Here is a 137,113-nt window from a genome sequence, read left to right on the forward strand (position 1 = left end):
GATGCTCCCACTTCCACTTAGGAATTGGAAGTGGTTGTAACAGCCCAGAAGGTTTCTGTCGTTCTGCTTTCACCTGCTGACAAATCAAGCACTTCCTGACATACTCTGCTATCTCCTTCTTCATGAAAGGCCACCAGTAGTGTTCTCTCAAGGTATGATACATTTTAGTGCTCCCAGGGTGCATTGCAAAGGCTGAGCTATGGGCCTCCTCGAGAATTTCCCTCTTTATAGCTTCATCATTAGGAACATACAACCTGTTACCCACCATCAGAGCTCCATCATTCCTTACTGAACAATTCGTTCTATCACCGCTTTCTACTTCTGCTCGTAGGGTGCAAATCAAAGGATCCTGTGCTTGAGCGGCGAGTATTCGTTCCACCAGCACTGGTCTCACCTGGAGAGTAGCTAGCAATGCTCCCTGCTCATCCACTTCCAGCTCAACTCTGAGCTTCCTCAGTTCAATCATCAACGGTACATATCTCCCTCGGAGATAAGCTACTGAGCCAAAAGATTTCCTGCTGAGTGCATCAGCTACAACATTAGCTCTCCCCGGATGGTGCTCAATGGTACAATCATAATCCTTGATCAACTCTAACCATCTCCTCTGCCTTAGATTTAGCTCCTTCTGAGTGAATAAATACTTCAAGCTCTTATGATCTGTAAAAATCTGACATGTGGCCTGTACAGGTAGTGCCTCCAAATTTTCAAAGCAAACACCACTGCTGCGCAACTCCAAATCATGAACAGGGTAATTCATCTCATGCTTCTTTAGCTGTCTGGATGCATAAGCGATCACCCGACCATGCTGCATCAGTACACATCCCAGTCCCTGTTGGGAGGCATCACTGTAGATGACAAAGTTGCCACTATCATCTGGAAGCGTCAACACTGGAGCAGTGGTTAACCTGGTTTTGAGCTCGTTAAAGCTCTTCTCGTATTCATCTGACCATTCAAATTTAACTCCTTTTCTTGTCAAACGAGTGAGAAGCGCCGCTATAGTAGAAAAACCTTCCACAAAGACGATAATACCCGGCTAACCCAAGAAAACTCCGTACCTCAGTAACGCTGGCTGGTTGTGGCCAATTCACTACTGCCTCAATCTTCTGGGGATCAACATAGACACCTTCTGCAGAAATGACATGCCCCAAGAAATTAACTCTGTCCGGCCAGAATTGGCACTTACTGAATTTAGCAAACAATTTCTTCCTCCTCAGAGTCTTCAGCACCAGTTCCAAATGTTTCATATGCGCCTTCTGACTTTTGGAATACACTAGAATATCGTCTATGAATACGATCACAAAGCGATCCAAATAACGTCGGAACACTCTGTTCATCAGATCCATAAACGTGGCTGGTGCATTTGTCAATCCAAATGGCATTACCAAGAACTCATAGTGCCCATACCTCGTTCGGAAAGCTGTCTTAGGCACATCTTCTTCTTTAATCCGCAACTGATGGTACCTAGATCTCAAATCAATCTTGGAAAATACCTTAGCACCCCTCAGCTGATCAAATAAATCATCAATACGGGGCAACGGATACTTGTTCCGCACCGTGACTTTATTTAGCTGTCTGTAGTCAATACATAGTCTCATGGTACCATCCTTCTTCTTCACAAACAGCATTAGAGCACCCCATCAGGAAAAACTAGGTCGGATGAATCCCTTGTCTACTAACTCCTGCAACTGCACCTTCAATTCCTTTAATTCTGCTGGTGCCATCCTATAGGGTGCTTGAGATATAGGGCTCGTTCCTGGAATGAGCTCAATAGTGAACTCGATCTCCCGGTGAGGAGGTAACCCAGGAAGATCATCAGGAAACACATCTGGAAATTCCCGGACTATTGGAATATCTTCCAACTTTAACTCCTGATTCCTGGTATCAATTACGTGGGCTAGATATCCTGAGCATGCTTTTCTGAGCAATCTCTTTGCCGTCATCGCTGAAATGAGGCAAGATGGGAGCACTCTACGCTCACCATAAAATGTCACTTCAGGTCGTCCAGGACTACGAAATACAACTTCCTTCCTGAAGCAATCCAATAAGGCATGATGCTTGGCTAGCCAATCCATGCCCAAAATAACATCCAAGCCCACCATTTCCAACGGAATCAAATCTGCTTCTAGACATACATCTCCTACTAAAACTGCACTATTGCGATACACCGTGCCTACATGAAAGATCTCTCATGTAGGTACAGAGATCGCTAATTCATCCCGTAGGGCTGAAAGTCTGACATCACCATTGTGGGTGAAACTAGGTGTAACAAATGAGTGCGTAGCCCCAGGGTCAATCAAAACTCTAGCAGGAGTTCCAAAAACTAATAAAATACCTGTAACTACGTCTGGTGACGCCTGTGCCTGCTGCTGGGACATTTGGTATACTCTGCCTGTGGCTCTAGCACGTCCACCTCATCCTTGCTACTGACTGCTACCTCTGCTGGCCACATTGGTCTGGGCCCCACCACTGGACGAGGCTCCTCTAAACTGCGATCTGCCCTGAGTGCCTACCCCTCTAGGCGATGCAACAGTCGCTTCTCCACCCTGAAGCAATACCGGGCACTCTTTCAAGAAATGTCCAGGCTGATCACAATGAAAACATCCTGTGGTACCCTGTCGGCAAGTCCCGGTATGATATCTACCACACTCATTACACTGCGAGCTCCTCATCCTGCCAACTGCTGAGGGTGGCGTCTCCCAGAACCTCTAACTGCACTGCCCACAGAATGGCTCCCAGAACTACCACTCTGATTGGAGCCTCCACTCGAACTAACTCCAGGTCGATAACCTCCATAACTGCGGCCACTGGATGACCCAGAACTGTAACTACTCCTCTTGGATGATCCTTGATTGGGACCACCCATATCAAACTGTCTCCTCCGAGGTTCACCTCGGGCTCTTACCATCATCTGGCTACTCTCCATCAGCAAAGCGGACATCACCAAATTCCCAAAATTAGTCAGCCGCTGACTAATCACAATGTCTCTGATGGAGGCCTTCAATCCTCTAGTGAACAGCTGACACTTCTTACTTTCATCTTCAACGAGTGGAATACAGTATTTGGACAATTCATTGAACTTTTTCTCGTACTCCAACACTGTCATCGTCCCCTGTTCCAACTACAGGAATTCCTCCATCTTCAGGTTCTGATAGGCCTGTGGGTAATACTGGCTGTCAAAAGCAGCCCGGAAGACTGGCCACGTGATGGCTGACGGATCCCGATATCTCCTTCTAACCGACTCCCACAAGTGTCTGGCATTTCTGATCAAAAAGAAAGTGGCCAAAATTACCTTGCGATCCTGTGGAACGGCCATCACTTCCATGATCCGCTCCATCCTCTCTATCAACTCTTCGACCACTGCTGGGTCGCCATCACCATCAAAATCTGTGGCCCCAATTCTCTTTGCCTGATCAGCATATGCCAGGGACGGGTTTCTAGACTGCCCTGTCCTGGATAGGGCCTGAGTCAACAACTCTAAAGTTTGCTGGAAATTGGGATCTCCTATCATAGTAGGCATGAGAGGTGCGGCCCTGATGGGCCTCTGACAAACGACTGCTCAACCGGTTCCTGTACCGGTTCAGGAATAGGAAAGTCTTCTGGCTCGGGAGAGGGATTCTGTCCCCTCATTCGGGACGACTGTCTAGTCCCCCTACGGAAGCCACCACGTTTAGGGCCCATACTCAACTGTCACAGAAAACAGGTGTTCAGTAACACTAGAAAGCACGAGTGTAGAGTCTACAAGAAGTTAAACCTAATGCTCTGATACCAAGTTGACAGGACCCGATCCTAATTCCACTTTGGAATTCGGGCCGGACCCTGTACGTGTCCGACACCTGGCGAATGTCGGCCACAAAAGACCTTTTTACCCTTCCGATTACACACTACGATTTAAAACTTCCCTAGACTCCTACCGAAAATTCGACAAAGTCTCTCCTGTAATTTATCCAAACCCAAAAATTTTCACCTATTAAACAAGCAATAATATTCACACCAACTGTTCTGGTTTTCATTCTAACCATATATCAGAGCAGTTACTAGCTATTTACAAGAATTTAAGTATTTTACAACAACATCCTACATTTTGTAGGTGGCGCAGGAGTTAGAAGAAGGCCTGGTGGTGGATTCTTGTACACTTCTACTGCTTGGGGCGCAAAACATAGGAAGATGTGAGTGGACAAAAATAACGTTCTCAAAACAATTTGTAAAAATAGTAACCCCCGTTGTAAAAATAAATAGATACATAAATCTGAAGTTCGACCGTATTCAAATACAAGCATTCATATAAACATATATACATATATACGTATCTATGCAGATGTACAACATGCACGAATGTCGAGAAAACTTGCATACAATGACTGAAAGCAATAATTACATAAAAGCACTGAAACTCCTTTAAAACTACCACCTAGGTGTACCCCTGTAAATCCGTCAACTCCCCTGGCAGGTTTCGGCGACACACAGTCTATCCGAGCCGCAAACTGGCAGGATTCAGGGGACTATAGTCAGCCTGATCCGCTGGCAGGTCTCGGTGACACAAAGTCAACTCGAGCCGCTCTGGCAGGATTCAGGGGACCGTAGTCAGCCTGATCCGCAATCCTAGCAGGTCTCGGTGACACGAGGTTAACTCAAGCCGCAAATCCTGGCAGGTCTCGGGACACCAAGTCAATCCGGGCCGCAAATCCTGGCAGGTCTCGGGACACCAAGTCAATCCGAGCCGCAAATTCTGGCAGGTCTCGGCGACACACAGTCAATCTGAGCCGCAAATCCTGGCACTCACGGTCCGAGCGTCCCCGAAACTCGTGAGGCAAATGTCAAGTGCACTGACAAAACTGAGAATAAACTGGATGTCCGTAGACATCGGTCTAACTGCGGGTAATCACCATAACTGGGTACATGGTGGTCTTAAAATAAACTATTTTTAGAAAAGTCTGATAATTAACTGTAATTTGATAAGTCTGAGCTAAGCTGCTATTTCTGTAATATAAATCTCAAAATCTGCTGTTTATCACTTTTTAGCATGTTCAACTAAGCAGCATAGAAATAAAGATATTTTACGGCACAAATCATGCTCGGAAAACATTCAATAAAATTTATTCAAGATCAAATAATGAAATTCATTTATAAAAATCATTTATAAAAGAAAAGTCCACTCACTTTTGGTCCGAGCTAGCTGGACCTCTTGAAGGTCCCTCCTGTGGTTCAGTCTGGCCCCTGGTGCCTGATTAACCATGAATATTAAATTAATAAAACTGCTCAAAAAGTATTAAATTAAAAATCCTGACCCCCGGCTCCTAAAAATGCGTGCACTCATTTTAAAGTTAATCTTATGCCCACTTAGCATTTCAGACATTTAAAACGGTCTTAAAAGATCTGAAGCTTTACTAAGCGATAAACTGCCAGGCCGGTCGATCCGGAACCCCATGGGGTCCACGATCTCCGATGGCCGATTTGGGATTCACTAGAGGTTCCTCACAGAGAAATACCCATATCCTGCGAGTTTGGCCCGAATTGGACGGTCCGATGGGCCACAATCGCGTTATCGCTTAAATTCCAAACCCTAGCCCCAGGGTTCGCGATTTCGGAGTATCCGAAACTCCGATTCGCGATCCGTTGAATCCTACACGATCCTAAAATCATGTAGAATGACATGTCTGAAATTGAGTGCGATCCAACGGCTCGACGGTACTGCACCTGGGAATCGCACAATATGGAAAATTCGTTCGGGGCTCAAACGGAATCCAAATCGAGATCTGCGAAATCCTACGCGCTCGTGACAACACGAGGATCGCAAAATACACAGAGTCACTAACTACCCTCACCCACGCGCCGCCACATGCGCCGGCAGCTTGGGTGTCCAAAGCAATAACGGCTCGTCGGAAAAACTCAAAACCAAGGCTCCAAACTCCTATCCTAGGTAAAAAAAACCCCATTTGGAGTCACTTTTGTTCTTGGACATACCCCAAAAAGTGGCCGGAAACGGCCGATCACGGAGGCCGAAACTCGGTCGATTTTCAAGTTGAAAATCGAGTGATCTACGGCTAAAATCGATGAAAACCTATCCAACCATCAACTAGAGCATGAAAAATAGATGAGAATCCATACCTTACTCGAAAGATTTGGTTGAGAATTGAGGGAGAACGAGGGGTCTGAAATTCGGGTAAAAACCGATCGGTTTTCACCTGTTTCCGGCAAACTCCGGGCGGCCCAAGTGTGGAGACCGGTCGGGATGGGACGGCGGGGGCCAGACAGTTCCAACAGTACCGGTGCCGTAGGTCGGCGTGGTCCGTGGCGGTGGCTGTGGTGACGGGAAGGGAAGGGGGAGGCGCGGGAGGAGAGAGAGAGAGGAGAGAGAAAGCTGAGGGGAAGAGAGAGAGGAAAGGGATAAAAATCTGACTTTTGTCCAAATTACCGTTTTGCCTTTCATGGTATTTTGACCGTATTTTCTTCGTTACAACTCCGATTCGAGTCCACTCCATGTCTACGGACTCGTTTCGTCGTGCTCTACGCAACGGCGTAAGTGGAATTGCCAAATTCCTTCTCTGTCAAAAAGTCAACTTTTTCCCAATTAAATATGGTGAGGGCAAAATCGTCTTTCTTCTAGAATAAATTAATACTTAATTTAGGATATTTTGTTTTGGGTTATTACACAAACAGTCTCTCAATGTATCCCTATGTGATTGTTCAAGGAGTCTCTCAATGGTAGATTGGCCTTAATAATTTGACTTCAAGCCAGTGAGGTACATGCATATTAAGTAGAGACAATGATGAACGTCTCACAGACCACTTGACTTCCTGTCAAATTTTCTTTAATACAATGATTACTTTTTTTAACCAAATTTTAAAGCCACCCTTTTTCTTCTTTTCTTTTCTCCACTGTCATTGCTACTCTTTCAAATAATCTCTTTATTGTCACACCTCGCCTCTACATTTTGTGAATGATAATTTATCGTTCAAATTTTCTTAGTGAGTATGTTTTATTTGATTGTTTGCTATGATCGATAATGAGTAGATAGTTAATGAAACATAAAAATAATGGAGTTTAGGAATTTTGTATCAAGTAAAAAATTAGTTTGATTGTGACCCTAACGAAAAATATATTTCAATTAATATCTGAGGTGCCCCTTTTATGAAAATTTTCTAATTCCGTCACTGTTTAATTTAAGTGATTACGAAACAGCTTGATGTTGGCATACTCAAAAATTACTTTGAAATTTAATCAAGAGTGTTGCTAAACGAACCCTAAAATTAACTGAGTACACCCTATAATCTAAGTACACCATAATATTTAAATTAAAATATAAAATTAACTAAGCACACCTCATTTAATTATCAAAAATACCCCTATACACTATCACACAACACCAAACCTAATGCCTCCTCTGCAGCTGGAGATGATGTTGTTGAAGATATTACAACCATTGTAAGTTGTTTTGGATTTGTTTTTTGATCTCTAGTTATTACTGGATGAATTTAAAATTAACCTACTACCCTTTGAAATTTCTACATAGACAACCAATGCTCATACTGGTCATCTAAATCTGTTCTGTAGGTCCCTATTTTTAATTACTCTTCCTTCTTCCTTTTTGTAGTTCCAGAACCAAATAATAAATAGAAAAATAGAAAAAAGAAACCAAGAGAATGTCCTAAGTTTGAAGGACTCAACCTTCATCCAATAAATTATTTATTTATTTTTCCTCTTCGTATGAATCATCCACTGCCCCTTAAAGAACCTATAGGAGTGGAGCATGTATCCGCTAGAGTGTTATCTACCACCAGTGACTAAGAACTGTATCAAACAAACTTCTTGGCATTCCCTTGCGTTTGATTAGGGTTGAATATGGTGAATATGATGTACTTATTAAAATAATTTGTTTTACAATTCAATATATCTATTTTGGTCATTTTATATTAGGATAAATTAGTAATTCAATAAATAATTTGATAGTATGGTTTACTCAGTTAATTTTAAAGTTCGTTTAGCAGCACTCTTTAATTAAAAGTAAAAAGACTAGTAATAGTGGAATCTATGAAGCTTGACTTCAAGTCAATGTCAACGCATTCTTTTGTAAAGTTGTAACCAAGTAAGCAAAGACAGCTCATTTTCCATTTCCAAAAGTATCTGTTTTTTTTCCCTTCATCCTCTCCTTTAATTCGTGCTTTTGAACGTTATTTATATCTAATAATAATAAAGCAACTTTTTTGAAAATTTTCGGTAGATTCGTGACTAAATTAAAGGGATTGTGAGTGTTTTAATACTTTATTTACTTGGTAGTTAGAACCAGCTTTAAGACTTTGAATGGCTAGCTTTGGAAGACTTTGAAGACGATAAACTTCTCTTCACCTTCTTGGCTTCTTCTCTTTGATTCCCTTACTCTTTTTTTCGATTCTTTTTTTTTTTTTTTTTTTCCTTCCCTTTTTTATACTTTCTCTAGTTACAACCACGTTTTTCTTGAGTTGTGCGTCTATAAAAGGAGTTTATAATTTCTCCACCCTTAATTGTGTGAGAGCCATAATTAAGCATACATAATTAGAAAACAAAATTGCAATGGGAATGGAATCGTGGCGGTCGAAGTTCATTTCTCTACGTTGTTTTATTTTTCTGTCACTCATTGCTACTCACTGTTTTTTATTTGTGCAGACCCGGACACTTGGCCAGGTTGATGAGTGCTCAGCCTTGCTGCAGTTCAAGGAAAGCTTTGCAATTAACAAGTCTGTTTCTGCAGATCCTCTTGCTTATCCGAAGGTTTCATTTTGGACGCGAGAAGGAGATGGGAATCGGAGTAATTGTTGTTCATGGGATGGTGTTGAGTGTGATGAAGACTTTGGCCATGTTGTCGGCCTTGATCTCCGTAGCAGCTGTCTCTACGGTTCTATCAATTCCAGCAACACTCTCTTCCGCCTTGTTCACTTGCAGTGGCTTGACCTCTCAGATAATCACTTCAATTTCTCTCAAATACCATCAAGATTTGGTCATGATCTTTCGAGTCTAACATATCTCAACCTTTCACATTCCTTATTCTCTGGCCAAATTCCATCAGAAATTTCAAAGTTATCGAAGCTGTCTACCCTTGATCTGTCTTTCAATTCTCAGAAAGTTGATGATGATAGTTTCCCTTTGAAACTGACCAAGGGCAACATGAGAAGCCTGGTTCAGAACTTGACCACCATAAAACAACTTCATCTTAATTGGGTAGAGATGTACTCCACTGTGCCTGATATCTTGGTCAATGCATCTTCTCTTACATCTCTCCAACTTGACATTTGTGGGTTGTATGGGGAATTCCCAATTGGCATCTTCCACCTACCAAACTTAGAGGTTCTTGATGTGAATGGTAACTCAAACCTTACCGGTTATTTCCCTAACTTTAACAGGAGCAATGTTTTCAAGAAATTGAATGTCGGGGCCACAAATTTCTCTGGTATGCTGCCTGCTTCTATGGGAAACCTTCATTCCTTAAATTTTTTGGACATCTCTTTGTGTCATTTTTACCCCCTTATTCCATCTTCACTCGGAAACCTTACCCAGCTCAACTACCTTGACATGGGTGGATTTTATGACGTTCCAAATAATAATTCCACAGGCCAATTATTTTCTGAATATTCCTTGTCTTGGATAGCAAGTTTAACCAACCTCTACAGTTTGTCCCTTTGGGCCAACAAATTCAGGGGGAAATTCCCAAGTTTTGTGGCCAACCTCACGCAACTTTCATTACTAGAATTGGGTGGTAACGAAATAACTGGTCAAATTCCATCTTGGCTTATGAATTTGACCCAGTTAACTACTCTATACCTCGGGGGTAACAATTTGAGCGGAGCAATTCCTAGGTCACTCTTCCAGCTCCAAAATCTGGAAATTCTTGACCTTTCCTCTAATAGCTTGAGTGGACAAGTTGAGTTTGATCAGTTTTCCCAGCCCAAAAAGTTAAAGGATCTTCTATTAGCATACAACAAGTTATCTCTGCAGATCATAACCAATTTGAGTGCTACTGTTCCACAGCTTGAACTTCTAGATTTGACGTCATGCAACTTAACAGAGTTTCCAGAATTTTTAAAATATCAATCCAAATTGCGCTTCTTACAACTTGGCGACAACAACATTCAAGGGCAAATACCAAAATGGGTGTGGAATGCAACTAGAGAAACTTTGTTGTTTCTCGAGCTCTCTTCCAACTTCTTAACGGGATTTGACCAAAATCCAATCAATCTTCCATGGCAGAATCTATATCATTTAGATCTCCGGACCAATATGTTACAAGGATCACTGCCAATTCCACCACAATCAATCATAAACTATATGGTCGGCAGCAATCATTACAGTGGAGAAATTTCGCCCTCGTTCTGCAACTTGAATAATTTGCACATTCTTGATTTGTCCAACAACAGCCTGAGTGGCATGCTTCCACAATGTTTGGGGAACTCCAGTGCTCTTGAAATATTGATGCTGATGAACAATTCATTTCATGGCAGTATTCCTCAAATATGTCCAGTCGCAAATAGTTTGAAAATGGTTGATTTGAGTTACAATCAGTTACAGGGAAAAGTACCAAGATCAATGGCCAATTGCACTCGATTAGAGTTTCTTAACCTTGGAAACAATCATATGCGTGACATCTTCCCATCTTGGTTAGGGGCACTTCCAGCACTACAGTTTCTCAGTTTGAGGTCTAATGGATTTCATGGCATGATTGGGAAGTATGCAACTAACCATGACTTCCCAAAGTTGTGCATCATTGATTTATCTGACAATGGTTTTTCAGGTGTGTTGCCCTCTAACTACTTAGAGAACTGGAATTCCATGAAATCTGTTGACGAGAGCCAGCAAACTTATTTTCAAGTCATTTCGACAGCAGACAACAACTCAGCTAAATATTCGTATGGCTTTGCTTATCCATACTCAATCACGACTTTCGCAAAAGGTGTTGAGTTGAAATTTATATGGACTCCTTATCTTCTTAGATTTATAGATTTCTCAAGTAATAGATTTGAAGGAGAGATTCCAGCAGGTGTCATTGGGAATCTAAGAGGCCTTCTTTTCCTTAACCTTTCCAACAACGCTCTCACTGGTCTCATCCCATCATCTTTATGGAACTTGACGGCTCTTGAATCGTTGGATCTCTCCCGAAACCAGCTCTCAGGAAGGATCCCCGGTAATTTGGCACAACTCACTTTCCTTGAATATTTCAATGTATCCTATAACCATCTTTGGGGTCCTATACCACTTGGCCAACAATTTGGTACATTCCTAGAAGATTCATACCAAGGAAACTCAGGTCTGTGTGGAAAGCCTTTGTCAAAGAAATGTGATAGCTCAATATTGCTACCACCATCAATCTTTGAAGAAGATGAAGATTCCGGGTTTCAAATTGCACTAGATTGGTATGTGGTTCTGCCAGGAGTTGTTACTGGTCTAATAGTTGGAGTGGTTGCGGGGAACTTTTGGACAAGCAAGAATCATGAATGGTTTTTAGAGAAATTTAGCAGGAAGAGGCAGCCAAGAGGCACACGGGGGAGGAGAGGACACAGAAACTAAGTACTTATTTTAAATCCATGTTTATCTTGAAGCTGCTGGTGTTGTTTGTTTGAATTCTTGTATGGGGTCTGGTGCATTCTGTTTTATTACAATAAGGGTGGTGGTGTAATTTGCTTGTATTAATTTGTGGTGCTGTAAGTTGCTTGTATGAATTTGTACAACAATGTTTGTAATATGTTTCTGTACGTTTTCGACTAGCTACGAACCACATTTCATGTTTCCTGTTTGCTTAGTTTCTTTGATTTCCTGTATTGTTGTTCTTAATGAATTTGTACAACAATGTTTGTAATATTTGGATGCTTAATGCTTGCTTTGCAGCCAGTATATGTTGCTACTATCAACTTCTAGTAGGTGATTTGCCAACTCTCTTGAGGTTCTTCTCTGCCTTCTCTGTTCTTCTCTTGATTCTTGTTAAGAAAGACACATGATTTTAAAAATGTTGAACCCAAAATTTTACTTGCATTGCTGCCTTGATTTACTTGTTTACCACCAGAAGATTTTTGGCTGTATCTTGTAATCACTTTGTAAGATGAATTAGGAAATTCCCTTCCATAAATGCCCCATGAAAACTTTTGAATGACCAACAAACCCTCAATATATCCCATGGCAAGAACAAGGCCACAAAGAAAACCTACAAGCATTTGTGGCTAAATTTCCCAAACAGGTGAAGCCATAGATTCCACAGTGGTTCACTTGTAGCTAAGAGAGCAGTTAGGCTACTATGTCAACTCTGGCTGTAATTTTCATTGTTTGTTTTCCAAGTCTTTTTCTGTTTACCTTTTCTCTGCTGCTTGTTTGTTTGGATCACATTGTTTCCAAGTTCTCAACCCTATCCCTATGTGATTGTTCAAAGTCTCTCAATGAATGCTTAGTTTATTCTTCTTGACTTTCCTAACCCCAAAAGAATATCATATTAAAAAGCAAAAAATAAAATGTGTGTGTGTGTGTGTGAGAGAGAGAGAGAGAGAGAGAGAGAGAGAGAGAGAGAGAGCAACTTTTCAAGAAAACCCAGAACATGATAAACTCTTTTGGGCCATAGATCTGAGTGCCAATGTGCTGATTTGAATCAGATGGTAGGAGGAAATTCTATGTAATAATAATATACATGTTGACCTATTTATGTGGCACATACTTTACGACAACATAATTCAACAAATGACAGTCTTCAGGGAAGTGAGTGAAATTGTGAAAATTTTCATGTGCTGTTCACAGGTTTGATGTGCTTGTAGTTTTGCAATTATCAAATTCTTTGCACTGCAAGCAAAGAATAGAAAACAGTGATTTCTCATTCAAATGCGTCCAACAAACAAGTCCAAGACAATACAAAACAACTCCCCATGACACTCGGCTCTAAATGCATGCAGGGGTGTGGGGTAGATACAGCCATCCATCCTTGTGTCTTTATAAAATCTAATGTCAAATCTCTCTCTGTATTTTATTGATATTGTTTTGTTATATGCTTTCTGTCTAAAAGGACTTGGGGGTTTCCTTTCTGAGCCAAATTCCAACCCCATGAAGACAAACAGATGGTTGCTGCCTCATCATCATCTAAAAAGTCTTCTATTGCTGTGGCTGGTATCCAATGCCAGTGCCACATTTATTTTCTTGAAGAGGAAACTGGAGAAACACAGCCTCCTATGTGATATGTGACTTTTTGGTGTTCCTTGGAAGAAGGAAGAAGAGGTAGAAAGATGAAACACATATGTATATGACTAAATATCTCTATTCGGGAGATTCACTATTATACCCAACATAGAAGTTCAAATTATTAAAAAAAAAACACACTCAAAACTCATTTACAACATAACAAAAAGACTCTTAACTTCTTTTAAATTACAAAACAGCCATTAATTTCTTAAAAGAAATCCAACCCAAAAACTCATAAAAAAATCCAAAACACTCAATAGGGCATTAAAGTAATTTAATAATCAAAATTAAATTTAATAGGGCCAACTATCTCTTTTTGGGTTTTTAGGTATCTTTATATAAATTAAATGGTGTATGGTTTATTTATAGTTTTAGTGCTAAGAAGGAGTATATGAGTAAATATCTCTATTCCTTAATCTGATGCAGCATATGGTTTCTTTTACATTTTCAATTAAAATCCACAATTAATTAGGCAAATTATTAGCTGAGGAATGAACGTATTAGAGCTCAATATAGTGATAGTGGGAATTTTATTTATACTTTTCTACTACAGAATTGAGATTTCAGAAATTTGAGTTCTTGGATCAATTGGAGGGTTGCTATCAACTTTTGACCTACTGAACCACCTAGCCTGGTCTCAATCATATCCGTTGAACAAAGAACATGGAACTGGAGAAAGGGACAAGAAGAGACACTAACCTTGATGAAGGCAGAGGATGAAGAAAATGGTGGCCAACGAGCTCTGACTCTGCTTCATTAAGACACTGCAGCAATTGCGATCTCAGATTTGCAGGCAACCAGCGTTGTACATGGTCATTGTATCCCAGGTGGAGCCGAAGAAGCAGCAGCAACGAAGAAAAAAATTGAGTCTCTACTCTACGTTTCAATTTGAAGCAGCATCTAATTCTGCTTTAAAGTTGGCTGACTGATCTATAAGATTTGCGAGAGGACACGAGACGATTTGGATAGTTAGTCTTAATTCACTTATTTTCTTCAAAAATAAAATGATTTACTTTAAAATAATTGTGTTTAATTGATGACTTTATATATCAACTTTTAACTCAAGTAGCACTAGATATGATATTGGGGTTAATGGTTTTATTAGTCTCTGAATTTATATTAGATTTGCATTTGAATATCTCAATTTCCAAAATGGTTTCGTGGTCCTTTAATTTTAGTTTCGTTAGAGCATCTCCAAGAGATATGTCAAATACCAAACATCAAATTTAAATTTGATGACTAATGTGACAATTTGATATCTTATATAACTTTACACTCTACCCGATATGTAAAATTAAATTATTATTTTATTACATTTTAGTGTTGATTTATTTTTAATTAAACAGAAAAGAAAATAAAAAATAAAAAAATATTCATTTGACATCTTGCTTTTGTAATGTCAAAAATAACATCTCAACCTTCAGCCTTCATTTCACATCAGCTTTGACACATAGTGATGTGAGATGTTATTTTTAGCCGTTAAATGTCTATGTGGCACTTTTGACACATCAATTGGAGATGCTCTCAGGACAAATGGTCTTATCGTCAATTTTGTTAACCTTTTTGTTAAGTGCAAGGGTAAAATAGTATTTTTGCATCAAAATTTATTAAAAAATTAAAATTAAAATTAAACTCTCTCTCTCTCTTTCTCTCTCTCCCCCTCTCTATGATTTCTACTTCCCCAAACTTGATTTTTCTTTTTCTATTTTTTAGTTTTTTATTGATTTTCTTTTATTATTATTTTAAAGATGATTTTAGGGCAAAATGGTATTTTTATATTAAATTCAAAAAAATTGTCCCTTCCCCCTCTCCCACCACTTGGTCACCTGTTCGAATCCCAGGAAAAGTGTTTGTGTTTTTGTTTTTGGTCGGTAAAGGATAGTTCATTCAAAAAACGCCACAGCGGGGCAATTAAGCTTTACTAAACTAAAGGAGAAATTTTATATATATATACACACACACTAAAGCTCAATCCAACTAAACACTGTTCCTAAGCACAGTATAATGACGGAAATGCCCCTCATTTTACTGTTGTTTTACGTTTTGTTTTCTCTTCATAACAGTAAATTGACAAAACTGCCCTCAACTAAACATCTTCCTCTGTTCCCTTTTTGCCCCTTCCCCTCCGCTGCGAACGTTTCGTTCGCTCAGAGAAGGCGTCCATTTTCAGTTCATTTCGAACCAGCTAGTTGGGGGGCAGCCATGGAAGATCCGCATTCATTGTTAGACATGCGTGGGGGGGCGTCGATTTTCGTTTGGGAGGTGCGCTGCAAATCCAGCCGCACTTTTAGTCTTTGTCTCACAGATTTGTGGTTGGGAGATTTCTCATCGTTTCTACAGCCTTCGACTCAGACGTCTTCCATCTTTCTTGCTTGCGAGTTTTTGCATCCTTTGTCTTCAGGTATGCATACCGTCAACTTTTTAACAGATCTTTTGGTCTTCATTTCATGAATTTGTTTGTTGGCTGGGAGATTTTTCGTCCTTTGTAGAGCGTGGGTGTGAGCCATGTTCTATTTTAGGGTATTTTTTATTTATTTTTTACGAATTTGGGTTCATTTATTTGGTTAATTTGACTTCAGGTTCTTGGGTAATCCATAATGCTATATAAGAGGAGATGAGGTATTTATATTTCACAACATATTGGGTTCTATCAGGAAGGGATTGAATCTCACATATTAGCTCAGGTATTTCCATCGTTATTATTATTAATTTTTTTAATCAATTGTCGTTTCAATGACTTTGCTCTCTTGGAGAAATTTTAGAAATGGAAATCATTCCCAATTTCAGTTTTGGTTGCCGATAAAACACTGGAAAGCAAAGACCAAGCGTGCTTTTAAAAAAAAAAAAAAAAATTCCTTTTTTTATCTGCTTTTGGTTGCTGTATCCTAAATATGGAGAAAAAAATTAATGATAAAACTCAAGGGAAAAAGAAGTGAAGATTAATCAGGTTTCGACAAAATAGAAAATGGGAATGATTAACCAGCAACCATACTGATAAAGTGCCATCTTCCCTTCTTTGTGTACTCTCTAAGTTCTGCTCGCGTCAATTTTTTCACCCTATGCTCTGAGACATAGCTATGTGGCTTAAACTTTGGTTTCTGTATATGAAAAATATAGTTCTTGACTGCGAAGCTTTTCTGCATATGTCACAGATTCTTAAATTCGATCCTAAATTCCTTATGTTCAACTAGAAAGAAAGGTTTCCTTTTATCTTCTTGAAATAATTCATGTTTTAAAACCCATTTATCTAGATTGACTCTCAAGCATATGGCGTCTGGGGAAACATATGGTTTACTTTGTCAGTTCGATATGCTTGGTACATAAGTTCTGAAAATTGTATGGCCTGATTGAGCAGGCATGCTGTAGAGTTCTTGCTTGAATGTGTATGGTTTGTCCTTTAAAATTACAATTGAACATAATATCCTAGATATTAGGATTGCCGCAGGCTTATGTAGATCACAGTCTGTGCAACGATTCAATCCTGAGTGAGAGAGTGGTTTTGTGATTTTGATTGTTTATGGTGACTTTTGATTAATGTTCACTTGAGTTGTCAAGACAAAGGGAATGTAAATCTAGATCAACGCTTACAGAAAATTAAAGTTATATATTGAAGTTTTTGGTTTATAGAATTAGAGAGGCTGAGAAAATAGAAATCATGCTACAGTATACCTGGAATGAAGATTTTTGCTGCCTCCTTCAAGGAACCTAAATCTGTTGTCTTTGGCCTGTCCAAGTCAGCATATATTAGATAAACTGTACATTAGTATTTATCAAGCAGTTTAGAAAGTGTCACCTTATAAACAGGGCCAAATCCTCCCTCTCCCATTTTATTCGCTACATTGAAGTTGTTTGTTGCAGCTAAAACTCTTTTTAAATTGAAGAGTGGTAGTTCTGCATCATTCTTCGCAGCTTCAGCTCTTTCTTTACTTATAGTCTCACTCATACAGCCTACTGTGCTTCCTGTTTCATTCTTATTATTAGAGCATTGGTTGTTTGGAACACTAGAATATATGTTTGTGTGAGTGAGAAAGAGAAAAAGAAAGAGAAGGGTGGTAGCACTATACCTTCCATTCCCAAGTATTTCTTCCATATGAAGAATTTGTTGGCTGGGAGATTTTTTGTCAAGAGACGTTCTTTCTTTTAGTGGTTTGATGTTGATTCGACAGTTGAAGGCTCTGAAAGCAAGTTAATATATAGAGTGACAGTAATTATAAATAGATGGATCATGGATCTTGGTGCAATTTTCTCTGTTTTTTGGGTTATTTTTTATGCTGTTTTGATTCATGGGTTGGTTTTTATGTATTTTGTTTTTAGAAGTTGGACTTTTTGGAATTTGATATTGATATGGGAATTGAAAGCTTCAGTTCAGGATAATGCTTTTCAGTGTGTGTGTTTTTTTAATATGTCAGTCAGAGACTTGAATCTTATCTGCATAATATTTCTCCTCCTTTCTGTTTCTTTTGGATTAAACCTGAAAAAAAAAAAAAAAAAACAAGTGTCCAATGCAATGCAATTGAGACTCTACTTAATGAAATTGTTCTCTGGCTTTTCCTTATCTGAAAAATGCCAATTTTCCATGGAAACAAAGGAAATTAGGATATTATATAGAAACAAAAGAAATTGTTGTGTTATGTATTGCAATACATTTAGTGAAAAAACTTTTTTTTAATAAATGTTTTTTTTTTTCTTTTTCCAATTCATAGTGGAAATAACTTTAAAGTGGGAAAAGATCATCAATTTTTAACAATGAGGATGAGATTTTTTTTAAAAAAAAGGTTGGCTACATATCAAAACACTGTTAAAGATGTAGCACATGTGGCACTAATTACACAAATTGTGTAATGATCTATTGTTGTTAATATTTGCTTTCTTATTTTATTTTTTGTTTTTCTGTTCATGTTTTTTTATACTAATTTTATGTAATATTTACTGATTTGGTGATGTCATGTTAGAGATGTTCAAAGTTTGAGCACTACCTCCAATATTTGAATTCTAATTCTGAATTTTAATTATTCTCTCTTTCTAAGTTTGAACACTACCTCTATTATCTGGAACAAATTGGCAAAACACAAAACACATTTCAATTGAGATAAAATTTGACCATGCAGAGAGCTTCTTTGTCTGAGGTTTGGAGGTGTAAGAGGAGTTGGGGTTGCACTAATTTTTGTTTGTGGTATCATGGAGTCACACAGTCATTTAATGTTATTGATTACATCTGTTTTGCTTGGTTAGGCTATAGAAGCTCTGTTTAATTAGTTTTTGGATATTGTGTTGTTTGAAAATTCTTATTCTATAGTTGTGCTATTGTTGGTGTGTGTCCATTTTGCTTCATTAGGCTATAGATGTAATTAAGAAATAATAGTTAATTCATGAATGTTTTTTCCCTTCCCAACTATTGATCTGTTGGTCGAAGTTTGACTCTGATTTTTGCTTTGGATTTTGATGATGGCTGATATTCTTTTTTTTTCTATCTCTGTTTGTTTTTGTTTTCTAGGACTTTTCTTTTGTTTTAGAAGTGGACTAACAAAGTTCAGGCATCTCATATAAAAACACTGCAAAGAACAACATATTTGGACAGTTTTGGGACTAGAAAATCATAAACTGCAATTCTTTTGATTTTTTCTTGCTTTTTCTCTTCTTTCTTAATCATGTTTTGTTTTGATGTTTTGTAGGTGTTGTTTTTCTGCTTTAGATAGTGCTGTTTGGTGATTGTTTTTGGTTATGTTAAGCAAGAGGTGTGTTTCTATGTTGAAATTTCAATTTATTGTTTTCGGTTTTGTGAATAGAGCATAGTAATTAGCTAATGGCATCAATTGACAATTGGTTGGGATAAATTTGAACTAATTGCTATGGTTGTACAGCTGTAAATGAAGTCAAGTAATTCTTATGTGGTTTGAACTAATGACAAGCTGTTTCAACGTATCCTATAACCATCTTTGGGGTCCTATACCACTTGGCGAACAATTTGGTACATTCCTAGAAGTTTCATACTAGGGAAACTCAGGTCTTTTTTTGAAGCCTTTGTCAAAGAAATGTGATAGCTCAATATCGCTACCGCCATCAATCTTTGAAGAAGATGAAGATTCCGGGTTTCAAATTGCACTAGATTGGTATGTGGTTCTGCCAGGAGCTTTTAGTGGTTGCTGGGAACTTCTGGACAAGCAAGAATCATGAATGGTTTTTAGAGAAATTTAGCAGAAAGAGGCAGCCAAGAGTCACACGGGGAAGGAAAGGACACAGAAACTAGGTACTTATTTTAAATCTATGTTTATCTTGCAGCTGCAGCTGCTGTTGTTTAGAATAATTGTATGGGGTCTGGTGCATTCTGTTTTATTACAATAAGGGTGGTGGTGTGTATTTTGCTTGTATTAATTTGTGGTGCTGTAAGTTGCTTGTATTAATTTTTACAACAAGTAAGCAAAGATAAAAGACAGCTCATTTTTCATTTCCAAAAGTATCTGTTTTTTTTTTCACTAACCTAAAAAAATAACATGGAAATAAAAGAGAGGAGGAGGGAAATGCCCTCCTCTCCTCAGCAACACATTTGGGTTCACAAATTATGTTCAAAGCGATCATGTTCGATTACGTCACTACTTTTAATAATTATAGTTTGACAGCAATGTTTGTGGTTACATGCAAAAGACTCTGTGGAACAATGCTTCCAGCAAAATAAATATCAAACCTGCAGACGACTTGACTTTAAAAGTCTTGAAGTGATTGATTTGGCTTCATCACCGATCATCAAGCATCCCCATTTTCCTTGGTTATTTTGCATGAGCTGTGTCTATAAAAGGAGCTTATAATTTCTCCACCCTTAATTGTGTGAATTATGTCACTACTTTTAATAATTATAGTTTGACAGCAATGTTTGTGTTTACATGCAAAAGACTCTGTGGATCAATACTTCCAGCAAATAAATGTCAAACCTGCAGACGACTTGACTTTATTTTATTTTTTTTCCTTCCCTTTTTTATACTTTCTCTAGTTACAACCACGTTTTTCTTGAGTTGTGCGTCTATAAAAGGAGTTTATAATTTCTCCACCCTTAATTGTGTGAGAGCCATAATTAAGCATACATAATTAGAAAACAAAATTGCAATGGGAATGGAATCGTGGCGGTCGAAGTTCATTTCTCTACGTGATTGATTTGGCTTCATCACCGCTCATCAAGCATCCCCATTTTCCTTGGTTATTTTGCATGAGCTGTGTCTATAAAAGGAGCTTATAATTTCTCCACCCTTAATTGTGTGAGAGCCATAATTAAGCATACATAATCAGAAAACAAAGCTTCGATGGGAATGGAATCGTGGTGGTCGAAGTTTATTTCTGTATGTAGTTTTATTTTGCTATTACTCAATGCCACTCACTGTTTTTCACCTGTACAGAGTCAGGCACTTGGCCAGGTTGATGAGTGCTCAGCCTTGCTGCAGTTCAAGGAAAGCTTTGCAATTAAGAAGTCTGTTTCTGCGGATCCTCTTGCTTATCCGAAGGTTTCATTTTGGACGCGAGAAGGAGATGGGAATCGGAGTAATTGTTGTTCATGGGATGGTGTTGAGTGTGATGAAGACTTTGGCCATGTTGTCGGCCTTGATCTCCGTAGCAGCTGTCTCTACGGTTCTATCAATTCCAGCAACACTCTCTTCCGCCTTGTTCACTTGCAGTGGCTTGACCTCTCAGATAATCACTTCAATTTCTCTCAAATACCATCAAGATTTGGTCATGATCTTTCGAGTCTAACATATCTCAACCTTTCACATTCCTTATTCTCTGGCCAAATTCCATCAGAAATTTCAAAGTTATCGAAGCTGTCTACCCTTGATCTGTCTTTCAATTCTCAGAAAGTTGATGATGATAGTTTCCCTTTGAAACTGACCAAGGGCAACATGAGAAGCCTGGTTCAGAACTTGACCACCATAAAACAACTTCATCTTAATTGGGTAGAGATGTACTCCACTGTGCCTGATATCTTGGTCAATGCATCTTCTCTTACATCTCTCCAACTTGACATTTGTGGGTTGTATGGGGAATTCCCAATTGGCATCTTCCACCTACCAAACTTAGAGGTTCTTGATGTGAATGGTAACTCAAACCTTACCGGTTATTTCCCTAACTTTAACAGGAGCAATGTTTTCAAGAAATTGGTTGTTGGGTTCACAAATTTTTCTGGTATGCTGCCTGCTTCTATGGGAAACCTTCATTCCTTAAATTTTTTGGACATCTCTTGGTGTCATTTTTACCCCCTTATTCCATCTTCACTCGGAAACCTTACCCAGCTCAACGACCTTGACATGAATTCATTTAATGACATTCCAAATAATAATTCCACAGGCCAATTAGTTTCTGAATATTCCTTGTCTTGGATAGCAAGTTTAACCAACCTCTACAGTTTGTCCCTTTGGGCCACCAAATTCAGGGGAAAATTCCCAAGTTTTGTGGCCAACCTCACGCAACTTTCATTACTAGAATTGGGTGGTAACGAAATAACTGGTCAAATCCCATCTTGGCTTATGAATTTGACCCAGTTAACTACTCTAAACCTCGGGGGTAACAATTTGAGCGGAGCAATTCCTAGGTCACTCTTCCAGCTCCAAAATCTTGAAATTCTTGACCTTTCCTCTAATAGCTTGAGTGGACAAGTTGAGTTTGATCAGTTTTCCCAGCCCAAAAAGTTAAAGAATCTTCGATTAGCATACAACAAGTTATCTCTGCAGATCATAACCAATTTGAGTGCTACTGTTCCACAGCTTGAATCTCTAGATTTGACGTCATGCAACTTAACAGAGTTTCCAGAATTTTTAAAATATCAATCCGAATTGCGCTTCTTACGACTTAGCGACAACAACATTCAAGGGCAAATACCAAAATGGGTGTGGAATGCAACTAGAGAAACTTTGTTGTTTCTCAAGCTCTCTTCCAACTTCTTAACGGGATTTGACCAAAATCCAATCAATCTTCCATGGCAGAATCTATATCATTTAGATCTCCGGACCAATATGTTACAAGGATCACTGCCAATTCCACCACAATCAATCATAAACTACATGGTCGGCAGCAATTATTACAGTGGAGAAATTTCGCCCTCGTTCTGCAACTTGAATCATTTGCACATTCTTGATTTGTCCAACAACAGCCTGAGTGGCATGCTTCCACAATGTTTGGGGAACTCCAGTGCTCTTGAAATATTGATGCTGATGAACAATTCATTTCATGGCAGTATTCCTCAAATATGTCCAGTCGCAAATAGTTTGAAAATGGTTGATTTGAGTTACAATCAGTTACAGGGAAAAGTACCAAGATCAATGGCCAATTGCACTCGATTAGAGTTTCTTAACCTTGGAAACAATCATATGCGTGACATCTTCCCATCTTGGTTAGGGGCACTTCCAGCACTACAGTTTCTCAGTTTGAGGTCTAATGGATTTCATGGCATGATTGGGAAGTATGCAACTAACCATGACTTCCCAAAGTTGTGCATCATTGATTTATCTGACAATGGTTTTTCAGGTGTGTTGCCCTCTAACTACTTAGAGAACTGGAATTCCATGAAATCTGTTGACGAGAGCCAGCAAACTTATTTTCAAGTCATTTCGACAGCAGACAACAACTCAGCTAAATATTCGTATGGCTTTGCTTATCCATACTCAATCACGACTTTCGCAAAAGGTGTTGAGTTGAAATTTATATGGACTCCTTATCTTCTTAGATTTATAGATTTCTCAAGTAATAGATTTGAAGGAGAGATTCCAGCAGGTGTCATTGGGAATCTAAGAGGCCTTCTTTTCCTTAACCTTTCCAACAACGCTCTCACTGGTCTCATCCCATCATCTTTATGGAACTTGACGGCTCTTGAATCGTTGGATCTCTCCCGAAACCAGCTCTCAGGAAGGATCCCCGGTAATTTGGCACAACTCACTTTCCTTGAATATTTCAATGTATCCTATAACCATCTTTGGGGTCCTATACCACTTGGCCAACAATTTGGTACATTCCTAGAAGATTCATACCAAGGAAACTCAGGTCTGTGTGGAAAGCCTTTGTCAAAGAAATGTGATAGCTCAATATTGCTACCACCATCAATCTTTGAAGAAGATGAAGATTCCGGGTTTCAAATTGCACTAGATTGGTATGTGGTTCTGCCAGGAGTTGTTAGTGGTCTAATAGTTGGAGTGGTTGCGGGGAACTTTTGGACAAGCAAGAATCATGAATGGTTTTTAGAGAAATTTAGCAGGAAGAGGCAGCCAAGAGGCACACGGGGGAGGAGAGGACACAGAAACTAAGTACTTATTTTAAATCCATGTTTATCTTGAAGCTGCTGCTGTTGTTTGTTTGAATTCTTGTATGGGCTCTGGTGCATTCTGTTTTATTACAATAAGGGTGGTGGTGTAATTTGCTTGTATTAATTTGTGGTGCTGTAAGTTGCTTGTATGAATTTGTACAACAATGTTTGTAATATGTTTCTGTACGTTTTCGACTAGCTACGAACCACATTTCATGTTTCCTGTTTGCTTAGTTTCTTTGATTTCCTGTATTGTTGTTCTTAATGAATTTGTACAACAATGTTTGTAATATTTGGATGCTTAATGCTTGCTTTGCAGCCAGTATATGTTGCTACTATCAACTTCTAGTAGGTGATTTGCCAACTCTCTTGAGGTTCTTCTCTGCCTTCTCTGTTCTTCTCTTGATTCTTGTTAAGAAAGACACATGATTTTAAAAATGTTGAACCCAAAATTTTACTTGCATTGCTGCCTTGATTTACTTGTTTACCACCAGAAGATTTTTGGCTGTATCTTGTAATCACTTTGTAAGATGAATTAGGAAATTCCCTTCCATAAATGCCCCATGAAAACTTTTGAATGACCAACAAACCCTCAATATATCCCATGGCAAGAACAAGGCCACAAAGAAAACCTACAAGCATTTGTGGCTAAATTTCCCAAACAGGTGAAGCCATAGATTCCACAGTGGTTCACTTGTAGCTAAGAGAGCAGTTAGGCTACTATGTCAACTCTGGCTGTAATTTTCATTGTTTGTTTTCCAAGTCTTTTTCTGTTTACCTTTTCTCTGCTGCTTGTTTGTTTGGATCACATTGTTTCCAAGTTCTCAACCCTATCCCTATGTGATTGTTCAAAGTCTCTCAATGAATGCTTAGTTTATTCTTCTTGACTTTCCTAACCCCAAAAGAATATCATATTAAAAAGCAAAAAATAAAATGTGTGTGTGTGTGTGTGAGAGAGAGAGAGAGAGAGAGAGAGCAACTTTTCAAGAAAACCCAGAACATGATAAACTCTTTTGGGCCATAGATCTGAGTGCCAATGTGCTGATTTGAATCAGATGGTAGGAGGAAATTCTATGTAATAATAATATACATGTTGACCTATTTATGTGGCACATACTTTACAACAACACAATTCAACAAATGACAGTCTTCAGGGAAGTGAGTGAAATTGTGAAAAACGTCATGTGCTGTTCACAGGTTTGATGTGCTTGTAGTTTTGCAATTATCAAATTCTTTGCACTGCAAGCAAAGAATAGAAAACAGTGCTTTCTCATTCAAATGCGTCCAACAAACAAGTCCAAGACAATACAAAACAACTCCCCATGACACTCGGCTCTAAATGCATGCAGGGTTGTGGGGTAGATACAGCCATCCATCCTTGTGTCTTTATAAAATCTAATGTCAAATCTCGCTCTGTATTTTATTGATATTGTTTTGTTATATGCTTTCTGTCTAAAAGGACTTGGGGGTTTCCTTTCTGAGCCAAATTCCAACCCCATGAAGACAAACAGATGGTTGCTGCCTCATCATCATCTAAAAAGTCTTCTATTGCTGTGGCTGGTATCCAATGCCAGTGCCACATTTATTTTCTTGAAGAGGAAACTGGGGAAACACAGCCTCCTATGTGATATGTGACTTTTTGGTGTTCCTTGGAAGAAGAAGAAGAGGTAGAAAGATGAAACTCATATTCTGAATCTGATGCAGCATATGGTTTCTTTTACCTTTTCAATTGAAATCCACAATTAATTAAGCAAATTATTAGCTGAAAAATGAACCTATTAGAGTTGAACATAGTGAAAGTGGATTGTTTTGATGACAACCATGAAAAAAAAATGCTAGCGTCAATCGTGTGTAAGTCCATGACAGATGGGTTGCGAAATTCTAAAGAGGGTCCTCCTCCTTTTAAAATTGAAATATGAACACACACCCTACAGCTACAGGACCCCACTACTCTATCTACTAGGTCCACCCCTAAGCTTAATAGTAACCATAGACGTGCAGACCAATATCGAGGCACGGCTCAATTCTGTAGATTGGCCAAACTTATTTCCCAACGGCCTTAAAACCAAAGTCTTGAAGAATTCACTGCTACACTACACACACAATAACAAATATAAAAACAACAAAAACAACAAACAACAAATCTACTTGACCCCAAAAAACAATATTTAAAAGCAGGAAAAGGGGAAAAAGCAAAACATTCAGCATTGGTTCCAGTTATTTGTGCCTTGGAACTTTTCCTTTGGCCCCTTCTCTCTTCCTTCGATACCCACCACACAATCACATCACACACACTTCTACGTACCCCTTCCATTCCATCCCTCTCCAACTCTAAACTCTCACCAAAACTTCATTTTTCTTTTGTTTAATTAGTAAAACTCTCGTATTTTTTGTTACATATAATAAAAATCAAATGTTAATCACATATAAACTTGTTTTGGAATGACAAATTAGAAGTGCGAATAACGTTTTCTTTATAAAAATCATCGATCAATTAATTAAGTAAAAGTGAGGAATTAGTTGGTGCAATTTACAGTATCCACTCATATACTGAAACTATCAGCTAAATAATCAGATAATCATATACTGTAAATTGGTATCTAATACCAACTTGTTTATCCTAAGGTTCTTAACCAAAAATCAAAAGAAAACACACACACACTCTCTCTCTCATGCACAAGTCAAAACCCCTTAACGGCTAAACCAAATCCTCTCCCCCCCCCCAAACTTTATAACTACAAAACACTCTCATCTCACATTTTCATGCACAAGTCTATATAAATATATATACACCCATGAGTCTCTCTCCACTATCTTTACTCTCTCCCCCTCCCCTCCTCTCTCTCTAGTGCAAGTGTTTTGAGCTGTAGTTAGCATGTCATACCTCAGTCACTCCGTCAAAAACACCATGCCTCATGAGAAGACACCATCTTCAGAAGACAAAGAGAAAAGGCCGAAGTTCTTCATCAACGACCACATTGACATCCTCGTCGAGATCCTCAAACGCCTCGACGGGCCCTCCCTCGGAGTCGCCGCCTGCGTCTGCCGCCTCTGGTCCACCCTCGCCCGCAACGACTCCCTCTGGGAACACCTCTGCTTCCGCCACGTGTCCTCCCCTCCCCCCTCCTCCGTCCGCCCCGTCGTCGTCGCCCTCGGCGGCTACAAGCGCCTCTACAGGGTCTGCGTCCGCCCCGTCCTGAGTCGACTCAGCGACTCGGACCTGGTCAGGCGAGTCTGGACTCGAGACGAGGTCCAGCTCTCGCTCTCCTTGTTCTGCGTCGACTACTACGAGCGAAGCGGCAGGCTCGGCGGCGGTGGCGGTGGCGGTGGCGGTGGCGGCGGTGGTGGAGGGGATGCATCCGCATCGTCCCTCATGTTCCTCTGCAACACCGTGAACGTCTGATTCGTTGACTTTTTCGCTGTTTTGACTGTAGTGGGTCCTGATGAGGGTTGATAGTACTGGTATTACTTTAGTGATTTAGTATACATATCAATTTTTATTTAGAAAAAAATAAATAATTTTTTAATATTTTATTTATTATTATTGGGTATTTAAATAGTTGTCACTTGATTTATTTAGGAGGTGGGAAAAAATGTGAGATGGTAGTTACCTAATTCCTATGCTTAATTATTATAGTAAAATTGTTGTAATTTTCTTCTTAGGAATTGGTATATTTTGTTTATTTATTAATTTAATTTTAAAATACATTTTGGAAGTCAGAATCTTTGGCTTTAGGCTAAGTAGGCCTTGACAATGAAGGTGGGTAGTGCCAAAGCTGAGTGGATTCTCTTTTCCTTTTGTTTCTATATACAAAGAGATTCCAATACAAGCCCATTTCTCTTTTTTCAATTAAAAAATATAAAAAATGGTTAAGACTAATCATTCGTGCACTCGACGTCCTCTGTTTAAATTTTCCTTCTTCAATATCGCTTGTAAAAAAAACACTCATAAATATGCGAAAATAATTGCTTTTTCGTGTTTTTTTTTTTTTTTTTTTTTGGTTGGTTCCACTAGTAGCCTGCTTATTTTGAATCCAGTTGATCAGTCCTTTTTTTATGCTAATTTATTAAATATTAAAAACATGTCAATATCTATAGCCCAGTATAAGCAAAGCCAGTTGGGCATACAATAGAAGATTTAAAAAAAAAGATAGAAAAAATTAAATATATATATATATATAAAAACCCAGCTGGGCAATGGCACTGGAAACTTGAAAAGTGTTCCAAGCCCTTGACAAGTTTGACCTAATAAAAAAGAACAATCTGGTGAGAAAAACATAATGCGGGCCAGTTAGCAATTGGGCAATGGTAGCTGTTGAGTTGAATTAGGGTTAGCCACAAACTGTTTGATTGGGACTGAAGCAAACCAACACCAAGCAGCCTAATCTAATCTCACTGGGTGGTCCAACAAATAGCTGATCATTGACTCATTATGTCACATATTACATTCACACCCTCCCCCCAACACCAATTCCCAACCAGACTCAGATTTAGGTCACCACGTCTTCTACCAGTTTTCTTTCCCATCCATCATTTTCAAATCCCAAGATGACATTCCACATTTATCTCCCCCGAGTCCATGGGCCAATGCTAATAACTATCTTGTTTAAAGTAAGTTACCCGTCAATGATGAACGACTGTCAATTATTCACGAATAAAACTCAAATAAATTATATAATAGGTTTTTAGTAATTAGTATGCTTACTGAGCTATATCTTAATGAAAAACATGGAAATAATAATTGAAGAGCTCTCTCCTCTTTTTATCTTCTTCTTCTTTTTTTTTTAATAGAAGAAACAATAATATTGTAAGATTTTGGGTATATCTGTCCTAAAAAGATCTCAACTTGGGACATGCCAGACAAGACTTCTGGGCCAAAAAGAAGAAGAATATGTCAATTGGGAAAAAGAAAAAGGGTACCAGACAAACTGTGGTGTAGTCCCATCCATCCAATTATCACATGATCTACACATAGGTTTTGTTGCAGGATCTGTAACACTATTGTGGAAGTACAATCAGTTCATGCGCCTGAACTTTTCTGCTTCACATTGATTCATTTTCAGAAGTTCATTATTGTATTTTATTTTTTTTAAATTTTAACTAAAGAAAGGTGAATGGTTGAAGAATATGACCAAGGGATCAAAAATTTCTACGCCACAAGGAAAGAGCAAGTGAAAATTTGTTATTTTAGAGGAATTCCAAATTTGACCAACATGTAATGTGAGGGAGTAAAGTTATATGCCACCATCCACATTAGGCTAAGCAAATTAGGAATGCTTACATGTCCAAATAGAAAAATAAAGAAGAAATCATGTGTTGTTTTGTTAATGTTCTAATGAGCTACTTGATTCATTCACTAGCATGATTTTGGGAGTGTTATGAATGCTAAAACTAAGAAATGGAATGTGATTAGGCATTTCTTCAATGTACCAAAAACTAAAATACAATATATTAGAGTTATTTTAAATAATAAAAAATCTTAGATTTTGGTCACTAAACAATGATGTAATAAGTGTTAATTTTACTTGATATTGTACGAATGAGGTTGAAGGTGAATGCATATTTGAATAAATGAAACACTAACATATCAAATTTTTTGCTTTAAGGTTTGAAAGATAATTATGTTAGAACGTCAATAAACAAACAAAAGAATTACAAAGCAAGTCATGACCTGAGAGAGGCCCAATAATGGTAAAAAAGAGAATAGCCCAAATAGTTGCATAGAAAATATAAACAATTAATAAAAGAAACGATCTAGAACTAGACTTAGCTTCGAACCTAACAATGATATATCAAACCTAAAAGGAGAAAAGCCCCAAACCAAACACTTGATTTACATCACCGACTACAGACCACGGAAACCATCACGCAGGGAAATGAAGACTAGATATGATGGAAGTTCATTGATCCCCACATTTCCACGCATGACCTTTGTTTGGCTAGTGAGGCAACATAGTCGACGAGACCATTCAGTTCTTTGGGGACCCAAATTCACTTGATATGAGAGAAAACATATATAGGTAGGAGGATCTCGGAAGTTGATACGGTAAATCTTCTCAAAGACGCTATTCAACTATTGAGGGGTCCCAAAATCCCCATTGATCTTATAGGAAATCGATCTAGGTATGAGGATATCGAAAGTTGATAGGGTAAATCTTCTCAAAGATGCCATTCGACTATCGAGGGGCCCAAATTCCTCTTTGATTCGAGAGGAAACAGATCTAGGTATGAAGATCTCGAAAAAGGATATGGTAAATCTTTTCAAGAATACCATTCGACTCGTGGAGCTCAAATTTCACTCGATCCAACAGAAAACAAATATGAATCTCTAAATCTTGAAAAAGGATCAGGTAAATCTTCCCAGAGACACCATTTAATTATCGTAGAGCTCAAATTTCACCCGATCCGAGAGAAAACATATTTGAGTACAACAATTTTTTTTAAAGGTAAATTTTCTAGTTGCATTTTCAAAATTTTCCCATTAATATTTGTAATAAGATATTTTGAAATGATTTACATGATGGCATCTTGAAAATTTGTCCATGTGCGAGGGAAAGACCAACAAAAGTTGATGGATCTTCAACTTGAATCAAGGAGTATGAAGATCCATGAATGCTTTCTTCAGCCTCGGTCATATCAGTTAAGATTCCAAACTCCGAGATTTGTTTTATTTACTCATAAAATAATAAACAATTTGTGGCTCATTCATTCATTCATTCAAAAATTTATTATTTGTGCAACTAATTTTCATACATGATTATCTCCAATCATCATGTAAAACCATTTATTAGCGAGTAAATGAATAAATAATCAAATGCAGCCATTACCAAATCTCAGCCAATAAACTAATTAAACTAATTAAATTTAACAATTAGGTTAATCTCCAAAGTCCACTTGTGCCCACTACCAAACACTCCCCTAATGGAAACGGAAAAGAAGTTACTCGATGCCCATAACGCACGGCAGCGCAAAATAGCACCCTCCACCATTAAATACTATTAACGCACTGTTTACTCTCACTGAAATTAAAAAAAATTCAACGATTTTATTACCTAAAATAAATCTTGTCCCATTTCCGACACCAATATCGACGGAATCGCCAAATCCTCGCCGTCGTTCGCCGTTATCTTACATCCCGACCCGAATCCGCATGCCCGGTGACCCGATTTCGCAGCTCAAGCCCTAAAGGAAGAAACTTTACTGTTTAGTAGCTCCTCCACTTTGGGCTATAAAATATGAGTTTCTCTCAGTGTTTGTGCTTTATGTACAGTGAGATTTGCAATTAGCTCAGCTTGATTTTGCTCGAGCTCCCAAGCACACGTGGCGATCTGGGTCTTCTTCACCTTCATTCAGCTCAAGTTTCAGTGAGTGCCTTTTTTTAAAGAAAAAACTTTATTTTGTGTGCTAATCGGTGCTGTGGACTTCAATTTTGTACTCAATTTTTAATCTTGGAGTTCAGTATGGTGGCTTTGGATTTCGATCTCCGTGCATTTGTTTAAAGCTGTGAAATTTAGTGCAATTTTGGGCTTGATTTGGAAAATTGAGCTGATTTTCATGCTTGTTAGTGGTTTGAAGAAATAGAATTTTTATTTTGGCAGCTGAAGCTGTTTGGCTGCCGAGAAAACTGATGAAAATTAAAACTTAATTTTTTGCATTTATGCTGCATGAGTCCTAATTTTTTTTTAGTAAAGAAGGTCAAATCTTGATAATTATTGTTGGCTGTTCACGGTAATTCGGTTAATTTTAAATCGGTTCGCATTAATTCCTGTTTGAGATTTTGAACTTCGAATTTCTTTTTGGTTTGATATATGATTTGTGCATTAAATATGATTCTGCATTCATTGTTATTAATAAGTCTTAATTAGTTAAATTTGTATTAGCCAGTCGCAGTTCTAATGAGAAAAAAATTGAAGCTTGATACTTATCATGATTCTTACTTTGTCTTTGCAGAAATGAAAATGTGGTTACATATGAGAATTGGGCTATTTCCGAGTTTGTGCACATTAGGTTGGTCATAGATTTTGTTTGAAGATCTTTGGTTTTAAAGTTATCTATATTCCTACATGGAATTTAACATAGAGGAGGCTCTTATAGCAAAAGAGATCGCTGAGAAGCGATTTGCTGAGAGAGACTATGCTGGTGCTAAGCATTATGCACTAAAGGCTAAATCACTGTACCCTGGACTGGAGGGCATATCTCAAATGCTGGCCACATTTGATGTTTATGTTGCTTCCGAGGCAAGATTTTATGGTGAAATAGATCATTATTCAATTCTTGGACTGAAACCTTCTGCAAATAAAGATGCAGTGAAGAAGCAATATAGAAAGATGGCTGTGTTACTCCATCCTGATAAGAACAAAAGTGTGGGAGCTGATGGGGCTTTCAAACTTGTTTCCGAAGCATGGACTTTGTTGTCTGACACTACCAAGAGAAGCTTTTATGATCTTCAGAGAAAAAAACAATCGACAACCACAGTTAATCAGCCTAATTTATCTTCAGTTCATGCTGGTGGGGTTCCGGGTTTCAACAATTGTTCCAATTCGTCGGCATCTCATGGTAGACTTGACACTTTCTGGACTGTCTGCACTTCTTGCAAGGTTCAGTATGAGTATCTCCGGAAATATGTGAACAAACGACTTTCATGTAAAAATTGCCGAGGCATTTTCATTGCTGTGGAAAGTGGGGCAGCCCCAGCAAATGGTTCTTTTCCTTATCCTCCTCCTTGGTCATATGTGCCTAGTAATGGGTATGGGAATCATGGATTTGATGGGGCTACATATGTTCCAAGCAATGGTACCTTTTTCCCGGGAAACGGTGTCTCGGGTTTTCATTCTGGACACGGGTATGAATATATTCCAAATATGTCGTTTCAGTGGAGCTCATATCCTGGAACCTCTACTGGTGTTGCGGGTCCTCACGGATCATCTGGTATATCCCCTGATGCTGTTTATCAGGCAAATGGAAATGTTAATAAAGCTGGAGTGAAGGTTAAATCAAGAGCGAATGGAAAACGTTCCACTACAACTGCTGTGGCTAATATGAATTCGAATATGCCTCCTAGATGTAATGAGCTGCCTGAATTTAAGAACGATGGACTGGATAAGAAAAGGAAAGTTACTGTGGGAGCAAATTTTAGAAATGGGCATGACGAAAGAGTATCAAAATCTGCTTCAGAAGCAAAATTAGCAAATGGAAATGGGACTCTAGGAAATGATCAGAAAATTCCTAGTTCAGGAGAACTTCTTGCTAGACGTTGTTCAGTGGCACCAGCATTTGATGCTAAAAAGCTGTTGATTGAGAAGGCAAGAACAGAGATTTTGAAGAAATTAAATGAGATCAATTTGGCTTCAGAAGCGGCTGCTGCTATAAAGAACACAAAAAGACAGGTTGAAGTGGAAGTAACTCAAGGACATCAATTAGAGACAAAGAATGCTGAGCCTCTCTCCATAACTGTCCCTGATCCCGACTTCCATGACTTTGACAAAGATAGGTCGGAGGAATGTTTCAAGCCAAAGCAAATATGGGCTTTATATGACGAAGAAGATGGTATGCCTCGCTTGTACTGTCTGATACGTGAAGTGGTCTCAGTCAAACCATTCAAGATACTCATCACTTACTTGAACTCTAAAACTGACAGTGAATTTGGGTCAGTGAACTGGCTGGATTGTGGGTTTACCAAATCCTGTGGAAATTTCAGGGCACGGAATCTTGATGTAGTTGAGCAAGTTAATATTTTCTCTCATGTTTTGAGCCGGGAGAAAGCAGGTAGAGGAGGATGTGTTCGGATATACCCGAAACGTGGAGACATTTGGGCTATGTATCGCAACTGGTCGAGAGATTGGGACAGATCAACTTCAGATGAAGTGAGGCACCAGTATGTAATGGTGGAGGTTCTTGATGATTACTCCGAAGAGCTTGGTGTTTGCGTGTCGCCCCTTGTCAAACTGGATGGATTCAAGACAGTATATCAAAGTAATACAGACAGCAGTGCCGTTCAATTGATTCCGAGAAGAGAGATGCTACGCTTTTCGCACCAGGTGCCGTCATGGTTACTCAAGAGTGAAGAAAGTAACCTGCCTGGTAAGTGTTGGGATTTGGATCCTGCTGCAACCCCTGACGAGCTGCTTCATGCTTCTGTGGAAGCCAGGGCTTAAGCATAACATACTAAAAAGCAGAGAAGGATAGGCATGGGAAGCAAGATTTGCTTGGGAGTTCATTTTAGCATTGTTTAGGCAATTGTAGGTTTTAACTGTACAAATATGTCACACCTGGCTAGAGGCCAACGTAACGTAAACCCCGTATGATTCTAGGGGGAGCTTATGTTTACCCAGTAAAACTTGTGACGAAAATTTCAATTCCAGTGACTGCTTGTTTACATGATTACCTCATACTGTGACTTGTCCAAAATATTTGTAACACCTATTCAGGACAGATTGGGAAATCAACAGTTATTGCATTGGTGCAAATTTTTACCTTTAGCCTGAATTCTTGCCAACATATTGCATCGCACAGTACGTACGCATATTGTCTCTGTTTATATTCTGTGTTATATTTTGCTTGTCTCTGTTTGGGCATGAACACGGTTTCAAATATGGAAAAGTTGTGTTTTTTAGGTACAAGTGATTGGAGAGGGGAGTTTGCACAAATATTCATTGAGTGGATGGGAATTTCAAACCTATGCCCACATGAATAGAGGTGGAATGGCTCAACCAACTCCACAAGAACCAAATAAAAAAATTAAAAAGAAGAGACATATTTTGTCTAAACGGTGTCGTTTCAGTCCATAAACTCTAACGAGTCAATCCTTTTCCACAACCACTGCCGATCCTGAGAACACCTGAAAGTGAGAGACACTGAAGGAGAAGCAGGCAAGATAAAGAAACGAAAATGGATCCTCTACTGTGGCATAAAATAGCTGGGCTCTCTGGTATTACCTTTTTCCTCTCTCATACTTGAATATTTATTGTCTTTCTGTTTCTGACAAACCCCAAATATGATTTTGATTGAAAAACAGGAATGGCAGCTCTGGGGTTGGGCACATATGGTGCCCATGGCTTCAAACCCGAAAACCCAACTTACAAAGATGTACATCATCTATTTTACTATATGCCCATTTGATTTTAGCTCATATTGTCCATGGTTGTGTCCTCATTCTTGAGTTTCTACATTTAATTACGTTGCAAATAATGGGTAGGTTTGGCAAACTGCGTCTCTCTACCATTTGGTTCACACAGCCGCTCTGGTTGCTGCCCCTATCACGAAGCACCCCAACATTGTGAGTTCAAAGTTCGAACCTTTTATCATTTTACTATTAATTGAATTCATACCATAATCTATAGGGTCCGACCCTTCACATTTTTGGAGTTGCAAAACTTAACATTATTTGGTTTTGAAAGGGGATATGTGATGTTTGTTCAACTTCGTATGTTGTGATGTTGGTTGGTCTGCAAATTCATATATGAGCATATATGATAATTTCGTCTTTGTTTTCCAGTTTGGAGGCCTTTTGACTACTGGAATACTCGCATTCTCAGGGACGTAAGTGCCATTCCATTCTTCTGCGCTTCATTTTTCATCAAACTAAACAGCTTCAATTCGATTATAAAACACTACGTTTTTGCATAATAGATTCATTCAAAATTTCAGTTTCTTGCACAATGAAGTTCCTTGAATCTCAATTTTAGAGGTTTTCCATATTTGTTAAAAGCACTCACCTTGTTACTTGTTAGGATGCAAAGGAAGTCACAAGACTTGCCTATGGTTTAATTCATTGGTCTTTTTCTAGAAAAGTATCACTACCAATGTAGTAAGATCTACTTATTTACTTTCCAGAGAGCTACGTTTGTATTATTATGCTTGAGTTAGGAATCATCCTAGTCTGTTGGTGTGGTAAAATCCTCTACACTGAGTAATGAGGATTCTAGACTGATAAATGTTGTAATTTGTTAACTGGAAGAGTAACATTATATAAATGCATGTTACATTTCTGGTCTGCCAATATTTTGCTTCTGGACTCCATAAATTGATCTCCTGGTACTTATGGCTTAGCAAACTGCACAATGAAGTGTAATGCCTTGAGTACAGAGTCCATGCATCACTCCAACAGACTTTTTCTAGTTGTTTGCTTTGTCGAAACAATATTCATGGAAGTGTCCGTACTGTATTCATATTATCAGAAGTGAACGCTGATTGAAATACTTTTTTGCAGGTGTTATACTGTGGCATTACTTGAGGATAGAAAGTATTCTACGTTGGCTCCTTTCGGTGGCTTTGCTTTTATCGCTGCTTGGGCTAGCTTGCTCTTCTAAGATTTCCAACTTCTCAGGATCCCTGCCCAATTTGTGTTGTTGAGTTCACTATTTATGATCATATACCCTTTCAACTGGGCAAGTATATCCCAATGTGGAGTCTCCTTGAATTTCAAAGTTGTCTTCCCCTTTGCCATGCCAATTATATATGTTGTATGTCAATCTACTGATTATGCTACTTCAATGTTATTTGGTGCTGTTTGCATGGGAGCTTCTGCAATGAGGAGCTCATTTGAGGAGTTCAATCCCACCATCAAATCACTTAAAATGTTTAAGTCCATTGGTTTCCTCACATTTGTTGATGCTTGAATTGAACTCCTCAGATAAACTCCTCACTCTAAACTCCTCATTATAGCATTTCTGCTGTTTGCAGATATTTGTAGAATTCTTTCCCATACAAATGAGATTACAGGTTTGCAGATATAATGTTTATCCTTGTAGCATGTTTATTTTATCTGACACTGACAAAGCCCATTTCTGATAAAATGAATAATGAATGCTGAAGATTATTGGCCCTTGGATTGGCATGTATGTAAGGTTTTGAGGCCACAAAACACCCACTCGCACACGTTCTTTTCATTCTGCTGTGTGGTTTTTAGACTAGTTGCCTGGTTTTCCAACTGGACCAACTCCATCTGGTATCTCTGTCGGTGCAATAGAATGATTTGTCCCGTAGCTTGGCAAGTTTTTATAAATAGAAGTGAATTTGTTGATTAAAAGGTTAAAATATTTTTTTCTTTTTGGTTTTTGCCAATTAAAATACGTACAGGTGAACTTGTAAGGTTCAAACGTATGTCCACTGGGCACTGGCGCAGTGACAAGCTTGGGAAGAACAACAAAGTACATACGAGAAACAGAGCAGAATCCACAGTACAGTGGAGATGAAGTGCCGTCACTGCTTTCATGTTCAGTAAAAATTCTCTATTTTATCAATCTGGTTCTGATCCCTAATTTCAATGCCTCTGTTTCCCCCTAAGCAGGCAAAATCATGTGACCAAACCAAACAATCAGTGCCAGCCTATTTTGGCTTTAGCTGCATCATAATCATACTGGACCTCCTTTGAAAATTAAATGTGCCAGGTCAAAAAATTGTCTAATTTGCAGAAAAAGGAATTCGAATTTGGATATAAGAAAGCGGATTCATTGTCCTGACAAACACACCTAGTCCTAAGTATGCTACTTGACGTAAAGTTGACTGCAACGAAACATCTTTTTTTTTTTTTTTTTTCCCCGGTTACTAACAACCACACTTCTTTGACAACCTTGAAAGTTTATGTTTCACTTGGGATTTTGAGGAATTTTTGGATTTTAGAGAAAACCCTTTGGCTTAACGCTTACGAAGCTGAGCTGTATAATGCCACCTTTAGGGAAAATATCAACATCTTTTAGTGCCCTATCGTAACAGTGAAGGGTCACAAGGGTCCTACAGATCTTAAACAATATCAGAATGCGGCCCCGGTTATGCCTTCAAGCCAGAAGGAAAGCAAAAGGTCAGGTCCACCCTTGTCATTGCATTGCATTCATCAAGCACCAACATCAAGGCCCCTCCCAACATCAAGGCCCCCCCTATCACAACCCCTCGCTTTTAGGACATGAAATTTATAAATTATAATCTCTCGTTAAGAAAAAACTTTTAATAATCATATTGGCCTCCAATGAGCTCCTTTGCTTTCTAACAACCGCATCGATAAGATGTTTCTTTTGCTGAAAAAGTTGCACAAATTGAAGGAAAACAAAATGATCAAGAACCACCAAAGCATAAAATACCATGATATAATTATGCACCTTTTGATTCCCCTATTTGTGGGTAGAATGAATTATGAGTAGTCAACGGGGTCTAACCCAATGAAAAAGGACCTTGATTTGCATACAAGTGGTCTCAAATTTGAACCCCCATAACACCTTAATAGTGCATGTGTGAGAAATCTTCATCCCCTTGTATTTTAGACTATTCGTTTGTATTCCAAAAATAATAATTATGAATGGAAGGGTGGTGGACCGATATGGCCCAACCTTATGTACCATGATCTTCAAACATAATCATGGGCACAAAATGAACAATTTTTCTAATCATACAAATTACAAAAGAGATGTATAAATAAAGCTCATCATCCATATAGTGCAAGGGCTTTAATATGTACTAAGGTAAACAGAAACTTTGTATAAATTATTGGAATTTGTTTCTCAGTGTTGCAGAGATCTCTACACCTTTTCTTCTTTACTCTGCACACTGCATATTTTTACCGCTACTTACTCTCTTCTTCAACTAAAGCAAACTATATCTCAGTCACTTCTAAAAACCCACAAGCCCTCTAGGGCCTCTTACTTGCTGCATCCTCTGTGATTACATTCTTTAAAAAAAAAAAAAAAGTAATTTAAAGGGCTTAAAAACCTGTCACATATTAGCTTTTGTGTCTTTTCTTCTTTGCAATCTCCTCCACCCAGTGTAACATGGGGAAGAACAGTATCTCTTCTACTGTTTCTCAATTCTTCAGTTGGTATGAACTCTACTTAGCTGACAGACCAATGAAGCTGAGGTAAAATAAAATGAAAATAGAAGAATATGAAGGTCCTGTTGTATCGAAACCACGAATTAGTCTTATTCTAGGAATCCGGTGCTCTACCTCTCTATAATTATGGTTTGTTTGAATCCCTACATAACTGTTGATATGCCACTCACTATTGGAGACGCAAATGGGCTCTCTGGAAGGTTAATTCCTTGGCTGCTGCATGGTATAAGAAACCAAGCATCAAAGAAATGGGGAGGTTAAGAAAATAACCCAGATGAAAAAAATTGGTAAAAGTACAATGACTTCAATCTGAACAAGCATTTGTGGTATACCTATCCTGGTCACTGTAATTACTGTTTCTGTGTCTGATTTTGCCCTCACTGGTGGAACCATTATTCAAAACATCCAGCAAATAAGTAAATTCCTTTGCAGATGGGACTTCTGCTTGCTCTGCATGGGCTACAGTGACATCAGGGAAAAACATTAGCTAGGAAATCGTTGAAAGGAAACAAGAAAAAAGCTATGCAAAAGAAACCGAAAAGTTGCATTGTATACCTTCTGGATGTTTGAACTCATCCATAGGGTAGCCATAATAGAAACGATGGGACAAGGGCTTAGCTGCTAAGTGCATCTCCGAAAGACGCCTTCTTTCAAGTTCGAGTGCTTGCTCATTTTCCTCCATGAACTGCTTCCTTAAAAATCTTGCATTCTCACAAACTCTGGGCACTGTAAATCAGATAAATAAATGTGAATTAGGTAAAGGTGATTTTACGACCCAAAAAGGCTAAAATAGATCATTACTGCATTTATCTGAAATTTGCTTACTTGAGTGAAACTCTGAATCCGCATCAATGAAATGTGAATTGTAGCACATAGCATGCTGCATTTTCTCTGAAAACTTCCTGGATGGATAGCTTAAACTTCAGAAATTTAAATACTAGTTGAAAATCATAGAGGAGATGGAATGGAAAACATAATGTTCTTCTCAGATAATAAATAAGAGAATTTTCAGTTTTATTGATATCAAAGGTTCTTCTCAGATGTTTTCAGAAACATTTCCAAAAGATTCATAAGCAGGAAACTAGGAAAGGGATATCCACCCTACTCTCTACAAATACGACTTTCTTCATACCATAATGTCATAACATGCAGTCATGTCAGTTCTAGACGGAGATTAAGGGAAAACACAAAAGGAAAAACAATCCTCTAAAGCAGACTAATATTAAATGGAAGCAAGAATCAACGTTCAACAACCGACAATAAGTATTCTAGGATGTTGACAAAGGTATGAACATCATACTAATTAATTCTAGTGGACAGCATTACTCCATTTAGAGAACAAATTTTATGTTATATGTGCTTTTAGTTAATATTATAAGGTAAAGGCCTTTCCTCATTTGAACTGCCAACGACAATAAGGGTGCTATGATGGTAGGAAACAAAAATAGTGGGAAATATCAGACAATAACTATTTGCTTATGAACCAGATAGCATTAAAAAGAAAAGGGTCGAGAAAGACAAATACTGCTCAAATCTAAGCACAATAAAGATGATAAGGTTACTTCAACTTTGAATAAATAGAAAAATTTTACCTGTCAACAAGCCTGGACTTTTCCCTGTAAGGCTTCACCAGAACACGGGCCCCACATACAAAATGGGGATTCCCTTTTGACAAAATATGCCTGACCGTCTCTGCATAAACAAAGGTGACAAACCCAAACATCCTCTTCTGTTGACATGGGATGCGTACATCTTGAACCGGCCCATATTTGCTACAAAATAACGATCAAAAAATCAAAATTGTGTAGACCAAGAGTCAAAGTATAAGCAAAGTGTAAGCAAATTCAAATAAGAGATAAATGACTCCAATAACAGTTCCTTATGAGAAGAAAAAAGAAATGCCTTAAACATCCTTACTTGAAGTAGTTGGAAACATCTTGCTCCGTGAAATTACTCTCAGCTGGAAAAGTAAGATAAATCTGTCGAGAACCAGCAATAATTCCACCAGGTTCAGTTTTCTCACCAGCATACTCTAAGTATTTTGGGATATCTTCTGCCAATATGACTGAGTGCTGTCCATGAGGCCTGTATAACAACTCAAGTCAAGCGCTTCTAGCAAGCAACATATGATGCATAAAAACCTTTAGCAATTAACAAAGAGTTACCTGTCAAGGAGTCGAATACTGTTCTTCAATCGAGCAAGAAGCTTTGTAAGGCTATAGCCAGCCTTACCATGTCTCTGGCTCTCTGTAAGGTATCCCTCAGCCTGTAAAGTCCTCCCATATTTCTCATAATACATCATTGGCAATGAGGCAATTGATATTGGGAACCCTCTTCTTGATTTCAAAAGCTCAATTATTTCAATCTCCAGCTTTTCAAGGGAGCCAGGAGAGACAACATGATCATCATTTGAAAGCTCATTCAAATTCGGGTGAGAAAAGCTCTCTGCCATGGGATGGCCATGGAAGTACCTGCAGTTGCTCCCATGCTTACAGAACCCCTTATTGAAGTAATGGCAAACCTTAAGAGGAAACTCAGGCAAACTTGGAGACCTTCGACTAGTTCTCACACTCAATGCAGGTTCATGATAGCAGTAATTGCTTGAAAAGTCGGGCAAAAACTGCATCTGATTTTGGAGGCGATAATCTTCAATAGCTGAATCAGAGTACCCTGGTGGAACAAATTCTACATTTTGCAGTGGTTGCTGATCACCAGGCAGTTGGGGATCCCTAAATGGATTCACTGCTCCGAGAGGTGTGGGAGATGAAATTGGTCGAGTTAAATTAGGAGTGTATGGAGTGAATTGTAAAGGCGGGTCTGAAACAGGAACTTGGTTCACCTGAGAAGGTGAGATTGGAGCAGACACTGCCAGTTTGCATAACCCAAGCTCAGTTTTTGCTTTGTTAATCAAAGACTGGATCAAATTATCAGGGCTGAACGCCAGTCGAATCATGTCACGCTCACCATGGTCTTGCAACAGAAGATACCCTATAATCTTAGACACATTTTCAGGCTCTATTTTCTGGATCCTATTGTACACTACTTTTGTGGACTCAGAAAAATCCATCTCAGATTGCAGCCCTGCAGAAGACAAGTACATTCAAAGGTACACATTATTATAAAAGGTAGGAATAGCAATGCAAATTAACACTTATAGAAAGTTAGTTGTTAATCCAACTATGTCCCAGAAAACATTAATATGGTGGAAGATATTAATTTCTTTCTCAACAACCAGAAAATTATGTGGATCTAGTGATAAACAAACCCATGAGTAAATTCATATAATCTTCAAGCAGCAATGCTACTTCTGGTATATAAACAAAGCCTATTTAAAAGACTACCAAATAAATGAAAACAAAATTGGGGTGAGAACACCAAAAAGTAAACCTTGTTGGTTCATGCATAATCAATTTCTGTATCTGCTCCTCCTACTGAAACAAGTTGCAGGCAAAATTTAAAGTTGAAATTTTCAAACAAAAGTGGCAGATGGATATAACCAAACAAAAGCAGCAAATCATTACCACAAAAACAGAAGCATCAACGCCATAAGGAAAAGGAATTCAGCAGAAAAAGAGACATTTATTTCTCTAATTAGCAGCATCATATTAACCTACTTTAATAAAATTTTTAAATTTTAAATAAATAAATAAAAGCAAAAGGAGGAGAAGGCGTTAACTTTTGGGGGAAAAACAAAAAACAAAAAACAGTGCTTCTGAATTATTTTCCGATTTGAAGGACAAGTGAAACATGGAAGGCATCTTCTTCCATAGGAAACAGTAAGAAGAACATACTGTCAATAAACAGTCACATAAAATATGTTCATATGCTTGCCAGCCAGAAGGGAACCAAAACATTTTAATTTTGTCCTTATAAGAAAAAAGAAAAAAGCCTTTTCATTTCTTAAATACAAGAAACGATTACAGAACTCATGGGAAAACCAACATCTTTTGAAAAACACAACCATTTACCCACAACATTTTCCTGAACAAACACTAGTCCAGGATCAAGAAATTGAGGAATAAAATGAAGAAAAGAGCAAAAAGAACAGCACAGAGAGAGAGAGAGAGAGAGAGAGAGAGAGAGAGAGAGAGAGAACTAGTTCTCAGAAGTTGAAGCAAGAGAGACACAAAAACACAGGATTTAAGTTGCTAGCTATTTTTTTTATTTCTTATATCACAGATATGGAACACCTCTAGAAATACCCAAGTCAAAAGACCAAAACTTTGGCCATAATTGAGCATCAAAATGAAGCAAAAACAACATGAAATGGCAGCATGGAACCATTAATGAGAAAAGATCTGACATACCCACCAAATCTTTTAAGAGCCTCAATATGAAACAAAGTCAAAGGAACCAATCCAAGGCCCAAAGCTCCTCCATAACCATGATTGATTGCTTACTCTCTTCCTCCCTCTGCCTCTCTCTCCTCCCTCTTTCTGTGTTCTTCGCTATTTTTATCTTCTTCTCCTATTATATTCCAATTCTCTGAACCAAAAAGGACACATTCTTAACGAAAAGCAAAATGACAGAAAGGATAGAGCTTTAGGGGGAGGGCGCCTTGTCTTTAGTTCAAATCAACACACACTTACAAATATATACAAACCACCCTCTCATCTTCCTCTCCTCAAAAATCACATGAAAAATTACAAATTCTTTTTTTTCTTTTTCAATTGAAACTGAATTGTTATTATTTTTAAATTAAAATAATTAATAACATTAAAAAGCACACCACTCTGTCTCTCTCTACACTCTCTCTCACTGCTTGTCACTCTTATCCTAATGTGTCCCGGTTTCTCTGTTTTGCTGAATTGTATAAATTAAATATTATTATATTCATTTCAAAAATTACAGGGTGTAGTCCTACTTGTCGTTACAGAAATTTGCGGGAATTTATGGAAAATTAGCCTGGATTTTCGAAACAGCCTCCAACTAAAATTCCCAATTTCTCCTCCACCTATTTTGAAATGGTCCTTCCCTTCCAGTTATCTTCTTTTTTTGTTTTCCTAACAAATTTATTTATTTTTTATAATAAAAATATATAAGAATTCGGAAATACCTATGTGTCCTATGTGGGTTCAGCCTGTCTTGTTGTCTTGTCTATACAGTACGTGGCTGACGTGCAGAGGTCGATGGGCCCACACGGGCAGGATGAGCGGTTTGGATTTCATCTTCACGTTGGGGTTTGGGGTGCGAAAATATAATCTGCCATCTGCATGCTCGACACGTGGCAGGTTGCAGCGAGATACAGTTTGTTTTCCTTTTTTTTTTTGTGGATAAAAATAACTGTGGTGCACTTTAGGTTATTAAAGTTAACGTGGGACCTACGTCGTCATCATCCGTACCCACCAATCCTAGTTGGCGGTCTGTGGGTCCCTGATTTAAAGGGCTCAGTTCACTACTCCGTGATTGGTGGTTGCATTTTTCCCTTTTCTTTTTCTTTAAAAAATACAAATAATAATGAATTCGTAATTGTACTTTGGATTAGTAGATGATTAGCTTCGTATTTTAATGAGCACAAAACACAATTTGTATTTTTTTATTTCACGTTGGTTTTTTAAAAAAATAAAAGAAAAAACATGTGCACCACTTAGGAGGGGTAATATACTAGAACACATTGATGAAAATTAGGAAAAAATAAAAAAATAAGTTGGGTAATAAAAGAAAGGGTAGGGGTAATTTAGGGACAAAATTTTTTGTTGATCGCTTCGTAGTGACCTATTCAAAAGGAAAATATACACGTGAACAAATTTAACAAATGTGATACTGTGAGTCTAATCTAGATTCACAAATTCAAAAATGCTTGGGAGGTTATTTTTCTCCGGTAGAAGAGGAGCTTTCTGTTGATTAAGTGGCCTAATTGAGTTTTTAGTAATCTTGTTATTCTATTTCAAAATACTATTTATATTTTAGAACATTCCACTATATGATGTCATAATTACTGAGGATATGTGAACGGAGAGAGCAAAAACACAATCAGTTGATCAAAACAGTGTGTAACTTAAAATAGTTTAAAATATTATAGCCGCTTGACTATAATAATAAGAAAGATTAAGAATAAGATTTTAATTTATGGAAGGGAAGATGATGAGTACATATGTGACCAAGTAGTATGATTGAGGAATGTGATATGGACACCCTTGTCTATATCAACCAACATAAATAAATGAAACGAAGCTGACGTCCCTCTGGCTTTATTCGGCACTTGTTCTAATCCAAATCCAATAAATCCCAATTAAATAATTTTAAGATCATGGGCATCTTGATTATTTAAAGTCTACAACTTACTTATTAGCCTTAATGTTACAATTACATAAATAATTATACCAACACGACAACACCATAATCCACCTACTTATAATACTTTTTGGTTTTATGTGAGGTACCTATTTTATCACCCAAGTTATAAATTCAAATATATTTGAATCGTAAAATAAGTTTATGATTGCCGACGGAGTTTAGGTTAGTGGAAAAAGATTTTGACATGCAAACTAGTGGTTTCATGTTTAAACCCCGATAGTACGTTGGTAGTGTGTATGTGAAAATCCATATATTCTTATAGTCTAGACTATCGCTTTTATTTATATATAAAAAAAAAAACAAGTCTATGATTTATTTATTTTTTTCACCTGGTATTCTATAAAAGTTAAGGAGAAATTTTGTACAAAAATTAAAAAGCAAAAAGAGAAAGGGAAAGACGCAGAAATTATAGTTTCTTCACATGCGTTCAACTAATCATCTCTAGCTTCTTCTTTTTTCCAGGCAACATGTGGTTCACAAATACAACACAGGGAGGCAAAAAGGGTGTTGAAAGTTATGCAGGGAAAAAGGAAAAATTTGGCCCACTTTTTCATCAGATCACAAACAAAAACAACTACCATCTATCTGTATCTTCCTCTCAACTTGATCAACCCTAGCTAGAACTTTACTGTGTTCCATATATGTGGCGGCTGAGTTTGATGGTTTTGGCTTGTTAGCCATGGCATGGCCCCATTGGTAACATCAAGCAATTGAGTGGCAGCCCTGGAGATTTCGAGGGCAACCTTATCAGGATGCTGCAAGGTTTGAACACACATAAAAATCCATTTTTACAATTGATGTTACCATCTGATCTGATATGGTTTTACCATCTTATCTGGATATGATTTTGTTGTAGCATATTTGGTTTGTGGTAGTGTAAGGTGTGACAACTATGGACAAGATAGAAAACGAAACATGTTCGTGATTTGTAAAACAGAACGCTCTTGTTGTTTGTGAAAAAAGAGAAAATGAAAAAATCAACCCGAGTTATCATGTTCGGATATGGTACGTGTGTGTGATTTTGTTGTAAAATGTTTAGTTGTCGAGAAAACACAACGAGAACACGAGTTGAAATATAACGAGTTTAAAGTTGTGAATAAGAAGAAGGTACATCAATAACTTTTAACCAACTCTATGCATGGCTCTAACAAATTGTTGACCTAGTGTCGGGCTTCTTGGTCAAATGCAAGCAATCACCTGAGTCTACTAATAGGGCAAGGCCCACACCATGTGCATGTGATGCTGGGTCAATAAAACCCAATCATGTCCCATGCAGGGCTTCAATCATTTTCTAAACTCTTTTTAGGACAATTTCATGCACTTCATTTTATTTTATTTCTGTTTTTTAACCATAAGAAAAATTGTACATGCTAAACTTATGTTTCAATAGAAGAAAAAAAAATCAGATGGAGAGAGGAAAATTTGAATTCGGAGCGTTGATTGTAAAGATACATCTTTAAATTCTCGCATCACAAATGAAATTTAGGGTATGTTTAAGAGTGCTTTTGGAATGGCTAAAAACACTTTTTGATAACTAAAAGCACTTCTAACAACGTTTGGCAAAAAAATTTAGAAGCGCTTCTGGGTCATAGAAATGCTTTTCCACGAAGCACTTTAATTTTTTAAGAAAATTCAAGATTTTTATAATAAAACCGCTTTTGTTAGAAGCACGGAACAGAAGTACTTTCTAGAAAAACAATCCCAAACGAGCCCTTAATATCGTTCATAAGATATGAAATTGCGACTTTCTCCAACAAACTGAAGACTTAATTTTTTTTCCCCCTTACTACATGTGTGAAAATAGAGAGTAGAAGATTGGGCCTTCAAAGATATGTATCCCATGAAAGCCCAATAACTGAGATTGCAAAAGATCAACTGATCAAGTGACAAATTGTAAATTCATTTTTACCCTAGATAAAAACAAACTTCAACCGTAAAAACGAAGAGAAAAACAAAACTGTTTTAAGTTCCAGAAGTTTCCTAAAAAAGGTAGCTAATTGAAGGATCTCTGCATTTTCCTGCTTTTTTTTATTTTAAAATCTCAACCATTCAAGTAATCCAACAGCTTAAAGTAGTCCACATCAGCAAAGAATTTAAAGTAGTCCACATCAGCAAAGAATCAGAACTTCGCCTCTCGACGGCCATGAAACGACATCGTTTATAGCTTTCTGGCTTATTCCGGAATACCGTTTCGACTGTAATCATTCTTCTGCAACGGCCGTAGAACCCGACCCAATTATCAGAGAAGGAAGACGATTTTCAGAAAGAGAGAAAGGAAATGGCTTTCTGAGGTTTTGACGCCAAGTAGTTGGCTTTGGCCGTCGATCTCAGCCCTTGAAAATTGAAATCAGAGCCGCCCGATCTGCGAGGTTATCAATTACTGGTAAACAAGAGAGTTCGCAATGTACCAGTGGAGGAAATTCGAGTTCTTCGAAAAGAAATTGGCGGGAAAGTGCTCGATTCCCGAGGAAGTGAGCGGAAGGATCGAATGTTGCTCGAGCGGCAGAGGGAAGGTGGTGATCGGTTGCGACGACGGCACCGTGAGCTTCCTCGACCGCGGCCTCAACTTCAGTTATGGCTTTCAAGCTCACTCCTCCTCCGCACTCTTCCTTCAGCAGCTCAAGGTCAGCCTCCATTTACAACATTTTATCTTGATTTAGTGATTTTGTATTTGGTTCTCCGGAAAGTTTGGAAAACAGAAAAAGAAGGATTTGGGACTTTGATTTCTGGATGTTAGGTTTAGTTTCTTTTTTTCAGTAATTGTTTAGGGGATGACACGTTTGTTGATTTTCTCCTGTTATTATTAAATCAGCAACGCAACTATTTGGTGACAATCGGAGAAGATGAACAAATTACTCCGCAGCAATCGGCAATGTGCCTTAAGGTTTTCGACCTGGATAGAATGCAGTCGGAGGGCACGAGCTCGAGCTCAACGAGCCCTGATTGCATTGGGATCTTGAGGATATTCACCAACCAATTTCCTGAAGCAAAGGTAGTGCATGTGCCCAATTATTGGAATTTGTGAAACATTGAATTCGATTGAAACAATAGGGTTTTGAGTCTAGTTTTGGCTTATTACTGCAGATTACGTCGTTTCTAGTACTAGAGGAAGCACCTCCAATACTGCTTATAGCTATTGGCTTAGATAATGGTTGCATTTACTGCATTAAAGGGGATATTGCACGAGAACGTATCACCAGGTTCAAGCTTGAGGTTGATAATCTATCTGACAAGAGCCAGTCCTCGGTGACGGGACTGGGGTTCAGAGTGGATGGTCAGGCCCTTCAGTTGTTTGCCGTGACTCCATCTTCTGTGAGCTTGTTCATCTTGCAGAATAAAACTTCAAGGGGGCAAACCCTAGATCAGATTGGAAGTAATGCCAACAGTGTTGCCATGAGTGATCGCTCGGTATGCAATCCAGCCTCATCTTCGTTGGTGTATTTTCATGTATATCTTAGCATTTTATTTATGTATTTATTTTGATCAGGAGTTGATAATTGGTCGACCTGAGGCTGTGTATTTTTATGAAGTTGATGGGCGAGGCCCTTGTTGGGCTTTTGAAGGACAAAAGAAATTTTTGGGGTGGTTTCGTGGATACCTTCTGTGTGTTATTGCAGATCAAAGAAATGGCAACGATACTTTCAACATTTACGACCTGAAGAACCGTCTAATTGCCCACAGCCTAGTGGTTAAAGAGGTTTCTCACATGCTTTGTGAATGGGGAAACATAATACTTATAATGGCTGACAAGTCAGCTTTGTGCATCGGGGAGAAGGATATGGAGAGCAAGTTAGATATGCTCTTTAAGAAGAATCTTTATACTGTTGCCATCAACCTTGTTCAGAGTCAGCAAGCGGATGCTGCCGCAACTGCAGAAGTGCTAAGAAAGTATGGGGATCATCTGTATAGCAAGCAAGATTATGATGAGGCAATGGCTCAGTACATCCATACCATTGGTCACCTTGAGCCTTCTTATGTGATACAGAAGTTTCTAGATGCACAAAGAATCTACAACCTTACAAATTACTTGGAAAAATTGCATGAGAAGGGGCTTGCTTCTAAAGATCATACCACTCTTCTACTGAATTGCTACACCAAATTGAAAGATGTTGACAAGCTGAATGTGTTCATTAAAAGTGAGGATGGTGTTGGAGAACATAAGTTTGATGTGGAGACTGCAATAAGAGTCTGCCGTGCGACCAACTACCATGAGCATGCAATGTATGTTGCTAAAAAGGCAGGGAAGCACGAATGGTACTTAAAGATCTTACTTGAAGACCTTGGCCGATATGAGGAAGCCTTGCAATATATTTCAAGCCTTGAACCAAGCCAAGCTGGAGTGACAGTGAAAGAGTATGGTAAGATTCTTGTAGAGCACAAGCCTGTGGAGACAATTGAGATACTTATGAGGCTGTGCACTGAAGATGGAGAATCAGGCAAGAGAGGAGCCGCTAATGTTGCATACTTAAATATGTTGCCATCTCCTGTTGATTTTCTTAACATCTTCATCCATCATCTGCCGTCGCTTATGGATTTTCTTGAAAAGTATACCAACAAGGTGAAGGACTCTCCTGCTCAAGTAGAAATCCATAACACACTCTTGGAGTTGTACTTGTCCAATGACTTGAGCTTCTCATCAATATCACAAGCTAGCAATGGTGAAGATCTAAATCTCAGGGCTAGATCAGGTGCAACTGCAACGTCAAGATCAGGGTCCAATGGGAAATTTATTGCTGATGGCAAAGATTCAAATAAGGAAAAGGACCGTCTGGAAAAGCAAGAGAAAGGGCTACGACTGCTTAAGAGTGCATGGCCATCTGAGCTGGAACATCCACTTTATGATGTTGATCTTGCCATAATCCTTTGTGAAATGAATGAATTTAAGGAAGGCCTTCTCTATCTATATGAAAAAATGAAACTCTATAAAGAGGTGATTGCTTGCTACATGCAAGCTCATGATCATGAGGGTTTGATTGCATGCTGCAAACGACTAGGGGATTCAGGTAAGGGTGGGGACCCAAGTCTGTGGGCAGATCTGCTAAAATATTTTGGTGAACTTGGAGAAGATTGCTCCAAGGAAGTGAAGGAAGTTTTGACATATATAGAAAGGGATGACATCTTGCCTCCTATTATTGTTCTTCAAACACTGTCCAGAAATCCATGTCTCACACTCTCTGTCATTAAGGATTACATTGCTCGAAAGCTTGAACAAGAATCAAAGTTGATCGAAGAGGACCGTCGAGCTATTGACAAGTATCAGGTTAGTGCTTATTTTTTGCAGCTGTCATTGTTAACTTGTTTATTATACCTCTTCTTTCATTTCACACCGTCGAGCTATTGACAAGTATCAGGTTAGTGCTTATTTTTTGCAGCTGTCATTGTTAACTTGTTTATTATACCTCTTTTTTCATTTCACTGGCCTCCAGTAAAAGTTGGTTAACATTCTTTGTTCCTTCTTGAAGTCTTCCTTGGAAACTTTTGTAATGACATGATTGTGATCTTGTCAAAGCAGAATGTTTCAAATAAGTTTGCATGACTATCTAGTTAGGTTTAAAATGGCATGAACAATAAGGGAAAAAAAAAACAGAAGTGTTTCAAATAGCTATGAGATAAGTGCATCACGGAAAAAATAAAATCTAGGGATCATCTTCAGGGTTCTTGGATAGGGTTACATTGAACTGACTTCTATTTTTTGTTTTTTTGTTTTTTTTTGTTAGACATTGAACTGAAAATCTAGATTTTGGACAATTCAACATTTTCTTGACCAGTGAAAGCGTTTCTTTGAAAGAAATTGGCATATTATTTAGCAAGTGAGAAAATAATCCAAAGAACTTTAACAAACACTTCAGTCTAAACAAGGGAAATGATCAGGCCTGTTTGGCATGTCATAGTTCTTTTATCTATATTACATGAGTAGGTGAAGCTGAGTCTTTCTCATGAAAGATATCTTCAGCTAAAGTAATCAATACGGGACAGGCATGATGGTACTCTTCCTGATTTCTGATGAGAATATACATGTGTGTGTGTGTGTGTATTGGACCAAAAATAAATCATCTGCAAAAAAAAAAACACTTAACACCATTTTAGGTTTCAATTCAAACTATTGTGTGGTTGTTTCGTGTGTGCATGTGTGAGAGATTATCTAATGAACCCTTTAATTCTTCAGGAAACCACATCGGCAATGAGAAAAGAAATTCAGGATCTTAGGACAAATGCTAGAATTTTTCAGCTCAGCAAGTGCACTGCATGTACTTTCACTCTTGATCTCCCAGCTGTGCATTTTATGTGTATCCACTCATTCCATCAGCGATGCCTCGGCGATAATGAGAAAGAATGTCCTGTATGTGCTCCGGAATACAAATCTGTGCTAGAAACGAAAAGAAGTTTAGAGCAGAACTCCAAAGATCAGGATCGGTTCTTCCAGCAAGTTAAAAGTTCGAAGGATGGTTTTTCTGTGATCGCTGAGTATTTTGGGAAGGGGGTCATTAGCAAAACCAGTAGTGGACCCACAGGTGGTTCTTGATCAGCAGCAGTTCTTTCAGCTGTGGCGTATGAGGTTTGTTAACTGTGTTCAGAATACTCAACAGCTCAAACCATGCCCTTGTGGGCTTGGAATTTTGGAGATATGGAAGGTTGAGCAACTTTGGATTTCCTTCCTTTAGTGGCATTGGATGACTGGGCTTCTTCTTATTGTTTTGTTTCCCGAAGTTTGGAGGAGTGAAATCTTTTGTAATTTTTTTTTTTTGGCAGATCAAAATGGTAAATCCTGAAACAGTTTTGCGGATCTGCATTAATTCCAAAAATAAACTGAAATTTGTGAGTAAAAGGCATTGTTATATATAACTTAATGTTCCCATTTCTCACTTTCTAGCAGCTTTGGAAAACACCCTTACCATGTATCAGCTGGCCACATCACATACTACTGAGTTGTTTAGATTTTACTAAACTCGGTTTTTTTACTAGTTACTCGTCCTTCAATAAAAATTCTATCGCCCTTCTCTCCAACCAAAAAAAAAAAAAAAAATCAATTTTTCTACCCAACTAACCAAAATTAGCATCGGGGGAAAAATTACCGAATTATCAGCCTTTAATTTCAACTCGAATTAAATTTGAGTTATTATTTCAATTTGCCAAACTGTAAAGCTACATAGTTGATGGAACTGTGGAATGTGATGTTTACTATTCAGGTGACCTAGGATGTTATAGTTGTTGACAACTTGTAATCATTATATATCCGTAGCATACGCATCCATTCTATCCATTTGTTTGACTGGCCCAGATTGGAACGTACACGGTAGCTTATGGAATCAGTTGGTGGTTAAATTCTTCCAAAGGGGAGAATCCTAGGCCCCTAACAATAATTTTCAAGCTTAACCTACTCCTTTCAATGTGGCCCTTGTCTATATATTATCTGAGAATAAATATTTTGGTAGCCTCAGTCGGTCATAAGTTAAATCTGAATGTTCATGTATTATGAGCTTTACATGCATCAAATGAGAGTTAATCTAATCGTTCGTGCATGCATTGTGAACTTCATATGCATCAATAATTAGAAATTTTCTACATCGACAACTCGTAATAAAGTAGTCTTTATTGCTTGAACAAATAATGATTCTAGTGTAAATAATTAGTGAGAAGTGCTTTTTGATTGATGATATGCATGAAAATATATCACATTGGTACTTTTCATTGTTTGAGCAGTCACTACGATAAGTCCCATCTGTATAATCTGTTGAAAAGGTCATATTTTTTATCATGTTCGATGATGGCTCAAGTTTTGCAGTTGTCCTATCAATAGTAGTCTGTGGTAGACCATTGCTGTCGGCGCGTACCCAACCTACCATGTTGGTTCAAGCAAGGTTTGTGCAATTTATTAGCAATTCTCCACCACTCCACAGTGCTTGGGACAATCGCCATGAGAGCGTGCTAAACTCTCAACCGTTAATGCATTGGAATGGAAGTCATCCATGTTGAATTGGCGATGATAAAATAAATATCTAACTTGGATGTAAACAAGCACAAGTGCATCCTTTTCGACCCAAAAAAAACACTCCGAACCCTAGACATCCCACCCACGCTCACCCTTTTCAGCTTGATGGTAAAACACCACCCAAAAATGCCGAGTCCGGATTCAGGCCCTCGCCTCAGCAAATATTAAACAATGGTATTATAATGCTAGTCCACATTCAACTGAGCACTACACCAAATCTCTCGACATCCCCTCTTTGGTTATGTAGAGACAGCCGAATCAAACCATGTTGTCTTCGTCTTCCCTGTCTCTCATCTAACCCTACATTTATTAATGGCAACTTATAATGGGGGTTCCAACAACTGCTTAAACAATTATAAGCAGCTTCCCCGACACCTAAATGCAGAGGCCTGTGACAACATCAACTCAAGGATGCTCCTTTAGTTAACATTCCGTGAACCTTGATCACCACCAACTTCCAAGATCTAAAAAGAGGTCATTTGACTACTTGAGTTTGAAGATAAATTGACTTTATCTATAAACTTCCAATCGAATACAGACATTATACAAATAATGTGTTAATTATAAACACTCAGGGAAGTAGAAGCCAAATTGTCAATTTCTACATTTCCAGAATTTTGTGATCATCAAACCAGTGAAACTGACCCAAACACTAACAATCGAACTCAAAGATCAAAATCATTACTTTAAGGGGAAACAGTAACTTTATAAACATGGGCTGGATGATCTGCAACAAGAACTTGATTGCCTCATCATGGTTCTCAAAGTAAACAAACATATAAAGATCAAAAGACCATCGATAGATACATTAAAGGCTATATAAAAACAGAGTTCTCCAAAGAAGAACAAACATGTAACTTGACAGACTTGAGAGAAAAAAAAAAGAAGGAAAAAAGTACTTTCCTACTCTGTTCTCTAGGCAAAAAAAGAAAAAGAAATAAAGAAAATATACGTAGGTACATATAAGATCATCCTTTATGGTTCCAGCTTCAAGGAAACAACCCGTGATTGTCTGTTACGCTTTGCCACCTTGACAAATACTACTGAGAGGCAAGATGGAGCCCACCATGGCCTGCGGACCTTTTGCTCCCCTTTCAGGCAAGCCACTGGACATAAACTTGGTTTTAGCACACACACAGATGGTATCTAAATGCAATTCAAATTTCAGAGGAAAAAGGCATATATATGTAGCTCAAGGGAAATATGATTCCAGAAAGGTTTAAATTCTCAGCTTGCTAGGATAGATAATGAGATCAAGAGAGAGTTTCACAATGCTATTGAATGAGGCATAAGAACGGTTTCTTAGTGTCAGCATGCTATGCTATCAGTAGACATTGAGTGCATGAAATGAATGGATCATGCATGGCCAGTCTATCTCACCAATCCATATACTCTACAAAAACTCTCTTTTCTGTTTTACTTTTGGAATAATTATATTTTCCAATAATCAAATGTCATATGTACTTGTGCATAGAAAATGCAACAGTAAGATAATCACAACCCTTATTCAAATCTATTTATCCAATAACTCTAGAGACTAAATGAACTTTTTGATATAAGAACGAACACAAAGACATTTTTTTCACCGCATGATAAAGACTGCTAGGAAAATTTCTAGGCTACAGACCTTTAATTCGCCTTAGTTCCTTACACAGCGTGATAAAGTCTCCCCATTTCATGTGGCACCGTCTTATAAACCGAAGAATCTGCTCAGTAGTAAACATTGACATGCCTTCCAGGTATTCTCCATTGACACCATTTTCCTTAAAAGTTTGCCGGTAACTGCCGAGGTTTATCTCTTCCAACCACAAACCGACATCCTGTACAAAAGGGGAAAATAAACATGAGAATGCATGTGGGTGAGCCATGTATCTTTATATTCGTTTTATTATATATGGCCAAAAAATATGTACATGAGGCCTTCATCAGGGCACATGATAAACTCAGGCTATTAAGTCACTGTTATAATATAACAGTCCCTCCAACCCAAAAATAAAAATAAAAAAACCAATATTCACCCAAATTTTTGTTCAGGACAACCTTAAACTTAGGGCAATTTAAACTCTTTCTTTTGAGATTATCCGACTAGAGTTCATCCATATCAACCGGCATTGCTTCACATGGCAAAGAAATGTTTTTGTCTGTAACTTGGCTGTGTTTAATTTTAATATCAATAATCCCCTTTAGTCACAAAATAGCTGTCCCCAGAGGTAATCCTAAGATTCCTAAGACCAATAGTAATGTGTTTGTCTCATTATTTTCACTGTAACGTACTTACTCATAGCTACTAATAGTTAGGTAGAGGCATCTTTAGCACAACTTCAGAGTCAAAGACCACATTCAAGCTTTAGCTCATAGTTTTGTTCACTTGTGAAGTTGTTAAAAAAAAATTATAATCCATTCATCATTCTATGGACAGGTAAACAATTTCCACACCCCAAGATGAGGAGGGTCCTGACCAAGTGAATAATACGGTATTGACAACAAACTATTGTTCTGTATCATATTAGAATCGTTTTATAAAGTGACAAAGAGTCAAACGCCTGACACCTCAAGAACCATAACTCAAAGAAAGAAGATTGTGTCGAATAATAGTTGGAGGAGGATGAATTGATGAGTGAAGGCAATTATTTCCTGTAGTAACAACATGAGATGGATTCATATGAAACTGATGAATTTCCCAGCTTGCCAAGTATGAAAGATAATTAGCAGATTACATGAAAGTCTCCTCTATTTCGATTCATTAAGTTGGTCTATTTCACAATAATCAAAACTAAAACCTACCACTTGATAACTGTTCCCCCAGTAACAACCCTATCAAAAAGAAAATACATCATAAGATGTTAAAAAAAACCCCAAAATTTCAAAAAGTTAATACATACAAACACACATATATACAAAGCCTAACTCAAAGAGAAACATATGTATGAGCTAGCAATAAATTAACAAAAAAAAATGAAGTCAAAATCAGATGTCCCAAACAACGATTCTCCAATAACAACGCACAAGATCTACTTGATTGAATGAGAAATATCCAAAAACAAGGACAGAAAAAGAGAAAAAGAGACTGAAAATTGGTTACCTCAACAGTCCAAATGAAGAAATCAAGAGGCTCTGGTGGGTGTTCTTTGCTCATCTCCCTGATCATAACGACTTTTCAAGACCTTCAAATCATTCACAACCCAAACACACTCTCAGTCACACAGACGACACAAAGAGTAAAGAGCTTAAAAATAAAATTTCACAAAAAATAAAATAAATAAATAACAGCTTGGTCTAAGACTAGTGGCAGTTACTGCGATCCGAATTTTCTTCGTTTTTTTTTTTTCCTTTTCTTTTGTTCGTTGTATTTTCTGGGAGACCAAACAGAAAGTTAGAGAAAGCTGGATTGGGACTTACCGTGCGGAAGGTGAGTGAGAATTTTGAGGGTATAAATTCTCTACATTTGTTTCAGAGCTTAAAGAGAGAGAAATTAAGAAGAAGTCTGAAACTGATGACTCGTTTGCTTTCTTGCCCACTCTTTTTCTGTCTCTTAATGGAGTTGACGGGCCTCCATTTTTCTCCTTTATTTTCCCTTTTAATTTCTCTTAATTATCATTGCTAAATTTCATATAATAACACTAAATTACATTTTTATCCATATAAAAATTGTATTGGATTGCAAAGCGATATTGGGGAGAAGAAACCCAACACACACCTCAGATGCAAAGGTTAATAATACTATTAATCGCTTGAGCTACGTGTCCTCCCTTCACAATCCATTTAAATTTTTACTAGTATCTCAATTGTGAAGGACACATATTCGTGAACGTAAATTGAGATACTAGTAAGACTAAATTCATTTGAATTCTAAACCATAAAAGGTTATAATTGTAAACGTGGAAGTGAAATGAGATCAAAACAATTGGAAATAAAACCCTAATTTAGCCAAGGAGAAATTCTCATTAGTACCCCTTAAGGTAACTTATAAATTTGGTTGGTAAATAATTTAATATTTTATTTTGGTTCAATGCATGTCAAATCATAGAGTAATTGGTTATTAATAATACACCTTATGACGTTTACTATAATAACTTTGTCTTAATTATTTTGGGACCATTATGAAATTATTACTAAACCAGCTTCAATTAAGGTGCATGTTTGGGCCCACGTGGGCCGGCCTGAGTTCTATTGAACTGGAAGACTACGAAGGCCACAAGTTGGACCGACCAAATCGAAACCATGCAGTCGGTCAATGAATCTTATGGTCATCAGATCGTACGGTCGTGACTTGAGTTTCTTTGAAGCTACAGTGAACAGTTACATGTGCAACACGTGTCCATACCGTCGCTTACGTTGCGCTATCATTGTCCCTGGACCACATACCAAATAATAACCCTAAATCAGTGATTAGAATTACATCACTTCCTTCTTTTAGGTGTTTATTATATTGTCACTTGTTGTCTCTCCTTTTGATCTTGCACCCACTTTTTTACTGATTTTTTATTACAAATGTACGTATGCACCCCAAAGATTACAAAAATAACTTTTCTTACCTCTTTTGTATTTTTTTTGATGTAAATTACTGTAATATAAAGGAAAATTTGAATTCAGGTATAAGGAGACGAGCACTCTCCTGACAAACTAGCTTACCCTATATATATTTTATCTAAAAAAAAGTCAACGTGTGAAAATAAAAGTAAACTGTGAGTACTCAATGTTGTACGAACAAATGTTGTTTTACTCATAACTCATTATTTCTATAGTTAGTTAAGATTTTGTATTAATATAAACCTCAGTGTTATTATAAGATATAGTTATCAATATGGATTGGGTATTTGTATCAATGTGGACCGACAATGGGGCCAATTCAAGAGGTGGGTTAAACAAGACCTTCTTAATATGCTCCTATGGACCTAATCCATACTATATATATAGCAAGGGCATGACTCATGAGGGAAGACAAAAGGGACCCAACTTAAAAAGAGCCCAATTTTATAGTGACATAACATATATGGAAATTATTTTATTATAATTTTAATACAAGTGATATTTTAAATTACAAGAATGAAGGAAGTTTTTCACACACGTTACCAATTTCAACTTGAGACCGTGATTTGCAAATCAATATATTTTTCCACTCAACTAAACCCCGTTGACGTGGACATTTTTTTTTATAGTGTTGTGCTGTGTAATGGTTAATCTTACGTTGTTAGATTTATATATTGTTAAAACATGCTTTGATCTAATGACTTAAATTTGTGTAAAGTGTTGGGCCCACCACCATTAGTATTGCTACACATGTCCTAAAGTCGTGAGGTCGCCCACACCGGACACCCCGTCGTCAAATTTCCTCTCTCACTCGAGAGTCAAGACAATTCAAGCGTTCGCATTTTCCGTTTTTTCAGCTCACGGTGTATCCCTAAACCCAAAACCCCCAAATTTTCCCTCTCTTTTTTCTCTGCGAGCAAAAACCAAACAAATGTTCTCCCCAGGAACTAAGCGATCCAATGTGAACCCTCGTCGGGACCCAGGATCTCCGGCCACTCCTCTCGTCGAGAACCGGCGATCTGTTTCCGATAACCCGGTCCCGAACCGGCCCAGTACCGGAACTCCGGCTCCCTGGGCTCCTCGCTTATCTGTTCTCGCCAGGTACTCGTCTAATTTGTCATGCATTCGTTCTTTGAATTGCTGAAATGAGTTCGTTGGTTCTGCATGTGAGCTTAATTGTTGGTTTTAATTGGATATGGTAATTGGAGAGTTGGGTTGGTGAATGTAAGGGCTGATTTTCAATCGTTTGTGTTGTTTTGTGTTTGGTTAGAGTTTTACCAGCGAACCAAAGTGAGAAAGGGGATGAAATTAAGCCTGTATATGTTGGAGAGTTTCCCCAAGTTGTTCGTGATGAACAGGCCAGTATGGTCCAGAAGCATGTTCATGGTTAGTAGGGTTTACTCCATGAGCTTGGTTGTTGAATGAAATGACTAACTGTAGAATGGTATCCGATGTTTTCTCTTTTTCTTTTTTTTTCATCTTGCAGGTGATACATATGTATCTGGTGGAATGGAGAGGGGAACATCTTTGGCATGGATTATATGCGGAAACAGACTCTTCGTGTGGAGTTATCTGTCTCCTGCAGCATCGATCAATTGCATTGTTCTTGAAATCCCTGCAAATGTTTTTGAAGGTGGGGATGTGGGCAGAAGTGGTGGGAACTGTTGGTTGCTTTGTGTTGTCAATTGGGATAGCACGTCTACAAGAACAAAGAAAGTTGTTAAACACTGTAGCTCTGCTGGTATTGTATTGTGTAACAAAAAAACTCGAGCTGCAGTGTACTGGCCTGACATTTATGCTGAAGGCAGAACTGCCCCCGTTGTTAGTGTTGCATCTTATGATGAATTGGAGGCAAATTCTTTGCCTATTGATAGGAAGACCACCCCAAAGCGACAGCAACTAAATATGCGGCACAGGAGTAGTTTGACTGGGTTTTGTACATTTAACTCTTTGATTGCTTCTGCAGTCCCTGATTCCCAGAATATGTGTGTTGCGCTTGCCTGTAGTTCAGATGGCGAGCTATGGCAGTTTCATTGCAGCCCATCTGGTGTTAGCCGTAAGAAAGTATATAGGGACAATCAGACTCTTTCCTCCCAAGGAGGTGACAATGGTCAAAACCTAGGGAGCAAGGGTTATCCAAGGTCACTGACCTGGTGTTTTCCAAGTCTTCCTATGCAGGAATCTAACAGGCAGTTTGTTCTTCTGACAGATCATCATATTCAATGTTTTAATGTTGAACTTTGTGCTGAATTTGTTGTGTCAAAACTTTGGTCTCATGAGATTATTGGCTCAGATGGGGATCTGGGCATTAAGAAAGATTTGGCCGGGCAGAAGCAAATCTGGCCTCTCGATATGCAGGTGGACTATCATGGTAAAGTGACTACCATTCTGGTTGCTACCTTCTGTGTGGACCGGGGTAGTGGTTCAAGCTACACACAGTATTCTCTTTTGACTATGCAATATAAATCTGGAATGAGTGTGGAGCCTACCCATGAAAGAGTTTTAGAGAAAAAAGCACCTGTGCAAGTGATAATCCCAAAAGCAAGAGTAGAAAATGAAGACTTCTTATTCTCCATGAGACTGCGGGTAGGGGGAAAGCCTTCAGGATCAGCAATCATCCTTTCTGGTGATGGAACAGCAACAGTATCTCATTATTTTAGAAACTCTACAAGGCTCTATAAATTTGACCTACCTTATGATGCTGGAAAGGTTCTAGATGCTTCAATTCTTCCGTCTACAGATGATGGGGAAGAAGGGGCATGGGTTGTACTCACCGAGAAGGCAGGAATATGGGCAATACCTGAGAAGGCTGTTATACTTGGTGGGGTTGAACCTCCTGAACGAAGTTTGTCACGTAAAGGTAGCTCAAATGAAGGATCTGCACAAGAAGAGAGAAAAAACCTTACATTTGCAGGCAATTTTGCTCCTAGAAGGGCTAGTTCTGAAGCATGGGATGCTGGAGATAGACAAAGGGCTACGACTGTAAGTGCGCGTCAAACTGCCCAAGATGAAGAATCAGAAACTTTACTGAGCCAGCTTTTCCATGATTATCTTTTATCTGGGCAAGTTGATGCCTCGTTTGAAAAGTTAAAAAAATCAGGGGCATTTGATAGGGACAGAGAGACAAATGTTTTTGCGCGAATGAGCAGATCAATTGTTGACACTTTAGCTAAACACTGGACAACAACTAGAGGAGCCGAGATTCTGGCAATGGCTGTAGTATCCTCCCAACTCATGGATAAGCAACAGAAACATACAAAATTTCTCCAGTTTCTTGCTTTATCCAAATGTCATGAGGAGCTGTGTTCGAGACAGAGTATGCCCTCATGCCTATTATATTTGCAATGTTTTATCATTTGATGTCAAATCCTTTCCAATTGACATGGCATATGTTGAAACTTGAAAGTTCATGCATGCAATGGTGTAGGTATAGCATGCATTTACTTCCACTCGTGCTTATCTAACCCACTGCACTCAATCAATTTCTTTTAGGTTGTCAGATATTAACACAAAGTTATAATTCGTTACCGGAGTTTAATTTATCAAAAATATGATTTTCAGGGAATTTTTTCTTTTTGGTGCTGTGCTCATTTGATAATTTTGTCATCAGAGTATCTATTGGATGCACGGAGTATATTAATTAGTGTCTAGATGACAATATTTCCTAAGGTGTCCTATCATGGGGGTAGAAGGCCTTTTGAGGAGTATATTGATTTGAGGTTCAGTGGGGTGCTGTTGACAAACTAAATTATGGTTTTTTGTTTCCTTTTTGGCAGGAAATTCTTTGCAAATTATCTTGGAGCATGGTGAAAAGCTTGCTGGAATGATTCAACTAAGGGAATTGCAGAACATTATCAGCCAGAACCGCTCTAGTGGACTTAACTCCTCCCATTGTAGTCCAGAAAATCAAATATCAGGTGCTCTCTGGGATCTCATTCAATTAGTTGGTGAGAGAGCCCGCCGGAATACTGTTCTTCTGATGGATAGGGATAATGCTGAAGTCTTTTACAGTAAAGTTTCTGATCTTGAACAAGTGTTCTCTTGCTTAGACAAACAGCTAGAGTATGTAATAAATGCAGAGCAGCCATTTGGGATTCAGGTCCAGAGAGCTTGTGAACTGTCAAATGCATGTGTTACTATAGTTCGTACAGCCATGCAATACAGAAGTGAGCATCACTTGTGGTATCCGCCACCTGAGTGCTTAACACCTTGGTATTGTCTAGCTGTGGTGCGCAATGGGATGTGGCACCTCGCTTCCCTCATGCTGCAGCTGTTAAAGGCATCTCAACTTGATGTGTCTGCAAAATCAGATTTATATACTCATCTAGAAGTGCTGGCTGAAGTTCTGCTTGAGACATATGCCGGTGCTGTCACAGCTAAAATTGAACTAGGAGATGAACACAAAGGCTTATTAGATGAGTATTGGAATAGGAGGGATGCACTCCTAGACTCGCTTTATCAACAAATCAAAGAGTTTGTGGAAGTTGGGCATCAGGTATTCTTTGTTTATTACTATTATTATTTAAATTTTATTTTAGCTCAACGGTATCTCTTTGTGATCCTGGTGCTGGATAAATATGCATCTTTGAATTTATGGTCTTAGCAGAATTTAAATGAAGGAACTGATGATCTAAATGAAGAAATTCTTGCGAAGCTTTCGTCATGTTTGCTGCCCATGGCAAAACGGCATGAATGCTACAGTACTTTATGGAAAATATGCTGTGACCTGAATGATTCTGGACTACTAAGAAATCTGATGGTATGACAGTTATAATTTCTTCGGCTTGTTACTTGTTTATTTTCATTTGTTTTCTGAAACTTATGGAATGGTTTCTCTGTTGGAAAGGTTGTTCTGTGCTAGTGTGTAGTATTAGTCCGTTGGAATTCATTTAACCATTGAAGCATAGTAACCTGCGTTGGTTGTTTCTTGAAGCTCTTCCTCTTAATGGTGCCACAGTTCTGAACGTTTACTTTGAAGCTGTTCTCTTCTAATTAGAATAATTCTTCTGCAACTTTTTTCATCATTTCAATGTTTAGTCCTACTTAGAAGTTTGTTATTTTTAAGGATTTCATTATTATGTTTCTGTTTAAACTTAAAAACATAGGTTTTCTCTTGATCATTTGCTTCGAAGATATTGTTTGATGTGATTTCTGTTTTCTCTTGTTTTCTTGTCTTATTAGATGTCTCCTTCGTTTTCTGAAAATGATTTGTTATATAGCATGACAGCAGGGGACCTAATGGAGGGTTCAGTTACTTTGTGTTCAAACAACTTTATCTAAGGAGACAACTTTCCAAACTGCTTAGGCTTGGGGAAGAGTTTCCTGAAGAGTTATCCATATTTTTAAAGTATCATCAAGATCTTCTGTGGCTTCATGAAGTGTTCCTTCATCAATTTTCTTCAGCTTCGGAAACTCTTCATGAATTAGCTCTTTCTCAAAAAGAAAGCTCAATTTCAGAAGCTGAAGAGGGGACTGGTCCTGAGATTCAGACTATGTTACCGAAACTGGCAGACAGAAAGCGTTTTTTGAATCTCTCAAAAATAGCTGCAATAGCAGGTATGTTTTATCCTTTGGCTTTCCTTAATAGTTTCTTCATATAATTCCCCTCTTCTTGACCGTTTTCTTGTTTTTCTTTACACTGCGTACTCCATATGTTTTCTTATTCTTTTAACTGTTATTTAAAGGAAGTTTTATTTTTATTGCAAAATCAAGTTGATATAGTAATTTGTGCAAACCATCAAGTCAAGCCACTTGAGGACTTCCCATTCAATGAGAAATTGGTAAATGCCTCTCTAGTATAGCAATCAAGGGTTGCTAGTTGTGAGATATATTTTGGTTTCTGTGTTGTCTTGATTTTTGTGAGTGGTTTTGTCATCTAAAAGACCAAGTCAAACTTCCGCATGTTACGAATTGCTACATGGTTCACTGCTTTGGGGTGTTGGAAATGCTAATATTTTTTTGGCATGGGAAGATATAAGAACATTACTTGGTAATTTTATTTGTTTTATTTTAGCTTGAGCTATACTGGTGATTTGAGTGTTATATAGTTGTTTGCTTCATTGGCAGGTAAGGATGTTGATTCTGAGACCAAAGTGAAGCGCATTGAGGCTGATTTAAGGATTCTAAAGTTGCAGGTCTGTTGTGTTTTAAAACAAATATAATTGCCATTTTTGTTTTTAGTTGAAGGGTCTTCCTGATTATTTTTCCTTTTTAAGCGCTTTCGTTATTTGGGTATCAGAATTGGCAAATCAGTCTTGTATTATCATGCCTTCATTAAAAAGAAAAAAAAGAGAGAGTAAGGATTCTGCTTTTTATGATTGGGTATGGGTTAACAGGAACAATTCATGTGCCATGTCTCTTGCCCCGTCCTCCCTTCCACCCTTCATATTCCATGGTTTGCGGCAGTTCCATGAAAATTTTCTTCCAGTCATTGCACTTGCATGATTAGAGCCCAAATTCTCAATGGTGATGGTGCATTTTTAGTCATTTGTATTAAATTGCATGAGCAATTAAATCATGCTTAGCAGCTTGAGAAGGTTGTGCCTTGTTCTCTTCATATGTCCTAATTGAACAAGGCATATATAACAGAATTTTCCACCCCTCCCACTCTAATTATTAAGGTGGAAAGTAATTTATTTTATTTTCAAGGATAGGACTTTTGGAAATCAGTAGTGATCAAGCAAAGCCTTGAATTATGACTTGTTTTTTAACTCTTGAATATGATGAATCTCTTTCAACTATGTACATTCACTGTCAGTCTTCACCTGATACATCATCTGTTGCAGGAAGAAATAATAAACCTCCTTCCTGATGATGAAACAAAGCAAAGCCTTGACACAAAGCTACTTCATCCAGAAGATCTTATCAAGCTGTGCCTTGAAGGTGAAAAAGGTGCAGAGCTGTCACTGCGAGCTTTCGATGTATTTGCATGGACCAGCTCCTCCTTCCGTAAGACCCGTGCAAACCTTTTAGAGGAGTGCTGGAGAAATGCTGCTGATCAAGATGATTGGAGCAAACTCTATCAGGCATCGGTATCTGAAGGGTGGAGTGATGAGGAAACCTTGCAGAACTTGAAAGACACCGTGCTTTTCCAGGCATCAAATAGATGTTATGGACCAGAAGCTGAAACTTTTGGAGAAGGGTTCGACGAAGTGTTGTCACTGAGACAAGAAATCGCGGAGCCTCCAATCATGAAGGATTCGGTTTCTTCTGTGGAAGCAGTACTCATGCAGCATAAGGATTATTCAGAGGCAGGGAAGCTGATGCTGACCGCGATCATGTTGGGTAGTTTACAGGACGATAACATAGAACAAGAAGGTCCTGTGCCAATGGAATGACAGTCAGATTAGTATGAATGATGGTGATGAGTTCCTGGATGTGTCATTGTGTTTTTTTGTTGATACACTGAGATTCGTAGTGTACTAGTCGACAAGTTACAGCTAAATTTTCTCTTTTCCTTTTTCTTTTTCTTTTCCCTGTGAAATTCTCCAACCAAGTTTATACGAACATTTGTCAGTCTACTCCGATGCTTTACTGGTTGTCAGTTGTAAGAATTTTCTAAGAAGGCGGCAAGTTTTCTTTTTATAAATATATATGAACAAGGGAATTGAACCTGGGATTGGAATCCGCAGTAATTCATGCAAGCAGTTGCATTATCGGCAATTTCTGTCAAATTTAAGAATGCCTTTAGTTTTAAGGGAAAACAAAGCGTGACAAAATCAGACCAAAATTGAAGAAATAAGAAGAAAAAAAGAGTGCAGTTTCGGCGTTTCTTCTTTGCCGCGTTGCCTTCCATTACCTCGAAAATACATCTAAATTTCAAGAAAAATAGATTTATTTTGGGGCGGAAAAATGCATGATGAATTTTCCGGGAAATACTACTGGTTTTGTTGATGAATTTCGTTAAAGTAGAATGCTTTTCTTCTTCCTCTTCTTCCATTGCCAACTACTTTTGCATTCTATTAAAGCCTCTTATTTTTGGTCAAAAACTACTGCGGCAGGCAAGCCAATGTGAAGAAGAAGAGGGTCCCCTGCCAATGAAGCGACAGTCGGGGTTAGTATTGAATCATGATGTTGAGTTCTTGAATCGAATCTCTTTCTCGCTACTTCTATAATTAATAAAATATTCAAAAATGCAGACGTGAGTTTAGCCAAGTTGGCTAGCGGATGTACTTCCCACTCTGCATTGACTTCGAATTCCCCCCCTCTTAGGTTTATATCAGTTCAAAGTAGATTATCGCTTGTATATATTTTTAAAAAAAGTAAATTTTTTTTTTCTTCAAGTAATTGATCATTTGTTTTCCTTTTTTGTTCTTCCCATATAAAATTGCTCTAAAAGGAAATATTTGTCAGTCTATTATATGATGCTTTACTCGTTATCAGTTACTGAGCGATTATATATTTTGAAGTGGATATTTTAGGTTATTCTTACATAAAAATTATCTAGATTCATAATTGTTTGGTTATCCTAAATGTGAAGAAAAATGTTGTTCGATAAATAAAATTGAAAAGAAGATGCGGGTAATCAAATAACTAAATAATTTTCCGATTCTACTCATTTTTTGTGTGTTAGGTAATTCTTAAAAGAGAACTTAAAAATTGAACGGTTTCGATGCTCGATTTGCAGCCCATAAATAGGGTTTCCTTGTTTTCATTTCCCTTGAAAGTGTTCAGCTCTACATATGATTACTGCGTAATACCAATTTCCAAACTGTTGTTATTTATACTAATTTCATTTATAGAATATCCAAAGTCCTGCCTCTAATGCAAAATATTTTTTCGTAGGGTTGTTGCTGAATATCTTGGTTTGGAATTTTTAAAGAGGATTATTGAACAAGACGACCCCAAAACGAAATGAACAACACTAATCTATTTGTTAGTGGTTACACGAATTAAGTAAAATAATGAATATTCGTTAATATACTAGACAAGACAAGCAAGTCAAGTAGTTTGTACTGCAGACCAAAGCAAAGACTTGTGTAGCTTTTGTTATGTTTGGAGACTTTTTACATTATCTCTATTTTTTTTTTATTCCCACCACATGACGTGCTACTATGCATGAATAAATATCATTTGAGAACAAGCAAGGCTCATTGACTTCTTACACCAAATACTAAATACATTTCTTGCTCGTTTGTGATTTCTTTTTTAGGAAGCACTTTTGTTTATTAGCGTTTTTATTATAAAATGTTAAAAATTTTATAAGAAATTTCAGTGCTTCCTAGAAAAGTATTTTGAAGTGATTCATGAAGAAGCTCATAGCAAATGCTTCTCTATAAAGTGTTTTTATGACCTATAAACGTTTTTATTTTTTTTTATTTTATCAAATGTTGTTGTTGTCACCAAAAATGTGTCGTTTTAAATTTATAAATACTTGCAAGCACACGAATCGGATATAGTATAGATGTGTAAGAACCAGGTCGTACCCACAAGGATTGAGTGAAAAATATAGAAAACTAATTAAACCCAAGTTAATTTTATTGCCAACCTAGTTGAATCAAATGGTGATTTGTTTGTTGATAAAGAAAATTAAATAAAGCAAAAAAAAAAAAAGGAAATTAAAATAGAGATTAAATTAATGAGAAAAGTAACTAAGGTATTAGAATCCACACCACTATTTCATAAAACTCAAATTATTTACCTGTTAATTTCCACGCTGAGTAGCAATCTAGAAGTCAACCTATTACTTTCTCAAGATATATCATTTAGGCCCTTTAATGAATCTTTTGTAAATTCCCCTTCCCTTCATTAGTACAAATTCTAAACATCACATGTAAACAAAATTTATTTAACTACAAAGGATCAAAGTTTCCTAAGCATCCTAGGTGAAAAAGGTTATTTGAATGACAAGAGATCAAAGAAATTTGGATACTAAAAATACAAAACCAAGGATGTATTAATAAATCAACCCAAATTCTTAATTATCACAAATACACAATAGAAGTGGTGAAAAGAAAATTAATCTACTAATCATGTGAAGTGGAAATTATAAACATTGAATAATATACTTTGGAAACTAGAAGATAAAAACTAGAACTTCATTTTATAATGATGTTTCATTATTAACAAAATTTAACTGGACATAAATAAAATAACAAAATAAACTAAAGTGGAAATGAAAAAGGAAAAATTGCATCATTAACCCTTTGGATCCTTGCCTGTCGGCTCCCCAAGGTTCTCTCCAATTCTATCGCATTTTCTCTCCTCTTTCTTTCTCTTTCTCTCTTTCCTTCTCTTTGCCGTGTATCTCTTGGTACCTCACATCTTTGCTCCAAGCTTTTAATTATAATCAAAGTTTAGGAGCCTAAATCATAGAATAATCAAGAGAGATTAAGAATTCTGGTCTTATCTATGCACATTACAATAGAACACAAAGTGGCAATAATGTCAACTACACTTTTATTTTATTTGCTCTCTTTTGAGTGCCAATTTTCCACAATCCCGCGTGGCAAACGCGTACAGGGACGAAGCCACACCACCACTCCCTCCCTCCCAGAAAATTGGTTCACTACAAAACAATACAAACAAAGAGAAAGAGGCTTACTTTACATAATGTCACAAAACAAAATATGAAAATAAAAAGAAGCTCCCTATTGTACATCAAATTTAATTTATAATCTCTACGGAAATTAATTTTCTGGGTAATTTACAATGTGTAGTTTCCAGGTCGCTTCTATGGGGCAAAATTGGGTCTATAAAACTCGAGTCATCACTCAAGTAATCACACCTCAACCTCATTTCCTCATCCCATTTCTATCATTAGCTGCAGTGTCTTTCTTGACATTATTCAATAAATCCCATCTTTGGTTTTTCTCTGCTACACATTAATCCGGGGGAAAAGGCTAATTTAAGCACTCTCCAAAGCCAGCACTCACCAACTCCCTTTTCTGTGAATCAAATGAGGCTTAATATTTCATTTTAGTCGCACAAATTTCTTTGTGAGCTTTTTTGAAGCACTTTCCAAACCCAGCACTCAACGACTCCTTGAGCCTTCCTCATTTAGTCATATACGTACGGTGAGTCCAATATTCCATGCCAAATCTTTTTTGATCTTTTTTTTTTGAACTTTTTTTTTTTTTTGTCTGACCATTTGTCTAATTTTGTAGTTGCACCAAGAAACATGTTCCTAGAGCCAAAAACAGATGATCAAGCTTCCGGAGGTGTGGGCAGCAGCACTAGCTTGCTCATTCAAACCATCAACACTTCTGGCCAATACGTCCGGCGCAAGAGATGGCTTAGATATATTGCTCTAGGCGTTTTCATCTCCTCACGCAGTAAGAAAACCAGATTGCCCCATGAAGCCCCTACCTATGAACCTTTAGAAGCACCGGCACCACCGGCCCCTGCCTTTCAGCATGCGATTGACATCCCTCTTCAGGACCGGTTTCTGAACAAGGTTGGTCGCATCGTGAGAGAGAAGAACTTAAATGCACTGCGAGGACTTGGTGGTGTTGCTGGCATTTTGCCCCTTCTCAGTTCTCACTTTGAGGTAGCAAGCAAATAAGTAGGAAAACAAAAAACAAAAACAAACAAACAAACAAACAAACTTAATAATCTTATGCACTTGATAGGGAATGATTGAGAATGATTGAACTTAACTTTGTTAAGTTAATCATATTCGTTCTTTATATGACAGGATGATGGTGTTGATGGTGGTCAAAATCCACAAGGATGGAACACGACCAAGTCCCCAGTTGATGCAAAAAGCTTCTCAAACTTCTTGTTGAAGGCTTGCAATCAATATACAGTTTTTTTCCTCTTACTCTCAGCAGGGTTTTCGTTTGCCATTGAATTCATGAAGCAAGGAGTCAAACAAGGGTGGCACGACGGTGTTGCCATACTCTTTGCGGTGTTCTTACTTGTTGCTTTCCCTTCAGTGGGGAACTACCTCCATGAGAGAAAGCTGGTGAGGAAGCACCTGCTGGACAGGAGCAGACTGATGGTGAATGTTGAAAGGAGTAACAGAGAACCTACATCAGTTAACATATCTAGTGTTGTGGTGGGCGATATAGTTCATTTGAAGGAAGGAGACCGTGTCCCTGCCGATGGTTTGTTCATAGATCATGGTGAGGACTTGATGTTGGATGAGGTATTGAACCCCAAAATTGATTGTGAACAAAACCCGTTTGTGTTGTCTGGTTCAAAGGTTATTAAGGGGCATGGTCGCATGGTTGTGACATGTATTGGTGCCAAAACAGTTTTTGCTGAGATGCACAGCTTGGGGACTAATCATAATCCAAACGAAAAGACGCTGTTACAAGATTTGTTGGACAAGCCATTTGATTGTATGGATTATTTTGCGGTTTGTGTCTCTCTACTGATTGCTCTCGTGGTGCTAATACGGCTATTATTCTTCAGGAAGCATGACAATTACAATGACAGGCCAGAACTGAAAGGGGCAGGTTCAATGAACTTGGTAATGAGGATCTTTGAGAAAATTTTCTTGAAACCTCAAGGACGGTTTTCCACTTTAGCAGGTGTTCTTGCAACCGCGGTGATAGGGATACAACATGGAATGCCTTTTGCGATTACAGTTGCCCTTTGTCAATGGAAGGAGAAGGTGGTCCAAAATCAGGCAACGCCTCAGAATCTATCAGCTTGTGTCACCATGGGACTAATAACAGTCATCTGCATAGAAACAACTGGTGAGCTAATGTGTAGTCAGGGGGAGGTTAAGGAATTTTGGATGGGTGGAAAGGATTTATGCAGTGATGAAGTGGACTCTGAAGCTGACCAAGTTGTTCTTGAAACACTGCATCAGGGGATTTCTGCTACCCCATCCCCAACAAAAGATTTGCTCATTTCTTGGCTGAAGACCAGATGGGGTGCTAACATGGAGTTATTGAATGAAACATGTAATACCATTGAGCAGAGACAATTGAGCTCTGATGAGAAATGCAGTGGGATTTTAGTGGAGAAAATTGTGAACGATAAACAAATTCTGCAGTTGCACTGCAATGGGGATGCATCAACAATATTACATAAGTGTTCACATTACAATGATAACAGAGGGGAACGTCACACTATGAAAAACCAGAACAGAAGATTTAAGCAGGTGATTAATAAAATGGAGGAGAATGGTCTTAGGCCCATTGCATATGCTTACAAGAAAACAGAAGTCCAAGAAGTTACAGAAGATGGGTTGATTTTGTTGGCAATCGTGGGCGTTAGACGCCCATATCAAGAAGAGCTTAAATTGGCAGTGGAAGCTCTTAAAAGGGTTGGAGTAAGCATCAAACTGGTGTCAGAGGATGAGCTCTCAACAGTGAGAGCCAGGGCTTCACAACTTGGAATCTCCCCCGGTTCAAATGACATGGAAATTGAAGGAGAAGTTTTCCGAAGACTGAATTCCATGGAAAGGCAGGATAAGATGGATATGATCTCTTTGATGGGAAGGTCCCTCCCTAAGGACAAGTTTCTCATGGTGGATCGCTTAAGGAAAAAAGGTCACATAGTTGCATTCTATGGAGGGTTGACCATAAGCGACACTCCTACCTTAAAAGAAGCTGATGTAGGAGTCATAGATGATATCCGGAGCACAGAAATGGCTAGAGAGAATGCTGATCTTATTGTTAGAAATGTCTGTTTACTAGTCCCTATATGGAAGTTTGGTGCATGTGCTTACCACAACATTCAGCAATTCTCTCAACTTCAGCTCACTGCTTGCATATCCGGGCTACTGATAACCTTAGTGGCAACAATGCATTCCGGAGAGTCCCCATTATCCGCAATTCACTTGATTTGGGTGAACTTGATTATGTGCCTTCTTGGTGGCCTCATGATGGTGATGGAGTTACGAGGCCCAGAACTACTCACTCAAAGACCTGCAAAGAGGACTGAGTCACTTATAACCAAAGTCATTCGGAGAAACATAGCAATTCAAGTTTCATCTCAGGCTTCTGTCTTGCTGATCTTACATTTCATGGGAAATGCAATACCAGGCATGGGTCAAGGTGTCCGGAATACGATGATTTTCAATACTTTCACCTTGTGCCAGGTCCTTAATCTGTTGAGTGGCATGCACTTGGTGAAGAAGGAAATGCTAGTTGTTGTCCTCCACAACTATTGGTTTCTGATGGCTTTGGGGGCTGTTTTGATCATGCAGGTGATGATTGTTGAGTTTGGAAAAGGGCTAGTCAGTGGTGTGAGGTTGAATGCACTGCAGTGGTTGATCTGTTTCCTTCTTGCCGCTCTTTCATGCGGGTTTGATTGGACCTTTAAATTGCTTTCAGATAGCATCGAAAGAACAACTTCGGCATTGATGGTGAATTCACATGTGGGGTTCTCAAATAGGAGGCGCAGATTATACATTTCTATTTGGTTGTTCCTGATCTTCTCCGTATCGTCGTTTTGTTTTCACCCAGTTTCTCAGCTCGCTAGCACATATATCAGTTAAATTGGAAGTCTCCCATGGAAGTGTTAACAGAGTTAATAAACCATGTAGTCATCTTGTGGTCTGTCTGTGTTCCTACTTGTTCTGCACAATGCCATCTCTAAAATGTGAATAAGTTATTTTCCTTCCTTTTTACTGTGAGCCTTCGAGACAATAGACCAGAATGCTAATAGATATTACATTGTAGTTGATCATAGACAATGTAGGTGAGCTTATGTTATTTACTGTTCGGGACATTCTCCAATAAGTATTTAAATTAAGGATTTGTTACATACTTCTAATCTCAGCCGTTGGATTGTATCTAAGAGAATACCAACACATTTAATGAATGTAAGCCAACAGCCCAGATTAGAAGAATGTAACAAATCCTTAAAATACTTTTTGGAGAATCTCCATTTACTCTTCTTCCACTGCAAACCATTTCTGCCCTGCTATGGTTTGCTGTTGTTTTGTCAATACTGCGGCAAATTAACCTTTTCACAGCAGCCAAGGAACAGTTCGAATTCTAGAGGTTGGCGTTTTTCACCTCAAGCCTACAAAAACACCCAAGGAAAGTTTATGCTTTCATGATTTCATCAATGGGGGCCTATTAAATATTTGTCTTTTGGTTGGAGCTGGCATGAACTTCTACAATACAACTAATCTTGTGGCCTGCGTTCACCAACCACAAATATTGCACCTATTTGCCTGCCACGTGGCTAAGAGATAACCTCTCCCTCACTAGAACAATCAGTTTGGAAATCTAAATCCAATTGAGAACCAATAGAATGTTGCTGATGTGTAGATATCCTAATCCACAACATCTTCACATTCACGTTATAACATCCCAGCGCTCTCCTTGTCCAAGGCATCTCATTAGGCCTCACAACACCACCCCACTTCGAACAGGAGAGCATAGTCATGGCAACCTCTGCAATCCAACAATCAGCATTTGCAGGCCAGACTGCTTTGAAGCAGTCAAATGAGCTCATCCGAAAGATTGGCAGCCTTGGTGGCGGCCGCATCACCATGAGGCGCACCGTCAAAAGCACCCCCCAAAGCATATGGTAAGTACCTTGGCTGTAGCCTGTGAGCATAAGATATTTTTTTCCAAGCAACTCTACTAAAACTTCCATGTGTATAGATATGGTCACTGATACATATTACGCTATTGGAGTAAATTAAAGTATCTAGTAGTATTGAGAGTCATGGATTCGACGTAAAATTCAAATCAAAATGATGTTTAGATTACAATGACAGAATCTCTAACAATCTATTCTACCTCAATGCATAAAGTTACAGTGTTACAAGACCAACATGCTCAACATAGCATTAGGAAGTTTACACCATACCCATACCTTTTAAAGCCAAGGCCTTGAGCTTATTATGCTAACACTCTTCACTGTAATTGACAAAACAGGTATGGCCCAGACCGCCCAAAATACTTGGGACCATTCTCTGAGCAAACTCCATCATACTTGACTGGTGAATTCCCTGGTGACTACGGATGGGACACTGCTGGACTATCCGCAGACCCCGAGACATTTGCCAAAAACCGTGAGCTTGAGGTGATCCACAGCCGATGGGCCATGCTTGGTGCACTGGGATGTGTCTTTCCAGAAATCCTGTCAAAGAATGGTGTCAAGTTCGGTGAGGCTGTTTGGTTCAAGGCTGGATCTCAAATCTTCTCCGAGGGTGGTCTTGACTATCTTGGCAACCCAAACCTTGTCCATGCCCAGAGCATCTTGGCAATCTGGGCTGTCCAGGTTGTGCTCATGGGATTTGTCGAAGGATACAGGGTTGGTGGAGGACCACTTGGTGAAGGACTGGATCCACTTTACCCTGGAGGGGCCTTTGACCCACTTGGACTGGCTGATGATCCTGAGGCGTTTGCTGAACTGAAGGTGAAAGAGCTTAAGAATGGGCGGCTGGCAATGACTTCAATGTTTGGATTCTTTGTTCAGGCTATTGTAACTGGAAAGGGCCCAGTTGAGAACCTCTATGACCATGTTGCTGATCCAGTTGCCAACAATGCATGGGCTTATGCCACCAACTTTGTCCCTGGAAAATGAAGAAACCTAAATGCATGGCTGTTCATCTGTAACATTACCCGAACTTCTTGCCTTTGTTGAGGTTCTGTTGTTGTGGACTCCATTAGTTCTGATGTAATCTTACTAGAAACTGCTTGTATTGAAATCACTTATCCAGTAAAACCGCCCAGCTCCTTTGTGCTTGAACTCCTTATTTGTCTAGATGTGTTGAACATTCAAAAGTTCCAGTCAACAAATGCATGCTTTGCTACAATATAGTAAATCTAAACCAGAGAACAAATATATAACAACCAAAATACAAGGGAAAATAAAAATTAAAACCAAATCATATGATTATCAGATTCATCTTAGGTTTCTTCATCTATTCCTCCCCATTAGGGAAATTAAGTTTAACCAGCGCATACAGAGAATGTGGGAAAGATTTCTGCAAACTTTTACCCACTGAACACTGGCTATCATCTCTAATTTTAATATCAGCATAATGAAGACTGCCTATGCTATTAGTATTACGAACACACAGTGTATGGATTTGGCCAATGCAGGGTGAAAGGAATGATGGGAAGCTATCATCTCTTACTATAATCTCAGTATAATGAAGATTGCCCAAATAGCTAAGGGCAGCCACAATCCTGTTGCAAGAAAGGCTGTTTTGGGCTCTGGGCAAGCCATACTGGTATCGTGTCGATATGGATGTGAACATGTTTGTCATATGGATGGTGATATGTTATTTATATGGATGTTGATATGTTGTCAGTGTGGATATCGATATGTTGTCGAGTATCCCACTCCAGCTACAGTGGAGTGGGATATATGTATATAATATTACACAATAAGTGCCCACAAAGAGAATGTACAAAACAAAGAGAATCAGAGCACAAAGAGAATGTATGAAACAACAAATTTGGAAAATTTTCAGCAAACAAACTTTTGCCAACTGAAACTTTTCACATGATGGGAGGAGCTATTATCTTTCAGTATAATGAACAATTCTTGTAGGGGTAACCAGTATACAACGAAGATTGCCTCTAATACTAAGGGCACCTAGTGTACGAGCCTTCTGCCAATGCAGGGTGAAAGAAGCGATGGGAATGACTATTATATCTCACTGTCACTATAAATTCAGACTCTCTGTATAAGATAGCCTATCTTGCACTAGTCTCTGGCCAATTCAGCATCTAGGGAGAGCAAGACCTATGCAGTCATATCCCTGTAACAAGGGGGGCTGTTTTTGCTAGGGACAATCATTACATCAAGAAACACCTTCAAGAATGTCTATACTGCTAAATATACCAAAGGAACACAAAGAAATGCATAAAATCAGAAGAAATGATACCAGTGGCCAATTTTAAGAGTGGAAGCATAGAGGTAGAGGCATTCTGATGCTTATTGCTTTGAGCAGATCAACACAAGCGTCAATGCAGCAGAAAAACAAGTCAGTCACCAAAAATCTTTGCAAGAACATGACCCATTTCTGAAATGATGGAAACGACTATTATCTCTCACAATAATCTCACGATCATAGATACTGGATAGGAGTTTAGTGACAGAGTGGCAATCGTTACAGACACGAAGATTCTTTATAATGCGAATAGGACTCCCAGGTTCCAAATTAATAAGACCATATGCAACAGCCAATCTCTCGCTATGGTTTTCCAATTCAGCTTCCTTCTCTTTTTCCTCTTCAAGACACAACAGAACTTGACTTGTGTCAGGAACGTGTCCTACGGATTTCAGTTTCTCTCTCATCTCGGTCAACTTAGAATATATGTCCTTTGTCCGAGGATGTGATTTGTCACCGACAATAAACTCATGAAGCACACCTCTGTGCTCTATGGAACTGCATCCTGGGTCCTTTTTTACTCCTCTCTTTCTCATAATTTCTCTTACCTGTGAAACTTTCTCCCACTTATCAGCCGCAGCATACATGTTAGAAAGAAGAACATAGCATCCAACAGTGTCTGGAGACACGTCAATCAAATGGCGAGCTGCATAATCACCAACTTCAACATTTCCATGGTTCCGAGCACCACTAAGCAAACTCATCCAAATTACTTTGTTTGGTTTCATGGGCATACTTTCAATGACATTCTTTGCCTCGTCCAGACAACCAGCGCGGCATAAAATGTCTACAAAACAACCATAGTGTTCAATTGTGGGTTCAATTTCATAATCATTTATCATCAGATTGAAATAGTAACGACCAAGATCAACCAATCCTGCATGACTACATGCATTCAAGACTCCGATAAAAGTTATACCATGAGGGCGCATTCCATTTTTGCGCATCTCAAGGAATAGCTCAAGAACCTGGTCGGCCATACCATGCATTCCTAAACCAACAATTATAGCAGTCCAATGCCCCAATTTCTTCCTGTCTATAGCTCGAAATACAGCCAGAGCACTCTCTATGCTCCCACACTTGGAATACATTTCTATCAATGATGTACCAAGCACACCATCTAAATCAAATCCATGTTTTACCATGAAAGAATGTATCCATCTCCCCTTACTTAGAGTGGCTAATCCTGAAACGGCAGAAAGAGCACTGACTAATGTAGCATGACTAGGCATAATATCTTCTTCCAAAATTTCCTGAAACAACTCCAATGCTTCCATAAACTGTCCATTAAATTCATAACCTGCAATCATCGAATTCCAAGTTATTATATCTCTTGTTGGCATCAGACCAAACAATTGGCGTGCCATCTCAAAATCTCCGGATTTCATGTAACCATTAATCATGGCATTCCAAGAAACCAAATTTCTATTTGGCATCCTATCAAATATCTCCCTAGCCATCTCTACCTTCCCGCATTTTGATAACCCGTCAACTAAAACAGTCCACGAAAAAGAATCTCTCTCCTGCATTTGATCAAACAATTCCATTGCAACTTCTACTTCTCCACATCTCGCATACCCATCAATCAAAGAATTCCAAGTAACCAAATCTCTATCAAGCATTTGATCAAACACTTTCCTAGCCAAACCAATCTCACCACACTTTGAGTATAAACTAACCAAACTACTCTGCACAAACTTATCCAAACCAAGCCCAATTTTCAACACCAACCCATGAATCTGTTTCCCTTCCCCAATCGCATTTAACCGAGCACAACCCTTTATCACACACGGTACAGTAAAATTATCCGGAACAAGTTCATGAAGCAATTCATAGAACAAAACAATAGCATCATGAGAACGTTGGTTCCCAACATAGCATTTGATGAGAACGTTCCAGGAAACCAAGGTGGGTTCTTCAATTTGATCGAAGACGGAGCGAGCATAGTCAAGATTGTTGATTTTGGGGTCTGCGTAGAGAGATAAGAAACGGGAAGCAATTGCTGGGTGGCTGAAAGTTCCGGTTTTGAGGGATAAGGCGTGGTGTTGCTCTGCTTCTCGTTGGGTTTTACAGGTTTGGAGAAGCGAAAAGGGGAGGCTTTGAGGAGAGAGCAATGGTTGATGGAGAGAGTGAGAAGGCGTGAGTTGAAGCATTGCTATGGCTTTGGTGGATCAGATGATTGACTGAAGGGCTCTGTGTGTGGCTTATTATAACTGCTACATAATAAAAGCGAAGTGACATTTTTTTTCTTCTGTTTTGTTCAACTTTTATTTTTAATATTTTATTTTTTGCTTTCGTCTACGAATGAAATAACCCTAGTTTACTCAACGGTTTAACCTTTCTCCCTTCTATTTCAGTATAGCGAAGCTATGGTTCTCCAATGACCACGTTCAGCAGCAACTCGGCGAGTCGACTCACCATCCTCCCCAACTACCAACCAAGCCCCCTCATTCCCAAGGGCTCTGAAAACCCAAGAAAAATCCAAACTTTACCATCTTCGAAAACCCCTCATGACCTCTCCATAGCTCGACATGTTAAAGCCCCTCAAAACCCCACCTCTCCTTCACCTACAAACCCTCCATTCGCTATTGGGTTCCCACCATTTTATCGAATTCGCATCAAGAACCAAGCTTTTCTCCCAACTATCTCATCCACCCTTCAATCCTGCCCCAAACTTGGTGTTCCAAATCCGTGACATTCTGTGCGACCCTCAATGGGAAAAGAGCTCAGAGCTCAGCTGGCTGAGCCCTAAGATTAGAACCGATCACGTGTCAAAGATTATTGAGACCCACAAGAACACAGACTCGGCGTTAAGATTCTTCTACTGGGTTTCTAAGAGACCTTCTTACCAGCATGATATGAGCTGCTTCTCATCAATGCTGAATAGGCTTGTGAACGAACGGCTTTTTGCGCCTGCAGACCGTGTGAGGATTTTGATGATTAAAGCTTCTAGGAAGGAGGAAGAGCTTAAACGGGTAACTGAATATTTGAATGAGATGAGCCGACTTGGTTTTGAGTTTACATTGTATAGTTTTAATACGCTTTTGATTCAATTGGGTAAGTTTGAGATGATTAGTATAGCTCAAAATGTTTATACCCAGGTGCTAAGTAGTGGGATTAAACCGAGTTTGTTGACATTTAATACAATGCTCAATATATTGTGTAAGAAGGGCAAGGTTCAGGAAGCAGAGTTGATTTTGAGCAAGATTTTTCAGTTTGATATGCTCCCGGATGTTTTTACTTATACATCATTGATTCTTGGGCATTGTAGAAATCGTAACTTAGATTTGGCATTTGAGGTTTACGATCAGATGGTGAAGGCAGGTTGTGACCCGAATTCAGTTACGTATTCAACTCTTATCAATGGGCTATGCAATGAGGGGAGGGTGGATGAGGCACTGGATATGCTTGATGAAATGGTAGAAAAAGGGATTGAACCCACATCATATACTTACACTGTCCCAATTGCTTCACTATGTGAGGCCGATCGGCTGGTGGAAGCAATTGGGCTTTTCAGAAGAATGAGAAGCAGGGGTTGCCATCCTACCGTTCATACTTATACAGCTTTGATCAGTGGGTTGTCTCAGACGGGGAAACTCGATGTTGCTATTGGACTCTATCACAAGCTTTTGAAGGATGGTTTGGTCCCAAACACAGTTACCTTCAATACATTGATAAATGGATTAAGTGAGACAGGAAGATATGACCTGGCTCAGAAGATTTTTTATTGGGTGGAGAGACATGGGACCTTGGCAAATACCCAAACTCACAATGAAATCATCAAAGTTTTCTGTTTGATGGGTAACATTAATAACGCAATGGCTCTTGTAAGCAAAATGCTTAAAGTGGGACCATCTCTAAATGTGATTACATATAACACACTCATCAATGGATACCTCAGTGGAGGTCAGTTAAACAATGCTATGAGGTTGTTGGATTTTATGAAAGGGAGTGGATGTGAACCAGATGAATGGACTTATACTGAACTTATTTCTGGGTTTTGCAAGGCGGGTAAGACTGACTTTGCATCTACTCTTTTCCGTGAGATGGTAGAACAAAGAATTAGTCCCAGTCAGGTCACCTACGCTGCTTTGATTGCTGGATACTGTATGGAGGGGAAAGTAGATACTGCATTGTCATTATTTGAGCAGATGGAGGAGAAGGGTTGCTGTCCAAGTATTGAAACCTACAATGCCATTATAAATGGTTTGTCCAAAGATAATCAGTTTGTTAAAGCTGAGAAACTATGTAAAAAGATGGAAAAGCAAGGACTGGTTCCGAATGTCATTACCTACACGTCTCTAATTGGCGGCCTCTGTAAAAGTGGCAGGACTGACCTTGCATTCAAAATCTTCCATGAAATGGAAGAACAAGGTTGCTTGCCGAACTTGTATACATATAGCTCACTCATGTTTGGGTTATGTCAAGAGGGCAAGGCTGACAGTGCTGAGACGTTGCTTGATGAAATGGAAAGGAAAGGATTGGCTCCTGATGTGGTAACATTTACCACACTCATTGATGGTTTTGTTATGCTTGGTATGCTAGATCATGCATTCTTGCTTCTTAGGCGAATGGTTGATGTGGGCTGCAGACCCAACTACCGAACATATGCCGTGTTGGTCAAAGGGTTGCAAAAGGAAAGTCAGTTGCTGACGGAGAAGGTTGTGGGGCTCGTGGCCCAACATGAAGGAATGTATAGTTGCAGCTCTGGTGAAAGCTATAACTTTTTTGAGGCGTTGTGCAATCTCTTAGCTAGGATGTCAGAGAATGGATGTGAACCTACTGTTGATACCTATGGTACTTTAGTGAGAGGCTTGTGTACAGAAGGCAGATATTATGAGGCAGATCAGTTGGTTCAGCATATGAAAGACAAGGGCCTGTGCCCCAATAGAAGGATTTATCTGTCTCTATTCTTTGTTCATTGTACGAATTTAAAAGTGGAATCTGCGCTGGAAATCTTTGGCTTGATGGAAGATAATGGATTTGAGGTTCACTTGTCAGCTTATAACGCACTTATTAGTGCTCTCGGCAGGGTGTGTCGGGCGGAAGAAGCTGAAACTTTATTCAAAAGCATGCTAGAAAAACAATGGAATACTGATGAGATTGTTTGGACTGTGTTAATCGATGGATTACTGAAGGAAGGGCAATCAGATCTATGCATGAAGCTTCTTCATGTTATTGAATCTCAAAAATGCAGTATCAGTTTCCAGACATATGATATCTTGGCCAAAGAACTTTCTAAAGTAAACAAGGATAGGGGGAGTTCTCAAATTGTTAACAGAGCAAGTGATTTAAAGGGTGTACATTGATCATGGTTTCTTTATACACACAGAGAAAAAGGAAATTCGTTAACTGAGTTCCATTAATGAACTAATAAGAAATTATACTTTTTTCGCCTGAGGTGTATATATTCTTTTGCTGTGACAACTTTGCAGTTTGATCATACAATAAATGGTATGTAGATGGCGCTTTGCCTTCAAACCTTGTTAACATTCGTTTCTGTCTATTACTGTCTTTGGTGATTATCAGAATACTTTAGTTCTGTTGGCTTTTGATTAACTTGGTCGCAATATTTGCCCAATAGTCACCAAGAAAATTCGATCGATGGTTACTAAGTTTGTTATCCTATCTACATGGAAGTGACAAGTTGTTTTCAGAAGATAATTGTCTTCAGTTGGAACTGAAAATCTGGTGTGCATGAAGCAGCAACCTAAGGTAGACATGTAGGTTTGTTTAGACAAAGTATAAATGAATGATATTTGCCATTTGTGTGGGTTGATGGTTGGTGCAGGACTGTGTGTACTGTTTGGCAATTGATTTAGGGGTTAGGATAATTTCTGCCTATGCAGGCTTTTTAATTACATGGATTATCTTATCTAGGAAGGCTTCTTAATACAGAAATGGGGATGTGTGTGATCATCTAGGCAGGCTTCTTAATTACATGGATAATCTTCTTTATGGTGCTCATTTGGTTGGTTTTTCATTGTTTGACATGCTTACACCATATTTATTCTGGCTCAGTGTTTATAAAATGGAATTGAGAGCTAGACATTCTTGGCATATATACTTGCAGGTGATACAGCTTGGACGTCCCCTAGTGGAAAGTTTCCTCTTTCCTCTGAAAATTTTGACAAGAAGATGTTAAGGTACACCTTGTTTGATACCTATGTTGATTTATTTCGCTGTCGTTACCTCATACAATTTTGATTCATTGTATTCTTTACACCAAGAGTCATTTATAGAATATACCTCAGTTCTACAATAGCATATGTTATGGTTCATTTAGTAAATTTTGGTTTTATGTTTTAGTTTTAGCTTTGATGGTCAAAATCATCCTCTTCTTTTTTTGATCTCTCTCTCGTCTCTTTTTTCCTTCTCTCTGTTATTCTTTTCATAAGAAAAAGAAATATAGAAACTAAAAGCAAAAAATCTAACCAAATTCCCATGGGATGGTCTCTTGATTCTGTATCGGCAAGTATAACTATTTTACTGTGAATTATCAACAAAAAGTAATCTGCAGTTGCCACTGATTTAAATCAACTTAAATAATGTCTGTGATTCAGAATTCCAGGATAAATTATGCTTTGTAGTTGACGTGATGAAATTAATTTAATTAGACATTTTTGGTGTAGGGTTACTCAGGTCCTAAATCGAGCTCAATTTCGCACCAGGGCTCTTAGAAAGAACTACTGGCCAAAATTACCGAACTAGTCCACTTTTTGTAATCTGCCTCTGAGTGTTCTAATGCAAATGCCAGTATGTGTGGCCACTTTCCGAATGTGGTGTTCAATTTTTTTAATTTTCCCAAAGGATGATAGTACTCTAAATCTTTGTAGGGTTTTTTATTGGGGTCGAGATGAGCTCAGAGTTCGCTTTTTTGTCACTTTCTTTGTGTTTCGCTGATCTTTGCCTAGTATTTGCTGGGATTCCCACTCCTTAAATGAAGAAGGGTGGAATGAATAAAGGCTTGGTTCATGCATGAAGACCCTAATATTTCCTATACACAAGGGATATTTTATGGGTATGAACTATATTGTGGATCAATCTAGAAAGGTAAAAACGCATTCATTATGGTGTGAGTTATAGTGTTCTCACCTTTCCTCCAAGTCTAAACCTATACAAACCCCCGAGTATGAGAAACCCTTTGAGTGAAAAGTAAATTATTATGTGTATGCAAGAGAGAATTTTGTGGTGAAAATCCCTGGAGGTGATTTTGGAAGAGACTCTGGCTTCCCGGCAGTCAGTTCTTGTGAGATTGTTCCTTTGTAATCCTTGGTATCTTCTAGTCCTGTCCACAAAAAAATTCTTGTAATTCCATCATTTTATATAGAAAAGAAGAATTTGTTCCTGTCCTCCTACTATTCAGTGGACAAAAGGCTCAAATGTAAGGATGTAATTCCATTGTTTTTATGTTTGATGATGTTTGCCTGTTTTGGCCATACAAGGATGGGAAAGTTTGATCTTGAGTTTGCTAATTGTCTTTTGGCATTGTATTAGGTGACTCTGGTTCTCAAATGTATAATGGTTCAACCGCAGTTTCCAATCCTATCATGGAACTGAAAAATAAATTTCTAAAATTTTTTATTGAGCCTGCAGTGTCTGAAAAATTATAACCACATGCCACCAATCTGATTATATTCGCCCAATTTGCAGTAGATTTTCTATCTCCGAACCTCTTTACTAAAACCCTGCAATTAACTGATCATGCATATTGTAAGTAGTAAACTACTCTGAAAATGAGGTTCTAAGTTGAAATCTTTCTTCCTCTAATAAACGAATAAAAACTTATAGTTCATGAAAGGATGAAATTAAAATTAGTTAGTTTAAAGATGTGGTTGAAGCTATAGATAAATGGATCAAAAAAATCAGTTTTTTTTTTTTGGTTGGGTAAATAATGAATATACTAAACCAGGGTTGGGGAAATTCCCATATCAAGAAGAAACTAAAGAGAAACCTATCAGAACCACAAGGTGTGGTGCGGTTGGTAAAGTGTCACCTTCAGTTGACGAGTTATCTAGTCCCTCATTAGCATGGGTTTGAAACCCGTCGGAGGTACTTTGTGGTCAGGAAAAGCCGAATTTCGAGCGGGGATTAATCTCATCCTTTAGGTGCGAGGACATCTCGTGGTATTTACCCAAAAAAAAAAAAAGGGAAAAAAACCTATCTGTAACTAAGAGATGTGAGTTTCCATGCATTTCAGTAAATATAACAAAATAGTTTTAAACTTTTGAAGATTCTAGTTTCATAAGACATTGATATACTTGTCCAATCGTATCATTTTCTCTCCAAAAAAATCAATAATAAATAAATGATATTCTCCTACTACTGGTTTTTGGGTTCAAGTGCTTGGTTTTCAAGGAAGAAAACAAAGGGGGGCCATCCACTACCAGAAAGGTTTATGCTTTTGTTGATTGATTCTTGACAGAATCTCTGGGTTGCTTGGACCCCCACATGGCCTCCATTATATGACTTGCTCTTTGTCACGCATGAGCAATTATTGGCTCTTTGGTCAGTGTACCATTTTGTAGTTATACTCAATCATTTCATACAAAAACCATTATCATTTCAACTCTGCAAGCATCTCTCAACTTTGTTATTTTCTTTTCTTTTCTTGTTGCTGCAAAACCATTCTGAGTTTTTGTTCTTGGGTTTTATAAAAAAATTAATTTAAAAAAATTATATATATATATATATATATATATATATAAAACCCTTGTGAATTTATAATAGTTGAAGCCTGATTCAACTGGTTTGATCACTTTCCACCCAAAAAATAAAAATAAAAAATCAAGGCCTTGCTCAGCACCAACGTTGCCCTTTTTCTCTGCTGCCATAGGCCAACAACAGTTTCAAACAAAACAACTCCAAATCTGAGTATAAATGCTAAAAGGGCTCTGTTGTATTCTGCATATATTCTCTGTTTCCTTCCTCATTTCATGCAAACCTATCCTATCTCGTAGACCCCAAAAACAAGCAACAATAAGAATGGTAGGTCTCAGTTTTGGTGTGTAAATTGACCACAAAACTTAAAGATGTAAATGACAAACAGAACTGTAGCCTCTGGTTTAGTGAGCTTTTATTATATTTCTAATGCCAGCCCTTCTTCAGCTGCATATACAAAGTGCATGAAAAATGCAGGGCAAGGAAGGATGCCTTCGTATTTTTTTCCATGTGCAAAGGGTCCCCATAAAAAACATCAGTACTTCAAATATATTCCTTCTGATCTTTGTCTTTTCTATGCATCCCCATCTTCAATTCATGAACTTCATTTTCAAAAGGCCAAGACTTTGAAGGCCAGGTTTCATAGCAGGTACAAAAAAGAATCAATATTCCCCCAAAGGCCACATAAAGATAAATCAGAGTCATCGATGCCAACAGTGTCTTAAAAGACAACAAGACACAAAGCATGACCTAACATTTGATGCTTCCAAACTCCATTCCAACTGCTACTTCCATTTTCATTTTGGACTGTTTTTCTTGCACTCTTGCTTTTTCAAAAAGTGCTTTTGCCTACCCATCCACCAACCCAGCCTTCTCTAGACTAGCCTTTAAATCTTTCCCTTTGGATTTTTGTTGCACAGCAGCCGATTCTTATTTATATTACATCATCCAAAATAAACTACAAAAACCCAATTTGCACATTTTAATGCCAAACTGAACACAACCCTTGTGCTATATAAACACATCCAATGCATTTTGCCCCTTCAGCACCAATTATAGCAAAAACACAACAAAAACACCACCAACCCTTCAAGGCTTCAAAGTTCATCAAACTCTGGTTTTCAATGGGTAGGGAAAGTTCTGATCCCACTGTGGTTAGTTCCTCCATTGCTCTCTTACAAGAGAGGTTCAGACAGTTGCAGAAAGTGAAGGAGAGGAGGGAGGAGCAGCAGCTTCTGAAGATGTTATCTGAGACTGATCATCATCATCAAGGGGTTGGCTCAATAAGGCATTTTGAGCCTGCAAAATTCTCTATCCAATCTGATATGGCCAGGCCAAGCTCTCCTGCAGATCACTCACTCTCTCTGGGGCTTAATTTGCAGACTAGACAAATTGATCATTGTGCCATGAAGACACAGCCTACCACAATCTCATGGCCCAACAATACAACAGCTGCCTCAGCAGCAAGTGCTTCAAAATGTTTTGACAATTCAGACCTTGACACCTCTCTTCATCTGTAGACAAATCCTGGGTTCACTTTCTTTGTGGCTTCTCCATGTTTCCTTTTTTTGTATGTAATGTTAGAAGAGTATGTAACTAATATAACTAATGTTTATTCATCTGAAATAATGAGATAAATAAAAGAAGAAATGGAGCAGCAATATGCTAGCTGCTCTTCTCTTCAATTTTTGGCCCTTTTGTTGGTTTTGCTTAACAACATTAACAAATCATGGGGACTATAGAGAGATTCATAATCAAGAAAAATGGATTGGGAGATGATGGGTTTCTTTTGTTCTGTTAAAAAAAATAATAAAAACAACTTCTGAAGATTCATATCAACATATATATGTTCTTTTGTTATATTGATTTTGAGTTTGTGAAGACTGATGGTGATGAACAAAAAAGTCAGCAAGGCCTGCTAGATTCCTCATAAACTTACCATGCAGATGTACTCAGTTAGAAATTCCTAACACCACTGATTGTTTATGCTTTCAATGGATTACTTTCGGAGCAAATACTTGGAACCATATATTATTATTAGAGTTCTAGCTCTTGCTAGTGTATTTTTAATGAACCTTTCCTACAATAAGCAAATTCTCATAGCAACATGGTCAGATCTTTTAGGAAAATTAAGTGCTAATAAATTGAAATCTCCTGATAACCAAGTTGTGAAGGTTAATTTTCATGTATATGTTAAGAATAGGAATAGCCTTTGAGAAAGAGAAATAAATCAAGGCATAGTGAAATTTCTATTTTGTTATATTGGAAGTTATCATACTTCAACCTATTCCAAAAGCCAACGGGCTTTAGCCCAGTAGAAAATGGATTTCACTTGTAGATCGGTGGTCTCAGGTTCAAACCTTTATGACACTTTGATATTGTGCGTGCCATATTTGGCTCTCTCCCTACTATCGCTTGTATTAAAAATAAATAAACATATTCAAAAAGAAAGCAACTATTACTGAGTCTAACTAGGCCGAGAACAGTTGTTATTACTGAGGTGCTCCCTCTTATTACTGAGATTTTAGCTGATGATGCTTGTATTTTGGCTAGGCCTAAAATGTTTGCTATTTATTTCTCCACTCTAATTTTATCCACTTACAGTCCTTTTTTAGTTATAAAATGGAGTGTAAGTGGATAAAATTGGAGTGGAGAAATCACCACTCTTATTTTTTAAAAGTAATAATCTAAATTATACTAAATTAATTTAATTTACGAGAATATAAATTTGAACTTGGGGATTCGATTTTTTTTTTTATTTTTAAAGTGAAATAAAAATTTTCAGTCACAAATGATTGGCCCAAACTGATCTGCAATCTGGGCAGGGTATTTAGCTGAGACTGAATGAGTTATTGGGCTCATATCAAAAGCTCCTACAAACCTAACCACTCAAAATACACAATAATAGAAAAATTTTAGTTTCATCATTTTATTGAAGTACCAAATTGCCCTTATCGTCTCCAGAACCTTCCCAAACCCCCTCTCCGGGTCTCTCTATCAGAAACCCCTACTAAAACCCTAACACCTCTCTCCATTCTTTATCCCTCTGTCACTCACAAGTCATTGCTCTCTCTCCATCTCTTGGCCTTCGCCATCCATCTATCCATCTCAAACCAATATGCATAGGCTTCCTCGACGCTCCGTCTCCGCTATCCTGCGCCACGGCGGCGCACGTCACCGGACCACCGCTGCTCCAATCTCCTGCGCTTCTACCCACTTGGGTTCGGTGCGTTCTCTATAACTCTTGGGTTTAGCTTTTCACGCTTTGAGAAAATGATTATATATAAAAAAGTCTGAATTTTTATGTGTATTTGTGTAGGTGGGAGAAACTGATGCCAAAGTGAGATGGCACTCAGCGTTGGCCTCTGGGAAGTTTAACCCTTGCAAACCCACGGCTCAGTTTGCCTCCAACAATGGACTGTGCTTTGGCAACCGGTTTGAGTCCACTGCTGCAGCCTCTGATGCATCGGCCGAGCCTCCCGCTGAGAGATTCGAGTATCAAGCTGAAGTAATGTCATTTCACCTGTTGGGTATTTTTTAGATTGATTTTGAGGATCAATGGTTTTGAGAGTGTTGTTTTCTTCATGGTTACAGGTCAATCGCCTCATGGACCTTATTGTTAACAGCTTGTACAGTAACAAGGAGGTGTTTCTTAGAGAGCTTATCAGGTACCTATTTGGTATATCTGATATTATGTAGTATTGATTGTCATTTCTTTCCTATTGGGTTACCTTGAGAGTCCGAAAATTGCGATTGGACAGGTGGAGCCTGAACTGATCATACATTGGAATTTGAGTTAACAGTACTAAACACACATTGGAATTCAAGAAATAGTTGTTGTGTTTGATTTAGGTGGCACTAAGTTATTTAGCGTATGATATGTTGACATTATGAATTTTTCTGCAGCAATGCAAGTGATGCCTTGGACAAGCTCAGGTTTCTCAGTGTTACGGAGCCTGATCTTTTGAAGGGTGGAGGTGATCTTGATATCCGTATCCAGACTGATAAAGACAATGGGATCATACATATCATGTAAGCTTAACTGGTTTTTACAGTATTTTCTTTCCCTTAATGATTCTTCTTCACCATATCAATGGTGTGGTCTTTCCCTTTGTGTGAAGTGATTCTGGTATTGGTATGACTCGGCAAGAACTTGTTGACTGTCTGGGAACAATTGCACAAAGTGGGACCGCAAAGTTCTCAAAGTTGTTGAAGGTATAATAAGTCTTTGAGATATTGTAAATTATTTGAATTTGAGATCCTGCATTGAGGTATTTTATATGCTTACAATTTGGTTTATCAGGATAGTAAAGATGCGGGTGGTGACAACAATTTGATTGGTCAGTTTGGTGTTGGCTTTTACTCGGCATTCCTTGTTGCTGATCGGGTAAGTTCTTAACCAGAAAACTGTGAGCTCCTACGACTTTTAATCCGTTGCTTTCTTCTTTCAGTCAAGTGGCTGAATATATAATAGTGTTGGGGTAGTCCTCCCACTCCCCAAGTTTCTGCCTACCCTTTCCATTAAGAGTTGAAACTTGTGTATAGAAATATCTATACTGCTCGATTGTTATGCATCTCCTGTGGGTTGTAGGTTGTTGTCTCCACAAAGAGCCCAAAATCTGACAAACAATATGTATGGCAAGGAGAGGCAAATGCTAGCTCGTATACAATTCAGGAGGAGACTGACCCTGAGAAGCTTATTCCTAGAGGAACCCGCCTGAGCTTGTATCTCAAGGTCAGTGTAAAACATTTTTTAACTTATGAATAAATAAATAAAACCCTGTATAATTTGCCTATGACTTTGATCTCCAAGCTAATTCTTTATCGGTCTGGCTACTTTCAGCGTGATGACAAAGGTTTTGCTGTTCCAGAACGGATACAGAAGCTTGTGAAAAACTATTCACAGTTTGTTTCTTTTCCTATATACACTTGGCAGGAAAAGGGGTACACTAAAGAGGTAAGGGTTTTTCCCCCATCTTCTCAATGCTTGTACTTTTGTCATTGGTTTTGTATGTTGTATGTTCAGGGAAATTATTGGGGACGATTTCATTTCAGGTTGAGGTTGATGAGGATCCAGCTGAATCCAAAAAGGATGGAGAAAATGAGAAAACCGAGGTACAAAAGAAAAAAACAAAGACTGTTGTTGAGAAATACTGGGATTGGGAGCTCACTAATGAGACACAACCAATATGGGTGAGCCTTAACAGTTTCTTCTTTGTATGTTTACTCTGCTTTTTATGGCAGTAACTTTTTTATGCTCACATCATTCCAATTGATATGTACAGCTTCGCAATCCTAAGGAAGTCACTACGGAGGACTACAATGAGTTCTACAAGAAAACTTTTAATGAATACTTGGATCCACTAGCATCTTCGCACTTCACAACAGAGGTATTTTATGACTATTAAGATCCTCAACAAATGCCACTTGTAGTAGAATTTTGAAGTAAATGTTGCATATTTCTGTATTATCATATGATGTCTGCTTCTTGAGTTGGATAAAAGTTGTGTGGAGTTGACAATAACTAAATTAACTCTGGGTTTTTTTGTTGTAGAATTTTTAAAATTGCATATTTGTGGTATAGTGGCAACTATCATGATGTCTTCTTAAGTTGGGTAACAAATGGGTGTTATCTAAATTTGAATGACAATTGAAAATACAGCATTAGTGCCTGAAGTTAGGATGAAATGTGTAGTTCTGTTTGACAATGTACTCATACTTGATTGCGCATATATTCTGCTTTTAAGTTGAAGAGGTTGGTATTTGCAGGGTGAAGTAGAATTCAGGTCTATTCTGTATGTTCCAGCGGTTGCTCCTAGGGGGAAGGATGACATAGTCAACTCCAAGACAAAAAATATAAGCCTCTATGTGAAAAGGGTGTTCATTTCAGATGATTTTGATGGAGAACTGGTAAACAAAATAAAGACATTTTTACAACAGAGTAATGCGTGGTTCTCTTAAATGGAAGCTTATTGGTTCTAATTGCTTTTACATTCCCTTTTGAGTAGTTCCCTCGATACTTGAGCTTCGTCAAAGGTGTTGTGGACTCAAATGATCTTCCACTCAATGTTTCACGTGAAATTCTTCAGGAGAGTCGTATTGTAAGTACATCTAGCACACTGTCGTTTTAACCTTTAGGTTCCAATTAGTTTACTTTAAACATACTGTTGTTTCTGTGATCTACTTGAAGGTACGGATTATGAGGAAGCGCTTGGTTCGGAAGGCCTTTGATATGATCCTGGGAATATCCATGAGTGAGGACAGAGCAGTATGTTTTTGCTTCTGTTTTCTTATCATCCTTTTTTTTTTTTTTTAATTTATAAATAATATAAATGTTTTCAGTCTTGTGGAATTATGGTACAAATTTCAACATCTTGGCAATTACTCCTCAGCCATGCCTGAGTCCTGTAGCTGTGACTCTGAATCCTGATGTTTTCCAACCCCTCTGCTGCTTGGGGTAGCGAATGATATTGCCCCTCTACGTTCTTTAAAGATATCCTTTGTTGTTTATTGCAGGATTATGAAAAGTTCTTCGAAAATTTTGGAAAGCATTTGAAACTGGGTTGCATTGAAGATCGTGAAAATCATAAGCGTATTGCTCCATTGCTTAGATTTTTCTCTTCCCAAAGTGAGGATGTGATGATCAGCTTGGATGAATATCTTGAGAACATGAAACCTGAGCAGAAGGGTATCTATTACATTGCTTCTGATAGTGTAGAAAGCGCAAGCAATACACCATTCCTGGAAAAACTTCTTGAGAAGAATTTCGAAGTATGTTTTGCCTCTCAAATAATTTGATATATTTGATTATGCTGTTTTATGTATTTATGGATGATTTTTGTTGTGCTATTCTTGTAGGTGTTGTACTTAGTTGATCCAATTGATGAGGTTGCCATCCAGAACCTGGAATCTTACAAGGAGAAGAAATTCCTTGATATTAGCAAGGAAGATCTGGATTTAGGTTAGTTCATTGGAGCCCTTTGAGTTGATCCGATTGACTTGACATTCTTGCTTCTTCGATTATGTTTCCTTTGCTAAGGAAATCTGATATGTATGAATGACCTTTCTGCAGGGGATAAGAATGAGGAAAAAGAAAAGGAGATTAAGCAGGAATATGGCCAAACATGTGATTGGATTAAGAAACGTTTGGGTGACAAAGTTGCCAGTGTTCAGATTTCAAACCGTCTTAGCTCGTCACCCTGCGTTCTTGTCTCTGGGAAGTTTGGTTGGTCTGCCAACATGGAGAGGTAGAGTCCCTCTGTTGCTGAATACATATGTCAAGAATTCATATTACAGAACCTGATTGTTATCCTCTAAACTTGTGATTGGACTTTTCCAGGTTGATGAAGGCACAAACTGTTGGTGATACTTCTAGTCTTGAGTTTATGAGAGGCAGGAGGGTGTTTGAGATTAATCCTGAGCACCCAATCATTCAAAACTTGAATGTATGTTTGCACGGAGAAAGCTACTCTCCCCAACTCTCCCAATCTTAAAAGACTATGGTTTTAGAAAATACAGTAACATTTTAATCCTGGTTTGCAGGCTGCAAGCAAGATCAACCCGGATGATGAAGATGCTATTAGAGCTATTGATCTTTTGTATGATACAGCTTTGGTGTCTAGTGGTTTTACCGTGAGTATTCAAGCTTGCTTCACATCTCTTGTTAAAACTGCTCTTAGGATTATATGATCTATAGCAACCATTCTTCATTGTAACTTGACCATTAAGAAATCCTAGGCCCTGAAATGAAAATGCACTTGACCTTGTGGTTTGGTGAAAATGAGAATTGCTTTTTTGGATTTGAAGGTGCCACTATTTGTTGGTTTGAGACACTAATGCTACAGACAAGTATCACTCTCTAGGAATCTGTTGTAGCCCATGCTAAGGATGATGATTTGCATGCTTATTTGATCAATGTTTGATCTTCTTACACATTCGACTTGTATGTCTTGTTGATGCAGCCTGAGAATCCAGCACAGCTGGGTGGAAAGATATATGAGATGATGGGTTTGGCTCTTTCTGGGAAATGGTCTACACCTGTCGCCGAGGTTCAGCAACCAGGACCCCAACACCACAACCCGGAGACGTTAGAGGCTGAGGTTCAGCATCCAGGAACCCCACATCACAACACCAAGATATTAGAGGCTGAGGTGGTTGAGCCTGTTGAAGCTGGTACCCAGAAATGAGGAGCAAGAGGCATTTTTCCTTTTTGACACAAAATTCAGTGGGTAGGTCTTTTAGTGGTGCAGTTGATAAATGTCTGGACATGAGTGTTAGATATATATATATATATTTGAGGGAGCTGGTGACCAGAAATAAGAGCACAAAGCAACTTTCATTTTTTGGTACCAAATTTTCTTACAAAATTTTAGTGGTAGGGCTGGCTGGTGGTGTTCATATATGGAGACGAGTGTTATGATATATTTGATGGACGTAGGCTGTTTGGCTGAACTCTATGGTATTACTTAATAATCTTATGGTTATTTTGACTAATTCCTCTCTCTTTAATTTGTACTTGTTTTAGTTTGTCTTTTATTTAACTAATGTGCAGCATCGGATTGATCTGCTATATTCACCCCAAGACTGCAGATATTATTTCCATATTACATCATTTTAAATTCCGAGCCTCTTTATGTAGCATCAGTGCATTTATATGCGTTTAGAAAAATCTAAACTCTTTAATTGATCTACTGGAATTTAATTATTTCACATCAGCACAATTGTATTAGATTAAAAAGTCTCCTTTTGCACTGTATCACTTACCCATCTAGTCCCCCTTCTCTCCTGTAATCGCATCATAATTATCAAAAGCTGGAATATGATCCCCAAATCAATTCGACATGGCTCATACCAATAAATTATCTGTTTTAATGTATTAATTTCGACTTAAATATGATATATGAATTAGTTCTCATTAAAAAAAAAAATTTTGCTCAGAATCCTTAAAAATTGGTTCTCATAGATAGTCTGATTCTAATTTATTAATGGTGCAGATTTGGAAGGAATATAATGTGAAACTAATATTTATTTTCAAATTTGATCAATCAAAATTATTCAAGTATTAAGTGAGATAAATGTTTCCTAAAATATAATTTTAATTTTCCATGTATGCTACGGCATTTGTCAAAGAAACATGTGCAAAAGTCAAGCAGGCCAAGCGGCGAAGTTACCATTTTGCCCTCGACAGTAAACGTGTCGTGAACGACGTGACTGGTCAGCAAATAAAAAACAATACAAGAAACGTGCTAAGCCAGTCAATTCCAACCCAAGACCGGCTGAGCCGGTCACCCCCAACGTTAAAAGTCTTCACTTTCCCGGTAAAAACACCGTTGCCGTGTCCCAGGGGCAAAATGGGAAAACCGCCTCTTCATAAAAAGTGAATTAAACTTCCCCATCTGTCTCCGCGTCTGCTTTCGTCTTCTCTACTGAGCTGAATTTATCTCGGGCCTCGTCTGGTAAGCACTCTCTCTCTCTCTCTCTCTCTCTCTCTCTCTCCCCCCTTCTCTCTTTGTTCCTTCTGTTTGGTCGCTGAGAAAATCGTAGAAAATGAAAGAAATTTTGTTTAGTTGGCATCAAATTTGTTGCTGTTGATCTAAGAATTTAACGAAAAGTCCACACTGAACAAAGGCAAGTATTTATATTAGGATCGGTTCCGTGACCTCTGAATTTGCTGCTTAGCCTTCCATTTATTCTTGTTGCTTTAATTCTCTCTGTGAAACGAAGCAGGTTAATCACCAAGCGAAGCAGATTCAACGGCACAGTAGACTTATTGTTTTGAAAAGAAAAAATTGGGGTTTTCTATTGTGTGCAAATTGGTAAAGGTCTGCCTTTTTGTTATATGTTTCTGACATGTTGCTGTTGCTAGAACGTTGTTTCATTTCGTAATTTGGAGATTAGAGGCTTTTCTGAAAATAGCATGCTTAATATTGATAGTCTTACGGCAAGAAAAAGCTTAGATTGGTAGTATTATTTTATTCAATTTCAGTACTTCTGTTGTGATGATTAATTCTCCGGAATCAGTACGACTGGCAGCTTTTAATAGATGTAGTAGAACCTAGATGATATGCTTCTCGTAGCAGTTTGGGTAATCACACCATGATGTAACTGAAAATTTGTCAAATCGTCTCACCATGCTGTGTTGCTTTTGGGATTTCATCTCAACTGATAGTTGTATATGTTTGTCTGTGCATGCACATGTCTTCTTTTGGGTGCTGAATGCGTGTTGTTAATTCTCAACAATGAGAAATCTTCTATATTTTTTAACATTCACTTTCAGATCTAATATGCAAAATGTCACGATAGCTTTCAGAAGAGAAAAAATGTTAGGGTACTTGGCTGATACTTCTATTTCAGTAGTTGCAGAAGTAGCGGATCTGGTGGATGGGTACATCATCTGGCTCCAATATACACCACCAACCTTCATCAAAGATGCTTCCTCCTCGTCAGCAACCACGAGCTGGGGGACTACAAACCTCCCTCTCCCTTGTCTCTTCAGATCCTCGGCTTTCCCCTGAAGAACCCAGATCAAATTCTGATCACAGGCGTGAGTCCCCTACTGAGAGTGCCAGTTCTCGAGAAACATGGCCTACTGCTGATGCCATAATGGCAAAGAAGATGGAGAATGGGAAAGCAGAAAATGATTGCCCGGAACAATCAGTCATTCGGCGTCTTTCCAGCGCTGATAAGATATCTCTTCGAGACATTGCAAGAGAGCGAGTTGATATAATCTCTGAAAAGATGCATCACCTACCTGATGAGTTTCAGGAAGAATTAAAGAACAACCTCCGAGTAATCCTTGATGGGAATGGTGGTTCGCAGCAGAGAGACGAATTTTTTATCCTGCAGAAGCTTGTTCAAAGTAGAACAGATTTAACAGCGAAGACTTTGATTAGAGCACACAGAGTACAGCTTGAAATCCTTGTTGCAATAAATACCGGGATTCTGGCCTTTTTGCATCCAAATATCAGTCTGTCGCAAACTTCCCTTATTGAAGTTTTCGTGTACAAGAGATGCAGAAATATAGCATGCCAAAACCAGATTCCAGCTGATGATTGTACATGCGAGATATGCACTAAAAGAAATGGTTTCTGCAATCTTTGCATGTGTGTAGTATGTAACAAGTTTGATTTTGAAGTGAACACTTGCCGTTGGGTTGGTTGTGATTTGTGTTCTCATTGGACTCACACTGATTGTGCTATTCGGGATGGACTAATATGCATGGGTGCCTCTGGTAAGAGTGGATCAGGGCCATCCGAAATGCTTTTTAGGTGTCGAGCTTGCAATCGGACATCTGAGCTACTGGGTTGGGTCAAAGATGTTTTTCAACACTGTGCACCTGCCTGGGACCCGGAGGCTCTGACGAGAGAGCTTGATTTTGTTAGTAGAATTTTTCATGGAAGTGAAGACCCCCGAGGGCAAAAACTCTTCTGGAAGTGTAAGGAACTCAAAGAAAAGATAGAAAGTGGACTTGCAGAGTCATCAGCAGCTTGCAGAGCAATATTGATGTTTTTCCAAGGTATATATTCAATGTTCATCCTAGGGAAGAACCATGTGTTCTGGTACTTTCAAGTCTACTGGAATAATATTTGTGGTTTATTAGGAATATTTGAACTCCAACTCTAGATAAATTTTCGTGGAATTTTTGTTTCAATTTTAGTAATCTGCATGTTGTGTTGCCCTTTTTTTATTATTCATTTATCTATATTGTCCTGATTTGAAGTATCTTCTTTATGAAGAGCTTGAGGTAGACTCTCCAAATCCAAAGAGCCTGGAAAATGGGGAAAGTGGACGGCTGATAGCCCCGCAGGAGGCCTGTAATCGAATTGCTGAAGTGGTGCAAGAGGCCATAAGGAAGATGGAAATGGTGGCCGATGAGAAGATGAGAATGTACAAGAAAGCCCGAATGGCTGTTGAGGCTTGTGACAGGGAACTCCAGGACAAGGCCAGGGAAGTTCAAGAACTAAAGCTGGAGAGGCAAAAAAAGAAGGTACAAATCGAAGAGCTGGAGAAAATTGTGAGGCTCAAACATGCAGAAGCTGATATGTTCCAACTCAAGGCTAATGAGGCAAAACGAGAGGCTGAGAGGCTCCAGAGGATTGCTCTTGCCAAGTCAGATAAATCGGAGGAAGAATATGCCAGCAGCTACTTGAAACAACGATTGAGTGAAGCTGAGGCAGAAAAGCAGTATCTATTTGAGAAGATTAAACTGCAAGAGAGTTCGCGGGCATCCCAGAGCAGCGGTGGTGGTGGTGATGCATCTCAGTTGCTGATGTACTCAAAAATGCATGATATGCTTTACAATGCCCCTCCTAAGGCAGACTGCCTGCCAAACGAACGCCATCCTTTCAGAAAAAATCCTTGAGGAGTGGTTTCTAGTATGTACCGTGTATTATTTTAACTTCAGTAGTGGCAATGTTACTTTCTTTGGTGAACTAGTTTGAATGCGATGACTTGTTGAATATGACCTGTGGCCTGTGGGCATTTTTATCTATCTACGAAGGCTGATAGCTTTTTAACTTTTTCCTCGTGTATAAAAATAAGTATATGTTTTGGTGGTGTTGATTGAGTGTTTTGGGGTTGATTTATTTGATACATATCTTCTTATTATGTAAATTTGGCCTCGTCGTCTCTCTTCGAAGAAACCATGGGTACCATGGATTCCGAGCACGGAGATCGTGGGTAAGGTTTACTGGAACGAACATAAAGTTCTAAACGCCATAGTGGTGCTAATGCTATGACACCTAATTGTAGAGCTGTTAGAGACATCTGGAGTGACAATTTTGGCATTGTTTAAGAACAAGCCTGATCTTCTGGAATGGGTGACGCTGATGATCTTGCTGGGGTTGCCTGATGGAACCAGAGATCCATTTGGAAAATGCAACAAATGCCTGAAATTTAGTGCGGTCGTATCGAATGGCTGAGGATGAATTCTTGGAGATGATGTGGAGTGACTGCAGCTCTTGATAATTCCTGATCATTTGGCATGAAGAAGGTTATATTCGTATTTCGCAGCGATTTGGGGATGCTGCTATGTACGAACTGAAGAGGACAACAAATCCATGGGAAGACCTCATTCTCATGTCAGCCATGGCTGCCTGCAGATCGGTTTCGTTGATTTGTTTTGCAAGCTTAGACTCTCCAACTGCAAATGGGAGAAAGATGAAAAACCAGATGGCCATCGAGTACAACTTTGGGTGTAATTCTTTGAGCTGCTCATGTACAGGGATGGTATAAAATTTATGGATTGGTGTGCATTTCGTTCTTTTTTAATCATCAATCAAAGATGATCGGTTGAATGTTGGGCTGCGTTCATTCTGTAAAGGGGTTCAGTTGGAAGGTGATTTATGCATGACGGGCAGGTAGTAATTACGCTGTTTTTTAAATAAATAAAAAAACTTTGATCTACATTTTCTCTCTGTTTAATCTAGTGGTCCTAAGTTTCCCCTCTAGTTTATCTATATATATAAAGCAAAAGGCAGAGAATGGTGAAACATTCAAAATACCAGAAAATGCCCTTGGTTAATGCAAACATTAAGAATTCAAATTATTAATTAAATGAGGATAATACAGTAAATTCACACTTTTTCATATTTAAAAAAAAGAGAAAGAAAAAGAAAAAGCAGATAATGGATCCTATTTTTAGGGAACACAACTACCCATTATCTTTTTTAATTCTAAAATAAATTTAAATTTTTTTAAAAAAAAGCCTCTTACAGGCGCGGAAGCGCGTGCAGGGAGGCTAGTCATAAATAAATAAAAACACAATTCTCTTTCTATGGTGCCCAAAAAGAGATTGTTCCAATGATCAGACACAATTAATATCTTAATTGCTGAACAAAAACATTTCAAAAATAAATGTTATGGTTAATGCATAAAATAGCGTTCACTTGTGAACCCGAAGTCTTAAGTTTGATCCCCTTTGCCCAATATCGTTTGTGCTAAAAAAAAATTCTTTTAGAGTAATAACAACACAATGTTGACCCTTCCAGTCAAGTGGGCTGCATTCAAATGTGATTAAACGGTTGTTGTATGATTGTTATCTTCTTCTGCTTAAGTAAATATCAAGCTTTGAACTTCAATTTGGCTGCATTACAAAGTTTGAATTTGAAGCTCAAGTTTGACCAAAGAATATATAGGTCCAATTTGTTGAGGACAGAATTGGAGATTGCAATCTTTCAAACTCAATATTATAATAGAGCAAAGATAAGAAGAGCAAACATCATGCGTGAGAATGACCCAAAATAGACTGGTTGCCTTTCAACATTAACATCACATACAAATGAAAGACTTTTTAAAGCTATTATTATGGTCATATATCAACATTAATAAATGGAAACTACTTCGATAAACTGTTAATACCAAATTAGGAGCAAATTGCATGCTCGAGACATGCGCAAAATAGCAAACAGATAAACGAAAACAAGAATCATGCCAAAGAACAATTGAGTGATTTGCAGCAACCTCAGTCAAAGACGATGTATAACCAAAAGAGAACATGAGCAGTGTTAGAGAGCGGATTTTGGGGGAATAATTGGATTGAGAACATAGCCTAAAATGGGTAGTGATGAACTTCAATCTGAGCATGGCTCAGAAGAAATCACCACAAGAGGCTTCTTATTCAAAACGCCTCAGTGGACTTATTCACTAACCCAAAAGGAAAAGACGAGAAGAGATGAGGGGAAGGAGAGGCAGTGACGCTTCTTCCTCCTCCCCCTTCTATGGAATTTTTCTTTTAGAACTCACAAAAAGAGAAAGCGGCTAGGGTTTTTTCAACTATCCCAAATAGGCTTGTCACCTTCTACCTGGTAGTGTGTACTAACTATAAGTACAATAAGTTGCTAATTTTTCCACCTTATTGCGGCTCGCATTAACATTATTTTCGTGACTTTCAATTTAACGAAAGATTTTGTAAAATCATTATACCATGTCATCATGTTTGAAGTGATATTAATCTTTGAAGGTAATCTATTTGAAGCTAGTGAGTTTCGTCTCAATTTTTAAATAAATGACATTGTTTGAGTGGCTAATCATGCCATTTCAACCTAATTACATAATATGGCTGTGCAACAGATTTTTTTTTTTTTCTCCAGAAGAAGATATTGCAAATGTTAAGTTACCTGCTGCCTAATGGATACGGTTTTCACCAGAAAAGCGATGCATGATTAAAATATTTATAAAAATAAATAAATTATACTCTTGATGATTGGTGGTTTAAAGTTAGAGTTTTTCTATTTAAACACTGCACTTCACTTTGTTTACCTCAACTTCTAATTCAAAAATTTCACACTTTCTAAGAAAACTCCAATATATTTCCAAACTATCCCTATAATACACACCCGGCAGAAAAAATAAAATAAAATAAACTCATCAATGTCACACCTCACACCCCACACCCCGCTATCTTGCCTCTCACTACTCTAAGTTCATTTTAACCTCATATTACTTAAAAATATAATTAATAAAAAATAAAAAAAATAAAAATACTGTTATCAAATGTATAGCAGTATTATTTTATTATTATTATTATTGTTTTAAAAAAATTATTTTCTTGTTCAACAAAGCAAACCCATGTGGCAATTTCCAGATTATATATCAATCAAAGGCTTAGGCAAACACTATTTCTTTGCTTCGCAGTCAAGGTCTGGTTTTTTTTCCTCAAGTTTTGTTTCTTTGATTATGATGATTATTATTATTATTATTTCTCATTTGTTTGTTTGATTATGATTTTCCGTATTTAGGGTTTGTGAAGAAAATGTGATAGTGTAGTAGGTTTCTTGGATTAAAAGAGGAGTAACGGAGTTTGTGTTTTTCTAAAACTTAATATGAAGTATTAAGTTTGATGACCTTTTTTGTCTTTTAACACAATAATAAAACTTAAGAGCTTAATGATTTAAGTATTGTGGTGAACAAAGAAAAATGTGGAGTTTAAATTTAAAAAACTCTTAAAATTATTCTTGTTGATAAAATAATTCTTCCAAAGTTAATAAATAAATCAAACATTATTGATAATAGCTTTAATTATAGTTGTGAACCTTTGGCTTGGCTGGCTGTAACGTGAAAATTAGGACAATATGCATTTTATGGAAGCTATTCGGACATTCCTTTTCATGGGAAATCCCTGTATTAATCATCAATTCCTCAAATGAAAGTCATTTCAAAATTAATAATTCCGCTTAGTTAAAATAATTGCAAGGATACATCATATAATTCCGCTAATCTGCCCATGCTATAACGTGAATGTAGGATTATCATTATTATTATTATTATTTTCTTTATAAAAGATGATATAATTTTATTAGATCAATAGGAATAACATTACAAAGACCGTAAAGGGAGCCATCCCAATAATAATATGACAGACATGAATAAAACTTCTCCACTGACTTGAGCCAGCCGAAAAGCTTAAAGCATCTGGAGACATTTACTCTCGAAAGTAATTTTTCTATAATCCCCTCAACTGCCATAATTTTTCCGAATTTAGTCTAATGACATCAAGGACAAAAACTAGCAGCTAACCGGCATGACTTTTATAGAGAGACTAAGAACACCCATCAAACTCAACTAAGTTTCTGAAATCATAAAAGAAAAAACACAGAAAACTCATCAAGTTTCTGGAATTTATTGAACAAAATAAACTAAAATAACGCTGTCAAAAAGAAAAACCAACCGCACTGCCGTTAATCTTCCTTTGGAACATGAAATAGAGAGCGTCACTTAATTGTTCTTATTTTTATACAAACGATATTATTTTTTTTTATAAAATGAATTCACAGAATCAATGATGCAAGAATAACGGCCCTTGATCCCTTAAACTACAAACATCATGCTCATTATTGTATTCTAGATGTTCTTTCAAGTTTCAATGGACATAGCAACTTATTGTAAATTAATTGGGACATGCCATCAATTGGGAAGAGGAAAGGAACAGTTATGGATTTCTATAAGACTATATAACCATGCATGGGTGACATATATATAGATATAGGTAGGTAGGTAAGCCATGGTATTTATTTTATCAGACTATCATTTTATTTATTTTATTTTATTTTTGTTTCTTATCAGATTATCATTTGAGTTGTTGGAAGACTTTGAATGGTTTTGGAGACAACTAAAATTAATGATTGAAAAATGAGTAAACAAACAAACAAACAAAGGCACATTAAAAAACCCTGAGGGGTTTGTGATTACATAAACTAAGAAATTGAATACTATTAGAGTGCATTTGGAATGTGAGGCTTCCCAATATACAATTTTTAGTTATATTTCATAGTTTCATTATAAAATTGAAATGTTGACATATGAGCTACTTATTTCATCCAAAATGCTACATTTTATGCAGTTATAATTCCAAAGAGAATCATTTTTCTTTGTTTGCTGATTTAGCAGTAAATACTGCAGTTAATGGGGTTTCTCACACACAAAATACCAAGGTGTAAGTCAAGGTTCTTTTTCATTGAGTTAGACTCTGTTGGCCAACTCATTTTTATTTTCATGGTTGGATTTGGGTGTTTATTTGTTCAGAAAAGCATCCTTATTTGTCCCTTTTCTTTTGCATTTTTCCTTCGAGTACAAGGGTGCAAACCATTTTAATGTTATCTCAAACACACACAAGTAACATCATGTTGAACATGACCCAAATTCAGCTTTGCCATCACCCTCTCCACCTGCAAAATAATTAAAATCCATCAAAAGCACATAAATTTTTAATTAAATACACTACCCTAAGCACCTATATTGGATCCTTCCCTTCAATTTTTGTACAACTCACACCCAAAAAAAAAAAAAAAAAAAAATTCCCAAAAAAATTTTTTAATTTTAATTAGCATGTTCCCTGGTAGCTGTTGGTCACCTAAATTAATTCCATGCCTTTTGAAGCAAACATGGAGGTTCGAGAAGAGGAGAGCTTTTAATAAATATTTTGGTGGACGTTAAAGTGCGTCTATACCTATACTATCTACTATTTATACTATCTACAAAGAAAGCAACGGCTATGATTTTTTGGACTTAATTTAAAGTGGATACTGTTTTTAGTGCTTTCAGACATCTTTTTAGCTTAAAGTCTAAATAATTTTAAAGATAACCTAATTTTGTATTGTGGATCATGATTAACATTCATGCTACTGCAAAACCATTTTTTATTTTTTTATTTTTTTATTTTTTTGTGTGTGTGGGGTAATCTACCCCACCATGCATCTGCCGTCACATGCCACACAAAAGTAGATCGACCTACAAAAATACCTTTCTAAGACATATATATATATATATATATATATTTTCAAATTTGCATCATTAATTGGATATTGCTAAAGTTTTTTATTCTCTGCTGCCACCAAACTAATTAAGCATCATCCCATCTCAGCAAGAAGAAACTTGTGGAGCTTCCCCTTCTCATAAATTCTTGACTGTATTTTTTGGGTTTGGTTCCATTATTGGTGAAGTAGGGAGATGCTTGAGAAAGTGTGTTACCTACCTTCTTCTCTTGGCTTCCTTTTGGCCAAAGGCAAAGCATGGGGATGTGGCTTTCCCCAAGTGACATTGCCATTGCTATCAAATTATCAATAGTGGGACATGGGATAAAAAGTGCACACATTTATTCATGCCATACGCATGCACAGCCACAAGTTCAATCATTTTAAACTCTAGAACACCTATACCACAAAATCCACTATGATAATAAAGAAACGCTAAAGGAATACGACGAATTAAGTGTATTGAAAGATAAACCCAACATACTCAACTCGAATCTCTAATTCATATTCAACTCGAAACTTACTTTTGAAATAACTATATGAGCTCATGTTACCAGAATTCATTGATTGAGCTCAAACGACAAGCTCAACTCAACCCAAGCAAACAATTTTCTTACCTATTATCAGTGGTGGTATCAAACTAGATGTTTATCTCTATCATAATATATCTAGCTTCAATCATAATGTCAGAAATATTCATACAACGTAGCCTTTTAAAAAGAATACTATTTACCTCATTCCCTATAAGAAGATGCTCATTCTTTTACGAATCACAGTTTGACATATATGCAAAAATAATTCATAAAAAACACCACCAAAAAAAAAAACACACATGTTACACTCGTATTAACAAGAATGTACGAGCTCACTCATACTAACGAATGAAGTATTTTTCATTTAAAAAGTAATAATATATAGCTAAAGCGTAAACTTGCCTCAATATTTTTAAATAGACAAAAAGTATTTTAAACTCAAAGTCAACATCATCTTCTATTCTGATTTGTTTTTAGCGCAACAGACACATGGCTTGAACACTCTTATACTCATATAGCCCAAGTTACGAAATTGCCCATCATGTTTTCGCGAAAACAAGAGTCACGAGATTTTGTCTCCCCAAAATAAGTAGAGACGAGGGAGGCCTGCCTGGTAATTTCAAACAGAGGGGGGAAAAAACCGAAACGTGTTGTAGATTTTGTCGGGTAGTAAATGGGGTTTGTCTGTCGGGTAAGCCTTGGCCACATATACGGTTTTAAGTTATAACCGAACAGAGACGTTCAGTGGGACCCGCCCACCCCACGTTGTTGACGTGTCGGCCTCAGATTCTTTCCCGGGTTTTTTCTTGTGGGTTTTTATAATGTGCGGCAAAAGTTGGAAAAGATGGTAACGTTAATTTGTCAGAAGCAGCTGTCGTGGCCCCCACTTAATTTCGTCACGACTCTCGAGGATCTGAGCTCTAAATCGGAGCCGAGGATTTGGAGTTTGGCGCCTAGCACGCCGCTAAGACCATGTTTGGTTGCACAACCAGAAAAAGCAAATACCCATATTAAATTAAATTTTTTTTCTGTTTTTTAAAAGGCACCCATATTAAAAAGAAATTCAAAATTAGAAATAATATGAGCAAATTTTGAAAAAATTAAATTAAATTCTCTAAAATGATTTCATACAAGATTTCCTAACCACAAATTTAACAAAATTTTGTATGTGATCTATACATACGGCAGAATAAAGAGATTTTATTTTTTATTTTTTATCCTCATCAGCCTTACCTAAAAGTTTATTTATTTATTTTTTATTTGGGGGGTCAAGACCTAAAAGTTGTATTGGTATCTGAAGTTGTCCCTTTCTCTCTTGTTTAAGGTGCAAGATAAGTCTAAAAATCCACATAAATAAGTAAGAAAGGTTACAATCTAGACAAGAATATGCCATTTGTATAATAATGCATTTTTTTTTTTTTGTTCTTTTGCTAATGCATTGTGCAATGTATGATATAAAAAAACAGTTGTCATATGATTAAAAAACAGTCCATTATCTCTCTCTCTCCCCCTCACATAAGTTTAGCTTACCTAGGAAAAAAGTGAGAAATGAGGAGTTAAAAATCATTAAAATGAATGGCCATCAAAGTAAATCTTCATTGGAAGAAGAATACACACATAGTGGTGGGTCTAAAGTCCAACTGGATAAAGTAATTATTGAGCCTTAAAACTTGTTGCTTAATGTGGCCCATAGAATGAGGCATTTCTTGGATGTGTACTTTGTAGTTTCTATCACTAACAAGTTAAAAAGAAAAGTGGAGAAGATAAAAACAGTGGAGCACTTGATGCCATTATGTCAAAGTGGCTTCAAGCATCTCTCTTCTTCTTTCTTAATTTTTTTTTTTTCACAAGGATATTTAAATTTAAATCCACCATTACCTAGCTCACCCCATCATCCCCCATGATGCAAAATATATCTCTTTATCAATACAATACATATCCTATGCAGACGTTCAGACGTTATTATCGTGCAGACGTCATCTATTTTCTATTACCTCTTTCTGCTTTCCTTCCTATTTATAATGGCATCCGCACGACATCTGGATAAGCAAATAAATGCATATATTGAGGAGGGGAGAATCGAATCTAGGACATTAGGTGCAATGATAAATTCTTTTAACCACTTGAGTTACAAGTACTTCACAATCAACACATATATACTAATTATGAGAGAACATGTGATTTACAAAATCCAAAATTTTGTTTATATATATATATATATATATAAAAGATGGATGAGCCTACAACAATTTCTATTCCAAATCAAACTAAGCCCAGGAAAGTGTAATAATTTTTACACTGGAGCCAAAAGAAGAAAAAATACAGAGGTGAAAAAAGAAAGGTAAAATGGGCAAAGGTCAATGCTTGACAAATAACATATGCCCACTTGAAATAAAAAGTAGTACAATGTAAGGACAAAAAAAGTTGGGGAAAGAGTTTGTACAATGTTTGAGTTTGATGGCTTGGTTTGGTTGAGTTGTGTCCCAAATTTATGTAGAGACTTATTAATTCTTAAGCATGAATATAAAAACTCCCAAATGAAGGTCAAACTAATCATGGTTTTAATTTAAGTGATTACTTTAAACACTGGTTTTAATTTAGTCCTATTGCTTGTGCATTTTCATTAATGAATTTATTCCATTATATTACATTGGAGGGTAAGGTATATAGCCGACACACATATTCATAGATGCCCCCATCATTAAATATATCTTCGAAACACAATTGCAGATTAAGAATCTTGACACATGTACCCATTAACTCAGTTCCCGAGTAATTGCCGATTTTTTTGTTTATGTGTAGTAAAATACTAGAGACACAAAAAAAAGAAATTTATTTATTTATTTTCCTTCATATCTTTTTATCAGCAAATAATGTGGGTGGTAACACAAAACAATAGTAAAATAAACAATACTCCAACATTAGTTGAGATCTAAATTTCAAAATTTATTTTTGTTGTCTGTCATTTTCTCTCTGGAAAAGAAAAAAATAAGAAGCAAAGAAAGAAGAAAGAAACTGAAGCCTGGGTGGAAGCCTCTCCTCTTCATTGCCTATATTTACTGAATAAAAAAACACACCCTTCTCTCTCTCTCACACACCTGTACGTCCGTATACCTGCATTGCAGCAGGGGGGCAGATACACCATCTTAAACACTGAATGCTGCAGTCTCTTTCAACTATTACAAAAGTAAAAGAGGCCCAGAACAGAAAAATGAAGGAAAATTAATAAATCAAGCTTAAAAAAATTAGAAAATTGGAAAAGCTCTGGTTATTATGTATTGTGGGTAATTTTGATATTGGGTTTTGTTTGCTTTTGCTTAACCTTCCCCCACTAGATGATGAGATAATGATGTGCCCCTCAAATCAAATGCTGGACACCAAAACTGAAGAGAGAGAATAAGAGAGTGTGGGGTTAGAAAAATAAAGAAGAAGAGGGGCACATGTATTTTTTTTTTCTCACTCTGATAATTGATTCCAGTTGGAATTTTATGGAAACCAACTCCGGTCCAATCCTTTTTTTCTTTTCTTTTTATTTTTGGGTTCAGGCTTTTTCTTTGAAAATGTATCACTCAGGATGCTTCTTTTTGGTTGCACAGAAGTGTGGGTGGTAGAAAGAGCCTGATATAGGAAAAGGCCAATTCTTTCTCTTATCTCCTTAATGATTTCCTCACAGGTTGCCCAAATAATAACAGGGGTTTCTTTCAGCTTCTTGTTTGGCATGATTGGTAGTACCCTTCAGTGTTCTCCAGAAAAGGTGTGGTTTTGATGGGTTTTACATGCTTCACAGATGTAAAGACATGAACTTAGTATTGAACTTGAAAGTGGAAAACCAGAGGAGGTCTGGAGAGAGAAATGGAGCTGGACCACTTACCTTTTCTGGATTTGGTGGTTAATTGGAGAGTTGGGCTTTAGAAACCTGAAGTGGGTTCCATGCAATTTCACATCTTTGTTGAGTCTCTGTCAAAGGTTTGCCATAAAGCATTGTTCTTGACGAGTTTAGTGAGCTGGTTCTGGTGAAAAGTATACTGGGTTTTCAGCAAATCTGTTTGAATTTCAGTCTGTGGTTCTCTTGGTGGTCTGGTTTTCATGACTTGTCCTGCTGGAGCTGGAAGAAGGTTTCTGTCAAGCTTTCAAGGATCTTTGTGAAGTTAAATAGGTGTGTTTTGGTATCATGTATCTGAATTTCAGGGTCTCTGGCTTTAATGGCATTTTACCTGGTAATTTCAAGTTGAATAAGGCAACGGAGCCTTTGCATGGGCCTAATTGTGTCAGAAAATGGAGAAGGAAGCTTCTACTTCTCGGACTTTTAGGTTTTATTGCAATTATTTGGTTTTTCGTGGGTTTCAATGATGGAACTTTGGGGATGAGAGAGAAGACTCCAGACATGTCTGAAGGGAAGGCTCGGATCCTGCAGCAGCATTTCAATGTCAGCAAGGACCAGCTTCTTGCTTTAGCTTCCTTATTCTCCGAATCAGATCAGGTGCTGTATTCATAGCTCTTAAACTTGCATCTTTAAGCATTTTCTTCTTTTTTTCCTTTTGTTTGTTTGATTTGCAGCTTGTACCTTGTAGTGGAGGGTGCTTAAAGCAAGTGCTTGTCTTTTAAAAACTCCTTGTTTTGTTTTATCAATTTGGCTGAACAGACTAGTGTTAAAGTACAACATGGTGTTCCTTTCCAGAACAAGTTTCACACTTAAAATGATCTTTCAGTTGTTTACGGTTTGACTTCAGAGTGAAGAGTAAAATAATTTCACATTAAGATAGGAATTGCAATACTTGGAAGACACGAGACTGAATTCAGGAAATTGTTTTCTCTTCTGGTTTTTGGATATCCTGTAGTTGGATTAAAGTCAATTTGTTAATCTTAATTCTCTACGAGATAGAAATTGGTGTGTGTATCTTCTTATGTTTGTTATAGCTTGATGGATTAATCCCTTTAATCAACGGATTTTCTAGCTGTATCTCTGTACACTTCTTTTTTTTGGGTCTAAATATCTCTGTACACTTCAGTATTCTTCTTTTTACCCCTTAAGATTTACAATGAATTACTGGGTTTTCCCAAACTTTAAGCTGCTATAAAACGATGAATCTAATGTACTTCAATACTCCACATATGTAGGCTATAACAGCCCACCAAAATCTGTAGGTTATGCTGGAAAAGTAAAGCAACACAAAACATTTGTGTATCAACTATGAGTTATAGAATTATGTTACGATGCTATAGTTCTACTTTTGTAGCAAGGATATTAACTGTGATCAGTTGATTTCGCTATTTATTTTCCCGTTCAGATGATAACATGTCACTTTAAGCAATCATATGTAAGGTGCCTGAGCCGTCTCTATGCATCAAGAGGAGAAAACTACATAGTTACAAGAAAAAGCTTTTACACGTCCCCATTTTTCTACTTCTTCTCATTAGTCCCCATGTATTGCAGATAGCATCCCTTGAATGTACCAAAGAACCAGGACCTGGAATGATGTTAAGTGATGACATTACCTGTGCTCTGAAAATGCTATGTTCAGATAGTCAGAAGTTTCAGAAGCGTCATAAATGGGTCACAGAAAATGTAGAAGCCAGGGACCAATGCCTGGTTCAAGATGAGAACATCCCCAGGGAGCTTCACCTGTCATTGCTAGAGGACAAATCCGTATCATGCACTCCGCAGTCTACAATTTCAGCTAATAGGATTTGTGAAAAGGTAGAACTTTGATGCTTAGATTGAACCATGGATGTGTCATGGTTACAGTTCAGATACCAATGTTACCATAGATGATATGCATACTGACTACTTGTGTGAATCATGATCAACCCCTTTCCCAACACATCAAAGGCAAAAAATAAAAATGGAAGTGTTAATTAGGTTCAACGAGCCAGTCTAGACTGGCTTTTTTAAAACATTGGAAAAGAGAAAAACTAATTATGTGTAATAGGATTGATGATCAAATGGAGGAGATTGCACTGTGATAGATTTCGTAAAGGAACTTCCTGTCACAATTGCATAACTTCTTTCCCATTTGAGTTGTTGCTATGATTCCATGCCAGGATCATGTATCTAATACATATACTAAAATTCGAACTTGTGTTTCAGTCTGTGAAGATGTGGGTGATGGCTTTTCTATCTCTGTACAAACTCTATGTAAATAATTTGTACCAATGTTACTATTCTGGAAGGAACAAAACTCATCAGAGATGGCACAAAATAACTAAATGTTTTGTTTGTTTGTTTTTCTTTGATTAGAAAAATTTCGGATCAGGGGTTCCGGTGGAGTGTGCAAAAGATGATTCTCAGATGCTTTGCGTCGTGGTAATACGATATTGGTGGGCTTTTGTTGGATTGATCTTGATCTACAAAATGTCTGGTTTTTCTTTGAAATTGTGGAGGAACCAAAAACAAAAGCTCGTTCATGAGTGGCCATTTACTTGCCAGCTTAAAATGGTTCAAGAGCAGCCATTGGCTCAGAGGGTGCAGCCAGAGAAACAGCAACAGCAAGCCCAAAGTCCTCCTAAGGTTGCTGGAAAGTGGAGGAAGAATCTACTATTAGTATTTTTCGTATTTGGAGTCATTACGTCATTTTGGTTATTTTGGCACTTGAATGAAAGAGATTTTTTGTGGAGAGAAGAAACGCTTGCCAACATGTGTGATGAACGAGCACGGATGTTGCAGGATCAATTTAATGTGAGCTTGAATCATGTTCATGCTTTGGCTATTCTTGTCTCCACCTTTCACCATGGGAAACATCCCTCAGCAATTGATCAGGTAATTTTTCATAACTAACTTAGGTTAGTCATTTATCCCCTTAGATATGCCCAGCTTAGTAGGCACTCTGAGGATGCAATTCGAGAATTTATATTTTATTGAACAAGGAAAGGAAAATATAATGAGTAACTTTACTCTTATGCAATGCTATGCGGTTGTGAAGCGGTGTTTAACCTTGTACATTATTCTTTCCACAGAAAACATTTGGTGAATACACAGAGAGAACAGCTTTTGAGAGACCCCTTACTAGTGGTGTTGCTTATGCTTTAAAAGTTACTCATGCTGAGAGGGAGCAATTTGAGAAGGAACATGGATGGACAATAAAAAAAATGGAAACTGAGGACCAGACTCTAGTCCAAGATTTTATTCCAGAAAGCTTGGCCCCTGCCCCTATTCAAGATGAATATGCACCTGTGATATTTTCTCAAGAAACTGTCTCCCATATTGTCTCTATTGACATGATGTCAGGAAAGGTTTGCTTTTTTAGCTTTGGACTTCCATATTACTCTCTCTCTCTCTCTCTCTCTCTCTCTCTCTCTCTCTCTCTCTCTGCTTTTGTTTTAACTTTTTATTTCTTAGCCACTTCAACTGTACCATATGCCTCAGACTAAGCATTGCTATCCTTCATGCCGAATGAGACCTACAAGAAGGCAGAGATAGTACATCTTCTCCAGTTGTATGCATCGTATATAGTTATTTATTATGACTAGGTGTGTTCTGGGTAAATTTGAAGACAATGGTGATAATAGATGTCACTAGGGTGTCTAAGTGCCAAGGTCAATGATGTTTTGATTCTGTTACATTGGCATTGTTATATGGTTTTGAAAAGACATTTTTATGCACTTGTTTGCATGCTCGAGACTGTTTGGTTTTTGTGGGCCCACTTAATACTGGTCAGTTATTCTTGAATTGTAGTCAGCCTTCTTGATTGAGAAGTGTATGTACCAGTTGAGATCCGACTATATGGTATCAGCATATGCCAAGATTGTGTTTTCTTTGGAAAGATTTACATCTACAAGCTGTTCTTGCAGAAGCATATTCTGATATCCAATAACTTTTCTGATAATCTAATATGAAATGTTACTAATTATGCAATGTAGGAAGACCGTGAGAACATCTTGCGAGCAAGGGCAACTGCAAAGGGAGTACTGACTTCCCCCTTTAAGCTATTGAAATCCAATCACCTGGGAGTTGTACTCACGTTCGCTGTCTATGATACTGATTTGCCTCCAGATGCCACATCAGAGCATCGTAGTCAAGCTACTGTGGGGTAAATTTGTAACCATGGATTTTTCTTGATTTCTTATGGCTGTGATTTGTGTTTTTGAATTATTTTGTGTTAGTATCTAGAAGTTGAAGTTGGTTTTTATATGGGGCTTTCATAAATAGGTATCTAGGTGCATCTTATGATGTACCTTCACTGGTGGAGAAGCTCCTGCACCAACTTGCCAGCAAGCAAACAATTGTTGTGAATGTTTATGATACAACTAATGCATCTGCTCTGGTCAACATGTATGGTACTGATGTTATTGACACTGGCCTGTTGCACATTAGCAATCTTGATTTTGGTGATCCACAACGCAAGCATGAAATGCACTGCAGGTTAGATCTCATACATCAATTAATTTATGTCAGACCAAATATGTGTAATTGCATTTTTTTTTCTCCAATCCAATACAGTTCTCTTTTGGTTGCAGGTTTAAACAAAAACGTCCGTTTCCTTTGACAGCAGTAAGTGCATCAATGGGAGTCCTAGTCATTACCTTGCTAGTTGGTCATATTTTTCATGCGGCCATAAGCCGAATAGCAAAAGTGGAGGCAGACTATCGTGAGATGATGGAACTCAAAGTTCGTGCAGAAGCTGCAGATGTGGCCAAATCCCAGGTACATTTTGTTTATTAGCAATAAGAATTTCCTATGACTGGAAGGTTTTCTCATAAATATTTAGTCTTAGTCCCCTCTCCCCAAAGAATAAAGAAATTTGTTCAATTGTTTACTTATTTGTATATTACACGATGTTTCTGTATCATCCTGTGGCTGAACATCTCTCTCTTTTGCAGTTCCTTGCTACTGTTTCCCATGAGATCAGGACACCAATGAATGGTGTTTTAGGTAATTGGGAAGTTCTTTAGTGAAACAGTTAGTATTGTGCAAAACTTTGAAGATTACATAATCTGATAATAATTTTAATCAAAATCCAGGCATGCTCCAAATGCTGATGGACACTGATCTAAAACCTAACCAACAGGATTATGCTGAGACTGCTCATGCTAGTGGGAGAGAGCTGATATCACTGATAAATGAGGTTCTTGATCAGGCCAAAATCGAATCAGGCAGGCTGGAACTTGAAACTGTACCTTTTGATCTGCGTTCAGTGCTTGATAATGTTCTATCACTTTTGTCTGGGAAATCTAATGAGAAAGGGATTGAGGTAAAAAAAAAATAATAATTATAATAATAATTATAACCTTCTTAGTTGATTTCTTCTTCTGTGGTTGCTGATACCAGCTCTTGTGGTTTTGGGTTTTGTTTGGGGTGAGAAAAGTTGGCTGTGTATGTCTCCAATATGGTACCTGAGGTTGTCATCGGGGACCCTGGACGCCTTCGGCAGATAATTACAAATCTTGTTGGGAATTCAATTAAGGTTAGATAAGCTTCTTAATACTTGTTTGCAGATAACTTCCCTTTTTCTTTCCCTAAATTGAAATGAAAGGCTACAAGGTGCTATTTGAGATGCTCTTGAAGATATAACTGATATGATTATGATGGTCTTTAACACAAATAAACTCTGTATTATGCTAAAGGTCAGAAATAAAACAATATAATTGGGAATTTGGGACTTGTACATGGTTAGGTCCGCAGTTTCCATGAATTATGCTAAAATTTAGGCCAATCGGATGGTTATGTTTAGAACCATCCATAATTTGTAGTATTTTACGCATATAAAAAATGTTACAGGTTTCATTCATTACTTAACTGTTGTGCTAATTGTCTGTTTGTTTGTTTAAATTGAAGTTCACCCATGACAAAGGACACATATTTGTCTCGGTGCATCTGGCAGATGAAGTGAGGGCTCCACCAGATGTTATGGACGAAGTTTTAAGACAAGGCTTGAATTTAGTTGGAGACATCTCAAACAAAACTTATAATACATTGAGTGGCTTTCCCGTTGTTGATAGATGGAAAAGCTGGGAATGTTTTAAGGCATTAAGCAGCACAACAATGGAGGAACCTGATATGATCAAATTACTAGTAACAGTTGAGGATACTGGTGTAGGAATTCCTCTTGATGCACAAAGTCGCATTTTCACACCTTTTATGCAGGCTGATAGCTCAACTTCTAGAACTTATGGCGGTACTGGAATAGGATTGAGCATTAGCAAACGTCTGGTAGATCTCATGAGTGGGGAGATAGGGTTTGTGAGTCAACCTGGCACTGGCAGTACCTTTTCATTTACCGGATCTTTTGGAAAGGGAGAAAAAAGTTCTCTAGAGACAAAGTGGCAACAGTATGAACCAGCTGTCTCAGAATTTGAAGGGCTGAGAGCATTGGTAATAGATAAAAGTATCATCCGAACTGAGGTCACAAAATACCATGTGCAGAGGTTGGGGATATTTGTAGATACAGCTTCCAGTCTGGAATCAGCATGCTCTTATCTATCTAATTCTGGCAAGACAAGGTAAGTTTTACCTTTTCAAGTATAGTTGATAGGGAGATTCACTATTATACCCAATATAGGGGCCCAAATTATAAAAGTACCTCATATAAAATGGACTTTAGAAACACACCCAAAGCCCATTTACAACAGAACAAAAAAGCTTTTAACTTCTTGTAAATTACAAAACTGCCATCTATTTCTTAAAACAAGCCCAACCCCAAAATCTCATAAAAATACCCAAAACACTCAATAGGGCATCAAAGGAATTTAATAATCAATATTAAATTCAATAAAGCCAGCTTTCATTTTTTGGGTTTTTTTGGGGTTTGTTTATAGAAATTCAATTATGTAGGGTTTATTTATAATATTAGTGCTAAGAATGGGTATATCACATATTTGAAGTTGCCTTTAAGTCCTGAAACACATCATTGAATACTCATGGTTTTAATATTCTTCTCTAGCATCTAATTACCATAAACATGACAAAAAGATTTTTCTTCTATGTAGTTGAATAATGTAAATTTTCTACTAATAACTTTGCAACTAGGGGTTTGATGTTGCTGATGCATTGTTAACTGTTGCGTGCAGTCTCTCCTCACAGTTGACCATGGTTCTTATCGACAAAGATGTTTGGGATAAAGAAACTGGTGTTACATTCAGTCAGTCGCTTAAAGAGCACAGGCAAAGCAACAACGTGGAATCCCTCATAAACCTTCCGAAGATATTTCTCTTGGCTACATCCATTACACCTACTGAACGCAAGGAACTAACATCTGCTGGTCTTGTAGATGAAGTATTGATCAAGCCTCTTCGGTTAAGTGTCATAATTGCTTGCTTCCAAGATGCCCTTGGAAGTCGTAAGAAGAGGCTTCTAAATCTTAAAAAACCTACTCTGGGAAAGTTACTGAGAGAGAAGAAAATTTTGGTGGTGGATGACAATGCAGTTAACAGAAGAGTGGCTGAAGGTGCTTTAAAGAAGTATGGAGCAATTGTCACCTGTGTGGACAGCGGAAAGGCTGCTTTATTAATGCTTAAGCCACCACACAATTTTGATGCTTGCTTTATGGATCTCCAAATGCCAGAAATGGATGGGTAAGCAATCTGCCCACTCTTGATTTTCAAATTCTTGTTTTAGCTTTGAATGCAAAGGAAGCTAGAGTACAGATCCTAAATAGCTAAGGATCCTAGTATAGGTCTACCACCTTTCCTGGTTGACAGCATATAGAAGACCTGATGGCAGCCTCACTTGGAATCAATGAGGTCAACTTTCAGTGTATTGGCTGGTAACTTAGAACCAGAATTTCTTGCTTATTGGTCAATTGGTGGCTGATATTAGGTGTTTCTTCTATGTTAATTCTTCAAGTTTAGCAAGTACTAATGAATTGGACAATGTTTATGTTATTGGGTCTCTGAGATTTTAACTTCATACTATCTTGTTCACTCACCTGGGTCAAGAGAGTTCTACATTTTTGTTACACACTTGTATTAATATGATTGGTTGCTATGCCAGATGATCATTTTATGTGAAGGGAAAAGATATGGGTTAAAAATGAATGTTTTAGGTATTGGGCATCTATGATGACTGGTTGCCGATATAATAATCCCATTTTGAGTATTGATTGTAGTTTAATACTGTCTAAAATTGTGCAGGTTTGAAGCAACTCGGCTGATCCGTGGTATGGAGAGTGAGGCAAATGAGAAAATTGCATCCAAGGAACCATCAATTGAGATGTTCGGCAATGTCCAAACTTGGCACACGCCAATATTGGCTATGACGGCTGATGTGATTCAGGCTTCAAATGAAGAGTGCATGAAGTGTGGGATGGATGACTATGTGTCAAAGCCATTCGAAGAAGAACAGTTATACTCAGCAGTGGCACGTTTCTTTGAATCCGGTTAATAGAGAGTGACTCATATGATTCGTGAATGTCGTTTTTCATGGCACCCAGCCAAGTGATCTCTGTTTTTATGGGATTGATGGCTAGAGTGTCTGCGCTCTTAGCAGCCCTGCCATGACCTGGTTGAGACTAATTCTATCCATATTTTTGCTGTCTTCCAACCGCGGTAATTGTTCAGCATTTTTCTTCACTACATGTGTTTTTTTTTTTGCATGGGACATGCATGTAAGCACCAAATGCCTCAAGTCTGCATGATGCATTGCAACAAATGCCTCTTTTTATTATATTATAAGTCTCACTGATGGGAGCAGTAGGGTTTAATATAGAATAAAAAACAGTATCAAAATATGTCAACTGTTTAAAAAAATTTCTTAACCATAACCATAACTCGTTTTTTCTTTTCTTTCAGGAATACTGAGCATCAGGCCATGGACAATGTGTTCTTGTATGTGTGTATACATGGAGACTGGCTGTCATCAGATCAATATTTACGATCTTCTGCCAAGCAAAAGAAGATAGCCGATGGCCTTCTGTACATAACCCTCTGCTCTTCGTTTGTAGATTAGTGCCTCCCACTTTTTCCTTGAATTTTTTCCTCAGTCATTTGTACATTCTCCATTGAGTAGGTGTAGGTTGGCCAGAAACAAAAATGTTATAATGCCAAAACCATCCATTTTTTTATACCTCTGATGAGTTGATGATGGCTGCTTTGACATTATTTCATTACGTTTCTCGTCGACACATTGAGGGGGATCGAACAAAACACGAAAGATGGTGATAATCGGAGTTAGAGAACTTGTGTACCTAAGAGTTAGTCTGGCATTGTGGCAGCATGTTTTTGTTGAAATTCTTTCTAGGACATTACTGTTGATATTATGTAATGAAGATAATGTTGTAGGGTTATCTTCAGTGTACACTAAATGTAACATATTCTTTTACTATCAGTATCAGTGAATGCAGAATTGCTTGCTCAGTTGATATTGTCAGTAACTTATCTTCCAGCCTTATTAATTCTTGAGATGTTCAATTATATACATGTTCTTACATCATTTAATTTCTATAAATAAATTTTAAAAAAAATTCCAAAAAAATAATAGCTGATCCTTTTGAATTTAATTTTGATTATTAAATTACTTTTAGCCGTATTGAGTGTTTTGGATTTTTTATGAGATTTTTGAGTTGAGCTTGTTTTAAAAAATTGATGGCAGTTTTGTAATTTATAAGAAGTTAAAAGCCTCTTTGTTATGTTGTAAATGAGTTTTAGGTGTGTTTTTAAAGTTCATCGTATATAGTATTTTTATAATTTGGGCCCTTATATTGGGTATAATAGTGAATTTTCCCTAATTTTTTTGCTCACTTTGCCTCAATGTAGACCAAAAAATTAGTTAAGTATTATTTTCTTTTAAAATAATTTAAAATTTTAAAAAACAAATATATTAAATTTTCTCCTTCTGTGAGCTCAACTCAAAATGCCACCGCCCCCAGCCTCCTTCTCTATCTCTCCGCCTCTGACTCATACCAAATTTGGGATCTGGGTTTAGAATAAAACCAAAATTGGGAATTCACAAGTTTGATGTGGGTTTGGACAATCTCTTCTTTTGTTAAAGAAACCGATATCTTCAGTTTATTGTCCTTCTGAGCATCTTTGGCTCCGGCTTTAGAAGAGCCCCAAACCACCTGGGTTTTGTGGTGCTGCTCAATTGCAGAGAAGGGTTTTTGTTATTTTCGCTGCTGTTGGTGTAGGTCTTGTTGTTTGGTGTGGGTAGAGAGAGAGACAGAGAGACAGAGCGGTGGGGGGTGGCTAGGTTTCGGTGACGGTGGCAGGAGTGGGGAAGGTGGGTCGAGGGCGGGGCTGGGAAGTAAATTTGTTTTTAAAAAATTTAAAATTTTAAAAATAAAATAATCTTTTAGTAATTTTAATCTTCATAGAGCCCACGTGAGCAAAAACATGGGATCCACGTTTGGAAAGTCAGAGTTTAACAGACTTATTAACGGTTGACTAACAAATGGGGTATTTTGAAAGGTTTTGTGAAGTTTGTGTATCGGTCAAACGGGTTAATAAACGTTGAGTATGCGTTTGTAATGACCTCCCATAGTTTGGGGGGTTTACTATAGTTAATCCTTAATTTTTCCTTTTTGTTGTCTTCTTGTCAGAAAATTCGTTAAATAATGATGTGACACACATGAGACTTGGGCTTACTATTATGTTATTTCATTATCTATTTTCAAATTTGGTCAAGAGCCCTCATGCTGGGCTGATGAACGTATGTGATGCTCACCCCTACTTTTCCATGTAGATTACAATCATTGAACGTCACTTGGTGGTATTTCTGAACCTGTCAACACTTTAGTACATGTACCTCATCATCTCTGATAGATCGTGGTTTCGTCTCCTCATGTACTTCTTGTTCATTTCCTTCATCTGTATAAATTCTGGATGGTTAGTGTGTATTTAATTTTTACAGTTTGTAAAATAACTTTTTGGGTTATTGGTTCTATCCATTTTTCCGTTGTTATTTACAACTATGATCCAACATGTTTTATTTAATTAAAAGACCTAGTGTATTTTGGGAATCTTGAGAGTATAACTCTCGGATCTATGTGCTATATTTGTTGGGATCCTCAAGGTACATGTCACTGTCGCATGTCTTGATTTTCAGGCCGCCTCGCCCGCCAAGACCATTTAGGCATGACCTAATGGGCAGGCTCGGGTCTTGACATTTGAAACCTCAGCTTAACCCGAAAAATTAAAAAAATCCGTAAAACTTGGCCCAAACCCAAAAATTTCATGTCAAGCTGACCCAACCTAGCCGAATGACAAACACTAGCAGCACCTTACGCGAGCAGAGCTTAGCTGCCGTATTTTTCGACCACTTTGCTTAACCCGAGCGAGGGGTGGTGCAAGATCTGGAAGGAGATGTTTAAACGCCTTTTAAAAAAAAAACAAAACAAAACAAATAAATAAAAAAAAATCTTCTAACAGGCTGAATGATGATCCCACCCAGCAATTTCTGAACCAACCACTGCCATTACCCCCTCCCTCAAATAAAGACCTCTCTCTCAATTTCCTGCAATACAGAACCAAATGCCAAGTCATAGAGGCTCCAGTACGCAAGAACAACCACAATATACCATCAACAAAATCCATAATACCCATCAACAAAATCCACTTTTTTTTTTCCTTTTTCTTTTTTATCAACACAAAGAGTCATTGTCCCCTACCTGCTGCCGTTTGGGGTCTACCAAAAATCACAAACCCACCCCTAAAGAAAAAGAGAAAAAAAAGAAAAGAAAAAGAAAATGACTTTGTCTCCTTCCTCCTTCCCACTCTCCCTTTCTGCGAGTGCCCTGTAATCTAATAATTTGAGTCTTATTTGCCCCTAAAATTTTATATGAATTTCTTAATTTGTCCTTAATTTTGACAGAAAATTTAACGGAATTAACGGAAAAACTACTAGTTTAATGCAATATCTAAATAAAGGACAATCAAAACAATTTTTGGAGTCGAGGAATGAAAACTAAAGTGGAGTCTTATTTGAGAGAACATTGTTACAATTTTGCCTTTATTTTTTATTTTTTAGGTTACATACATACTAAAAGCACTTCTGATAAAAATTTATCAAACACTTTGACTCTTCACAACACTTTTTTAAATATAATTAACCAAACGTCTAGCTGTTTATTCTTGCAGTACAGCAAAAAAAGTTTTTTTTAAAAGCATAGCGATACCATACTAGCCTCGAATGCAGTTGCTCAAGCGACAAATACCGCAATTTGATACTAATCAACGATTTAAAAAGAAACGTAAATATTACGATAATGTCTAAAAAGAAACGTAAATATCAAGAAAACAAACGGTGCCCATGCTCCAAAACCCTCTTCAAGATGCACTGGCAACTCCTTAATTTATTAATAATAGAGATCTTCAAAAGCACTAATTTTCAAAGTTTTACACTTAACATTCTAATTCTATATATTGGTGGCTCGGGCTATGACATTTTCATTTGGATAAGCCATCCATACTGAAACCTCTCTCTCTCTCTCTCTCTCTCTCTCTCTCTCTCTCTCTCTCTCTCTCTCTCATATGTCGACGGTTCTGATATGGCTAATTCTTGCTCTGCTCTGTCTCTCACTTGCTCCACACAAATCAGGTAAACAAACCATAAGAAGTTTTCTGAGTTCCAAGTCCATACATACATATAATCAGTGTATAAGCTTTTTATCTTATATGCTAAAGATAATGAACTCACATGCTTATGCGGCAAGGCATGCTGAGCAATTTACAGCACTCAAATTTAGGCTGAGCACTAGAATGTTAATTCTTCTAACATTTTTGCTCTTCGCTAATTATGACTCTCTAATAAGTAAGAACAAAATAATGCTCTTTTCCAGCAAGCATACAGTACTTGTTTTTAATGTGTACGCGTAATGCGTTACATTGATCAGGTGCGGAGTTTGAGCAATGGTGTGTAGCCGACGAACAGACCCCGGATGATGAGTTGCAGGCAGCAATGGATTGGGCTTGTGGAGGAGGAGGAGCAGATTGCAGCAAAATTCAGGTGAACCAACCTTGCTACTTCCCAAACACTGTCAAAGACCATGCTTCCTATGCCTTCAACAGCTACTTTCAGAAGTTCAAACACAAAGGTGGATCTTGCTACTTCAAGGCTGCTGCTTTCATTACAGAGCTTGATCCCAGTAAGTCCTTCAAAATTTCTGTGTTTTTAGCATAAACCCATGAACAATCATGAACAATCATGAACAATCATGAACAATCACATTGTGTTTTACACAGAATTTTCTACTTTTAGCATAAACCCATGATTGATCACATGCTCTTTGAGTGGAGAAAGTGTTGGTGGGTTGGCCATGTGAGATTTGGATTTGCCTTTTTTTTTTTCCTTGTTAGAGAACATATGAAGTAGCTTTCAACAGCTGGGCTTGCGTTGTTGGACAGGCTATATATTTCTTTTCTTTTTTCTTTCCTTTGATCACGCCAAAAAGAATGTGACCATAATTCACATGGGATCTACTAAAACTTGTTTGCTTGTGATCTGTCTGAAAATACACAGCAGATCACATGTGCACTACTTGCATAGTTGATGTAAGGATATAATAGTCATTTTCCAAAATGTTTGCTTGCAGGTCATGCCTCTTGCCACTATGAGTTTATTCCCTAATTCAAAGGAAATGCAAGATCCCAGATGCCCATCATCAAATTTTAAAGTAGAGATTTGCTGTTATGGGAGCATAAAGTCCTGCAGAAATTGTACTAGTTGGCAGTAGCAGAGTAACACTCTTTTTTTCTTTTTTTTTTTGGTGTGCCTTCAATTGTAAGCTTGCTCAGAAAATCTAAGTGAGAGTTCATTTTTGTCTCTAGTTATATTATACTTCAGCTTTCCATCACCACGGGTGCATCACCATAAAACAGATGTGATGCCTGTGGCTGTGGGTGGTAATGTTTTTATTTCAGTTGAATTTGGTGTCCTGGTCTTTCATTTGTTGGACTAGAATCTGATGCTCTTTTACTCGAACACATAATCGGGGAGGAACTTGCCTATCCTAGTTTCATTGTTGTTCCGTTTTTATCTCACTTTCGTGACTAATCACGCAAGGAAAGAAATGGAGAGAGGAGAGATTGTGAAACGGGAATAGAATAGGTAAGTATTTTCTCCTTTGTCGATAATACATTTCATCCCGGATCAAAAGCATGAATGATTATATAGTAACTCCTCAATGAACATGAGCCCTTTTCTTTCAGAGTATAATATGGTAAGACCTCTGTTTGAATGCACATTTCAGAGCAGTGACATCCTTTCTCAGAGGTTGAGCTTCTGTGAATTCTCATGTGGGCTTTGGGGCTCCTCAACGTGTCAGGATTTTTGGTTCTTATTTGGGCTTATTTGATCATCTTCTTAACTTCTTAGTTGTCAGGCTCTCACTAGCATACTGGGCTTTTCCATCTGAGGTTGGAACCGTTGGTTTCTGTATTCTGACAACCAAAAAAATATAACTCAAAACTCTCTTTTTTTTTTTGGTAAAAAACATTTTCATTCACGCATGCAAGTTAACGGGGTCTAGCCCATTAGAAAAGGACATTCACTTATAAATTAGTGGTTTTAAATTCAAATTCGATTACATCTTAGTAGTGTGTGTGTGAGAAATCTCCTTCCCTTATAGTTTAAACTATCGCTAATTCACACATGCAAATGTCATGTTCATTACTTTCTTCTGCATCAAGACGGTTGTTTCATGAAACATGTTATCTGTGGGACCAAATTTCCCCACGAGAATATTCGCCCAAGATTCCTTCGTCTTCTCCGCCTCTCTTTCTCCTTGCAAAAAAGATCGGAGTAAAAGGACCACACCCTGGGGGTGTTGGCCAAAGGCCCTTCGATGCCTAAGTTAGGTAGGGTAATTCAAGGAAAATCGGGTGGCCGGAGCATTGTGTGGTGGCCGGAGCTTTGTGTGAGAGAGAGAAAGAGAGGAGGTGTCTAGGGTTTTTGATAAATGATTTCTGCAGAGTTTCAGTAGGAATTTAGACGTACCTCATCCTTGTGCGTAACTAAGTATTTATAGTGGCCTTGGAGAGGTTGGTATGGTTGGTGTGGTTGATGTAGTTGGTGAGGTTGGTGTGGTTGGTAAGGTTGGTGTATTTAGGAATTATGAATTTAACCGAATCCCTAATTAAGGAGAGGATCAAGTAACCCCCAATTTGATTAGGTAATTCCCAATTAGGTTAGGTAACTCCTAATTAAGTCAAATAATTCCCAAATTAATTGACCTAATTATTTGATCTAGGGTTTTGATTTAATTAGGTTCCCACATTATCCATGAACAATTAAAAAGTTAAAGAGCTCAAGTAATTGAGTATTATAATGCAACAACTGGGTCCAAAATTATAGACAGATAATCAGTAGAAGGTTGTTGGCAAATGGAAAAGGGTGGCAAGAGGGGCCTACATGTGACCCAAAATGCAAAACAGAATTAGGGTTTGGACCCAATTTTGAGTTCGCAAACCCAAGGCCTGCTACTTTGGGGAAGATGAGGACAAAATCTGAAAAAATGCAAAGGCAGAAATTTTGGTGCTGTCAGTCTCCCAAAAGCCGTAACATGGTCGGCGTGATGACAGGGAATGTACACACAAAGTCAAGGTTGCATTATGGCTTTGGTTTGCTCATTTGCTTGCTTCATAGAACTTTGCAAAATTGAGATAGGGACATGGACCATTCTAGTAGGGACTAGCAATAAGGGTTTTGTACAAGTTCAATTTCTGATCGTTGATGAAATACGAGCATTACATATACATACATTAATAGTTAAAAATTAATCATAAGATACGTGAATGATTGACTGTATAATCTTCTCTTTTTAATTGAAAATGACCATACTCTTACGTAATTTATCATGTGAAAATTAAATGAAATTCATGATTTTGCTTGAAGATTTGCTTTAGCTTTTGATTAGTTGACTTGATTTATGGGTGATGCTCAACTGTTTATCCCATTCCAACCAAGTTTTCTACTGCAAAATGTTGAGGAATTATTCCAAAACTATAGGAGCTTCCTCCACCCAAAACTAGCTTGCTAGCCTGCTAGCTAGGTATGTGGTTGGGGTCCACCATTACCATGTTAACAGAACATGATTCACTTCAAGAAAGTGTTGATTACTTTTGCTTCTATGGGAGTTTATATTTACACGTCTTGCTTAAACATTTTTTAGAATTGTGTATAAGCAAGGAGCACTTTTTTTTTTTCAGGTTTGAGAAAAAAGTAGTACATGATCATGAATGCGAGATAATGTTGCATGTAAAGGTCCACGTTTTTTTCATTTTAAAAACAAAATCTCAATTTGCACAAGAGAGAGTTAAACGATTCTCTCACGTTCACGTTTCGTTAAAATAGATTTCCACTCTTGAAGTTATATTATGTGTGTATTATATATATATATATATATATACAAATCACTGTCTACTTGTTCAATTTAATGGATGCAAACAATGAAGGCACAACAAGAAAACCATTTGAGAAGATTAGAGGTCCTTTTCACTTAAGCCATAAGCGATGCTTACTTGAAGCAAAATACAACTCAAGCGCTCTCTCTCTCTCTCTCTCTCTCTCTCTCTCTCTCTGTGGACAAACACAAAATGCCAAATGGGGCATCGAGAAAGGGTGACTGAAGATAAGAATGTGGGCCATTAGGTACACTCACTTAGAGGGGACAAGGAAACAACAAGATTCCCTTTTAATTAGATTTTGATTCTGCAAATTAAACATATATATGTTTAAGGCTAAGAATAATCACTTAAACATCGATACATGGAATTCAAAGGCCTGAAATTCTTCTGGGGTGACCCAAATAACCCTTCTTTGATTCGTCAATTAATTTATGCTTCTTCTAGAATAAGAATTTTCTGAGATTTCTGCTGCCCTCATCTTCTTATTACTTTCAAAGAAAAAACACATTTGTATCTTTCTATTATATATTGGCATGCGCATAAAGTGATTGACTGAAACAAGTACTGCAAATACCAAGTCCCAACAAGGAGGAAGGAAGAGGAGAAACAAAATGTGTTCCAAAATTTTCTATTCTTTCCTTCCCTAATAGGGTTTATGAATTATAAACCAATACATAATATTGCTCAAATAGTGTCAAGATAGGAAATTGCCGCATTCCTACTTCTTGCAAATCACATTTTGACATATACTCAAAAATAATTCATTAAAAATTCTATAAAAAAATCTCTACACATGTCGTCGACCTGTGATTGGCAAGGAAGTAGAAGCTTCTACTTCCAGAGAAGAAAACAAATATTTTTCCGTCAAGATTTTATTGATACGAGTATAAATTCACATGAATGTCAAAAGAAATAGACCAGAAGAATTCCCATAAAAGTAGCATACAAAATACAATTATAGTATAAGAGCAACTTGGTCTTAAGAAAAAGAAAAAGAATCAGCATAATAGAATACAATAAATCAAATTTACAGATGGGATGAATGGAACCAGGAAAGGGAAGACAAAAAAGGCGGAGCGTGTTTAGCTGAAGTGGAAGCACTATTTTCCTACGTCATCTAAATGTGTGACTTTAATTTTACCCTCTGCTCTATGCTCAACCGCGTATGTCACTATCTCAGATAACCAGATCAGGACTCATCTGCTTTAAAAACCAAACCTAAATTCAACTTAATTTTTGGTTATTAAAATAAAATAAAAAAATTTGAGGGAGCGTTTGGTGTCCTATTTAAATAGGAAACTCAAAAACTTTGATTTTTCTTAAAAACAATGAGTTCTTAAATTCATTTTTAAGATTCAAAAACTTGTTGGTATGCAACTTGAAAACTGTTTTTAAATCTTAAAAATTTGAGAACTTGTAGGTTGTTAGAAAAAAAAAAAATGAAAAAACATATATTTTTTTATTTTAATAATTGGGGTGTTTTTTTTTGTTGTTCTTGAGTTTGAGTTTTTAAAAATAGATATACTAAACAGGTTTTCTTTGTTTTAGACTCAAATTCTATTTTTGAGTTTAAAAAATTGAATTCAAATTGAATACCAAACAGACCCTAAATATTTTGACCAAGAAATAGTTTCTTAAATTGCTTCAACTGACCATTATACCTAGGTACCTTCTGTCACATGTTCAAGCAAGCTGCAAGTGATGAGGAGCAAGGCTGGCTTACTTGAAGGACCAAAACTCAATTAATTTTAGCCATTGGATTACTTGATGAAGAGATCATCAAGAACCTCTTGGGCATGATGTCATGCTGACTTACTCTCCATGTGTTTGTGGTGAGAAGGAAATTAAACCAGGTCAGAGTCATATCTATAATGGGGAATTCAAATTTAAGCGCGTCAAATGGGTTGTGTTAACATAGACTAATATGATATTTAGCAGCTAATAATGATCTACACAGATTCTAACTTATCTTGCTAATCAAAGGGTATATTGGTCTTCATGTCATAGTATCTACACGAAAAGATCTCAGTTGTACTATTTTAAGCTAGAAAACTCTATAGCTCATTTGTGAAGGTAGCATTAAATGAACTAAATAAATATTTATTTAATTTTTAAGCGATTGAATGAGGAGGGTTTACACAAATATTAATTAGGTGTCTCGAACCTCTGCCTGCATAAATGGAGGTAAAAAATTTAACTAACTGAGTTATACTCTACTGTCAATATTTATGTACTTTGTTTAAGGAAATGCTGGTTTGGTTAGGTTTGTACATCTATTTCTTTTCTTTTTTTTTTCTTCTTTGGGTCTTTTTTATGTTGTTGGGTTGGAGAGGCTTGGAGAGCAGAAGGTGGTTGTAATAAAGGGTTTTTTTCTGTAATTTCCCCTAGACCCAAATTGCGGCAACTTGCAAACAAATCATAGTGGTATGGTAATTATGTAATTTTGTGTCAATTATAGGGCTTGTTTTAATTGAGAATTTTTTCATAGTCCACAGGTGGGGAATTTCTCTAAAGAGGACCCTGCTCTCTTTTGTCTGTCTCACCGAGTCACTCCCCCACTCTCATAAAAGACTCTGGTATACAGTGCAATTCCAAGCTTCAAATTCATTCAACCAAGGTATTCCTGTCAACAAGATTTGATGTTTTCAAAGTTGGAATTCTTTGTCAAACAAACGGTCTAGCATTTATTAATTTTCCATTAAAATCCTCTGTTTTTCATTTGTAATAGTGGTCTTGCTACACTAGTCATTTTTTTGGGAAAATTTTGTGCTTTAAGTAGTGTTGCCATGGAAGATTCTCTATTGCTCAAACTGGGTTGGTGACGTTTCTTCAAGGTATATCAGATATGAATTTTGTTTTCTTTTTGGTGGATTCTATGATGCTCTGTTTTCATGTTCTCGGTTTTTTGCTGGTGAGACTGGCGATTGAAGTTTGAAATGGCTTTCACAAGGCATATTGTTGTTTCATGTTCTTGTTTCTGTTTGAGATTTGATGACCCTTTTTTTTATGATTTGAATGTTTGTGGAAAGCATCAAACTTTATCATTGGCTTGAAACAAATGGGTTTCTCACAGAACGAAAATTTGGATTCCAATTTGTTGGTGTTGGAGCCAAAGATTAAGCGCTCTATGTTTTGCTGAGCATATTGATTGGTCATTATTTACTTCCTTTGCTGATTTTGAAATGAAAGTCTGCATTCGAATTCATCATGGCAATTTCTTCTGAGATGCATTTGGTTGGAGAGGCTCATACATACTTCTTTTAACTTTCGAAATGGAAAGAATGCGGCAACGCAAGATCATTAAATTGGTCGAGCTATATTGGACCAGAATTTTTGTGATCATTATCGATTCAAATCTATGTTTGGCAAAACTTTTTTACTTCTTTAATTGTTTGATCATATTTATGGAGATTGGCCACCTATAGTTGATCGCTTTTCATGTATACCATTTTAGAATTTTATATATTTTTTCTCTGCTTATCTAGGTAATATTCTCTGTTGTAAATATCTTACATTGAATGTTTCCCAGTTTGATAAAAAAATATTTACCAGTATTTCTAGTACAAATATTTTAAAGGACATAGAAATCGAGAATTGAAAACAAGAACTAGAATTGTCAGAGAACAATTAGGCTATTCTACACTAGGCTAAAATTGTCCTTTATGGTTTTCCTGCAGATTATGCTGTGTTTTGCCCTCTTTGTTCCAGATATCAGTGTAACCAAGGTCTCTTGTTGTCATACAGATTATGTTTCTGGCAAGAGAATTCAAGGCCTCCTATGCTGCTGAAATGAAGACTGAATAACACCAAATAGAGGGACCGGACAAAGTCAACAATCAAACTATTCTTCAATGCAAACATCAAAGCATCACAGAAGTTCAGGCATGTCGAACCGGTTGTGTTATCAGCCAGTCCAAGAAGTAGAAGCCTACTGCTTGCCTCGGTTCCAAACTTTGGACCCCCAGGTGCATTACAACAATGAGAGCAGCCAAAGTACCGTCTTCTCAGCTCAGAATTTCCATATTAAGTACTGCACTTTGGAGTCTTCCGCAGCAAATGGCAGCTACACTGTCTATAACTCCCCATCAACTGTCAATTTCTCACCCAACGGAAGCCCAATGTCACAGCAAGATTCTCACTCATATCCACCACCTGACCAGTACCATTCCCCTGACCAGAATTATAGCTCTCCGATAAGCGGATCCTGCATTACCGATGATGCAACCGACTTCAAGTACAAGCTGAAACAGTTAGAAACTGTAATGCTAGGTCCTGATTCCAATATTCTTGACAACTATTGCAGCACCTTTCAGGATGGGACTAGCAATACCCTGCCAGAAACGGATAGCTGGGGACAGATTATGGATTCAATCTCTAAAAGGGATTTAAAACAAGTCCTCATTTTCTGTGCAAAAGCAGTAGCAGATAATGATCTTTTACTGGCACAATGGATGATGGATGAACTACGCCAGATGGTGTCGGTTTCTGGTGAGCCAATTCAAAGGCTGGGAGCATATTTGTTGGAAGGACTAGTTGCACGGAGGGCATCCTCAGGGAGTAACATCTACAAAGCATTGAGATGCAAAGAACCAGCAAGTTCAGAACTCCTCTCCTACATGCATATTCTTTATGAGGTTTGCCCCTACTTCAAATTCGGGTACATGTCTGCAAATGGAGCCATTGCAGAAGCCATGAAGGATGAAAATAGAGTTCACATAATTGATTTCCAAATTGGACAGGGGAGTCAGTGGCTCACTCTAATCCAGGCCTTTGCAGCCAGACCTGGTGGACCACCCCACATCCGCATAACAGGCATCGACGACTCCATGTCAGCTTATGCCCGCGGAGGAGGACTAAATATTGTAGGGAAGAGGCTATCTAAGCTTGCTGAGTTGTTCAAAGTGCCATTTGAGTTCCATGCTGCTGCCATGTCTGGTTGCGAGGTTCAGCTGAAGCATCTTGGTGTTCGACCTGGGGAGGCATTGGCTATGAACTTTGCATTCATGCTGCACCACATGCCAGATGAGAGTGTCAGCACTCAGAATCATCGCGACCGGTTGTTGAGGTTGGTTAAGAGCCTCTCTCCAAAGGTAGTGACCCTTGTTGAACAAGAATCTAACACAAACACTGCTGCATTCTTTCCACGGTTTGTGGAAACACTAAATTACTACACGGCTATGTTCGAGTCAATCGATGTTACTCTTCCAAGGGATCATAAGGAAAGGATCAATGTAGAGCAACACTGCTTGGCTAGGGAGGTGGTTAACATAATCGCATGCGAGGGCGTTGAGAGGGTGGAAAGACATGAGCTTCTTGGGAAGTGGAGGTTGCGGTTCACAATGGCTGGATTTACTCCATACCCTTTAAGCTCCTTGGTAAATGCCACCATCAAGACACTGCTAGACAACTACTCTGACAAATATAGGCTTCAAGAGAGAGATGGAGCTCTCTATCTTGGCTGGAAGAACAGAGATTTGGTTGCTTCTTGTGCCTGGAAGTGCAAACCGAGCACAAATTAAAGCATTTTTTCTTGGAGTGGAGGCAAGGCAAGCTTAGAATAGAACATGTTTTTTCTTTTTCAATCTGTTTGTACACTTATTAGCTGCTAACTGCTTATGAGAAGGGTGCCATCAACTGTGCACACTTCCATAAATTGAAGTTAGCCGTTTTCTGTGTCCATTTCATGCCATCAGACCTTTTGGTTTGGATGGCTGAGAGAGAGAACTGATTTCAGGTGGCATCGGGTTTGTACATGGTTGGAGTAACCGGCACAAATGCTTCGTTTTCCCCCCTCCTTTTGCTTTTGTTTTTCTTTTCGAGGCAGTTTAAATTGAATAGTGTCTAATAAAGAGAATTGAAAATGATGGAGTAACCATGCATGCTCTAGTTTGGTCTTCAGCATATCCAAGTTACAGGATTTTGAATCAAATACTACAAGGGTTTGTGCACAAAAACAGCTATCAGATATCAAGTGCCACTGAGTACTTGCTTAGTCTAATCTACGTCTTTGAGTTTATTCAATCCATATAAATAATTTACACAACTATTGTTAGTCTTCCAATCTGCAGTTGAACATCATTGCCATTCCACCAAATCCTACCCTCCAACCAAGAGTGCCTTCCCCCACCGGCATCCTCTCTCCCGAAAAGACAAATAGAGGATGAAAGAATAAGATATACCCCTAGCACCAAGCAGGTCCTGATACATTAATACATTATTTAGGGTCTAGATGAATGTGGATCCAGCATTGCAGGTTAACTTTAGACAGGTTCTGCTTTTGGATTTTTTTGCTCCGGTGAATTACTTTCTGGACACAGATTGCCGTGAACGACCGTATCAATGCAGGCGTTGTTGCCTTCTGATTTAATTCCTGACTCGCCATTTTGCAATTCATTGGCCCTAGGAACAATTATATCAGGGGCATCACTTTCTTCTGTGGTACATGCTTTGCCAACCACTTGCTCATTTAATTTTCTTTCAGGACCCAGATCAGAATCAACGACCATATCACAGCCAGCAACATCACTTGATTTAGTTCTTGGCTCAACATTAAGTTGCTTGTTTGGTTTATCTTCGTGTTTTGGGCTAGTATCATGGCAGACAGCATTCCCTTCTGATGTAGTGCCAGACTCACCATTACGGGCCGTCGTAATCACATTTGATGCTGCTGCATTGTGGGTCACAGTCCTTGTGGGTGGCATATCATGATCGTGTTGCCCCTCATATGTGGCTATAACAACTTTTGAATCATGAGACGCCCTCTCTACATGTTTCTTAACAGGGCACCCAGGATTTGAGCATCTGTAGTAACTCCTATGCAATGCAAGTGCAGAAGCAGAGCAGAGTGAGCAAAAAATTACACCAAAGAAAATAAGACAGAAAAATTAATACCAAGGAGATTAATTTCAAATTTTCAAAACATAAACAATCTCGTCCACATCCTTCTCCAAGATACATACCAAGGAAGACAAAACTAAATAAAACTAGAAGCAGGACATGTTTGAACAAAGCTTACAGATGCATAGTGAATCATTTACCCAGTTGCCCTATTGTCTAAGAAGTAATCGGATCTACTTCTTCCGATTTATCATCAAAGCAAGATACAAGACTACAGAAGTATATGCAAGTTAAATGAAGGAAAACAATGCCTTATTTGGTCTAGGCAGTTACTGCACAGGAAATGGTTCCATGGAGGCACAAAAGTCTCAGCACGTGTGTTTTTTATGAAATTTTTTTTAGTAAGACACTTTGACAGACATTGGTTTGCACCATGAGACCATATCCTCAATTAAGTCCTTAGTCCAGATCAGGGGTGTCATAAAGCATGTAAATTACTTCCACCGGATACTATCATATTGCTGCAGTTGCAGTTTGATGCTACTAAGCAGTTGCAAACTTGCAATGATCACTACATTTAAAATTTTCTTCCTTCCCCTTGCTTGCAAGTATCAAGCAGCAATATTAGGCTCACAGGCCAAAACTCTTAATGTAAACTTAGCCTGCTTAAGCAGTGAATCTATCAAAACCATGATCTATACATTATTATATTTCCAAAACAAGGAGCAGGGTGGCAAAATTCAGGTACACACCTAATATAAAGAGTTAATACATGCTACCATTAAACTGATATGTACCTTGGATTTGGATTGCCTTTTACTAACTTCTGCCCATATTTGCGCCATCTGTAGCCATCATTCACTATATCAGCCTCACTCATAGTCTGAACAACAACACGCGGTTCACCAGCTGGCTTATCCACCGGAATTGAGTTGCCATTATGTTTTTCCTTCTTCCTGTTTTTTTTTTTTTTTTTTTTTTTTTTTTTTTTTTCCAGAATGGCAGTTAAACAAAGGTGAATACTATATACCACTACACACGAAAATCCAAAATAGCTAAGAATGAACATACTGTCTTTTTGAGTCTGGATCACCATCTCTGGTTCTATTTGATTGAGAGAGCACTCTCTGCACACCTTCATTATCTGCAACGGTTGATAGCTGAGAGGGATCCACTGGCTCAATCTGGTTAGATGTGTGGCCATGCACATCCGATGGTTTGCCTTCAAATACAAGGTCATCAAATAAAAATCAAACAAGATTGGGTACTGTAACCAGAACTAGATAATAACTAAGTTTCATTCTCACCTTTGACACCAGTTAACAAAAGCTCTTCTGGTCTTTCTTCGACAATGGACACGAGAAAACTAACAGCTACTGGGACGCTAACTTGAGCTTTAGGATGTCCATGCTCACCAAAGTAAACAGTATCTGTTATTTGCCCATTATGTGTGCGCTCCACTTGCCTCTTTACTGGACATTTTGGATGCGTACATCTGTAGTAACTCCTTACATATGCATTTCCCTTAACAAGTTTCTGGCCATATTTTCTCCAGTGATAACCATCCTCTAACCCTCTCTCTCGTGCTGTAGATGGAGTGCTTCCTTCTTGACCAGATTGCAAGACAAGGGCGGAGGTTTCAGGGGTTTGTGGTGCTTTCTCAGATGTTAAAGAGGTAACACTTCCTTCTTGATTTGATTGAGATGCAGTACCAACACCATCAGGCAGCTGTAACGATTTCTCAGGTATTAGAGACTGAACATTTCCTCTATGATCTGATTGCAGGGGACAGATCCCATTATCAGGAGTTTGATGTGGAGCATGAATTTCACTATTTGAACTCTCTTTCTTCGGTACTATATCAGAAGCAATTTTATCTGTCCCAGGTTCCCCTAGAGAAATCATGTGAGCTTGATTCTTGTATCAGATACAGAAGAGCCTGCACTTCAACTCACGGTGCCATCATCACAATTGACCTCGGCCTCAAAAAGATGCACATACCACAAGTTGTTCAACTCTGATCCTGTAAAGTAAGGACACGAATGGCGGTCAGGACTTCCTTGCTTCAGAACAGATCAGAACAGTCATAAGGTAATGTCCCAAGACCTAATTTTATTTGAACAAAGATCATGAACAGCACAATTGTATGGTTTTCAGGGGAAACAAAATTAATGAAAGCGGACTCTCCTATCAATGTGAAGGGATGTGCACATATATGCATATTTGTGCGTGGGTGCTCGGGTGTATACACGAATATATACTGTTTCAATTTGGTTTGAGCGTATTATTAAAGTAGTAGTAGAAGCAGTACTGGTACTTATATTTCAAAATTTGCCACTTTTTAGAAGAAGAAAAAAACCTCAAATTTGCAAAAAGAGGCATGAGACACCACCATAAACAAAATTTCAAATCTTTTGTTCCATCTATTACTCTTAGGGGGAAAAAAATTACCACTCAATAATTACCCAGAAATGTTTTAGAATATACCCTCCATCACAGTCAAGGAGAAACAAAAAGTTGATGGCTTTAAAGAATTCAACTATTGAGTCAAACAATCCTACTAGTACTAGCTCAGTTCAGGAGAAGCTTTGGGTAACTGGAAGTAAAAAGATGGAAAATCCAAGGACTCGGCTACCCTCTATTTTTCACACTTTCTCATCACCCAAACAAAGCATATCCTAATTAAGAGCTACAACTACAGCAAAAAAATAAAATTTAACGACAAAAAAAAAAAAAAAAACCAAATCACATGAGCTCAGGTCAATTATATTTAAAAAATATAAAAAAAAGTTTAAATCAAATAATTATAATAATCATCTGCAAACCATCTATTTTGAAGCTCAAATTACAAACCCTATAAATTTCGCGATCAGGTGCTCCAATTCCACGTGAAGCCGCCGGCTTTAGATTGAATCAGAGCCGTAGATCACGCCGTCGCTGGGGATTGAGCTGAAGGTAAGGAGCTGGGTGCAGTGAGAGACGACGAGTCGAAGCTCTGAGGTTTTCCAAAAGTCTAATCCGTAATACGATGAAGGGAGAAAGAGGGGGAGGAGAAATTTGCTGGCTGCGACGAGGTGCAGAGAGGAATCTTTGTTCCCTGGTTGTCTGGGGCTTTGATTGGTTATAAGCCGTTGGAATCTTTAAGCACGGAAAGCATGCGGGCCATAGGCTGGTTCTCCTTGGACTTGGACTTTGGTTTTTGGACCGTCAAAACGCCATTTCCGGTGTGTAAAAAGAACCGTGGCGCTTGGCCCATTTTAAAATCACTTTGATGCCAAATTTTATATTTTCTTTTCTAACGACGTCAATTTAATTATTATTTATTATTTTAATACAAGTCATAATTTAAATTACTTTAAAAATTAATATGATTTATGGAGGGAGAAATTTGAATTTCGATGGAAGGTGGCAGATTCACTATCATAGCCAATGACCTAACGAGAAAGATTTTATTTGAGAATATATGAGTTAAGTCAATTGATCAAGACAGTGTGTCACATGAGTTCAATCCACCTCTCTATACATCAAAATAATTTAGATAATAATTTGAACTTGGAATATAGCACTTGGAAGTGCTCATGTGCTTTGTGAAGAAAGCATTAACAATGTTTTTAGAGCATCCGTAATGGTTGCTCAACAATTTATTTCAGTTCAGTTTAATAGTTCAATTTATTGAACTTTTTTAGCAGTTATTGAACTGAACTGCACTTTCACTTACAGTGGTGCAGTTCAATAGCTTACAAATTAAAAACTATATCTTTTTAAATAATAAAATAAAATAAAATGAATAAAGTTGATTACAATAAGAATTATACAATGAAAATGATTTCAAATATATCTTTAAAAAAAGACCAATTTTGAATATATATTTAAAAAATTAGTAACAAAATTTTCTTTGGTTGGTGATAATATTATATTAACACTTTTTTAATGAAGAATTGGAAGTTGAGATTAAATGAGAATATATCAAAGCGCCTCTTTTTTCAAGTTATTGCATAACAAAATTGAATATGAATAAGCAAAAATAAGCAAAATTGAATCTGGTTAAGCATAATGATTTGAACTTGGTATATAGCACTTGGAAGTGCTCATGTGCTTTGTGAAGAAAGCATTAACAATGTCTTAGAGCATGGAGGACTCGAACCCATAACTTTTCATTGATGAAATAATTGCTTCAAACCACTTCACTAGTGTTTACAGTTGACATTGTTAATTAAATACATCACACGTCCTATCGTTTTCTTCAAGTCCTGCCAAAACAAAGACTTGACCACATAGAAATCAAAACAAAGACTTGACCACATAGAAACCAAAACAAAAAGACTTGACCACATTGAAACCAAGCAAAATTCTTAATACAACTATAAACTCTAAACTTTATAAATACAACTCTCCTACACACTCTTTACTCACAACTCTTTTTCCACAACTCCTTCACCACAAATTTTCTTGCTCAGTCGTTACATAGAGAGAGGCTAGTATACAAATCAGTGAAAACTTTGAGAAAAAAAAAATTAACAGCTAATTTAAATTAAATGTAATGAAAAAATTTAAAAGTAAAAGTAATGTTCTCTATTTGTTAATAAGAGAGAGGCTGTAGAGTTATTATGTTGGGCCAGTTGATTGAAATGAATTTTAATTCATAGTTCTAAAATGAACTAAACTTTATCACTGCAAGTCCAAAGTTCAATTTATTGAAATAAAATTGAAATGACCCTCACTATTGCGGATGCTCTTAAAATTTGGTTGTCAAAAACGTTTATAATTGTTCTTTTTTTGGGGAAAAAACGTTTTTAATTGTTTAAATACCCTTTTGGCCATTGCCTTGATTTAAAACCTCAACTATTGACTAGGGGTGGGCACGGTTCGGTTTGGACCGGTTTTGGCCTCAAATTAGAACCGATCCGGTACTATTCATGCGGTTTGGTTCGGTTCGATTTTAATTAAAAAAATTCAAAAACTGTCCGGTTCGGTTTGAACCGGTTTCGGTCCGGTTCGGTTCCGGTTCGGTTTTGAACCGGATTATAAAAATTATTTTTTTAAATTGTTTTGTAATACAATTCTCAACTGAAATATTATTTTTTTACTTGAAAATTAACAAATTATTCAATTTCATATAAAAAATAAATATTAAAGTGAGAAAAGAGAGATATTTTGACATTGAACTTGGATAAATATTAGGTTTTTTTAGTGAAATTAAAAATATAGCATTAAATATAAATATATATTGAAATTATATATTTTTTTAGTTTCACCGGTTCGGTTCGGCCCAGTTCGATTTTTGAAGACATAGAATCGGATCCGAAACCGGTCCAAACCGGTCCGGTTCGGTTTTTGACCGGTTTTTGACTTTTTGGTCAACTCGATTTTTTTCCGGTTTGATTCGATGTGGTTCGGCTCGGATTTCCGGTTTGCCGGTTTGAGTGCCCACCCCTACTATTGACTAAACATGCGGGTTAAAAATGTATTTCCATCCTCTTTCCTTGTTATTCCAGGGAAATACCGTTCGCGCGTCGCGCAATTTAGGACATACACCGCCACTTAGATTCGCACGCGTTTAGTCCCTTTTGACAAAATCAGCCCCCAATTTCCAATCCAGGCACGGAGAGGAAAGAGCAAACCCTAAACCTAAAAGGAAAGTTCGTCCTTTAATTCTCGCCAAAACCCTCAATTTCACACTCAATTGCAATCTAACCTTCTCATTCTATCACAAATCGTAACCCCAATTCTCAAGAAGAATGCTTCTCACTCCGGGTCACTCTCCTCGCCACCTCTCATCCCCTTCACCGTCTGCAATTTCCGATAGTTCCGTCCAAACCCCAAGAAGTTCCGCCCAAATCACTTCCAGAAACCCTAGAGGCCATCCCACAGTCCTCGACGAAGACACCTACGTCGACGCGATCGAGAAGATCATCGAAAGGGACTTCTTTCCCGATATCTCGAAGCTTCGGGACCGCCTTGACTGGCTCGAAGCGATCAAGACCCGCGACCCGGTTCAGATCCGCGATGCCCAGTTGAAGATCATTGAGCGCCGCGGCAAGAAGGTAACTCATAATCCTGACCCTGATGGTAGAACCCCTGGTTCGACTTTTATGCGTAGTTTCACCCCTGCCGATGAATTTGATGGTAAAACCCCGAAAACTCCCGGTGTTTCAAATATGGGATTGTTTGGTGAGGTAGAGTCTAACGGGGCTGATGATGGGGTAGAGGCCTCGTTGTCGCTCGACCAGTTTTTTAGGCGGTATACGAGTGAGGACAATCAGAGTTTTTCAAATATTATGGAGAAGGTGAATAGGAAGAGGAAGGAGAGATATGAGTATTTGACAGAAGGAGAAAAGGAGGATGTTAAATCGATTGAGGATGCCAAGAGGGATAGGATTACAGATGGGTATGGGACGTCTGATCAGCCCCCCTTTACTCTGGAAGGGTGCAAGTTTACGGCAAAGAATTTGCTGATGTACCATCCAGCTGATCGCGGTGAGGCCCCGTTGACAACAGAGGAACGGGCAGTTAGGATGAAGTGTTTGGAGAAGGAGATTAGTCGAGCCAATACTCGATTGCATGGCAAGATGCTGGATTCTAGGCCAAAGGAGGATGGTATGGCTGAGGTTCTTTATACCACAGTTGCAGGTGCAACCCCGGTTATTATGGATAGGGATGGGGATAAGTTTAAGAAGTACGATTTGGATGATTTGAGGAAGACCCCGAATCCGTTTTATGTGGAATCTGGGAAGAAAGCCGAGAATGGTTATAGTTTTGTGCGGACACCATCACCAGCACCGGGTGTTGATGAATCTCCATTTATTACATGGGGTGAAATTGAAGGGACGCCCCTGAGGTTGGACCTGGAGGACACTCCGATTGATATTGGCGGTGGTGAAGGGCCTCATTATCGGATCCCATGTCCGCCTGTAAGAGATGAAAAGGCTCACTCACTGTCAAGGGAAGCTGCACGCAAATTGAGGGAAAGGTCAAAAATGTTTCAGAAGCCACCATTGCCAACGCCCTCTAGAGGTGGTAGTGCCAGTCCGAGTGTGCGGACGCTATCTCCCGCTGCCCAGAAGTTTGTCAGGAATGCAATTGCCAAGTCTTCATCTTCTGTTGATGAAACTCTTCGTGCCAGTTACAGAGGTACAAGTCCTGGGTTTTCTACGCCTAAAGGTGGGAGGAGTATGTCAAGGTTGGGAAGAGATGCTAGTATCATTTCAAGATCACCATCTCCAAGGGTGGACTCTAATCCTCCTTGGTAATTGGGAGTTTTCTTTGTTTAGAATCAATGCTTCGTTTGGCACTGGAGAAGCATTATGTGTTTTAACCATATATGTAAAAATTCAGTTGTTTCGCTTTATGTTGATAAGTGGAAGATTATTATAACAAGCTCCAAATATTCTAGATTTCCATGCTTGTTTTTAAAAATGTCAGTTTCGATTTTGTACTTCACTACTTGTTCCATTGAAGGTCTTTTGTATGAAATGCAATAAATTTAGGATATAAGTTCTGTTCAAACTTCTGTCAGTATTTCAGTTTTAGATTGTGATATGTTGTATCGATTTCATCGTGTTCCTCTTTACAAAGTTATTAAGCTCCAATTCATATGTGTGTTTGGAAATTTACTTAAGCGCTAATGGAAAATATAATACAGAGAACTATTACTTGTTGAGTAGCAAAAATCTGAAAGGTAATTAGCTACTGTTGTTAGTGGGGTTATGAC

General features: G+C 37.9%; 21 protein-coding genes and 1 long non-coding RNA gene across 40 annotated transcripts; 17 read left to right on the forward strand and 5 right to left on the reverse strand.

The window, feature by feature from the left end:
* Positions 1-1,637: 1,637 nt before the first annotated feature.
* Positions 1,638-3,103, reverse strand: LOC117621911. The gene is made up of 3 exons (XM_034352439.1): positions 2,704-3,103; positions 2,435-2,563; positions 1,638-2,170 (listed from the first exon to the last, which is right to left on the reverse strand). Exons 1-3 carry the CDS (start codon positions 3,101-3,103, stop codon positions 1,638-1,640), a joined length of 1,062 nt encoding a protein of 353 aa, XP_034208330.1.
* Positions 3,104-8,029: 4,926 nt separating this feature from the next.
* On the forward strand, positions 8,030-11,533 carry LOC117621912 (receptor-like protein 7). The gene is made up of 2 exons (XM_034352440.1): positions 8,030-8,068; positions 8,642-11,533. Exons 1-2 carry the CDS (start codon positions 8,030-8,032, stop codon positions 11,531-11,533), a joined length of 2,931 nt encoding a protein of 976 aa, XP_034208331.1.
* A 3,783-nt stretch (positions 11,534-15,316) lies between these two features.
* Positions 15,317-19,625, forward strand: LOC117622446. The gene is made up of 4 exons (XR_004584990.1): positions 15,317-15,581; positions 15,760-15,864; positions 18,853-18,915; positions 19,042-19,625. It is a non-coding gene; the product is annotated as an uncharacterized LOC117622446 (long non-coding RNA).
* An 847-nt stretch (positions 19,626-20,472) lies between these two features.
* On the forward strand, positions 20,473-23,457 carry LOC117621913 (receptor-like protein 7). The gene has a single exon (XM_034352441.1). The coding sequence runs from the start codon at positions 20,473-20,475 to the stop codon at positions 23,455-23,457; it is 2,985 nt and encodes a 994-aa protein (XP_034208332.1).
* A 2,755-nt stretch (positions 23,458-26,212) lies between these two features.
* Positions 26,213-27,262, forward strand: LOC117622859 (F-box protein SNE). Its single transcript, XM_034353641.1, has one exon. It carries the CDS (start codon positions 26,332-26,334, stop codon positions 26,857-26,859), a length of 528 nt encoding a protein of 175 aa, XP_034209532.1. The 5' UTR covers positions 26,213-26,331; the 3' UTR covers positions 26,860-27,262.
* A 3,060-nt stretch (positions 27,263-30,322) lies between these two features.
* Positions 30,323-33,934, forward strand: LOC117621401. Its single transcript, XM_034351846.1, has 2 exons — positions 30,323-30,820; positions 31,407-33,934. Exon 2 carries the CDS (start codon positions 31,520-31,522, stop codon positions 33,608-33,610), a length of 2,091 nt encoding a protein of 696 aa, XP_034207737.1. The 5' UTR covers positions 30,323-30,820; positions 31,407-31,519; the 3' UTR covers positions 33,611-33,934.
* Positions 33,935-34,155: 221 nt separating this feature from the next.
* Positions 34,156-36,187, forward strand: LOC117621402 (transmembrane protein 256 homolog). Its single transcript, XM_034351847.1, has 5 exons — positions 34,156-34,383; positions 34,471-34,541; positions 34,651-34,731; positions 34,951-34,994; positions 35,665-36,187. The coding sequence occupies exons 1-5, from the start codon at positions 34,344-34,346 to the stop codon at positions 35,762-35,764; spliced, it is 336 nt and encodes a 111-aa protein (XP_034207738.1). The 5' UTR covers positions 34,156-34,343; the 3' UTR covers positions 35,765-36,187.
* A 1,706-nt stretch (positions 36,188-37,893) lies between these two features.
* On the reverse strand, positions 37,894-43,007 carry LOC117622529 (zinc finger CCCH domain-containing protein 18). 6 transcript variants are annotated; one of them, XM_034353243.1, is made up of 9 exons: positions 42,586-43,007; positions 40,440-41,355; positions 40,192-40,359; positions 39,867-40,046; positions 39,100-39,176; positions 38,830-39,000; positions 38,607-38,733; positions 38,389-38,487; positions 37,894-38,279 (listed from the first exon to the last, which is right to left on the reverse strand). In XM_034353243.1, the coding sequence occupies exons 2-8, from the start codon at positions 41,339-41,341 to the stop codon at positions 38,418-38,420; spliced, it is 1,695 nt and encodes a 564-aa protein (XP_034209134.1). In that variant the 5' UTR covers positions 41,342-41,355; positions 42,586-43,007; the 3' UTR covers positions 37,894-38,279; positions 38,389-38,417. The 6 variants fall into 6 exon arrangements, with proteins under 6 accessions (XP_034209134.1, XP_034209132.1, XP_034209131.1 ...); XM_034353241.1 differs by having other exon boundaries at positions 38,389-38,490; positions 42,586-43,006; XM_034353240.1 differs by having other exon boundaries at positions 37,894-38,296; positions 38,389-38,490; positions 42,586-43,006.
* Positions 43,008-46,720: 3,713 nt separating this feature from the next.
* Positions 46,721-51,434, forward strand: LOC117622207 (vacuolar protein-sorting-associated protein 11 homolog). Its single transcript, XM_034352797.1, has 5 exons — positions 46,721-47,195; positions 47,384-47,563; positions 47,656-47,979; positions 48,059-49,831; positions 50,738-51,434. Exons 1-5 carry the CDS (start codon positions 46,974-46,976, stop codon positions 51,092-51,094), a joined length of 2,856 nt encoding a protein of 951 aa, XP_034208688.1. The 5' UTR covers positions 46,721-46,973; the 3' UTR covers positions 51,095-51,434.
* A 1,812-nt stretch (positions 51,435-53,246) lies between these two features.
* On the reverse strand, positions 53,247-56,117 carry LOC117623142. Its single transcript, XM_034354012.1, has 4 exons — positions 55,961-56,117; positions 55,644-55,725; positions 54,189-54,381; positions 53,247-53,667 (listed from the first exon to the last, which is right to left on the reverse strand). Exons 2-4 carry the CDS (start codon positions 55,707-55,709, stop codon positions 53,537-53,539), a joined length of 390 nt encoding a protein of 129 aa, XP_034209903.1. The 5' UTR covers positions 55,710-55,725; positions 55,961-56,117; the 3' UTR covers positions 53,247-53,536.
* Positions 56,118-57,921: 1,804 nt separating this feature from the next.
* LOC117622298 (nuclear pore complex protein NUP133) lies at positions 57,922-64,705 on the forward strand. 2 transcript variants are annotated; one of them, XM_034352931.1, is made up of 8 exons: positions 57,922-58,192; positions 58,362-58,477; positions 58,578-60,407; positions 60,868-61,586; positions 61,695-61,850; positions 62,311-62,647; positions 63,158-63,225; positions 63,877-64,705. In XM_034352931.1, exons 1-8 carry the CDS (start codon positions 58,023-58,025, stop codon positions 64,426-64,428), a joined length of 3,948 nt encoding a protein of 1,315 aa, XP_034208822.1. In that variant the 5' UTR covers positions 57,922-58,022; the 3' UTR covers positions 64,429-64,705. The 2 variants fall into 2 exon arrangements, with proteins under 2 accessions (XP_034208822.1, XP_034208823.1); XM_034352932.1 differs by having other exon boundaries at positions 61,698-61,850.
* A 3,137-nt stretch (positions 64,706-67,842) lies between these two features.
* On the forward strand, positions 67,843-71,812 carry LOC117620663 (calcium-transporting ATPase 12, plasma membrane-type-like). Its single transcript, XM_034350803.1, has 3 exons — positions 67,843-68,106; positions 68,197-68,579; positions 68,727-71,812. The coding sequence occupies exons 2-3, from the start codon at positions 68,211-68,213 to the stop codon at positions 71,484-71,486; spliced, it is 3,129 nt and encodes a 1,042-aa protein (XP_034206694.1). The 5' UTR covers positions 67,843-68,106; positions 68,197-68,210; the 3' UTR covers positions 71,487-71,812.
* A 457-nt stretch (positions 71,813-72,269) lies between these two features.
* On the forward strand, positions 72,270-73,699 carry LOC117621287 (chlorophyll a-b binding protein 151, chloroplastic). The gene is made up of 2 exons (XM_034351669.1): positions 72,270-72,529; positions 72,883-73,699. The coding sequence occupies exons 1-2, from the start codon at positions 72,384-72,386 to the stop codon at positions 73,532-73,534; spliced, it is 798 nt and encodes a 265-aa protein (XP_034207560.1). The 5' UTR covers positions 72,270-72,383; the 3' UTR covers positions 73,535-73,699.
* LOC117621286 (pentatricopeptide repeat-containing protein At2g29760, chloroplastic-like) lies at positions 73,599-77,048 on the reverse strand. Its single transcript, XM_034351667.1, has 2 exons — positions 74,847-77,048; positions 73,599-73,711 (listed from the first exon to the last, which is right to left on the reverse strand). Exon 1 carries the CDS (start codon positions 77,003-77,005, stop codon positions 74,951-74,953), a length of 2,055 nt encoding a protein of 684 aa, XP_034207558.1. The 5' UTR covers positions 77,006-77,048; the 3' UTR covers positions 73,599-73,711; positions 74,847-74,950.
* Positions 77,049-77,172: 124 nt separating this feature from the next.
* Positions 77,173-82,440, forward strand: LOC117621288 (pentatricopeptide repeat-containing protein At5g65560-like). 6 transcript variants are annotated; one of them, XM_034351673.1, is made up of 3 exons: positions 77,173-80,567; positions 80,926-80,998; positions 81,485-82,440. In XM_034351673.1, the coding sequence occupies exon 1, from the start codon at positions 77,384-77,386 to the stop codon at positions 80,159-80,161; it is 2,778 nt and encodes a 925-aa protein (XP_034207564.1). In that variant the 5' UTR covers positions 77,173-77,383; the 3' UTR covers positions 80,162-80,567; positions 80,926-80,998; positions 81,485-82,440. The 6 variants fall into 6 exon arrangements, with proteins under 6 accessions (XP_034207564.1, XP_034207567.1, XP_034207563.1 ...); XM_034351676.1 differs by having other exon boundaries at positions 77,173-80,306; XM_034351672.1 differs by having other exon boundaries at positions 77,173-81,608; positions 81,689-82,440.
* Positions 82,441-86,387: 3,947 nt separating this feature from the next.
* On the forward strand, positions 86,388-92,006 carry LOC117621289 (heat shock protein 90-6, mitochondrial). The gene is made up of 19 exons (XM_034351677.1): positions 86,388-86,739; positions 86,833-87,021; positions 87,108-87,181; positions 87,420-87,545; positions 87,635-87,728; positions 87,817-87,900; positions 88,105-88,248; positions 88,357-88,470; positions 88,569-88,706; positions 88,799-88,903; positions 89,283-89,423; positions 89,522-89,614; positions 89,704-89,781; positions 90,030-90,284; positions 90,372-90,474; positions 90,586-90,760; positions 90,853-90,958; positions 91,056-91,145; positions 91,475-92,006. The coding sequence occupies exons 1-19, from the start codon at positions 86,632-86,634 to the stop codon at positions 91,697-91,699; spliced, it is 2,442 nt and encodes an 813-aa protein (XP_034207568.1). The 5' UTR covers positions 86,388-86,631; the 3' UTR covers positions 91,700-92,006.
* An 845-nt stretch (positions 92,007-92,851) lies between these two features.
* Positions 92,852-96,072, forward strand: LOC117621250 (OBERON-like protein). Of its 5 annotated transcripts, none has more exons than XM_034351615.1 (4): positions 92,852-92,968; positions 93,240-93,328; positions 93,870-95,028; positions 95,249-96,072. In XM_034351615.1, exons 3-4 carry the CDS (start codon positions 93,894-93,896, stop codon positions 95,872-95,874), a joined length of 1,761 nt encoding a protein of 586 aa, XP_034207506.1. In that variant the 5' UTR covers positions 92,852-92,968; positions 93,240-93,328; positions 93,870-93,893; the 3' UTR covers positions 95,875-96,072. The 5 variants fall into 5 exon arrangements, with proteins under 5 accessions (XP_034207506.1, XP_034207505.1, XP_034207503.1 ...); XM_034351613.1 differs by having other exon boundaries at positions 92,938-92,968; positions 93,867-95,028; XM_034351617.1 differs by lacking the exon at positions 92,852-92,968 and adding an exon at positions 93,000-93,140.
* A 9,594-nt stretch (positions 96,073-105,666) lies between these two features.
* LOC117621328 (histidine kinase 2) lies at positions 105,667-115,586 on the forward strand. 2 transcript variants are annotated; one of them, XM_034351743.1, is made up of 15 exons: positions 105,667-106,774; positions 107,729-107,992; positions 108,533-108,835; positions 108,959-109,051; positions 109,249-109,524; positions 110,152-110,321; positions 110,441-110,653; positions 110,749-110,935; positions 111,112-111,163; positions 111,253-111,482; positions 111,597-111,695; positions 112,067-112,731; positions 113,299-113,802; positions 114,361-114,774; positions 115,018-115,586. In XM_034351743.1, exons 1-14 carry the CDS (start codon positions 106,466-106,468, stop codon positions 114,608-114,610), a joined length of 3,615 nt encoding a protein of 1,204 aa, XP_034207634.1. In that variant the 5' UTR covers positions 105,667-106,465; the 3' UTR covers positions 114,611-114,774; positions 115,018-115,586. The 2 variants fall into 2 exon arrangements, with proteins under 2 accessions (XP_034207634.1, XP_034207633.1); XM_034351742.1 differs by having other exon boundaries at positions 108,533-109,051.
* Positions 115,587-118,662: 3,076 nt separating this feature from the next.
* LOC117622925 (glucan endo-1,3-beta-glucosidase 4) lies at positions 118,663-120,166 on the forward strand. The gene is made up of 3 exons (XM_034353744.1): positions 118,663-118,759; positions 119,055-119,306; positions 119,754-120,166. The coding sequence occupies exons 1-3, from the start codon at positions 118,693-118,695 to the stop codon at positions 119,786-119,788; spliced, it is 354 nt and encodes a 117-aa protein (XP_034209635.1). The 5' UTR covers positions 118,663-118,692; the 3' UTR covers positions 119,789-120,166.
* A 4,909-nt stretch (positions 120,167-125,075) lies between these two features.
* On the forward strand, positions 125,076-128,379 carry LOC117620817 (scarecrow-like transcription factor PAT1). 3 transcript variants are annotated; one of them, XM_034351052.1, is made up of 3 exons: positions 125,112-125,182; positions 125,294-125,399; positions 126,310-128,379. In XM_034351052.1, exon 3 carries the CDS (start codon positions 126,417-126,419, stop codon positions 128,082-128,084), a length of 1,668 nt encoding a protein of 555 aa, XP_034206943.1. In that variant the 5' UTR covers positions 125,112-125,182; positions 125,294-125,399; positions 126,310-126,416; the 3' UTR covers positions 128,085-128,379. The 3 variants fall into 3 exon arrangements, with proteins under 3 accessions (XP_034206945.1, XP_034206944.1, XP_034206943.1); XM_034351054.1 differs by lacking the exon at positions 125,294-125,399 and having other exon boundaries at positions 125,076-125,182; XM_034351053.1 differs by lacking the exon at positions 125,294-125,399 and having other exon boundaries at positions 125,102-125,182; positions 126,243-128,379.
* Positions 128,380-128,410: 31 nt separating this feature from the next.
* On the reverse strand, positions 128,411-132,492 carry LOC117620818 (WRKY transcription factor 1). The gene is made up of 5 exons (XM_034351055.1): positions 132,256-132,492; positions 130,710-131,425; positions 130,474-130,624; positions 130,200-130,358; positions 128,411-129,378 (listed from the first exon to the last, which is right to left on the reverse strand). Exons 2-5 carry the CDS (start codon positions 131,305-131,307, stop codon positions 128,826-128,828), a joined length of 1,461 nt encoding a protein of 486 aa, XP_034206946.1. The 5' UTR covers positions 131,308-131,425; positions 132,256-132,492; the 3' UTR covers positions 128,411-128,825.
* Positions 132,493-134,850: 2,358 nt separating this feature from the next.
* LOC117623137 (splicing factor ESS-2 homolog) lies at positions 134,851-136,893 on the forward strand. Its single transcript, XM_034354004.1, has one exon. It carries the CDS (start codon positions 135,141-135,143, stop codon positions 136,650-136,652), a length of 1,512 nt encoding a protein of 503 aa, XP_034209895.1. The 5' UTR covers positions 134,851-135,140; the 3' UTR covers positions 136,653-136,893.
* The last annotated feature ends 220 nt before the right edge of the window (positions 136,894-137,113 follow it).

The sequence above is a fragment of the Prunus dulcis genome, chromosome 3 (assembly GCF_902201215.1).
Source record: "Prunus dulcis chromosome 3, ALMONDv2, whole genome shotgun sequence".
In the NCBI taxonomy this organism is placed as follows: domain Eukaryota; kingdom Viridiplantae; phylum Streptophyta; class Magnoliopsida; order Rosales; family Rosaceae; genus Prunus; species Prunus dulcis.

Coding starts and splice junctions, on each gene's coding strand:
- LOC117621911 (XM_034352439.1), bottom strand. CDS start 3,103: ATGACAGTGTTGGAGTACGAGAAAAAGTTCAATGAATTGTCCAAATAC. Junction 2,564..2,703: donor TGTGGGCAGTGCAGTTAGAG/GTTCTGGGAGAC, acceptor ATTTCTTGAAAG/AGTGCCCGGTATTGCTTCAG. Junction 2,171..2,434: donor GACCAATGTGGCCAGCAGAG/GTAGCAGTCAGT, acceptor TCTTTCATGTAG/GCACGGTGTATCGCAATAGT.
- LOC117621912 (XM_034352440.1), top strand. CDS start 8,030: ATGAAGCTTGACTTCAAGTCAATGTCAACGCATTCTTTT. Junction 8,069..8,641: donor CAATGTCAACGCATTCTTTT/GTAAAGTTGTAA, acceptor TTATTTGTGCAG/ACCCGGACACTTGGCCAGGT.
- LOC117621913 (XM_034352441.1), top strand. CDS start 20,473: ATGGGAATGGAATCGTGGTGGTCGAAGTTTATTTCTGTATGTAGTTTT.
- LOC117622859 (XM_034353641.1), top strand. CDS start 26,332: ATGTCATACCTCAGTCACTCCGTCAAAAACACCATGCCTCATGAGAAG.
- LOC117621401 (XM_034351846.1), top strand. CDS start 31,520: ATGGAATTTAACATAGAGGAGGCTCTTATAGCAAAAGAGATCGCTGAG.
- LOC117621402 (XM_034351847.1), top strand. CDS start 34,344: ATGGATCCTCTACTGTGGCATAAAATAGCTGGGCTCTCTG. Junction 34,732..34,950: donor TCACGAAGCACCCCAACATT/GTGAGTTCAAAG, acceptor TTTGTTTTCCAG/TTTGGAGGCCTTTTGACTAC. Junction 34,995..35,664: donor ATACTCGCATTCTCAGGGAC/GTAAGTGCCATT, acceptor ACTTTTTTGCAG/GTGTTATACTGTGGCATTAC.
- LOC117622529 (XM_034353241.1), bottom strand. CDS start 41,341: ATGGATTTTTCTGAGTCCACAAAAGTAGTGTACAATAGGATCCAGAAA. Junction 38,734..38,829: donor TGAGTTCAAACATCCAGAAG/GTATACAATGCA, acceptor ATGTCACTGTAG/CCCATGCAGAGCAAGCAGAA. Junction 38,491..38,606: donor AATTACAGTGACCAGGATAG/GTATACCACAAA, acceptor TATACCATGCAG/CAGCCAAGGAATTAACCTTC.
- LOC117622207 (XM_034352797.1), top strand. CDS start 46,974: ATGTACCAGTGGAGGAAATTCGAGTTCTTCGAAAAGAAATTGGCGGGA. Junction 47,196..47,383: donor TCTTCCTTCAGCAGCTCAAG/GTCAGCCTCCAT, acceptor TTATTAAATCAG/CAACGCAACTATTTGGTGAC. Junction 49,832..50,737: donor GAGCTATTGACAAGTATCAG/GTTAGTGCTTAT, acceptor TTAATTCTTCAG/GAAACCACATCGGCAATGAG.
- LOC117623142 (XM_034354012.1), bottom strand. CDS start 55,709: ATGATCAGGGAGATGAGCAAAGAACACCCACCAGAGCCTCTTGATTTC. Junction 54,382..55,643: donor TCTTCATTTGGACTGTTGAG/GTAACCAATTTT, acceptor CCTTTTGTACAG/GATGTCGGTTTGTGGTTGGA. Junction 53,668..54,188: donor GGAACTAAGGCGAATTAAAG/GTCTGTAGCCTA, acceptor GTTTATGTCCAG/TGGCTTGCCTGAAAGGGGAG.
- LOC117622298 (XM_034352931.1), top strand. CDS start 58,023: ATGTTCTCCCCAGGAACTAAGCGATCCAATGTGAACCCTCGTCGGGAC. Junction 60,408..60,867: donor GGAGCTGTGTTCGAGACAGA/GTATGCCCTCAT, acceptor CCTTTTTGGCAG/GAAATTCTTTGCAAATTATC. Junction 61,851..62,310: donor GACTACTAAGAAATCTGATG/GTATGACAGTTA, acceptor TTTGTTATATAG/CATGACAGCAGGGGACCTAA.
- LOC117620663 (XM_034350803.1), top strand. CDS start 68,211: ATGTTCCTAGAGCCAAAAACAGATGATCAAGCTTCCGGAGGTGTGGGC. Junction 68,580..68,726: donor TTCTCAGTTCTCACTTTGAG/GTAGCAAGCAAA, acceptor TTTATATGACAG/GATGATGGTGTTGATGGTGG.
- LOC117621287 (XM_034351669.1), top strand. CDS start 72,384: ATGGCAACCTCTGCAATCCAACAATCAGCATTTGCAGGCCAGACTGCT. Junction 72,530..72,882: donor AGCACCCCCCAAAGCATATG/GTAAGTACCTTG, acceptor TTGACAAAACAG/GTATGGCCCAGACCGCCCAA.
- LOC117621286 (XM_034351667.1), bottom strand. CDS start 77,005: ATGCTTCAACTCACGCCTTCTCACTCTCTCCATCAACCATTGCTCTCT.
- LOC117621288 (XM_034351672.1), top strand. CDS start 77,384: ATGTTAAAGCCCCTCAAAACCCCACCTCTCCTTCACCTACAAACCCTC.
- LOC117621289 (XM_034351677.1), top strand. CDS start 86,632: ATGCATAGGCTTCCTCGACGCTCCGTCTCCGCTATCCTGCGCCACGGC. Junction 87,022..87,107: donor GATTCGAGTATCAAGCTGAA/GTAATGTCATTT, acceptor TCATGGTTACAG/GTCAATCGCCTCATGGACCT. Junction 87,182..87,419: donor TTTCTTAGAGAGCTTATCAG/GTACCTATTTGG, acceptor ATTTTTCTGCAG/CAATGCAAGTGATGCCTTGG.
- LOC117621250 (XM_034351615.1), top strand. CDS start 93,894: ATGGGTACATCATCTGGCTCCAATATACACCACCAACCTTCATCAAAG. Junction 95,029..95,248: donor AATATTGATGTTTTTCCAAG/GTATATATTCAA, acceptor TTCTTTATGAAG/AGCTTGAGGTAGACTCTCCA.
- LOC117621328 (XM_034351742.1), top strand. CDS start 106,466: ATGTATCTGAATTTCAGGGTCTCTGGCTTTAATGGCATTTTACCTGGT. Junction 107,993..108,532: donor CTAATAGGATTTGTGAAAAG/GTAGAACTTTGA, acceptor TTCTTTGATTAG/AAAAATTTCGGATCAGGGGT. Junction 110,322..110,440: donor CGTAGTCAAGCTACTGTGGG/GTAAATTTGTAA, acceptor TTTCATAAATAG/GTATCTAGGTGCATCTTATG.
- LOC117622925 (XM_034353744.1), top strand. CDS start 118,693: ATGTCGACGGTTCTGATATGGCTAATTCTTGCTCTGCTCTGTCTCTCA. Junction 118,760..119,054: donor ACTTGCTCCACACAAATCAG/GTAAACAAACCA, acceptor TACATTGATCAG/GTGCGGAGTTTGAGCAATGG. Junction 119,307..119,753: donor CATTACAGAGCTTGATCCCA/GTAAGTCCTTCA, acceptor GTTTGCTTGCAG/GTCATGCCTCTTGCCACTAT.
- LOC117620817 (XM_034351054.1), top strand. CDS start 126,417: ATGCAAACATCAAAGCATCACAGAAGTTCAGGCATGTCGAACCGGTTG.
- LOC117620818 (XM_034351055.1), bottom strand. CDS start 131,307: ATGATTTCTCTAGGGGAACCTGGGACAGATAAAATTGCTTCTGATATA. Junction 130,625..130,709: donor TTTGTTAACTGGTGTCAAAG/GTGAGAATGAAA, acceptor TTGTATTTGAAG/GCAAACCATCGGATGTGCAT. Junction 130,359..130,473: donor GATCCAGACTCAAAAAGACA/GTATGTTCATTC, acceptor AAAAAAAAACAG/GAAGAAGGAAAAACATAATG.
- LOC117623137 (XM_034354004.1), top strand. CDS start 135,141: ATGCTTCTCACTCCGGGTCACTCTCCTCGCCACCTCTCATCCCCTTCA.